At 45.0% G+C, this 130,103-nt stretch overlaps 1 protein-coding gene across 3 annotated transcripts; it reads left to right on the forward strand.

Annotated features, from left to right (window-relative positions):
• The first annotated feature begins 357 nt into the window (after nucleotides 1–357).
• On the forward strand, nucleotides 358–87,781 carry PBXIP1 (PBX homeobox interacting protein 1). 3 transcript variants are annotated; one of them, XM_078670172.1, is made up of 11 exons: nucleotides 22,421–22,621; nucleotides 40,449–40,546; nucleotides 49,546–49,612; nucleotides 51,340–51,431; nucleotides 53,946–54,111; nucleotides 65,904–66,101; nucleotides 68,695–68,718; nucleotides 70,778–70,866; nucleotides 75,957–76,082; nucleotides 78,236–79,758; nucleotides 82,330–87,781. In XM_078670172.1, exons 2-11 carry the CDS (start codon nucleotides 40,487–40,489, stop codon nucleotides 83,813–83,815), a joined length of 3,831 nt encoding a protein of 1,276 aa, XP_078526298.1. In that variant the 5' UTR covers nucleotides 22,421–22,621; nucleotides 40,449–40,486; the 3' UTR covers nucleotides 83,816–87,781. The 3 variants fall into 3 exon arrangements, with proteins under 3 accessions (XP_078526299.1, XP_078526300.1, XP_078526298.1); XM_078670173.1 differs by lacking the exons at nucleotides 22,421–22,621; nucleotides 68,695–68,718 and adding an exon at nucleotides 358–442 and having other exon boundaries at nucleotides 65,904–66,122; nucleotides 70,778–70,851; XM_078670174.1 differs by lacking the exons at nucleotides 22,421–22,621; nucleotides 68,695–68,718 and adding an exon at nucleotides 379–508 and having other exon boundaries at nucleotides 65,904–66,122; nucleotides 70,778–70,851.
• Nucleotides 87,782–130,103: the final 42,322 nt, after the last annotated feature.

The following is a 130,103-nucleotide window of genomic DNA, read 5'->3' on the forward strand; positions in this document are numbered from 1 at the left end:
CATTTTCAGGGCTCGGCTCGAGAGCGGACTCTAAGAGCCGAGCCAGGCCCTTGATTCGGCTCTCCCTCTTAATTTGTAAGCTCGTCCCCCTCTGCTATATTAAATGTTGCAGTAAAAGAACCTCCTTGCCCTGTGCTATTGGTACAAGTTCCCAAGACAGCCGCTTTCAGGTCTCCTCTGCCCCCAGGCCCATCAGTGGCACCTGTCCTAGGCCTTCACTCCTCGGCCCCGCCCTCCGACGCTAACTCCGCCCTGGTTGGATGGTAGTGTCTCCCGTCGGCCCTGTGATTGGTCAGAAGGGCAGTGACGCGGCCTCTCTTCCATCCGCCCGCCTCCTGCCACCCTTCAGTCAGAAGAGTTGAGGAAAGTTCTGCATCCAAAGAAGGAGCGGCGGAGACCGAGGACAGACCGACGCGGAGCAGAGCAGAGGACCCGAGGAGAGGTGGGCACGGGGGGCACGGGGCAGCCTGGGCACGGAGCACAGAGCTGGCTTCATCCGGGGTCACAGGTACAGACAGGGGGCAGTGCGACCATAGGCGCAGCAGGGGTCCTGGGGAGGGGCAGATATAGTGGCAAGAGGGTCGAGAATAGAAAAGAAGCAGCAGTACAGAGCTTAGGTAATTGGAGAGCACCGGCACTTCTCAGAAACAAACAGATACTCTGAAAAGAGTACCCTGCACTTTCTATTTTTTCAGTTTGAAAAGAGTACCCTGCACTTTGAAAGAGTACCTGCACTTTCTATTTTTTTCAGTTTGAAAAGAGTACCCTGCACTTTGAAAGAGTACCTGCACGTTCTATTTTTTTCAGTTTGAAAAGAGTACCCTGCACTTTGAAAGAGTACCTGCACGTTCTATTTTTTTCAGTTTGAAAAGTGTACCCTGCACTTTCTATTTTTGTCAGTTTGAAAAGAGTACCCTGCACTTTCTATTTTTTCAGTTTGAAAAGAGTACCTGCACTTTCTATTTTTTTCAGTTTGAAAAGAGTACCCTGCACTTTCTATTTTTTCAGTTTGAAAAGAGAACCTGCACTTTCTATTTTTTCAGTTTGAAAAGAGTACCTGCACTTTCTAAGAGTACCTGCGCTTTCTATTTTTTCAGTTTGAAAAGAGTACCTGCACTTCTATTTTTTCAGTTTCAAAAGAGTACCTGCACTTCTATTTTTCAGTTTGAAAAAAATACCTGCACTTTCTATTTTTCCATTTCAAGCACTGAGTGGTGTGTTATGTTTTTGACGACAGTGTACAACGCATAGAATTCTCCGAGAGATGGCACAGTGCAGAGTGCCTGGTACAGACAGTGCAGGGACATAATCACTCAAATAACCCTTGCGCGTGTAACGCTGCAGTTTCTTCCTGGGGTAAATAATAGTGCAGGATCCCCCTGGTGATAGTGACTGTGGATAGATACCCCCCGCGGTGCCGTGTAATAACGCAGATAATCCCTGGCATGACTCTTAATACGGATACTCTGAGGTCAGGTTAAAAGTGCCAAGGGTAGGAAAGTAATCCTCGAGGCACTAGTGTTGTTCAGCAGTGCCCTTGATATACAGGACGACACAAGTAATGTATTTATTTGAGGGTTGTATATAGCGCTGACTAGACCCGGGGGCATCAGAGCGCCTTACGAGACATAGCATTAAAAGAAGGAATCATCGTTAACATTGTATTGTATTGTAATTGCATTTGTATAGCGCTTACTACCCCTGACGAGGCGTTGAAGCGCTTTTTCGGCGAGTAGCCCGCTACTCCGGGACCCATAGAGGATTAGTATTGAATTAGTATAGTGAAACATGCAAGTACATTTTAAGTGGTGGATAGGTTAGTCAGTGTCACAAGAGGAATACAAAAGATCAGTGCAACATGATATACGTATGTCCAAGAGTCACAAATAAGCCAGCGCTCAATTGGGCCAGATGACTGTATCGGATGGTCATGTTGGTGTAGCAAACTCAAGGGGGCAGGTTGAGGTATTTGTTCAGTAGTAGAGTTTTGAGGTTCTGTTTGAATCAGGTATAGGAGGGGTTTGCAGAGAAGCTCTTCAGGAAGTGAGTTCCAAATCGATGTAGCGTTACCTGAGAGAGAGCGTTTCTAGGATGATTGATCAAAGCAGATAATAATGCCTAAGGCATGAAATAGTGTCCGGGTTTAGCCAATCACTGGGGTTTGTACCAGAGCTGGTAACCCTAGGGCTGGCATTAAAAGATTAATGCATAATGTTAGCCTCCGTGTCTTTAATGAAATCCAGATTCTCTGGTCATGTTAATAGGAGAATCGCAATTGGTATCAATGTAGATAATCCCAGGGGTTTGTGTCATTTCACACAATCTCAGGGCCTGGTAGAAATGCAGATAATCTCTGGGGCTCTTATCAATACCTACTGTCCCAGTACCAGGCATTGTTCAGGTTCTCCCAGGGCCTGAATGCAGATACATCCAGGGGCTTGTACAAGGGCTGATAACCCCATGAGCTGGTGCCAAGCCATATCCCAGGGCTGGTATTGGTGCGCATAATACCAAAGGCCTGGTATCAATGCAGATACATCCAGAGGGTGATATCAAGACAAATAATCCCTGAGGTTAGTAGTGGGGCCACATGTTGTTGTTCTGGATTGTAGAGGGAAAGACAAATCTTATTGAAACAAATGTTCTTAAAAAACTAAATCGGACATTGTAAGGACGCGTTTAAGCACTGTTTGTATAAACTACAGATTCATGCAAAACTGCCAAAATGTTCAGAGAAGTTTCTATGAAATTTGTTTAGAATTAAGTTTGGCTTCCCATGTATAAAAATTACACCGTTGCTTTGCACACTATGGCAAAAGACTTTGATGTTTGCACTTGAGATTTGATGTAGCAGATTAACAAGGCCACAATATTATAATGTCCTCAATTTTACTAAATGCATACTATTTCAATGGTATAGGGACTGCTATTAAAGAGTATTTTATGTAGGGTTTTAATTAAACAAACATAATCATTTACGTACTTATTGGGGACAGATAATCCCAGGAACTGGTTATCAATGCAGATAATCCCTGGGGCTTTGGTCAGGACAGATAAACCCAGGGAGAGGTGTCTGTGCTGCTAGTCCCTGGGGCTGGGGTCAATGCTGAGAATCCCCTTGACTGGTATCAGGGCACAAGTGGGTGCAAGAGGGAAAGGGAGGGGAGAAATAGTCAGACAACAGAGTGCAGGGGGGGACGTACATGAAGGAGATAGCTTAAAAACACACACACTGTAATGGAGAGTTTCACACAAAATAAAAAAGTAGTGCTTGAAAAGGAAGCAGCAATGCCAGCCAGTCAAAGACCTTGAAAAGAGGCAATGCTCCATGGGAGGGACAAACACAAGATTGACAAGCTCGAACATGAATAAGCGGCAGGCTAATGAGAGTGACAAGGAAAGCCAACCAATTGTAAGCAACATCCTGGCTCCAAGCCCCTCGATGTTCTTGGTAAGACACAATACACCTCACAACAGACAAGTCATGCACTATCTATTATTCATTCTCTACCTAAACAATTGTTACCCAGGTTAATGTGTTTCTTCTGTAGAGAGGTTTGATGTTCAGTTTTGCTGTTTTCCGATGATCGTTTTGCAGCCCTACCTCAATCTACATTTCACAATCATATTTACTAGCATATAATGCTAGTTTGTGCATCAGTCGATGATTGGTTTGTGCTTCTGTTCCCACATCTGCATAATTGGGGGGTTTCTAGAAACTATCAAAACATAGATTGTCTGATATTTCTTTTTTGCTGAGGTTCATTTCTAAAGCTATCTCATGATTTGCACTGGAAATGTAATGCCATTTTAGAATAATTAGGAGGTTCTGTAAGACCCATGTTAAACGTACGTTGCTTACCTGGCCCTGTTTTTTTTAAATAGTATCTCTTTGCATTATGGGAATTTTAGGGTTTTTATTTTTGCTTTTAGGTCTAGCATTAGGTAGCCCCCTTCAGGGACTGGTGGCTCAATATGTATTTTTGTTTCACGAATATCTATTTAATTACTTTTTTTATTTGCGTCGCCCTAGCATGTCCTAGTATCTTTTTCTGGCGCTGCTAGCAGGTCCATCTTAAAATGGCCTTTCTAAACCATTCCAAGATAGCCAAACACACGAATTCCAGATGCACAGGTCACGTTTATTAGAAAAAACATTCCGAGGTGGCCATTGCGCGTCAACTTGCATCCATTTGCACGGGTGTGACCATCTTGGAATGATGAAGTATTCGAAAGGAAACAAGCATTGGCAAAACCAGTAGGTCTGCAGCCAATGCCAGACCTATTGGCTTTGCCAATGCCTGTTTCAATTGTGAATTCAGGACTACACTCCCAGAATGTAAATAAATCAACTCAGCCTGGATTATCCAAGTTACCCTGCTCCATGCTTTTTTACATCATCCAGTTAAGATTATTTTAATTGCTTTGGTAGCTGTAGTACAGAATTGGTGTAAGATTAAGAGAACTACAAGTACCGAAGTGCCAACACAAAACGTTGCCCTGTCTGAGCTACTTATGCATGGAAACTTGAATGTTGTGTGATATCCTGAAAGCATGCCATTACTCTGGTCCCCTTGCATCAACCCTGGACACCCCTGGATAGTCTTGCATATTGTGATTATAGGAGGGTACTTAAGACGCTATATACACTTTCTTGAGAAATACATTACTAAAGTAAGATGTGTTTTAATTGTGAACATTACTCGAGAGACAGGGGTTAGTTATCGATTATATTAGTTTGTCCTAAGCTGCAGTATTGTGTATGGGGAGCGAGTTTCTGGTTTTTGCTTCCCGTAACAACACTTTCTGCAATGCATTTGTGGTTTAAGGAAAAGCAGAACTACAAGTCCCAAAATGCAAATTTAGAAACCGGTCTGGTTGAGCCGTTACCCTACAGCTTGAAACATTTGCATGCTTTTCCAGCCGTGCTGAATATTAGGAAAGGGATTAGGTGTTTTTTTGGGAAATTGAATTGGTTAAACACATCTTCATGCCATCAGGACAAAACTTTTCCAGTGTTGGCCTTTCTTTCCTCAAACCCTTGTTTTAATTCGTTAGCAACTGGCTCACTTGAACTGAACATAAACTACAGCTCCCAGAATGCCCTGATTTGATAAATGCAATTGCAGGACTGGAAATAACGAGACAAAGTTATTTGGTAACCTTGGGGTGTTATATTATGAAACTGGATCCTGGATTTTTCCCCTCCATGCAACGTGGACAGTCCATTTTCACTCTATATTTTATTCACTTGGGTCTGAAAGTGGACTGCAACGATGCAGGCCTCTCTCACGCCTTGGAGTATGGCCTAACATGTGGAATGTAGTGAACTTAGAACTTTCAAGTTCTCCAAGTCAATGTGTGAACAGCTCGCCCAGCCCAGGTGTCTTCTTTTTATCCTGGTACTTTTTTAGCTCGGTTTATCACATTTTAAATTCAAGACTACAAGTCCCATAATGCAAATTAAAGTCATGGGCTGCATGAACTAATAATAGCATATGGAAAATTGATACCCGAATGAATGTTCCTTTTCAAGAAGACTCACGCTATTAACTTTTTTCCAAAACTCTCAAACCACACTATTGTACAAAATAAGCCATACCTGCCAACTTGCCCCATGTCTGAGGGTGGCTTTCGGTCGGTCCTTGTTTTAGGAGTTGCTTATTATTGCTGTGGGCCTACAAGACCCATACTGCTTTTTGCGGCTTGCTGAAAGGTAGGATTAGGTGAGTCCTCCGCATGAAATGTGGGCATTTTGCAGCAGTTCCCTGGACCAGGGCTAAGGATCCCACCAAAGCCACTTTTATTGACCGTAGTGGTGCTCCCAGCACATAGTGGCGTAGGCCTGGTTGAAAATCTTCATGACCAACTGCATAGAGAAACATTTAGGTCTTTGTACACCATTGCCGTCAACTCTGCGGACGCTTGAGCCTTGCACTCCCAGTTCCCAAGTGTGGTACTCCAAAGTATCCAATGGTAAGTGAAGGTTGTCAGGGCTGTGGTTGCCTTTTAGAGAGGATTAAATACGTTTACTAATATGCAGTGTGGTATACTAATGTCACTCATTCAGAGTGACACTTATTTATTCAGGAATATTACTTCACTTATTTGGTCAATCGCACAGCAATGTCAATCGCCGTAAAGCGGGTGCCTGGTGCCTTTCAGTGGTCATTCCATTGGACCCACAATGTCACTCATTTTTGCCCTTGGTGTCACTCATCTAGCCCTGTAATGTCACTCATCTAGACATGAAATGTCACTCTTTTCACCCACGGTGTGTCATACCCGTGAATATTATAGACAGATAATCTGAGAACATGGATTTATGAAAGTCATGCACACCCTCCATTCTGTTTTCAATACACACACGTACATATGCCAGAAGGCGAATAAGCAGGATTATGGGTGGTGGAGGCCAGGAAACCATGAGGCTGTAACAAGCAACAGATACTCAATTGCTGCTATGGAAGGCAAACAGTGGCCAAAAGCTACTCCAGTTGGTTTGCAAACCCAGTTTATGCCAGGGTAATCTCATGTCATTTGAGGCATTTTGAGTTACGCCTGTTGTACAGAAATCATTAGATTACACCATTCCGAGTAATTGAGATTTATTTCGGGAAAACGTTCTATTAATGGAGGATGGTAACAACACAAACAGAGCATGGGCTACTGTTGCTCGGGTCGTGTGCAATTTTGCATTTTGTTTGATTGCCCAATGAGTCCTAGCAAGCAAAATTGGCTCAACAATGAGTTTCTCACTAAAGAAATAGTGCAACATGTCGGATCGGCGTTCTGTGTAACAACACATAATTTTGGGTAATTTTTTGTGACCATTTTGCCTATAACCTAAAGGCAATTTCACCAATTCTGCCCAGGCCTAGAATTCTCTAGTTTAACTCCTTCCGTGCTCATGACGATCTGAGCTCGTCAAGAGGCACGGTTGAGCTGTGCTCATGACGAGCTGAGCTCGTCATGATCGTTGGAACTTTCGCATGCGGGGATAATTTCCCAGCTGTGCTGAACGTTCGAAAACAGGTGTGGTCATGACGAGCTCCACTCGTGATGAGCACAACGCCGCGTGACGAGGTGAGCTCCTCCTCGTCCCCCCTCCTCCCCGCACAGCAGGTGAAAACGCCCCGCAGCGAAGGGGTTAAAATTAATGTTCTAAATGTGTATTCAAAACAGGGGCAAAGGAGAAACTGAACTTCTGAGGGTGACGGTAACAGCTTCAGCCTGTTAGTACCGATTCACTAGAAATTGCTAATAGTGTTAGCATCGCAGCATGCAAGCTCCTCTAAACCAAGATGAACCACTGGGGGTTGAAGTGAGATTTGGAAAAAATAAATGGCAAAAAGTGGTGATAATTTACATGCGCATTTTCTTGCCGCGGGTGGACCCTGACGCTACCTGGAATTCTAAAGCTCTGTGAAGGACAACTCCATGATCAGGGCAAGCTGGCACCACTGGGCATCCTAATGTGCTGGAGAAGCAGTCATGGAAGGTGGTCTCTGCAGTGACCCTAATCGATTGCAAAGGCACCAACATCTGGGGTCCTATAATGCTAAGAAGACACAGCTGGGGTTCTGTCATACCAAGAAGACGTAAGTGAGATTGAGATGACACTAAAGCGCTAAGAAGTCCTTCAAAATCAAGCTAAAGCTGGTGAGGTCTGAAGCACTAGGAAGTCCCCACAAGGAGATGATGGACGGAGCGCTGACACTTTTCAGACACTCACCCCTAATCACAGATCTGGATTGAATCCATCGTCGTTCTTTAGCTTACTTCGCCAACCCAGTTCAGACCCCGCTATTTGCAAATCAGTCTTGACCCTGAGCCTCATGGGAATAGTCCAGCCCGAACTGCCAAGCCAGGTCTTCCCTGGACCGGAAACAAGCATCTGTGGACTGGTTTTGGGGTAACACCCCTCATCAGCCAGGCTAGCTTGAATCCAGTTGCAAAATGAGCAAGGGGCCCAAGTCCGGGCATACCCTGCCAACTTGGGGCGAACAAAGCAAACACATGGAGATGATGGACAGAGCGCTGAAACTTTTCAGATACTCACCCACAGTCACAGATCTGGGTTGAATCCATCATCGTTCTTTAGCTCACTTCGCCATCCCAGTTCAGACCCCGCTATATGCAAATCAGTCTTGACCCTGTGCCTCATGGGAACAGTCCAGCCCGAACTGCCAAGCCCGGTCTTCCCTTGACTGGAAACAAGCATCCGTGGACTGGTTTCAGGGTAACACCCCTCATCAGCCAGGCTAGCTTGAATCCAGTTGCAAAGTGAGCAAGGTACCCACGACTGGGCATACCCTGCCAATTTAGGGTGAACAAAGCAAACACATGGAGATGATGGACGGAGCGCTGAAACTTTTCAGACACTCACCCCCAGTCACAGATATGGGTTGAATCCATCATCGTTCTTTAGCTCACTTCGCCACCCCAGTTCAGACCCCGCTATATGCAAATCAGTCTTGACCCTGTGCCTCATGGGAACACTAGGAAGCCCCTACAGAGGACATGCTCGCAAACCAATGTAAAGGCCCTCAGGACTAGAGTCCTAACACACTAGGAAGGCACTGCTGGGGGCAGCTGATGCCACCTATAATCCCACAGATGCCACAAGAACATCACAGTGCTGTGGTCCCGTAGCACTAAGCAGGCACTGCGTGCGGAAGGTGGCACGGCTGAGATCCCATCGGACCCAGAAGGCAATCCCGTAGTCCTGTATGCCGGAGAAAGCAATCCGGTGTTAAGTCATTCAATGCAGTCCTAGCACATTGAGAAGGTACTGACAATAGCAGCGGGGAGTTCTAACGTCCCAAGGCACTCTGCAGGCACGGCACAGGGATGATTTCACTACAGGGAATCCCATAGGACTCAGAAGCATAGCTGGGTGAAGGCCACGCTGCTGGGATCTCAGAGGATTCCGAACGCACCGTTGAGGGAAGGCCTTGCTGCTGGAAAACTATAGGAGACCGTAGGCACTTCTATAGGAAAGGCACACTGATGGTATAACGTAAGAATATAAAGGCAGTGTTGGCGGAAGCTCACCCTTCCGCGATCTCTTTGAATTTATAAGTCACTCCTCAGGTAAGTTCACACTGGCTGCGATTCCAGAGGACTTGGAAAGTACTGCTCTGTCCCACACCACCGCCTTAGCATTGTGGGCTGGGAGCCTAAAATGGCTGCCCATGCATGTTTACATGTCCTGCACTTCCACCATTGCATTGTGGGCTGGGATCCTAAAATGGCTGCGCATGCATATTTACATTGCATGCACTACCACCTTTGCATTGGGGGCTGGAAGCCTAAAATGGCTGCCCATGCATGTTTACATGGCATGCACTTCCACCTTTGCATTGGGGGCTGGAAGCCTAAAATGGCTGCCCATGCATGTTTACATGGCATGCACTTCCACCTTTGCAGTGTGTGCAGGAAGCATAAACTGGCTGCCCTTGCATGGCCTGCATTTCCACCTTTGCATGGTGGGCTGGGAGCCTAAAATGGCAGCCTGTGCATGTTTGCATGGCCTGCACTTCCACCTTTGCAGTTTGGGCTGGGAGCCTAAAACGGCTGCCCTTGCATGTTCTTTTCACTAACATTTCACGCTGAGTGTAGACAGTTTTTTTAAGAATACATGGTCAGAGAAGTTAGGGACAAGCGAGCTTTCTCAAGCATAAGAATTCAAGGTTCTTTTATTCTCCTCAGACTTTCCAAATACATTGATTTTCAGGTGTGTTAAAATAATGGTGGGGCGAATTCCTTAAAAAAAAAATATATACCAATTTCTGTCAAACTTGTATAGTACGTTTAAAAATTGTATTTTGGACCAAGTACAGAACACAGCTAACGCTGTAAGGGCACAAAAATATGCACCACTAACTATAACTGTGTGTATTTAACAACAATTTGTATTTTCAGGTGGCGCAAAATTTCAATAAAATATTTTGTTGAAAAAAATAATTTCATAATAGGTCTTTCCAGATGTCCAACAAATTCGGACAGCATAGGTCTATCTCAACATTAGGACGACTCGCTAACTGGCCTTAGGAATTTCTGGTCCTAATCCTGATCCTGAATTTCATTGAAAGAGGTCCAGTTAGTCCAGAACATATTGAAAATTGCCAGGACGGCCACAGATACGTCTGAAATTATCTCTAAATCCCATCTCTAGATCTCAAGAAGGTCTCCATGTCTCGGATATTAACCCAACCAGTGTTCTTGTTGAGTCAGAGACGCATTTTTCAATTTCAAAAAACATTTTCGTAAATAGTAATTGGCCCATCTTTCCAAGTGAATCTGTGATATACAATTACCAAATCAGATTTCTGCAGTAATTAGTTTACAGAAAGGTGGTAACCCTTCCTTGCATTCAGTTTGCCCCGTTGCTGAGGAAAAGTACGCTACAGCGATTCAGTTTATTTGAATTTTTTTTGGTTTTTATTTGTGTTTTTGCTTTGTGTCCTCTTATTGCAGTATCCGTGGAATAGAATGAAACGCAATCGTGTGCATGATGATGGGTATGCCGCCGAACAATAGCTAGCATGCCAGCATCGCGGAACCGTAGTCTGTCATTCCCAGATTCAGTTAGATCGACATAAGTGAAAACATCTGTGATGGGCTGCTAGGAACTCCAGATAACTCCAGCAAAGCCGGATTTGATAACTGAAATGGAGTAAGATTTGGCCTTTTGTGGAAACTCCCAATGTTTCCCTTGCTCAGTAAGCATGTCTTTAAACTCTATGCATTCCATTCAGCTACCAATCGCTCGCATACATAAGTACGTACTTGCAATGGTCCATCTACTTCCCTCCACAATGTGGCACTCTTGGTGACTGCTTGCAGTTGGATGGACCAAACATTATCACGTGCCAGGCAGATCATCGGCGTGTCCCTTTGGAAGGGGTGTGCGAGCGTTTGGTCTCCTGGCGATGTTTCTTATTTTCTTGATCAACGGTTGGACGTGGTTCGGAGAGATGGTTGTTGGCCACTGCTCTTGGTGGCTGTTGGCCAGGGCTGACATTGCGCTGTAAACTTTCTGGTGACACAGGGAGACTGTTGTTGTTTATTGTGGTCCAGTGCCGTGGGCTGAGTGGGTCAGTCTGTGTTTCTTTGTCTACTGATGGGGTGCCTCTAGGAATTGGATTTAGCATTGTACTAATAGACGACCACAGGTTCTTGATAGCGGGGGTGCTGTGGTGCTTCTGAGGAGCAGATGTTGGTGATGGTTGTGGTGAAGTTGGTGGTGTTTGAGGCTCCACATGCGACTCCGAACCGCCAGACTTCTGATAGGAACTGGAAGCTGTGGTAGAGGTCCTACCCCACCCTGCACGTGGAGCTGCTGCTGCTATGCTGTTTCTCGAAGGTGTCTGTGGTGCTATCACTTTTGCAGCGTGCTCTTCCGGGGCAACAAACCCTTCCATGGTCTGGGAGGCTATGCTTGTTTGGGAAACCGTCCTGACGGGAAAGCGGAAGGATACGCCGCCGTTCGATGCCATTGCTGCAGCCTCTTCTGGGTGGCCACTAAATTTAGGTCCTCTGGATCCAGATTTTTCTTTCTTTCTAAATTTTTGTTCAGCTCTGCTGTTTGGCGGACCTCGGTTATCTTCCTCAGTGGAGTCTGCGCTGTGCCTGCCCTTGAGCCGATGTTTGTTGTCGGCAGTAGACTCTTTTCTGTGGCGTGATTTGCTACGTTTAGGCCTTACCTCTACGGTTCCAACCAGAAACTCGCTGATCGTTTTGAATAGACCTGAATGGCCAGACCGGGACAACGACCTCTTGGCTCTGTTCCGTTTGTGTTTGGATCTTGGCGAGTGCTCACGTTCCCTCTTTCCAGAAGATTCTTGCACTTGCTGTCTGTGGGAATCCTTCTTCAAATGGCCTTCGAAGTGGTAGCTTTTGGGTGTTGCTTTTCGGAACGGCCGGGGTTCCAGTATTTGACTTTCTAATAGTCCCGAGTCCAAGGATACAGTACCTCTGCTATTTAGGGAGCTGCGTTCTTCTTCTGCATCCTCCCACCTGTGCGCATGGTGGCGTCTAGGTGAGACTGTGGAGGTCACAGGGTGGTGGACAGACATGACCAGCGCCTCCGGATAAAGGGTATTTCATGATGTTGCGCCAGGTAGCCCTCAAGCCTGAAGCTTTACAGCTCCTGGCTGAGAACCTCCAAACCCTCTGCCTCTGGCCAGGCCGCTTGGAAACCCCACTTCCTTTTGAGTGTGGGGATGACAAAGGGGGCATAACAATGACTTGACCAAGCAGCCATGTTGTGGTCCCATTGTGACGTCATCCCTGGAGGTCATGGTGAGCTGTGAGCTGCTTGTGGACTGAACCATTCCCCAGGTCTGTGCTTGTGGTTCTTAAGGACAGAAGGCCGAGGCCTGTACTATCCCCCCCCACCACCCCCCTGGCTTCAAGGCAGCTTTCGTCCATTCCATAACTACAGCATCATCAATCAAGCAAGTGCATCGCCATCATTCCTATTCTAGAACGTTCTGGGGATGTACCAAAGGGCTGGGGGTGATTTTATTCCAAACTCGGATATTTCTTCCGCGTACCCCGGCACTGCTGGTCTTTGAGGGGCGTTGGCTGGGTTACGAAATCCCCCAAATATTGCCATTGGTTAGCCTGCCTCTGTGAAAGTTTGGATTTGTGAGTGATGGTGTGACAAGCCGAACAAACCATTTTTTCTGCAGTTCATAAGCCTGGGAATGCCGTAATATCGAGAGGCCCCCCTTGTTTAGTGGGACCCAACCTTTCCAAATACCAAAGTAATTCACTACCGCCCTCTGCCGGCTTGATTTATGTGTGCAGGCTGGCCGGGGTTGTGTTTGTGTTCCCGAGTTTGGTATGCAGAGTTTACAGAGGCAACAATGTTGGTACTGATGTTGACGAATGGGTGGCAATAGAGCTCGGAGGCCCCCCCTGTTCCCCACGAACCAACCGGAAACAATTGGATATGGTGGTCTCTGCCGCGTGTACTTTCACTTTCACTTTGAAATGGCTGTTGTCGAGTCCGGCCTTCCCCACTGTTAATGTCAGGAGACTGCACCCTCTTGGGCTGTAGAACATTGCATTTGTGCCTTACTGAGCAGAATTGTAGGTTCTAGAGCGCCCTGAAGCAGATATATTTCTGACTTAAGTAAAGAACCTTGGTGTCGGGGACTAGTATAGGCTCATTAAACAGTGTACCAAAATGCTTGGGACCAATCACAAAGATCCATTCCCTTTACTGTACAGCGAAGGAGTAGCCAGAAAATTAAAATACCCCCCACTTGAACCAAAGCTCTGATGGCCCCAAGCAAGCAAAGCCCAACCCTTCCTAGAAGAGCTCCCTTGTCTCTTCCATCTAAAAATCTATCCATTCATGCTTTAATCATCCTATTCGCACACTGATATCCACCATTTCACCTTTACATTCTGTCATCCGTTTATTCTTTCATACATCATTCAGCCATTCACCATTCCATCCTACCATCCACATACCTATCCAGCAATAAATCCTTTCATCCATTAGTTGATCTTTTGCCCATCCATCCATTCAATCATCCATCCTCTCCGATTTCCATTTACTCTGCCATCTTTCATTCACCCATCCATCCATTCTTTCATATTTCCATTTACTCTGCTATCCTCTCATTCATCCATCCATCCATCCATTCTTTCACATTTCCATTTACTCTGCTATCCTCTCATTCATCCATCCATCCATCCATTCTTTCACATTTCCATTTACTCTGCTATCCTCTCATTCATCCATCCATCCATCCATCCTCTCAGATTTCCATTTACTCTGCCATTCTTTCATTCATCCAGCCATCCATTCTTTCATATTTCCATTTACTCTGCTATCCTCTCATTCATCCATCCATCCATCCATTCTTTCACATTTCCATTTACTCTGCTATCCTCTCATTCATCCATCCATCCATCCATTCTTTCACATTTCCATTTACTCTGCTATCCTCTCATTCATCCATCCATCCATCCATCCTCTCAGATTTCCATTTACTCTGCCATTCTTTCATTCATCCAGCCATCCATTCTTTCATATTTCCATTTACTCTGCTATCCTCTCATTCATCCATCCATCCATCCATTCTTTCACATTTCCATTTACTCTGCTATCCTCTCATTCATCCATCCATCCATCCATTCTTTCACATTTCCATTTACTCTGCTATCCTCTCATTCATCCATCCATCCATCCATCCTCTCAGATTTCCATTTACTCTGCCATTCTTTCATTCATCCAGCCATCCATTCTTTCACATTTCCATTTACTCTGCTATCCTTTCACCCACTGATCCATCCTGCCTCTCAGATTTTCATTTTCACTGCCGTACTTTCAGCCACTATCCATATATCTTCAGATTTCCATTTACTCTGCTATTCTTCAACACACACCTACCCACCAACCCACCCATCCATTATTTCTCTCAGATTTCCATTTACTTTACCATCCATCCATCCATATTTTTTTCAGATTTCCTTTTACTTTGCCATCCTTTCATTCACTCACCTGCCCTTTCTCTCACCCACTTACCCACCCGCCCTCTGACCCACTCACTCACCTATTTTCTTACCCATTCATTCATCAATCCTTTCAACCATCCATCCTTTCACTCAACCATACACCCTTTCACTAATCCATCGACCCATCCTCTGACTCACTCATTCAACTATACTTTTACACATTCATTCATCAATCTTTTCATCCATCATTCCATCCTTTCATCCATCCTTTCAACCTTACATACATCCATCCTTTTACCCACACATCCTTTTGCACACCCATCATTTCACCTTCATCCATCCATCCTTTCAACCATTCATCCTTTCAGCCACTCATTCATCCATCCACCCACTCATCCATCCGTCTAACCATTCCTTCACCCATTCGTCCTTTCATCCACACATGAAATTCACCCACTCGTCCACCCTTCTTGGCATATTCTATCATCAGCCCATCTTTCTGTACTGCCTTGTAGAGTTCATTATGAGCTATTATCTGCCAAGTTGCAAATAAGAGGCCCATTAAGAACCTCACCCCACTATAGCTGGTAAAGCGGGGGTTTACGACGCCCCTGCTAAAGCTTCCTCCATTTGATTGGTCTGTTGACCATGTATATCAAAGTGAGTAGTGAGCTTGAAGAGGCTAGAAATCTGATTGGTTAGAGTGCATGAAGTGGTTTTAAGGGGAGAATGCTGGAACAGAAGGATTTCCCCAAACTGAAATTTGTACAGAAAGGTGTTCCTGGAGAGTCAAAATAACAACAGAGGAGCGTCACATCCGAAAAGACTACAGGATAGAGGAAAAGTAAGCAAATAGTCTAGCACACCATCTAGGATGCTCACGAAAAAAACATTTTACGGTTGATTTGAAGGCCCTCACTCACCGACCTGGTCGGTGACATGCTTCATCATCGGGCCCCACCAGGAGTGGCCGAATGCCACCCCGGTGTGCTGCAATGCCAGGTTACTGCGGAGCTGGTTTTTTGTGAATGTGAAGTGAATATTAAAATGTGACAATTGAGTCAAAAATACATTTTATTCGTATTGCCAATTGGACAAGGACAAAAAATAGAGGTGTAGGATAAAGTACCTAAATTAATGGTCCAATTTTATCCTAATGTAAGGTCAACATGTTTCAGCCTATGTGAAATGTTACATCAGGCATTCGTCAGGACCAGTGAATTAAAAATAAGTGACTATGTGAATATGTGATGTCAAACCCCGGTGGTATGGGCACGCTAAGGCCCACCCTACCCAGTGGTTACAAGTGTGAAAAATACAAACACTTTACCAAGATTCCAACGTGTTGGAGTGGAACCGAGTCTATTAAATGGTGCTAAGATTCAAGGCACCATGGATCTCGGGAGGGGGGGTGGTAGCAATATGGCACACTGCCCTGTTAGCTAGGCACCCGCTTGGTACCTGCAATGCCCTCGTTTGCCAGACCCTGAAGAACCGGGGTCCGGCAAACGAGGGCGTTGCTCAATGCATTGCACTTGAGCGTTCAGGGGGCCAATTAAGCAGGGTTCTGTGGCATGTTGCAGTTCCGGATTACCAAATAGGCCGAGTAGGCACCAGCCTATGAGTCCCACTCCTTTTAGGGGCCCTGTGTCAACGGATCAAAATAATAATGATTTGATCTTGAAAACAAATTACAATTAAGCTTTCTTAAATTGTTTCCAGTAAATTTTTGTTTAATAACAATAATAATTGTTAATGTTTAGTGTTGTGTAATAAATTTGCTTTATTAAAATTGTGCTCTTGATGCCACTGGAGTCAGGCTATCCTGGCTGAAGAGGGCTGAAAGCCCGAAATCGGTCCTAGGATGCTTGTTTCCAGTCCAGGGAGGACTTGGCCAGACAGTGCGGGCTGGACTGTTCCCATTGGGCACAGGGTCAAGACTGATTTGCATATGGCTGGGTCCAAACTGGAATGGCATGGAGAGCATAAAAACGATGGATTTAGGCCCAGATCTCTGTACTGGGGTGAATGAACGACATTGTTCTGCATTCTGTCCATCAATTGTTCTTTTTGTATTTATTAAAATCGTTGGTTGGCAAAATTATAAACGTATTAGGAGATAATATGCAAGGGGGCCCCGGAATTTAGACTGCTTAGGGGCCTCCGCATGGTTTAATCCAGCACTGGTGTGTAGCCATATGAGGAAATAACCAGAGAAGACACGTTTTCCATTCACTCAGTTCAGAATTTTTTTTTGTGCCACTTTTTGGTACTTGCAGTCACGAATGTTTAAAGGATTGAAAAAGACTGCACTTAGTAAACTGCTCATCCTTGGAATTGTGAGCCTTGAGAGCTCTGAATGTTCCAAGGCTTGATTGAACACGTAGGCATGGTCCTTGGAGGCCAAACCCTTAGGATGGGCTTAGAAAAAGAGCCACATTAAGTAATCCTGTAGCGATTAATTCTGGGACTGACTTATCATGTAAAGTTAGGATCCCCTACACGATAGTATGTCAAAACTCCGTTAGCAGAATATTTTGTTCTAAACATTGTTTACAAAACTATCATCCCATCGGATGTAGATTTTCTGTTATCAATTCCACTGGGGCAACTTTTTCTGTAAATAACATTTAGAACACAATATTTCTTTAAGTTCATATTTTATTTAATAAAAACTGGCACTTTAGTCCATGAATACCTCACAGCTTCTGTGAAATCGAGTGCCCCTGAAACTATGACTTCTGAAATTAATGAAGTGTACAAATCCAGTTCGTTGTAGAGCTATTATTTTGGAGTCCCTTAATTAAAGAGTGGTGGGTCCCATTGAAGTGAGACATTCTTTGAAGAAAAGTGGGAAACTTTAAAATATTTTATTCTGGAATATATAAATGCAGGATGAAAAAAGGTGTCTGCAAACGGATGCATTCTGTAATTAATTACTTGTGTGTAGAATTGGGTTAAACTAAGAAGATGAGTTTGGGGATGGTTCATGAATTTTTTCTCTTTAAAATAATTTATTCAGACTTTCGCCACCTTTTTAGGGTTGCATCGTGACACATGCAGTAGTCTTTTCTACACACTAGAAATATTTTGAGGTCTCTTCAGCATACTTCAGCCGCCTACGCTTCCTTCCTATCAGGGTTCGACCACAAACTTCAAAAACAAAAAACACAGTTTCCTGGTAATGTCTGCATCGCTCTCAGAAATATGTGATTGTCTGAATGTTAGCCCAGTATGGCAATGCCTCCTTTATCATCCATTCACGTCTGCAGAAAAGTAGGCTGTACTGCTAAAATATTATGCAAAAAAAAATAATTTAAATATAAATTAAAAAAATTCGACTCTGCTGTATTGTTTGGGTTACACCAATCTGTGCACAGAATTGTTAACAGGAAATCATATAATCATACATCGATATTGAATCAAAAAGGAACAATGAATAAATAAATAACCCCCGGTTGAGAGACAACAAACACCTTTTCAGATCCTGCTATATGCAGTAGTTGTACTTGGTCGCTAAGACTATTATGTCATCTAGTGTCTTGTACTTTCCAGACGTATGAAATGATGAGTGTGGTGTGAAGGGAGTGTAAGCGGTGTGCATGAATGTGAGGTTGCTGATAGGGTGTTTGTTGTCGCTCTACCTGGGGTTATTTATTTATTCATTGTTCCTTTTTGATTCAATATTGATGTATGAATATATGATTTCTTGTTAACAAGTATGTGTACAGATTGATGAAAGTACTCTTTTATGTGTAAAGTATTTATAAAACAATGATAAAAACAATTTTGATAGAAGAAATAAAATAAAAAATATACTTAAATAGATGGAAATACTGATGTTCTTTGTGTTGTGCGCTGTTGAAAATTGATAGTTAGCCCACTTTTGAATATGTGCTGAATCAAACAAAAAGAAATATAGGTCTAGAGGAATCTCTTCTTTTGTTTTGTTGTATCACCCCTCTTCTCCCTGACCTTATACGTATCTTTCAGAGGGGGTCCCTTTTTTGTTGCGTAGTCAATGGTCTTGCGATCCAGTGATCCTCTGAAGTGTCCAGAGCGAGTCCTTTCTGAGTCGTACACCGCCCTCATCCTGGTCTCAGGCTACGATCAGGGTTTTCACTAACTATGCCAGGGTTAGTTCTACTCCTTGGACTTGAAACCACTGGGCGATCGATCTGGTGCCTCCGCTGTCAGCCAGTACCATCGCATTTGAAGGACATCTGGAATTGTCGTCCTCATTGTCTCTTTCTGATATGAACTTTGTATCCTACCAGGGTGTTCCGCTCTAAGGGTCATTGCTTGTGATTCATGCGGTCGCTGGGTTTCTCTCCTTTTCATTTTCACTTCTTAGGCATCAGATCTTTTTGTCGTCCTGATAGGGAGGGATCCTTCTAATATGTGACCTTTGAGAACAGCAGCCTGGCTGATATGTGTAGTAGAGTGAGGGTTGTTTATAGAGTCTCTCAGGAATTGAAATGCTGCCAGAGCGCTATTGTAGCGTTACTTGGCTGCTACGTAAAGCACTGCTTTGAGTGTCCTCATGAACCACTCCGCCTCTCTGTTGGTTTGATGGCAGGATGTTGATAACCAGCCAGTGTTATTTTCCACTGATTTTGCCAAATGTCATGCTCGTCAAATGGTGGTCCATTGTCGGTCTTAAATGTTTTGGGTAGCCAATGAGTAGCCAGTTTTATTTTGTTATAATTTAGCATTATGGCATCAGTGGGTGTTTCTTGGACCTCTGGTTGATCAAATATGACCACCAAAGGGTACCCCCTGTTAGGCGTGGTAAAAAAAATCAGGAGTTTGTATTTCACATGGGTTCATACTATAGGCATGTGTTAAGATGAGGTGGACCTGTCCGAGGGCCTATGGCTTTGTACACACCATACCGTACAGTTTCTTTGACCCTAATTTGTATTTTAAAGATTCCGTATTAGTCACAGTGAGCGAGCAAGACATCCTTTGCTTCATTGCTGCTGGTTTGATGACATCTCAGTACTTAATATTAGTCCTTACACAGAGAGTGATACTTCATGATGGATGTTCGGTAGTGGTTGAAGTTCTTGATGGATGGCGGGTATATGGTTTTATAAACCCTCTAGCCCAGTGGTACTTCACCTGTGTGTCCGGGGACACTTGTGGGTCCGCCAAGCCTTCTCAGGAGGTCTGCGACTGCTTAGAAAATTAAATAATATTAACAGATTAATAAAGTACAAAAAAAAAAAGCACCAGCAGTGATGGCTATATTGGCGCACTAGTGTGTTATTGATATTAGTATGCAATTCAAGTACGCCCTACTTTTTCATGACCCCACCACCTAAAGGCCACAAACAACATATAACAATTTCAGGAACTGAGAAGGAGCGTAAGATTAAACAAGCATGTCACTCCTTTAATCAACAGATTAGGACTGTTCCAAACACCACCTATATTTATACTTTAATAGAACATACTCATTAGGGTGTCTTGTGTGTCCATTTAAAATCCAGCTTTATTTAATGTTTTCATATACTGGAGTTGTCCATTCAGCCCAGCCAACGCGTTTAATACCAATCGGGCTTCATCAGGGTTGTTTATGTATTTTATATCAGTATCAAGATTCTGAATGGTATTTTTATCTTCTACTCAATCCGGTGTTCTTCATCAGCAAAACAGTCATGGGTGCCGTTGGTGTATTACACCCTTCATCCTTCGTGCTTCCACATCAAAATATCTCAAAAATATACCTATTAATATAGTCTATATAATTGAAGATGCAAAATTGAAAGTTGGAATTTTCAAAACGTTCTTTAAATGTGAAGGACTGTGAAATCAGAGGCTAAAAATTAGGTTGGTATTGTCAGATTGATTTGTGGGAGCAGTTCAAATGGTTTAAGCAGAATATAGTAAGGATTATGACTGGTGTAAATTGAATTTAGAAAAGCTCTTATTTTCCCATTAAAATTGTGTTTTTTTAAATATTTGTTTGTGAATTAAATAACATATTCCATTGTTTCTATATTTGTTTGATGAATGCTTGTTTCTGTATTTTTGTGAATTATTTTCGGTTTCAACTTATTGAAACTACCAATGCCAGCGTCCTTGGCTTCCAGTTTTATTATTTAAATTTGTTACGCGCACAGCTACTCCAGGGAGTGTCCCGGCGTGAAGTTTTGACTCAGGAAGGTCTTTGAATTGCAATAATAATTAGGTGTGGGTCCCTGGGTTCCAATAATGATTAAGTGGGGGTCCCAGAAGTCAAAAGGTTAGAAACCACTGCAAGTCAAGCACCATCTTCCACCTATTCGGGGGTGGATGCCTGAATTGTTTTCTGCAAGTTTGTATTTTTTGCCCCTGTGACCAGCCAAGGGACATTAGAGCTCTTTACACTGGGACCAGATTATATGCCCTTTTTCGGGCATGTGGAGCTGAGGCGTTTTGCACAGAATCGCAGGATGTTGAGCCAGAGCCAAGGCCAAGGCTGGGCCCCCAATTAACAAGGTTGGCTGGAGCCATATATCGCCCTGGAGACTGCCATCCCCAGGGTTGGATCCTGCTAGCACCTGAGGTGACCACCCTACGGAGATAGCTATTTGCTTTTGCTTGCGGGAGCTTGATCCCTCCAGGAGCAGGAGCTGTCAAAGTGCTCCCGCTTGCTGGAAGCAGAGTTTTCATCTGTTTCCCTGCCTGCAGACATGCTGGCAGGAAAAGAGATGAAAGTATTGCTCTGGCACACAGAATGCCTAATTTCTAGCAGCTCCCTGTGTGCATGAGCAGTGCCAGGTCCCGCAGGAGGCAGGGGACTGACTGGGGCGGCAGGAGCCATGAGATTTTCACCCCAGTCCCCAACATGCACACTGTGTGTGCCCTGGGTATAACCAGGGCACCCAGGGAGACTTAACCGGGCCCCAAAAGATGGGGTCCCAGGGGGCAAAATCGGCCTGGGGAGGGAGGCTGTGCGGCTCCCCTCCCCCATTGAATTGTGGCCCAGCCCTGGGGAATGGGGTGCCGGGGGCAAAGCAGCCAGAAAAGGGCCCCCCCATTTTTGTTTAGTTTGTAGTATTTCGGTGGTGATGTCACCCACCATGTCATGAGTGATGTAATATGTGAGGTCATAAGCAGGGCATTGCAGGGGCATAGGTTATAGTTAGCTCAGGTAACTAGAACTGCTGAATTTCACTGGTTTTATACGAGTAAAATCTGAGCCTAACTATACATATATTAGATTGACAAAGCCTGCTGCGCAGGCGAAACGCGTCTCTCTTTCTGTGCGGGGTCGCAGGAGACCTGAAGCTCAATAAATAAGCCTTATTTTTACCTGCCTCATGTACGTACCTCTTCTTGCTGGGAGTAGGATTGTCTTCATATATATATATATATCCAATTGCTCAATTTGTCGTGGGTTGCATCAAATGAATTTTCTTTCTTAAACCTTTTTACCAACGGAAATAGTTAATGTTCGTGCAATGTGAATTATGTTGATCAAATGAAATCCTTTTCGGTTTCTAAATTGAGAATCTTGATGAATTTAGCCCATTCAGGGCAGAATGCGTTAATATTAGACTATTCATATATTGATAGTCGGTTAGACATGTATTGCTTATTCAACATTACGAGCATTGCCTTTAAATTTTTTATTTTTTTTGTAATTATTTGAGTTATTTACCATTCAAAGATGGCGCTCATGATTTGTAATATTGTTCGTTTTCACTTCTAATTGGTATGCCTTATTTAACTTCCGCCTTGCCGTCGCCAGCTGACACTGACAGCTGACACTCCCAAGCGCCTTGAGACCCTCTGGGTGAGTAGTGCGCTATACAAATTACTGAACTTGAACTTGAACTTGACGAAGGCAAGCGCTGAAACGCGTCTGTTTCTTTGATATTTGTGTGCAATAAACCTGGAATAGGTTTAACCTACTGAGAGTGCTGATTCTTGCTGTTTTCGGACTGCGGAGCTTGACTATATTAAACGGCACGCCGCCCTTTGTATCGGCACCCACTCGGCTGAGTGCGGTCTCCATACGGCGAAATTGGAGCAGAGAAAACGAGGAGAAGGAGCGCGCACCGCCAAGAGGAGCCGGCATTACCTGGACCAGCCCCGAGGAACACGGACCACAACTGTAAGCCCGTGTGACAAAGACGGACTGAAGGAGGTAGGAGACACCCGACTTCCTCTTAATATATTGGCACGAGTGTAGTAGGACGCACAATCGAATTTAAGAAAGACATCAACGAAATTAAATGTTCAGCGATACAGCGCGCCGGGAGGCGGCAAGTGGCATTTTTAAAGGGCGACCGGGGCCACAGGCACGGGAGCGCCACACAGGCAGTTGACACAGCACAGTCTGCGCTCAAAAACAAATACCACCAGCTAGAACGACTATACGAGCGTGAAACGAGAAAGTGGTGGGAGGCCACCTCACTGCAACACTATGTAGAGGTGAAGCGGGTTCCACGCGGTCTCCGTATCTATACAATTCCAGCCTACGAAAATCCGGATCCCGAATTACTCAGCGAGTGGGCTGAATACACAGCACACTCCTCAGAAGGTATGCTGAGACTTCCTATTAAGTTTGCATGGAAAGACAGGGAGAAGGCATTGCAAGATATTGAAGCGCTGGAAAAGGAGATCGTGGAACTGACTGACCAGGGGCAAATAGACACAGAGAAGGAGTCTATGAAAAAAAGACTAACTGGCTATGAAAAGAAGATACAACTGAGGAAACAACAGAAGTTCAAATGCGACGCTCGTGATTACGAGCAAGGAAGGATACTGACATTTGCGCGCAAGTATGACGCACCACGCCGGGATCTGAGGGCAAGGCGACAGAGACCACAGGTATCGAGAGACACCTCAGAATCCGAAGTAACAAGCGCGGAGCAGTCTGAAGAAGAGATATAACGAGTGGAGGCCAACAATCTGGGCCAAGATGCCAGCCACCTTCTTTTCGCGAGGAATGCGATTTAATCCGTCAGAATTGGCTGAGGGATGGGAAAAAACGCCCTCCGGACCAATCCACAAATGCAAGCGGAGACGCATCACGAGGTGAGGAGGGAGAAGGCATGGGGAGAGGCACCAGAAAATTAAGGAACCGACAGGCCAGGACCAAGAGGAACTGACAGGAGTTGAATATAATCAACCTCTCACAAAAAATCCTTACAGCAGATGAAGAAAATGTGCTGAAATTGGGACTTACATTCTGCCCAACAGGCCGCTATGAGTATGCGCAAACCCGTATAGATTTGTTTTTATTTGTTCGGAAACTCAAGCTCTGGAAGTATTTCAAGCAAAAGGCGCTCAGAGAGAACACACAAAGTTCACCAATAGCGGGCAGTACAACACAATTAGATCCTTCTGACATGAACATCAGAGACTTGGAAAATATGGCCGTACTGGAGGATCTACTGGAAGAGAGTGGATCCCAGATTGTATCACCAGTAGATGTAGTAGGAAGAGGCACATCTATGGGCATTACCCAAATAGGTGAACTCAGCGCCTTTAAACCAACCTCCCGTTTTCTCCCCCAAACACCGACTGATGCAGTGGACGTTTTCTCAGAAGCAGTTAGTCATGATTTACAAAAGTTATCCAAACTAGAAGAATCCAACAAGGGGAACATCAAGTGGAATCTCTCGTTTCAGCAGAGAGATGCTATTTCAAATCTCGAACAAGACGACTCAATCGTGATAAAGCCTTCAGACAAAGGTAGAAACGTAGTCATCCAGAGTCGGGAGAACTATTGTAAAGAAGCCCTACGTCAGTTACAGGACCGCGACAACTACATGCCGACAACGGAACACGAATATCAAGAAAGTATTCGGAAATATCATTCCCTTATTGAACACTGGTATGGAAAAGGTATACTAGGAAGGGAGGAATATTCTTGCAGAATAAACAGCCGAGATTACCCAGTTTTCACCATCTCCCAAAAGTACACAAGGACGCCACACAGCCACCAGGGAGACCGATTCTGTCATCCATTGGAGGACTAACTGAGAAGATGTTGAAATTCATTGACTCATTTCTGGCCCCATGGGTAACTCAGTTGAGTTCATACACGAAGGACACTAAGGACTTCCTTAGACAAATACAGGATGTGGAATGGGAGGACGACCTGGTGATGGTAACAATGGACATCTCTAGCTTGTATACAAGCATCAGACATCTTGATGGGATTGAAGCGGTCAAGACCTTTTTTAATCTACGACCCGCCCGCTTTCTGGAGCATAGCAGAATGATTTTGGACTTTATGTCTTTCTGCCTGAACAATAACATCTTTATTTTTCAGAATCATCGATACAGACAGGTTAGGGGGACTGCCATGGGCACCTGCTTCGCCCCCAGCTACGCAAATTTATTCGTGGGCTGGTGGGAGAAGCGGGTGGCCTGGGCGGATGACAAAACCGATTGGGTCGATAGGATGATATGCTGGAGGAGGTACATCGACGACCTCTTCCTTATTTGGAGGGGGTCTGAATCCTCAGCAATGGAATACATAAGGGCCCTAAATCAAAATGATCTGAATCTGCACTTTACCTATAACATGAGTAGGAAGGAGGTCAGCTTTCTAGACCTAAGGGTTTTCGTTGATTCAGGCACTATCCAAACTGCACTCTTTAGAAAAGAGACTGCAGGGAATTCCGTCCTACATGGACGAAGCAGTCATCCAGCTTCCCTTGTTAAAAGTATCCCCTACGGGGAACTGTTGAGAATAAAACGCAACAGTTCCCTGGAAAAAGATTTTATAGAGGCTGCGGACAAAAGCGTGAAACGCTTTAAATCACGTGGTTACTCTAGAACTGTACTCCAACAAGCTGAAGGGAAGTCGAAAGCTGTTGATAGACAAACCCTATTGACTGAGAGAAAGACTGGAACTACAAAAGGTGGAAGTGGCATAATCAGACTGATAACAAACTATTCGGTGGCAGCGAATAGAGTCAGAGCCATTATGTTCAAAAATTGGGGGATCCTCAAATCTGATACCATAATTGGCAAAGATCTGCAGGAACACCCTATGATAACATTCAGGAAGACAAGATCATTGAAGGACAGGCTAGTCACAAGCCATCTGTCTAGAGAGAAGTCCAAAGGAGATCTGCACGCCATGCATGGGTCATACCCATGTGGGAAATGCAAGGCCTGCAGCAACAGTCAGAGGGTACTTACATATCAGGTGCCACACAAGGAATCTAAGATTAGGATCAACAAGTTTATTACTTGTTCGACCACATTTGTGGTATACTGTCTAAATTGTCCCTGCGGACTACGTTACGTGGGGAGCACCACAAAGGCAGTAAAGTTGAGAATCTTAGAGCACCAACAGGCCATCACGAATAAGGATGAGAACTACCCGATGGCCCGGCATTTCGCCACTCACCATAACAGTGATAGAACCCTACTCAGCTTCTTTAGTTTAGACTGTGTCCCACAAGATATAAGGGGTGGGGGCCTTAAACGGAAGCTCAGACGGTTGGAGTTAAGACATATTATAGATCTTCAAACGAAGTCCCCGGGAGGGCTCAATGCAGGGGAAGAATTACTATCATATCTGTAGTAGCAGAAATTTGAATTGCAGATGTTGAGCTGTGTCACCGCCTGAGAATTTATTTAATTTTTACAAATGCTTTAGGAAATTGAGTTGGTTATTGGTTTTTGGACCCTACATGACGAATTTGATGTTTAGAGGTTAATTTGACAATGTGGTGAAGGGATTATTGGTGATTATGATTTACAGCTTCACTCAGTGGGCCATTCAGGCCTCTACAATTGCTCAATTTGTCGAGGGTTGCATCAAATGAATTTTCTTTCTTAAACCTTTTTACCAGCGGAAATAGTTAATGTTCGTGCAATGTCAATTATGTTGATCAAATGAAATCCTTTTCGGTTTCTAAATTGAGAATCTTGATGAATTTAGCCCATTCAGGGCAGAATGCGTTAATATTAGACTATTCATATATTGATAGTCGGTTAGACATGTATTGCTTATTCAACATTACGAGCATTGCCTTTAAATTATTTTTATTTTATTTTTTGTAATTATTTGAGTTATTTACCATTCAAAGATGGCGCTCATGATTTGTAATATTGTCCGTTTTCACTTCTAATTGGTATGCCTTATTTAACTTCCGCCTTGCCGTCGCCAGCTGACACTGACGAAGGCAAGTGCTGAAACGCGTCTGTTTGTTTGATATTTGTGTGCAATAAACCTGGAATAGGTTTAACCTACTGAGAGTGCTGATTCTTGCTGTTTTCGGACTGCGGAGCTTGAATATATATATATATATATATATATATATATATATATATATATATATATATATATATATATATATATCCAAGTAATATGGTATGACATTGCCATGAGGGGCTACTGGTGATATCATAAGCCACAAGGTCAAAGGCAGAGAGGTTTTACATTTTACCAGCACCCTAAGTGGGCAATATAGGGCCATACTACACATTTTCTGTTATTGTTTTTTTAAATATTGCATATTTATTTTGGGATAGTTAGTACGGAAAAGATGTTTATTCAAAGTGCAGTTAACAGTGGTCATCAATTGCAGTTGAAATGTGTGGGTTTTGTATTCGGTTTTTGTATTTGGCTGTTGAAGCTTCTTCCTGCAAGGTCCAGGTAGCACTTGGCCCTGAGTGCAGTTAGACCGTTCGGGCTCTGTTTACCAGTCATGAAGTGACTCACGATTTACTTTTACGCCGATGACACTCAAGTCATCTACTCACTCTCCACCGATAAAAATGTTCCCTCTTCTTCTCTCCAAAATGGTCTTCGAAAAATATCTGCATGGATGCTTGATCACAAATTAAAACTAAATGGGGACAAAACAGAACTGCTTCTGTTTGGCCAAGACATCTCGCTATGGGGCCCACAACATTGGCCACCGGAGATGGGTCCTCTCCCTACCCCGACTACGACTGCTCGTAATCTTGGGGTCCTCCTTGACAATCAATTGTCCTTCAAGCAGCACGTCATGAAAGTCTCCGCCACCTGTACTACCATCATCAGGTGGCTGAGGAAAATCACGTGGATGCTGCCTGCTGACACCCTGAGGACGGTAGTCCAGGCTCTTGTCATCTCACGCCTGGACTACGGGAACATCTTACTCCTGGGTGCCTGTAAGGAGGTAACTAGGAAGTATCAGGTGGTACAAAATATGGCTGTTCGCCTTATTTGTAACCTTCCTGCTAGAACATCGACCTCGTCCCACATGCGTAAACTGCATTGGCTTCGTATTGAGAATAGGGTTAGATTCAAGGCTTTGTGTTTTATGCACAAAATCCTGACTGGAAAAGCCCCGCACTACCTATCTGTCTTAGTGCAGCACTACGTTCCCTCTCGCACACTTAGGTCCTCCACTCAAAATAAAGTCAAAGTACCGCGTGTCAAGAGAGCTAAAATGGGAGGTCGGTCATTCTCCCTGTTAGCACCCTCTCTTTGGAACTCCCTTCCCTTATCGCTACGCTCTGAAATGTGTTTTTTGACTTTCCGTAAGGGTATCAAGACTTGGTTATTTAATATGTAAGCTGTTGATCCAATGCTCCCCTCACCTCGTATACCTCTGTTTGCTTTAGCGCCGGGAAACCTTCGGGTAGCTGTGCGCTTAATTAAGTGTAATTATAATAATAATAATAATAATAATAAGCAGGGGTCAATGGTGATTCTCTGCAGAATGGTTTGAGCCTGAGGTTATCTCTATTAACTATCATGCTTGGAGACTAGCTTGAGGAACGGAAATGACACAGAGGCTAGGCCTCTCATTCGATGAAGTCCATAATGTATTGAAATTCACAGGAATTATGCCTGTAAATGAAGAAAAACAATGAATTGGTATGACGTCATGCACGTGTAAGATGGAATTTGAAAATAAATATGCATAAACAAAAAATAAATATTTTTGTGCAATAAAAGCAGCCAATGGTGCTAAATGTTTGAGTTATGCATACGTAGTCACAAATTGATACCTTGTTTCATCTAACAAATGCATTTACTTACACGCTGTGTAACTAAAGACCACTTCAGCAGCTATGTTTGAAAAGGAGATTTGAAACCAATTCTGTCCGTCTTAAGCTAAAGCCAGTTTTAACTCTGTTTTTTTTAATCAGTCTAATTTATAAGGTAACCTTTGAGTGAGTCAGACCTGGTTTAATGTTACACTGTGGAGTCTGAATTTTCACTTCTGTCTCTAAGCCACGCCCCTGACTTTCCCTGCAAACGTCACCCCCTCTTCCGTAGAACCAGTAGCATAGCTACCAAGGGTGCAGCGCGTGCAGTGACACCAGGACCCAGAGGTAGGAACTGACTGAGTCTGTCCTGAACTGGCAGTAGGTTTTTAAGAGGCTGCCTGTCTTCGGGGAGAGTGGAAGGGCGAAGGGTACAGTCGATGATAAGGGAGAAGTATAGAAGAGAGAGGAAAAGTTTGAAAAAAAGAGAATGTGAAGGAATGGAAAGGAAAGAGCAAAAAGTGTCAAAATGGGAAAAGGAAATAGGGATTTGCGAGCTAGAGAAAAAAAATCTAAAGATGCACAAAATGGCGAGTGACGGGGCAGATAAAGTGGTGAGGAATAAGGATGTTGGGAGAAAAGGAAGGAATGAGATTAGTGAGAGATAGAAAGAGGGAAGAGAGAGACAGAAGAAGGGGATGGGGAAGAGAGCGTGAAAGGATGAAGGAGAGAGAGACGCGAGCAGACAGGGAGGCGAGAAGGAAATACAGATTTCAAGAGGAACTTGGAGACCTACAAGCAGGGGTTTCTATCTCTAGTGCAGTAGGTGCAGTGACACTGAGGTCCAAGGGGGTGATGGGCTCATTGTTCCTAACTTATATCATTATTTTGCTACCATCTCAGAGGCCTAGTTTCCTTGCTTGCATTAGGGCCCATGACACCCAACTAATGCCACTACATTGTACAGTTATGCATACCTGTGGGACTGCAGGAAACAGATGCCGGTTGAGTACACTTTCGAGCTCCTCTTCGAAAGGCTGGTAGATCTTAGGTAGAGGCAACTATAAGCTGAGCAGCCTTTTAGTCTGTGACCTGCCAGCCATAAAGTTTAGTATTAGAATCAGTTAAATCTCAGTTTCACTTCTGAGAGGTAGGTGTGGACAGGACAGTGAGTCACTGTGAAGCTGATGACTCAGAGGCTGGTAAATGTGTCTCAGAACTGATCACTCGACAGACTGATGTCACTGAGAGGCCAAAATGGCAGCAGTCCCATCAGTCAAGTGTCATGCCGTCCAACTGTGAAATGTTGGAGTACCAGGGAAAGTCTGGGATTTATTTAGAGTTTAGTGGCCTGGATAGTTTGTCAAAATGTGATGGATAGGCCTCTGTCCAAGTGCCATAGGCTATAATCGGGCCACTGGAATTATGCAGCAGGGAAGGATCAAATTATGCAGCAGGGTGGAGTAAATTATGCGACAAGAAAAGGCAGATTATGCGGCATTATGTAGCACATTTCGTGATGGTACTACTTCATTATTTTGTCATTGTTAAGCTTGTTAACAGTTTCTGGGCTGTAGTTGTGTCTCATTAGTACCAGTTTAACACCCAAATACAGCAATAACCTACTTAAAGGTGACAAGTCAACCTTTGCAAAGGACCATGCACTGCAAAACGCATCGCTGTGTTTTTACTAACTTTTGAACCGTTTGAGCTAGAAGCAACATTTTTTATGTTAAAATCTGCAGATTAGACTGCAGATAGCGGATTATGTGGCAAATGCAGCAAATCTACACTTATGCGAAAATCGCCGTGGCCGCACAATCACGTAATTCCAGTGCCCTTGGATATAATGCACTTGTAATACACCGGATGAGACACCTGCCATGCTTGTAGCGCAATATAGCATCCGCCAAATAATAGATAATGCCCTCTGTTTCCTGCCGCCATGATGCTGGAATAGCGACAGCTACATCTGCATATAGATCTATCATAGGTGTGAATAGTGCTGTGTGTGAAGAAAGAAGAGTTTCTTGGCGTGTTGTTCTATAAATCCAGTCTTTTGAAGTTGGTGAGCAGTTCATGTGCTCAGCGACACTGTGCCCGGTGCATGGAAATAGCTGGGAATGTCACACCCAGGCCCTGCCAGCTTCAAAAATAGCCTGACATTTATATCAGTGGAAAAACCAGGGCCCTGAGCTCTTGCCCTGCAGGACAGCCTGCCGGAAGTTTATATTGTGTGGAAGAATTTTTAGACAATAAGCAAAGCCCGCGCTTTTTGCTCCCACACATCTCGCCGCAAACACTCAACGTTTTCGCTTATTGGTATAATACGATGAATTCCATTGGCTAATGCTAAATTGTCTGAGCACCTGGTTTTGAAAAGTTGTAAGGCTGCAAAGGTTGAAAAGGTGGGGTTCAGTCACCCATCATTCTAATTCATAGAAACATGAAAGACAAAGTACCTTAACCCCACGTGTCTATACATGATTGCATGAATTGAATTGCACCCCATGGCTTTGGTCGCAAATATGAATTTTGTTACAGGTTTATTATACAGAAGTTTGAATGGGGTGTTTTGTTAGGCTTCAACCCTCTTCAGGATCCCATAGGCCAGGATATATGACTCTAGTACAAGAAGGAACCACACCAGGCCATCCCCGCAGCCCACGCATGGTCACAGCCACTGGGATAATGCAATTCTACATCTGTGGTGTTTTCCACATAAATATGGCTTTGCTGCATTTGCCGCATTCTCCACAATCTGCTGCATAATCTGCAGATTTTAACAAAAAAAATGCTTCTACCTCAGACGGATCAAAAGTTACTAAAAATGCAGCAATGTGTTCCTGTGCAGTGATAGGCCCTTCGCCCAGGTTGACTGGCCATCTTTCAATTGCTTATTGCTGTATTTGAGTGTTGAACTGGTACTGATCAGGTGAAATTGTTGCCCAATCTTAACGTGTGCACAAATGACAAAATAAGGTAGTAATCCTGTCAAAATATGCCGCATTACGCTGCATAGTTTGCCTTTTCTTGTATAATTTAGTCAACTCTGCTGCATAATTTGGTCCTTCCTTGCCGCATAATTCCAGTATCCCTGCTTATGATTGTACTCAAATAACTGGCTAACCTATCCACCACTCAAACAATTTTCATATTTCACTATACTAATTCAACAATAATCCTTCTTGGGTTCCAGGGTAGCGTGCTACTCGCCGAAAAAACGCTTCGATGCCTCGTCAGAGGTAGTAAGCGCTATATAAATGCAATTACAATACAATACAATATCCCTAACACTCAGCTCACTGCCTAACTACCCAGGACAGCCAGCAGGGCCTACCATCCTCTGACATGCTTTTGTGATCTCAGAAGAGCCAGACGCAAGTAAGGGGGTCCTTTCTTTTGAATACCTCAGAATTGAATGGCCTACAGGGCTGGGACAGAGTCAGTCAGATTTCGGGTGAACCAATTTTAAATTGGAGGCTAAAAATGAAGTTGGTACCCTCAGATTGATTTCTGGGAGCAGTGAAAGTAAATCAAACAGAATATAGCATGGATGAAGGACAGCATCAATTGAATATCAGAAAAGCTGCACCCTATGCATTAAAATTAAAATGTTGATTTTAAAAAAAATATTTGTTTGTCACTCAAAATATTCCATAATTTCCGTATTTGACAAAGGGTTGCTTCGGTATTCATGGGTAAATTTTGAGGTTCAAATCGTGGAAATTGCTTAGGCCAGACCGCCCAGCTTCCTGTTTTGCCTCAGCGGGGGTTACCCGGATTCCAATAATGATTCAGAGGGGGTACCCGGATTCCAGCAATGGCTAAGTGGGGGTCCATAGAGGTAAAATGGTTTAGAACCAATGGAATAGTCTATCGCACAAAAGTCCAGGGCTGGAAACAGCGTCAGTAATGACCTGGAGGGAGGCGATCACCGCAGGGCACCATGACCGTCTCTTGTCAAACTCGTCTGAAAAGGCCAGTCGTGCTTGGCCGGAACCAGTCAGATTGCTTTCAGTTTCCACCACAATGGGTTTTCCGGGCTTTGAGCCAACTGGGTTATTTCTGTGACCGTCTGTTTGGAAACACCTTTTCCTTTTTGGGATACCTTTCTTCTCAGTTTCTTTTGGTTTTTCAGCCATAGTGGGCCGTGGGCCAGCCACGTGCTAGCGGATGTCTGAACCTGTTGGCAGGATGGAGCCGGGTGCCTGAAACAATACTGTGAATAAGTTCCACCGGTAACCAGGTCCAGCCCTGTTCTTTCTCCACTGCACTGGCTTGGTTATTTGTATATATCAGTGGTTCTTAACCTTTTGACTCATGTGAACCACCATATAATTATTATTGGAACTTGTGTACCCCCACTGAGTCATAACTGGGAGCCAAGATCCCTGTCTAAGCATTTTAATTAATGAAACCACAAAAAAATACACTAAAATAATGAAACAAGCATTAATCAAACAAATACACAAATGATGAAATTTTTATTCAACAAATGTAAAAAAATCTAAATTTTAGTTTTAAGCAGAAAGTTAGAGCTTATAAAAAATGTATTGAGACAATTTAACATCTATACTGTGTTCTGTTTGATGCACTTGCACTGTTCCCACAAATCAATCTGAGGATACTAGTTACATTTTTAGCCTCCAATTTCAAATTAATTCTCAATTACAGATCATTTCAGAATTTTCAATTGTACGTTTTGTTCTTTATGTATATACACTTTATTCATCTGTTAATATTAGTTCATTGGTTAAACAGTCGGGGACACCTCGAGATGGCCTCGTGGACTTCCAGGAGCCCCGGAGCACAGGTTAAGAGCCAATTTCCCACAAACCACCTGGGCAATTTGCACCGATTTTTCAGTGCCAGAAAGAAAGCCAAGGACTGAATGGGCACTGTCTGAGTATCACTCATACGCTGTAGAGCAGTGTGAGTAGCTAAAATGTGCAGACGGTATGAAGAGCTGGCATGGGTGACACCTGTAAATAGCTGACACTGATTGGAATTATGAGATGTTGGCCCTGAACCAGAAGTGATCACTGATTGCTGGAGAGAAACTGGCATTGGCATACAATGTGAGAAGCTGGCACTGGCGTGTAGTATGAGACCCATCGATGTTGGGTAGTGTTAGGCTGGTGCTGAAGAGCAATGTGAGGAGCTGGCACTGGTAGACAGAATGAGAAGCTTGCAATAAATGACGAAATAACTCATGAATGTAAAGGTCCACTGTCTAAAGCTCATTAAATTGCCTCAAAATGTCACTCTCTTGGCATTTAGTTTATTTCATTTATTATAAAATATAAGGTTTTTTTTCTGGTTACCTTGCCTTTCTCTTTTTTACCTTACGTCTATCCCCACCTCCCTCTCCTTACCACTTCTTCCCTTTCATACTTTGGTTCTCCATCTACTTCTCCACTATCAGTATACCATTCTCTTTACGCCTCTGTCCTATTTAGCTGAATGTGACGAAAGCACGTCTCCTCTGTGTGTATTCTGGCATTAGAAGCATAAGAGGTCACAAGAATGTCCCTTCTCTTTCCATGGACTGCTCCTATATATTTAAAGGGTGAGTCTGCGAACATTATTTTCGGCCTGGCCTTTTTAAGAATTTTCTGGTTCGAAAATAGCGGTTTATTTTTCAGAATAAACAATTATATCAAGAGGTGTGCTTTTAAGAAGTTTATAATTTAATATTCATCTTCTTAAACAGTATTTCCTTTTGCTGACCTAAAATTCTAGTGAAAGTGGTATTATGCCAATTGAAAACCTTGGGATGCAATATTTTCAAATCAGCATGTTTTGAAATGGAACATGTGTTCTATGAATTCGTTATTAATTTTGTGCATGCAGCTTTAAAACCAGACTGAAGACGTCTATTTGGTTGAAAGGAAGTTTACTCCAGCCAATTAAATTTTTTTGAGAGAGTGACAGTAGAGGGATTTTACTTCAAATCTTTTGCACAGGGTCATATGCAATAGAGTTCCTCTACTCGTATGCTCTCCTAGAAGTTTACTATGGTTGCATAATTTCAGCCCACGATTGTCAATTTCAATTTAGTATTTCATATTTTTTTATATACCTTTTAGTGATTTTGAGTTCTGTACTTTGTACTATACTTGCCTGAGAGGTTTGTTGTGTTATTTGTATACATGCCTTCTGGATTACCTCCATTTGAAAGATTTGTACTTTATAAATATTAAACTAATCGATGTAATCAATACTGTACAACACACAACAGAACAATACAACGGCATAAGCTAAAACACTATTCAAAGTGTCACAGAGCTCACTTCAGGTAATACAGAGATAGGGCGAGTAAGCTGGGGTACATGTTTGTTTTGGCTTACAAATGGGATTTAACTCCTCTGTGTAATGTCTATTTTTCTGTGACCAAATCATGTAGCTTTGTATCTTTGTGCAAGATTAAATAGCCCTGTTTGACCTAAAACATGAATATTTTAATATGCTTTAAATTATGTAATGATAAACGTTTTAATGACTAAATTCAAAGTTAAGGTCAAGAAATTGCCCAAAAATGGGTCTTGTGTTCCTGTGCACTCCTCAGCTGGTCCTTTATTATGGTCTGGCGTGACAGTGGAAGTGTTGCCATACAATTATGTGAGCATCATAATAGAGGGGCTTTGGCTCCACCCATATGTTGGGAGCCAGCCATACATGTTTTGATTGGGCAGAGGGTGTGTGCTTCCACAAAAAAAGTACTTGTCCTCTTTGTAGCTGTGATCATTTTGTTTATTTATCCAGCAACCTGAGGGTGAACTGTCAGGGGTACATACATGGTATTGGAATGCTGTTAAAGTGTCTTACGATATCTATAATTTATAGTGTTTGTCTTTCTCAGGCAGCATCACAGTTGGGAGGAGTGGTGTCATTAATCTTCATGTATGTTTAGGTCTGGCTTGACAGTGCAAATGTCGTCTCACCTTTTAACGTACACCAATATTATTCTGCAGTTCTGTGCTTCAACACAACTACATATCCATCCCCATGTTATTTACTTGAAATGCTTCCCATTACCATGCAATATTCCTTTAATGCTAGACCTATTGGCATTGCAATTTTTTGTTTAACTAAGTGGCCCCATTACAAGTGGGCCCTTATTCATGTGTCAGCCGAACACCCCAGATATCGGCCAAAATGGGATTACCAGTAGCCTGCTATTTTCTGACACAAATTCATAAGCTTTTGTGGAATATGTGCCATAAAAGGGCCTGGTAATTGGGATAAATATGAGGACAGATGTGCGGTATTGCCTGATCCTGCATGTTTATTTCCCTTTCTGGTCCCACAAGTTGTAATGTGGTGATTATACCTTCCAGTAATGTTAATACCATGGTACTACTACAACGTCATTGTTGACAGGTCACTTTTAATGGGGCCCACACGTACCATACAAATATTGTAAGTTACAGTGTCAAGATTAGGCCGCATCAGAAGAAGGATGGATCTCTACTGAGACTCAGGTCACAAGCTCCAACTGGACACTAGGAGACAAAACTATCAACACTCATCCCACCTATCCCCTAAGACAATGGACGCGTTTGAGATTCAGCACGTCTGTCATGCAACTTTCCTTCCTATTACTACCATCACCCCTTGTCGCTTTTGTGATGGACTAATTTATGAAGAGGAGGGTCCAGAAATTTATAGAGCAATGATCCTTAAGTGGTGGTTCTGTGGCATTCTTCCTTGTTTTCTGGAAATTGACAACTTTGCAAACCCTCAGACAGTTTATCCATAACGCATGCATAGCAGTGATGACGCGTTTGCTCCTTGCTGCAGAATAATAAAGAGTGAAGAAGATACTACACGCGATAAAGCAAGAATGATGCTCATTATAATAAGACCGGTCAAGCCACATAATTTGCATTAAGATCACTGAAGTTGTTAAAATGCCAGGTCTACCCAGTTGTTCAGACACTGGCAGTCTTTGAGGTCCTCCATCATGCCTTGTTGGCACTGATCTCACAGCTTGTGTCATTCCCTCAGGAAGATAAAAGATCAGAATGAAAGGAAAGAGGAGGGAGTAAAAAAAAACATGTATAACCAAAACAAAATATGCAAGACTCAAAGTAACTTCAAGACGTCACATTAAAATAGCGGTCTCTTAATGATGCGGAAGTACATGTCACTCAGTCATTCAGACCATCTCATTCCCTCATGAGCCCCTGATGCTCACCATAGTGTGCACTTTGTGCTGATGACACATTTGTTATGGATTCCAAAGGCAGAGGAAGAGAATGCCTTTTAGAAGCAGACTGAGAATGTAGTGTGAAATGCTAAATTAAATATGTAAGGATGCAAGGCAGCTCCAATAATAAATAATAACAAATTCAAATTAATGATAATTCAAATTAATGATGTAGAGGCTCATGACAGACAAGTGAGAGACTCTACCAAAAATGTGGACTGAGTATGTGGACTACCCCTTCTTCTTCGTATGTCATTGTCACTTTCCTCTTCATCACTGGAATGAGCGTTTGTATCGTATCCTAAAAACCCTCTGAAGTATTGTTGCCTCGAAGACACCTCTAGACCCTGCTCATTTGTAGATCATTGGGAAATCTTGTCTTCCATTTATTAAGGAACTCGTCAAGAAATGCCGCTGAGGATTGGTTGGTCCCAGGCTGGTCCACATGGGACATATTGATCCCACTCCAAGAAAAATAAACACGACTTAGACGAGGCTATACTTCTCGTCTTTAGAGGTGTTAACTGCGGCTCGCTAATATGAGCCATCATGGAGCAGAATGTTGAAGTCTTCTTTTAGCCGTATTTAGATACATCCCAGGCACTCACCAATGATTAGCGCATCTGTAATCCTGAATCTGAGCCAGTTTCACTGTCTGTTGCCTATTCACCCTAATTGCATTTTTAGTCTTTGGAGAGGAGACCCTTGGTCAACAACGGACACAACTTTCTGTGGTACCTTCAACCTACCCACAGTATTGGAAATGAAAAGTGATCTGTTCCTTTGCTAAACAACTGTTGTGGTGGTCCATGACCACCCTGGTCCCCTAAAGAAGTTGGAAACGAGCATTAAATTGACCTTTTCTAGGTAAAATATGAGACCCATGGTGGCCCGCGGGCATCTTTAACTTGTTCTGTTTACTGCTTAAAACGCCGCTAAATCTGACCAGCTAATGGGTCCTCAAAAGCATGGTCAGTTGTGCACAAACCATGAAAACATATCTTTGTACCAATGCCAAATATGCTTTTAGCCCTTTAACAAAGTGTGTCAGCAGAGCCCAGTGCTGGAGGCATTCTGGCTTCCTTTAAATGCCGCATAGACTCACCTTGTTTTCTCCATCAGCCTTTAAACTCTTTGAGAAATCAATCCACCGTGAGAGAGGATGCCTAAGTCGAGTCACCTAAACAATCTGGGCTTTATGGATGTGCATATATCATAATCCCCTCAGGGGAGGACAGAAGAAAACAACTGATTCTTAGCACAAGTTGAAAAGAATCGTACCACTCGCGTGACAAAATCTTATACCATTGTAGTAAAGGAAAGTAGTACATAACTCTCATTGCACACCTTATCCTCGCCCGCCCTCTGCCCTTATTCACTGCCTACATGTGGCACATTATACTGTGATTGGACAGATGTATGGCCTAAAGAAATGAAACATCAAAAGAGAGGGAGGCCCACCACTGGCTACTGGTAGCCAATAGGATTCTATTCTAAATCGCCTGCCTGAACGTTAAATAGGCCTATTTCAATGAATGGAAAACCATTTTAGGCGACCAGTTGGGCAACTTCCCTTGTGAGGAACCAGATTACCGCTTCCATGCAGCAAATGTGACCCTATTATTTGAACAGTGGGCAGAAAAGAGGACTAAGCCCTACGCTTCAGACGTCCTTGCATCTGCTTGGACTTTAAATGCCTAGATACTGACATACCCCAATAGGAACACCTGATCATACCAAGAGTCTTTTCTTTTAGGAGCATGTTACAATGCTTTTTTGATGCTACACAGCTCCAGGTGTAATCCAAGCATGACTGATGGTTTTCATACTAAGCTGAAAAAGGCAATAATTAATCAAATTGCTCCTCACACACAAGTTCAACACAAAACTGTAGACAAATGATGCCACATTCAATACAAGACAGAAACGTCGCATAGTTGGCTGTCACAAGGCCCTGCCAAAAACAGAGCATATTACAGCGTTGGTAACTTATAAAAATCCCTTAACCTCAAAAGAACAGATTGGATATATCTACTTTCTCTGCCATATTCAAGGCATGGCACCAACGCCTTATAGTTGGTAGAGTGGTGCCCGCACATCAGCACATCCCCAGCTCACACAATCTCCTTTGTCTGAGGCATCACATCTTCGTAAAATCACACAACCTCAGTCGTACAGCACAGGTCCATAGCCAAATAGTTGGCTAACGATTGCTACTCAACACGGCAACACGCTTCTCAAACAACTTAACCCCACACGTCCAGTAGAACACCCATAAGCCACCCACACGGCCAATCCAGCTCCAACTGCATAAAACTAGCGAATTAGTAGCATTGTCACTTGAGGTCACCCAGTGGCCAGCCGTCAAACCTATTTATACGACTAATAGATGCATGGGCAGCCCGGGAGACGGTTCAACACTACAAAACAAAACTACAGTCATTCCGATTTACGTCTGTCTCACCAAACCCAGTGACACAGACCACCATGGTTCTTGTTGATGAACAATCCAAGAAACATCAGGACACACAGATTCGGAAAGTAACACAAGACCATAGAAACAGTAGGATTGTCCTAAAACAAATGTCATCAAGATATCAGATTTGTTCCTCACACCTTCATATTGTGTGCTATATATCCTATATTCTATACTTCAGTAGGGACAGTGGTCACATTGGAGAGTACATCGCACTGTGGTGTGTTAAAAGTGCAGGTATGGAGCCAGAAGAAGTACTAGGACACCCCAGTTATTCACACATTGATGTTCTCATCATCGCCCCCCAAATAGTGGTCATTCAGCAGACATAGAAACACAAAGGACCCAGGCATCTGAATTGTAATGAATAATAAAAATGAAATTATTATAAATGATCAACCTTTTCATTGGGGCGTGAGTGTGTTGTTGTTGTCAGTTTTGAGGAAATGTGGAGGTTAATGTTGCTGCTACACCCCTCCCTTGAGCACTTTCTTCAATACTCCCAGCTTTACAAGCCAGATTACCTGTCTGCTCCTTTTCTCACTCATTTGCCAGTCAAATTCCGCAAGGCAAATAGTCCACCTTGCGCAGTCGTTCGACAAAGCCCTTTTCATCTGTGCTGGGCGGGGTAGGTATGTCACGCGTCAGAGCTTGTGGTTTGCAAGGTACGGCTCACAGGTACTGTTTGCATAAGGCGGTATTTTCTGAATGTCCGCACGTACCCTGTGAGGCTCCAAAAGGACTGCCTGCCATTGAGATGTATGTATGTATACGGTATTTCTATAGCTCAAACCCAGCAGAAGGCAGTGGAGCGCTGTACATGGTCAGAGAAGCATAAATTCAACAAGTAAGAGGAGACGAAGCTTGGTTGAGGATGGTTAATGCATTGTGAGGTTGTGTGTAGATCTTATAGTATAGCCGCACTAATGCTAGCTGGTTTTAATCAAATCTTTAGTCACCGGGGAGGCTTGGGTCCTCGTGGGTCGGCCCAAGCTTCTTTTGAGCTGGGCAAAGCTCGGTAGACTAGATCTGGCAGTCTGCGCTCAGATAGCTTCTTGTGCATGATCTTACAGGGCTACGGCTTCTCCTTTTTTTCAGTCTTTATACAGTGATATAGGCCATCCAGTAAATGGCGGCCCAGATCTTTAAAACACTAATTTTCCACATATTTCAAGTTGAATGAGAGTTCCTTTATCTATTTACCTTTGTCAAGATATTAAAAAATAAAGGATCTCAATTATTTGGAATTTGTATAAGTAATAAAACAGCATGTGAGATGTGAAATAGCCACACCCACTTTAAACACCTCTAATCCTATTTTCTTCACTGCAGGTTCTCCCCGGAAGTGACATCGCGGGTCACACCCCAAGATGGCGGAGCACCCTGACTCACGGGCTGCAGACAACAACTGGGTCATGGCGAGCACGGAGGTAACCGGAATCCTCTTTCCTAGAATATGAGCAGGCCAAACATTCACGATTGTTTAATGATACTGGGATAATTTATTTACTTATATTTAACCGTGACCTAAAAGGTATCCAAGCGCTACCATGAACCTGTGTTAATGTTCCTAAAAGCATTGATTTTTCTTTTTTATGACCTTCACATATAGAAAGGTTGTGTAGCAACTAAAGTGGCTGTGGATGAATTAAAACTCCCAGCTTTCTAACTCCTCATGGTTTCTTTTGTGTGTGTGTGGTTTTTACTAAGGGTGGGCGGAATTTGCGTAATCGCGTTACGCAATTCTCTGCGAAACGGTAAGAAATCTCCGCGAACACGCGGAATTGCTTGTTCGTGATGCTTTTTTACTGTTCGCAATCGCTGTTTGCGTGCTCAGGGGGAAATAACTTGCGAACACGCATTTTGAGAACGCGAACAAGCAAAAATTGTGCAAAGTCGCGGAACGCAGAATTTTGGGCAATTTCGCGTTCTCCGCGGAACGCGAAATTACCCAAATTCCGCGAACGGAATTTACCGCCTAGGCCTGTTTTTTACAACTTGTTTATGTCTTTGCACTCATACATTGAAACATTGATTTAGACACTCTCTCTCTCTCTCTCTCTCTCTCTCTCTCTCTGTCAGTGAAAATAAATGTGACCCAGTAAAGCAACTATTCATTGCTACAGTGCAACGGTCACATTTAAGTTTATTGCCACATTACAGCCAAATTGACATGCAAACAGCACTTTTTACAGCCTCACCTACTTTACACAGGAAAGAACTCTCCTAAAAGTCACGCTGTCTCTTCATTGGGATTTTATGAGCTGCACAAATTAAACCCCTTGTATCCTGGTTTTAATTAATGAATTTTGGTAAAACAAGATTACATTAAAAAAATACCATGTCATAAACCATATATGCAGATGTACAGAGTTGAATATGCAATTCCCTGCCATGGATGGGGAGGGGAGAGGCATCATGACTCACCTAGCTCGAGGATTCACCTCTAGTGAGCCATGGCCATTTCTCTCTCTTTCTCTCTTTCTCTCTCTTCTCCTCTCCTCTCTCCCTCTCTCTCTCTCTCTCTCTCTCTCTCTCTCTCTCTCCTCTCCTCTCCTCTCCTCCATATCTCTCTCTCTCTCTCTCTCTCTCTCTCTCCTCTCCTCTCCTCTCCTCCATATCTCTCTCTCTCTCTCTCTCTCTCTCCTCCTCCCCCCCCCATCCCTCTCTCTCTCCCTCTCCTTGTAGCACTGGCAAGTTTCATTTAGATCTTTCAAACTGGAGCAAAAAAGAGATGCGGAGGCTCCAAAAGTGCAGTTCCCCTTTGATTTATAACTGATTATTTGCTCCCCCATACGGAATAAACAGCTGAACACAATTTACGCAAGGCCAACGCAAATTCGATTGCTAGTTTTAGTGTAATTCCGTTCAGTAGTTTTTGAGAAATTAGCATTTAAAAAGATGCTCAGGTTGGCATGGAGAGGTTAAATGATATCGATATCTGGGCTGTTAATTTATTGATCCTCTGAATTTGCAAGCCCACCAGGATTTGAAAATCATGTACAAAAAATAAAATAAGATCACACCATTGGATAAGGGAACTTTTCCTTCCATCATTCATCATGGATTCACAGATCCTGCAGGCAGCCTGTCACAAAAAAATCAGTTTCATCTGCTATTACCTTTATGGAGCAATTCGTTTTGGCAAAAATCAAAAGGAACGGGCATAAGAGTGAAGGATGAGTACACAGTGACACCCAAGTCCATGTCTGGGGGCCCCAAAAGGACCCCCCGACGGTATTTAAATAAAAATCAGAAAAAGATTTTTGGAGTGGAATTTGTGAATCCTTCGATGGATTCATGGATCCTGGATCCTGGACCCTCCCCGGGTCCTGCGAATCATCTAGGACTCCAGGATTTGGAAATCCAGCATAGCATTCACAAATCCTGAAAAATAAATTAGAAAGAAAATACTTAGAGCGCCACTTCTGTAATTGGCCAACAGCCACCCACGCAAATTAGCTGCATATGGCGTGGTGGTAGTAATTGGCCATAGTTCAGGTCCTGCGGCCAGTCCCCTCCTGCAGGTGGCCTTTGGCCGAGCTTGACAGGGTTTTGCAGCTCATTGACAATTAGCTGCAGGTACTGTCCAGAGGCCTGGGATGCTGGTTGTTCATGGAAAGCAGGGTGCAGGGGCCAGCCAGAGGCATGGCTCAGTGGAGGGTTGGGCATAGTAGCTGGCCAGGGCGAAGGCACTGCTACCAACTCTGCTGCATATGGTGAAAGCCATGAGCAGCAGGGCTTTGCCCGCCTGTGGTGGCTTGGACTCAGGGTCTGGCTGTAGGACAGGACCTGCGGCAAACCCCTGTTGTGCACGGTTGGAGGCAGTGCGCATTTGGGGTTTCCTGCCCATGGAGTGTCGGGTAGCGCACCTACCAGAGGTCAAGACCTGTCCTTGCAACTACCTCTGTGCACGTGCAAAAGCCATGGGTTGTGGGTGTTGGTCACCTGTGGGGGGTTGGGCATATGGACATGTGGTCAGGCCCTGTGGTCAACCCTGCTGCATACAGCCATGCGCAGTGGGATTGGAGGCCCATGGAGTTTTGGGCGCGGGTTGTGGTCGGAGGCAAGGCAATGCGATCCCCTCTCTGCTGCACATGCCTGAAGGCTGTGTGAGCTGGAGGTTGGCTCCACAAGGAGGGTTGGGATCAGGGCAAACACAAGGAGATGATGGACAGAGCGCTGCCACTTTTTAAACACCCCAGTCACAGATCTGGGTTGAATCCATCATGTTCTTTAGCTCACTTTGCCACCCCAGTTCAGACACACCTATATACAAATCAGTCTGACCCTGTGGCTCATGGGAACAGTCCAGACCGAACTGCCAAGCCAGGTCTTCCCTGGACCGGAAACAAGCATCCTGGGACCGGTTTCTGGGTAACACCCTTCATCAGCCAGGCTAGCTTGAATCCAGTGGCAAAGTGAGCAAGGGACCCATGTCTGGGCATCAGGGCTTGAGACCAAATGTATGGTGCAATGTCACGTCCAGTGCACAGAAGGAGTTTTTTGGTGGTGGAGTCTGGTTACAGGGTTTGACCAGAGGCCGTGTGATGCCAGTGATGGCAGAATGCGATTGGGTTGTTGCACGGGCCGGGCCCGGCTGCCTATCCTGCCACACATGGCCACATGCCCTGCACAGCTTTGATTGGTTTCCTGCAAAGATTGGGGGAGACAGCTGGAATCCAGGCCATGTGTCCAACTGTGTTGCACACAGTATTCAGACATGTACAGCGATGGTTGGGAACAGCAGCACTTGTTTACACAGCACTGGAGATGCATTCCTGCCGAAGCAAACGCTGTGTGAGGTACAAGTTACTATTATTGTTGAAACGTCCCTGGAAAGAGATTCCTGGGCGCATGCGCAGTCACTGCACCTGGCACCAGGGCTTCTCCTGCTCAGTAGCAGCTGTTGTCAAGGGCGAGTCCCTCAAACCCTGCCCATAGCCTGTCTACTCTTCTCGGCACTGATAGGCCATCTGTGCAAACGCCTGAATATACAAGGTAGCTCAGGGGGTCAGTGTGCCTGCTGCTTACATATTTTTAGGTCTGGAGTTAACAAAAGCCTTTTGATTTTAATAAAATTATTTGTATATAATTACCTAAAATGAATGTCAGAAATCCCTCCTTGTCGATTAGTCTGTTGTTGACATTCACATTTTTCTTCCTATTGTTATATCATACTAAGTGGGGCAGTTTGACAGCTGACTTTAACCACTTCACAGTGAGTGGCGGCATTTTGCACTTCCACATTAAGCACACCTTCAGGGATACTACAACAATGCCTGCTTTTTGGAATGTTTTTGTTTTTAGCCACTTTTTTTTTTTATTGGCGAGGACCCTGCAGCTGTCCCGATAATAAAGTTTAACAAAAACATTACAAAACGAAGCTAATATTGTTTAAGCCAAAAGGCTGGTATCCAACATTAGAGGTATTGCCTTTGCCAATGCTTGTTGGCAGTTAAACTTGCAAATCACAGGTTTGAATTCCGGCATGGCCAGTTCAGTATTTGTTCTTACTGTGGTTAATACATTGAGTACAAGTAAGATAGATAAACGTATATTTTGTATCTGGATTTGTGTACTATGTAGAAACATAATTTATTATTCCCATATAAATCGGGTATCGAAGGAAATGCATAGGTAAATTCATAATCTGGTCCACTCGCTGCAGTAGGGCGCAAAACAGGCCTCAAGTACAATAACAGTAACCCTGATGTGTTATGGGGCTGTTGAAGAAAGATGCTTTTGCCTTTTCTATGGTTTCTTGGCACTCTTGAGCGCCTCGGTATACAGGGCGTAGGTATCAGCACTGAAGAAGGCGGAGTGGCACCCAGGCCTTGGGGTCTGAAAGGCCCACTTGACCCCAATTAGTGTCTGTTTTTTTGTACAACCATGGGATGAGGGATCTGTCTTGTGTCAGTGTCTCTGTGTCACTGTGCTCATTCTCTGCATAGTAACCTTGCAGGTTGTGCTGGATTCAGAATCTCCTATGCCCTTGCTTCTGGCTCCTTATCCCATTGGTAGTGTGTTCTTGTCCTGTAGGTAGTGTACGGCTTATTGCATCATAAGTGTATTCCCTGCGGCAGTGTCGGTCTATTCACCGGGCCACTGTTGGGTCTGTTCCCAAATATCTATCCATGAACTATACATGGGTCAGCCTTTTGTGGCTCCTCTCCCTGATTAGGGTTGTGACTGTAACCTGGCACAGGAAGACATGTGCCTGGGGCAGCAGGGGAACGCGGGCATTAAAAACATTTCTCTCAACAAAATTATTTAATTCCAGCTTGATTGTTTTATCACCAAGGTGTCTGTTTCTCAAATAACATGTAAAAGTGATCAGCATGCTGAAGACTGCTACTGAGGCACCTATACGCATATGTTTTTTCCAATATGTAATGCTTTTGTATGACATTCCGAACCATTGCTTTAAAAAGAAGCTGTTTTGTTAGGTCTTGCCTACACAGTGCATGCGCTGTGCTGCAATGTGTATTGTGTACAATTCAGTGGGCTTACAACCCACCCAGAGCATACCATTGGTTGTTTTCGTTGTCACTCTCATTTGCAATCTTTTGATTGCTTAGCCCGTCTAGGCTTATCTTCCTTTCTTATGTTAGCTCCCCCCATGGAGCATGGACCAAGTACATGTGTACATCCTCGTCTTTTTGCAACTCGCTAGTTTTTTTTATTTTTGAAGCGTTTCAGTATTATTTCGGGATATGCACAGTGCTTTCCTACTTTCTACACAAGCATACAGCTCTTTTAAAATAATAATGCTTCCACTCTATTTATCGTCTCTATTGATGCTTTAGTTTCTTACACTCACAACTGTATTACTCTATGCCACTCTACACTACTCTACTCTATGCCACACTACACCACTCCGCTCTATGTCACTCTATGCCATTCTATTCTGTGCCGCTATACTCTACGCTACTCCATTGTATGGCGCTCTAGTCTACTCTGCGCCACTCTACTGTACACCACTCCACTTTACTCTACACCATAGTCATAGTCATAGTCATAGGTTCTTATATAGCGCACAAATCACCAAAAAAGGTCTCAAGGCGTTTAGCAGAAAGAGACAATGACCCTAAGTTAGAAAGATGACACTGGTTAATTAGGGAAGAGCCATGTTTTCAGACCCTTCCGAAAGGCCAAGTGGTTAGAAATGGATGAAAGATGAAGGGGCAGTTTGTTCCAGAGAAGGGGGGCTATATAGGAGAAGGCCCGACAGCCATTTCTCGTAGTTCTGGCCCTTGATTGGACAAGGAGGCATTTAGAGCTAGATCTTAAAACTCTGGAAGGTTTATACAAAACCAGTTTCTTTGCTAGATAAGAAAGGCCAGTTCCCATAAGAAGCTTGTGAACAATACTAAGAATCTTAAATTGGCTTCTTTGGCGCACAGGGAGCCAGTGTAATTCCCTGAGGCTAGGCAGGGCAGATGACCTAGGGGGCAGGCCGAGCACCAGGCGGGCTGCGGCGTTCTGAACCGTTTGTAGCTTGGTCAACAGACACTCATTTATGGAAGCAAACAGGGCATTGCCATAATCTAAACGACTTATAATGAGTCCCTGAATCAAGGGTTTCCTGGATTCAAGGGGAAGCCATTTAAATATTTTACGCAGCAGGCGCAGGATGCCATAGCAGGTACGAGACACCAGATTAACATGGGACTTCATAGAGAGGGTGGGTTCGATCATAATTCCCAAATCGCGAACCACTTCTTTGGGCTCGGGGCAAAGTCCCATTTCTTGCGGCCACCAATCCTGTGTCCATATCAGCTTGGCCTTGCCAAACAACATTATTTCCGTCTTACCGCAATTAAGTTGGAGTTTGTTGGCACTCATCCAGTCCTTGATGGTAATCATACATTTCTGGAATCTGGATCGAGTGTCAAGAAAATCCAAACTGCAGGTAATCAACACCTGAGTGTCATCTGCGTAAGACACTGTAGAAAAGCCGTAGGACTTTATTACTTTAGCCAGGGGAGTGAGATAAAGATTAAAAAGCAGGGGACTTTAAATTGACCCCTGGGGAACTCCAACGGGAAGGGGGATCTTACTGAATTCCAGGGTGTCCACCTTTACATAGGTGTACCGGCCGGCCAGATAATTCTCAAACCAAGCAAGGGCTTTGCCTCTGACACCGATCTCCCACAGTCGTTGATGAAGAATACTGTGGGAGACGGTGTCAAAGGCTGCCGATAAATCCAGTAAGACAAGGACAGCAGACTCACCCCTGTCAAGAGAGAGGCGGATATTGTCCACTACCTCCATTACTGCAGTCTCGGTCCCGTGGGCAGCCCGGAACCCCGACTGTGAGGAATCAAGGAGACCCTGTTCCTCTATAAATGTTGAAACTCGCTTGTTTACAAGATGCTCTGGTACCTTACCAAAGTAAGGCAAAAGCGAGATCGGCCTATAATTAGACAGGATGGTGGGATCACTGTTGTTTTTTTTTTAGAATAGGCTTGATCTGAGCCACCTTCCAACAACTAGGGAACGAGGTGAGGTCAAATGAAGCATTAAAAATGTTAGTAAGAGAGCTAATCAAAGAAGGAAAGATCTTATTACACTTATGCAGGATTACGGAATCTGTAGGGGAACCAGATTTCACCTTCAAAAGAGTTTCCAACACCTCCACTGTAGTGGTGGGCTCAAATTCCAGAATGGAAGGGGGCTCGGTGTGGGCAGGGGTGGAAGAATGGCAGGGGGGTGTCTCTCCAATTTGTTGTATATCTGATTTAGGGGTGACAAATGTGGAGTAGATCGTCTTGATTTTATTATCAAAATAAACTGCAAGTGAGTGGACCCACTGAGCAGAGGGCAAAAATGCTGACTGCTCCACCAGCGGAGAGGTGAATTCATTGACTATTTTATATAGTTCTTTGCTCGAGTGGGCGGCTTTATTAATCCTAGACGTAAGGTAAGTGGATTTGGCAGCTTTAATGTTTTTCAGGTAGTTAGCATGAACCCGTCTATAGTTCAGACGATTTTCTGATGTTCCGGTCTTTCTCCACAGTCGTTCCGCCGATCTTCTGGCGGATTTATCCGTCTTGAGTTCATCCGTAAACCAAGGCGATGCTATAGATTTCACCTAGACTGTGGTTTCAGGTATAATATTGTCCAAAGTACCCCTAATTGATGCTTCTAGCTGGACAGCGGTTAAGTTGATGTTTGTTGAATGAGGATTTGGGGGAGTGAAGGCGGAGGAAAAAGCTTCTAAGGTCAACTTACGCCAGGGCCGAATTAACTTGGTGTTTGGACGCCCAACCACGCCATACCATTCCACACAATGCCACTCCATGCCACTCTACTCCCTGCCACTCTACTCCACTCTACTCTACGCCATTCTACTCAGTGCCACTTTATGCCAGTCTATTCTATGCCACTTCTCTCTACACCAGTCTAATTTATGCCACAACCGCAGCAGTCTATGCCAGCCTGCGCCACTCCACTCCACACAATGCCATTCTACGGAACTCCATGCTCCTCCACTCCATGCCACTCTGCATCACTCTACTCTACACCAGTCTGTGCCACTGCACTCTACGCTACTCCACAATGTGCCACTCTACGCCACTCCATTCAACTAAACATCACTCTATTCCATGTAATTCTACTCTATGATACTCTACTCTACGCCACTCCACTCTATGCCACTCCACATTTGCACAATTCCGAGCCAACCAAAGCAGTAAGAACGGCCTGAGAGCACTCTAATTATTTTTAAGTATGTATTTAATTGTCAAATGGATGCACTTCCCCACTAAATCGACAGGCAGTGCTACCATGTGGTGAACTGTCACAAGTGTTGGTATTAAAAATTAAACATCAGTATTGAGTACCGGCAAACACCGGCACAAATTAAGCACTTTATTCACACATCATTGCCTTACCTTCAGAGCTCAGGTTTCCCAGAAGGCACAAGCCTAGTGCTCAGAGAGAAATCCATTCTTGGGATACCTAGTGACAGAACCTGTCACTCTATGATACCAGGGCTGGAAGGACTAGGCTAACGGTGCTCTAGGCTATACCCTAGACAGCAATGGCGGCATCGGTGGGGGGGTTTTCAGCTTCAACAAGGGCTTTGGGAGTACGATAGAGAGCAACAACGGGCACAATACTGTCCCCTTATCACTCAAACTCCCTAACTTCTCCCAAACCATAATTCCCAATCCTTCCATTCCAAACCTCACACCTAAGGACTTTGCTCCAAACACCACTCCACTCAGAATTCCTCCTCTTTACACCTTATATCTATTCCAATCATATTCCGTGAGTCCCACAAAGTAAACTTGAAGCCCTAAGCCCACCCCCCAAGCTTGAAGTCTAGGCACCGCTCCCCATCCTTCCAATCTAAGCCCCTGCTGAAGCCATCTTGACCAAGGCGCCAAAGATAATGACCGTACTCAACTTTGTATTTCAGGGCTTTGTAGTCGAGACTGTTGGCCCCGAGCAAGACCCCAGGACGCCAGTCGGCAGAGAACCAACAGGTACGACAAGATCTCCCAGATGCTAGTTACATTTTGGAGCACAATGGACAATGAAGCTAACAAACCTTGCCTTGTGTGCTTATCCCATTTGACACCCATTACTACTAGATTTGTGTGTTTTTTTTAATTATTTTAATATATTTTTATATTTCTTTTCTACTTTTCTATTTCTTTTGTGAATAAAAAAGCTGAGACCTGGGTTATTACTGCTTATAAGAAGTTGTGGTAACACTAAACATAAAATAATCCCTCTCTAAAACAAAATCCATCTCTCAAACCTAAACTTTACCTCCTTGGGGGCTGGTCCGAAGGGGCTGTGTATGCAAAACAAAAAAAAAAGCCGAGAAAAAAAACACTTCAAGGAACCACTTTCCTTGCTTATCAGAAAAGAAACCCTTGATGCTTCAGACATGGCCTAACTCTTGGTGGTATAACAGGACTTAATCGTGTTCTGAAACCTAGAGTAGAAATAGTACCGGATAGCTTCTTCAACACAACCCAGTATCACATGTCTCTATAAGAAGCTTCCAGTCTTGAATAGTAATCCAGACAGTATATAACCCTGTGTGAAACTTTGTCCCAACTCAGTCTCTGTGAAGACCTGAATCTTCCCTATGGAATGTACTTTAAGTTCTTTTTTTTTTGTCCTCATATCACCATAGCGTCTGCAAGATTCAGTCCATTTTTTTGAAGTTGCTGTCCGACTCTCGATCTGTTGCATTCGCATTAGGCCCAACCGCACCAACCAAGCCTACAGGCCCGTCACCCAGAGCGGCACCCTGGTGTAATCATAGGACCTCTCGTTCTATCGATTCAACACCCAAGATTCCACTCCACCCAGTAAAATCAGCCCATACCGTGTAAGAGTGCACATCCTCAGTCTGTGCCCCTCTTGCAGAGCTATTTGGCCTTGTTAATATTTTTAGAGATGATGCACAGCAGTGTGGGCTGCTGTGCAACATGCCTTAAAAGTTCTGTGCCCGTGTCAATGCTTTGCTAATGCTTGTTATTATGGCATCCATCTTCACATCCAGAGTTATTGGTTGGATGTTGGCTTTGGGAATCCTGGAAATCAAAGCATTGTTTTTTATGTCAGCTCACCAGATCACAACATCAAGAATGCTAATAACGAGTTTACAATTAGATGTAAAAAAAATATCCATTAGAATCTGGGTAAGAGCAGCTGGGTTATATAATCAATTCCACATCACTTCCAGCTTAAGATCTTTGGTTCTATAGAGCAATGTGGCTGACCTGCTAGCGCCGGATTGCCAAACCCTCCGGCCACTCCCAACAGAAGCCATGGATCCATGAAATCCTTCCTCCTTCGCTGAGGTTTAGTCGGTATTCGCAAATACTTCTCACATTGTTGTAAGATATGAATGCTATCCGGTTAAATCAAATTTATTTTAATTAATGCAATCAGGAGCTGGGTAGCCAATCAGGATTTAAATGCGTGGGCGTGTTGGAATGCACCACAAATTTGATCCCTTCATATTTTTGACAATGGGATTCGCTTTCAAGCCTACAGCTTTTATTTTGGAAAATATGGCTTCTTTCTCTCTGCCCTCTAGCTGTTTGTCTTCTTTCCATCTCTTTGTTATTATGTTTTCCTCTTTCTCTTTGTGTCTCTTGCTTGCTCTCACTCTGTTGCCCTGCTTTTCTCACCAAACAGCCTTACTCTACCGGTTCTTTTCTTTACCATGAATTGCTTTTTCCTTTCCCAGCGGGGCCGTTGCGCACTCATGACCCGGCGCAGTCTCATGGAGCGGCGGAAGATTCCGAGAGCAGTGTCTCCTCCGGCACCCTGGGATTCCAGGTGGGTTCTGCTCCTGAGAACTAAGGTGCTTGATGCCCCTAAAACAGTGAACGAGGACTTTTTACTAGAGATCCAGAATACCAATGGAAGCCACTGGTCAAAATGGCGTCAGAATCAGAACTTGGAAAACTGAAATAACCCCAATATGGCGCATTGGGATAAAAATCAGGAACTTGGACAAACAAAATGCTGAAAACAGAATTGTAGCTGTAGATGGTATTTAGATTAGAAGAGTTGCCGTAACCTAATGTGCGTGTTGTGTGCTGCATGTGCCTCGCAGACACAGCCAAAAAGTGACAGATGGTGATTTCTCTAAATCCATTCTATTCCACTGATTTTAGGTCATCTGATACCCTATTAATAAATAACGTATCTTGGCTGTACCAGCAAGTCATGTTTCCCAACACTGAAGACATCTGGCACAGAAATTAAGACATGGATGTCAAACATTGTTCGTGGGAGGCTGGAGCCATGGCAGATTTTTAGCCAATCATAGAAGATGTCTTTATCTTACTTGTATCTAAATGGAAAACCTATAAATAGTGTTTATCTTCAAAATTATCTATAAAATGTTCCAACGCACGAGCACTCAACAGGGTAATCTTAATAATTTACTTAAATGAATGTCATGAAATACATGTAAATTTCTTCAAAATTACACCAAATTACATGAAACGCATTTAGCCAGTATCTTGTATTGAACATGTCACGCAGGGACAAACCTCACAATATTCATGCAAGATAGCAGCAGGAGACTGAGCTGGGGAGATGATGTCACTTGGGTGAAGTGATCTTGAGAGAATTTTTCTGCTGAAATGAGTCTCCCTCAATGCTTGAAATTTCGTTTTATACACATTTCGTATAGCACGAAATTCGGTATTTACTTAAGATGTCACGTGCATAATTGATATGAAACATTGGCCGATCAACTTTGGTCAGCATCTCAGTCTTGCACCCTGACATTAAATGTTCCGTAATTAACCTGTCATAAAATGGCCCCTGAGACTTTACATTTTACTCTGGCTAATATCCTGAATTCCTAATGCATCAGCATTTTCAATACATCTCAAAAGCCTGCTGTACCCTTATCTCTTCATGTTTCACCAGGATTTTCACTGTTCCCATTTTCTATCAAATTTTCTCCTAACCGATGAGATCTTCTATGTGTCTGTGTTATCCACCATTTAAGATTTAATAAATTGTGTCTGAGATGTTACAGTCCAATCCCTGTTAGGGAATCTTTATATAATAGAACATTAATAGAATGATAATGATAGGAAGGGATTTTTATTTTATGTATTTAGTGTTTTATAGAGCGCGAACGTGACCTTATCAGAGCGTTTTACAGGGGTACACATTGTATACATGTATGAAATAGTCAAAGAAAAAAACCAGAAGTTGGAGTAGAAGGAAGTTAAACATTTGGGGAATAACAGAGTGTATACAATTATCAGATCATAATGCCGAGAAATCCAGCAAATACATTTGTGGGAGTACAAGGTCAATACAAGATGGATAGCAGCCAGTCAATCCAAACTCTAGTGGCAACAAAAATAAGCAAAGCCACTGAGTGGTGTGTGCAATGCATGATTTATGGGAGAAACGTGCCCATTAGGAAGATTTGGGCTTCCTTTTTAACAGAGAGGGAATTTTTCTGATTTAAGACGGCAGTGAGTTCCAGATTCTTGGGGGATATCGATAAAGCATAATTTACAAGTAATGCCTGTTTACAGACCGCAGCTCGTGTTGTCAGTTTTCTCAATATCTACAAATATCATTTGTACCATCTTTGAAGCTCATCTCCACAATATCTGTTTGCAACCTTTGTACCTGTTCCATTGCTGTTCTTCCCTCCTGGAACCTCACGAAAATGTATTTAGCTTCTTCTTGTTTTCCACATAAAACATTCCACCTTGTTTCCTGTCACCTTGGGGTGCCCGCCAGGGTCCTCTGAAGCCTTGGCTTATTTTAAGATCCATACCTTGCTTGCGGTGAGCTCTGTGATGACAAAACTGAATGTGTGTCACTGGTCCTACTGTGAGAATTGACATGCCCCTCCCTCCGAACAGCCCCACCCCCATCAAAGTTGAAATTGTGAAATATAGCAATAATCAGGGTTCAGTGGGTCCCGCAGGCCTGGGGACCCCGGTTCCACTGCATCTGCTGCGCCATTGGAAGCTACGCCCCTGTACTGATATAGTAGAAGCATTTTTTTATTCCTGCTTATTGCCAGCATGCAGCTGTGTTTATTATCAGTCGACTCGACACCTCTTTTTCATTTTCAGATGCAAACCCCCATATGCAGGTGTTTGCTTCTGAAAAAGATAACCAAATGACACTGACCTCAAAAATGTTTTCTCTCTGCATGTGGGAGCCATTGTTTTTTTTTCGCCTCACTGGAACTACCATGTCTTAAATAGTTATATGTATTCTCTCTCTCTCTCTGTCTTTCTCTCTGTCTTTCTCTTTCTCTCCCTCTCTTGCTCACTCACTCTCTCTTTGTCTCATTCTAAGGATGCCAAGGAGCCAGAAGGCCCTGGACTTCCCTCTCCCAAGTCCCCAGAAGATGAGGTGGCCGCATGCCCCATGAAGACGAGCGCACTCCTGGAAATGCCTCCTGAGGAGTGTCTTGGCTCCAGAGAACCGGACATCAAGGCTCCCTCTCTCGCCCGGAAAGCAGGTGAGCATCTCCCTGGATCTCCCAATCACCTCCCCTGCACTCTGCACCCCCTTTTTGCTGCAATTGCTACTGTTATATGCTAATATGTTTGAGGGTGGATGTATGGATGGCCAGGGCCAGACTGGGAACCTAAAGCAGGCCTGGCAATTTTGAAGGCTTGGGGAGGTGCAAGTGTGAAGCACTGCTGCTTTTGTTACTGGGGGCCAATGTTGCAACACCGCTGCAAAACCGACCTCCAGTAGCAACAAAATGGCCTCCACTGCTACAAAACCGGCCCCGCCCTTCCAGCCTCCCGGGGAAACGTCTGATGCCCGCTACGGCCAGTCTGGCCCTATGGATGGCACGGTACAAGATATGGTTGCAGGGGCCTTGTGCTCCACTCGCATTTGGTCGAATATGATCTCTGCAACGCCATAAAGATGGTCGCTCCGTTCTGCCCTACTGTTGCGACCTATACGGGGGACGGGAGGTTGTGCCACGATTATCGACTTTATCTTTGTTAGAAGGCAGTTATTGATCCGAACATGGACATGCTTATTCAGTCCTGCATCTTTAGTGATCATAATCCCCCGTCCATCACCTTACGGAGGCCTGTCGAAACAAAAAAGAAACTAGAGTTGGGAGTCTGGAATATCTCAACCAGGCACAATGGGAGATGGCTTGGCATAGGCCAAATATGGCTGACTTATTACGTAAACTCGTCTCTAACCATCTGGCTTTGATATACTGCTGTCTTAGTCTTGAGCAGGGATCCTCCAACGGCGTAGAAGCCTGTATCCAATTGGGTCTTATAATCAGGGTTGTGCTTTTGAATCCCAAAGGCCCAGGGGTGATATTCAGCTATCCTGGATTTATAGCACTTGCAGGCTAGCAAATCAAAGCCTACGTATGAGCCCGAAAGATAGGGCGCTAATTGCATGATGTAGGAGGGAAGTACAAACAGGTTGTAAGAAATTGAAAATTGGATGTGATGCTTGACATCTAAAACATCTGTTTTTTCTTGTGTAAACAGAGAAATATCAGTCTGTTTTGGCATATAGTAAGCTGTTTACTAGCTGTAACATATGTATGTGCTAACATAGGTCCAGATCAATGGGCGGAGCATTTTTGCAAGATTTATAACCCGACAAATTGCTTGACTGAGGATATTAACCATTCCCCATTGATTATGTTTTTTTTCGTGGATGAGGTTGTAGAGGCTGCTATAATAGCCCCAGTAACAAAGCACCCAGGCTGAACTGGGTTCCCACGGATCTTTACAAAGCTAACTTAGATTTGTGGGCACTGCTATTTACTAATTATATAAACCTTGCTTGTACGTCTGGCTTCTATCGTTCTTGGCACTCTGCGAGATCCAGTTGTTACCGCCCAATTTCCCTTTTAGATTCTGCTGTGAAACTTTTGGCCACAATGGTTCTTGATAGGCTAACACCAAGGGTGAATAACAACCATGTCATTTCAAGGGTGTAGTGTTTTTTCAGGACTGGCTTAGGTACGATGGAACAGTGTCTTAATTTGCAGCTGCTGATTGGCAAGTGTATGATCGCCAAACGCAGTTCCATCTGCCTGGCCTTCATGGATCTTTCCAGTGCTTTTGACAGTGTTAGATCAAAGCTGTGGGGAATTTTAGAATCTTTGCGGGTTGAGAATGGTATTGTTACCTTCTTACGTGGTGCCTTGCCTTGTGACCTCTTAGCCTCAGTTAGATACGGGGCTAGTGGTGAATGTAAAGAGTCTTTTGACAGTACCGGGGGGTTCGGCAAGTTTGCGTGCTTGCCCTCAGGGCCCGACTGGCCGTAGTGGGCACTGGGCATTTTCCCGGTGGGCCGGAAGGGTGGGAGCCAGTTTTGGTCCGGTGGGGGCCAGTTTAGCAGCAGTGCTGAAATATCGGCACCCTGTAACAAAAGCAGCAGCAGTGTTTCCCATCAGACAACAACCCGCCCCCCCCTTCACCAGTCTGACTAAATTGCCAGGGCTGGTTTGCATTCATAGTCCGGCCCTGCTTACCCTTGTGCTATTTTTATTCTATATTAAGAAAGGCAGGGATATCCCTAAATTTACGAACAAGGCTGTGCCTGCAACTTTATATGTGGGTGATGCTGTGCTGTTAGCAAGAACCTTGAATGGGCTTAAACTTTTGCTGGACACCTTTGTTGATTTCATGGGCCAGCTAAATCTAGAAATCAATCTTACTAAAACTTTTGTTCTGGCCCGCGGCCCGAGAAACCCTAAGTCCTGTTGCCTGGCCATCCAGGGCAAAGCAATTTCAAGAACCTGTGAGTTCCCTTATTTGGGAGCAACTTTCGACTCGCACGGCTCACGAGCGCCGTGTTCGTCCAACAGAACACAAAAATGTTCTAATGCTGTTGGGTTCCTATTGGAAGGAGACCTATCACACCGCTCTTAGAAGCATAGAAGAGAAAGTGCTTACCAGTACTAACTAGTGGGACAGGAGGCTGGTGTTATAAGAAAGTGTGGGCTCCACAGGCTGAGGGAAATAGAGTTTGCAGGCAATTTCTAGGGCTCGCCGTCAGCTCTCCTGCCTATGCTATTCATGAGGAAATGGGACCCGCCTTTGTTGAGGATATTAATATGGCCCCTGTGTTGTTATGGTGCTCGATCTGGTGTTATCCGCCCGCTACATTCAACAGGGAGGTTATTGACGACTCCCTCGTTGGCGACCTGGGCCTTCGTATCCCATGGCTCTCCAAAATTAAATAGGTCTGCACCAAGGTAGGTAGACCTTCAATCTTTTTAAATCCCAGGGATTTAGGCATAAAAGAGAAAGTTTGTCTGAATGAATTAAATCAATTTATGTGGCACATTCTATGATCTGACCCACTATGGGTCCGCAGCCGTATTTTTTATTTTTTATAAACTTTATTTAAGGTTTTACAATATAAAATAACACTGGTGTGCATTCTGAAGTCCATAGATAGAGTTAAGCAGACATACGTTATGTCCGTAGCCGTATTTAGATATGGTGTTTAATACTTGGGACCGGATTTTACTGACTAGATTTAGGTTATGCGCTATCAAAAGCCACTTGTGTTTCCCTCTGGGCCACTTCGATTCTTCGGCCAATCATGAAATGTCCCAGTGAGGAGCATTCCTTGCAAAATGCATTCCTTTTTACTCTTTTTAAAAAAAAAATGTTGTTGTACATCTACCAAGTGATTTTTAATTCCTGTTTTGAGGAGTGCCAGGTTAAGTGAAAGCCTGCCTTGTTGTTTATTCCACACCTCAGCTCCCCTCTAGTTTGTTTTAGTGTTTGTTCCTTTCTGAAACATTCTCCGCGGCATAGGAATCTGCTTATGTTTTAGATTCTGGTAGAAGTACGGATTTTGCTCTTAAAAATATGAAATTCTGGAATTATATCAGTTGATGGATTATCATATGTTTTTATCATATACACGTATTTATTGCATTTGTACTATCTTGTATGTGATTTGATGATTATTTTTTTCATGATTGAATAAAGTTATAGTTCGATCTACTACCGTTCAGCTCACTGATAACAATCTAAGCATTTAGCGTGTGACTGACCCTGCCCCAGCCCTAGAAGTCTTTCAGAGGCAAACATTATCTAGCATGTGACTGAGTCAGTTGTGGCCGGTGCAGGTAAGCGCAGTGTAGTTGGGTGGCGGAGGCGGGGAGTGACAGACGACGGAATAGGCAAAATAAAATAAATCTATATCTATATCTATACTACTATTATAAAGAGAGAACAGAAACCTTTTGGCAAGGTAAACTCAGGAACCACAGCGCCAATCCACACACCCAATACATAGTTGTAATCCTCAGGGTGTGTAGATGGACATAGGCTGCATAAAATTAAAAAAAACGTAAATTAAAAAATTAAACTTTAAAAACAAAGTAGTCCCCTAAAAGTAGCGCCGGCCGCAACGTAGCGCTGGCCGCGACCTAGTGATGTCCGCAACGTGTGTGATGACGACAGGCGGGGAGGAGCGGTGACGAGCAGCGAGGAGTGGCAGTGAAGTCCGGAGCGCGGGGAAGAGCGGCGGCTCAGGTAAGGCAGAGGCGGAGGCGGGAGGGAGGCGGTCTGGGCAATGTCGGGGCAGGCGGGGGCCGGGACGGGAGTGCACCCAAGCCTGAAATGTTGCCCCCAGCCCCCTTCTGCCCCGGGCAACGCTGCCGCAATCCGGAAATGCTGCCCCCAGCCCACTTCTGCCCCAGGCAACGCTGGGGCGGGCTGCTAGTAAATAGATAAAACCACTTACCTTGCGCTCGCCGCATCGCAGACCCGGCTATGCAACAAGCGCATGGTAAGTGGTTTTATTTATTTTGCCTATTTCGTCGTCTGTCTCCATCCCCCGCCCCCCCCCACCCCGCTTACCTGCACTGGCCACGAGTGGACTGACTGTTCTCCAGTGATGCTCGCCAACTTATGTTCTATGGTACAATATACATGACCTATATAGCTAGTCCCATAACAAAGGCCGAATTTGCGGGGTCATCAGGCCTCCTTTTGTTGGAGTCTCCTGGCTGGGAGCAGTCGAGAGCCTCACACCTGATGCAAATGAAGCGAATGGGAAACAAAGTCTCACACCTTGTTAGCACATCACACATACTTAAGACAGGCAGCTTTTGACTTTGTTCAGTCCCTCTTTAGGAGATATGCTTGCACTGTAAGAACATCAGATGTGTTGGTCTTTCCCAGTTTTACACAACGCAAATTGCATTTGTATAGAGCTTACTTCCCCTGAGGAGGTGTTGAAATAATTTAAGTACCACTATTTTTCATTGTATAGCCCAGGGCACAAGTCCTAAAAAAAGAGGTGGGGGGGGACGCTGTCACCGGAAGTGACGTCACAACAGGAAGTGATGACACAAAAGGTGCCAAGCTCCTCGTCCCAGAGAGGTCAAAGAGTGAAGTCCAGCTGTTTGGGAGGGGGGACATCATCCCCCCGGTAAAATAAGTGGGGGACGCCGTCCACCCACGTGGTACCCCGACTCGAGCCTTGGTATAGCCCTACTCATTCCAATGCAGGGTGTCAGAGCGCTTTACATCAACACGTGCATATTACATGTACAATAAATTATATAAATGTGTAAATTAATGTGTTACAAGAATGTGTTACATAAAACTGGGGGATTGCAAGGTGTAGAAGTCACATACCATCTTCCATAGCTCACTGTGCTATTATCCTCGCCCTGCGCTCAAACGTACACATGATAGACCTGCTAAACATATGTGAGGGCTTTAGATCTGATGTCACTTCTTGTGATGCCACTTCTTGTAAAGTCGTGGGTTGTTATGCCACTTTCTATGATGTCAATTCCTGTGATGCTTTGAGTGATGTGCGCCGTGATGTCACCTGCATACTGCCAAACTAGGTCAGTCCACTTCTTTATTTAGGACTTGTGCCCTGGTGTTACCATGAGATAAAATGTCAAAACATTGAAATAATACTGCCACGGGATGTTGCAGCGTTGTGCCACATAGTTTGCCTTTTTTTCCGGCATAATTTATTCAAACCTAACACATAATTGGAACTTCCATTGCTGCAGATTTCTAATAGCCATATCGTCCACATCCTGAGCTGATGCGCGCACTGGCCTGAAATTGCTACAATTTTCCCAGAGGTACTTGGATGCATGTGGCTAAAATAGCTCCAGAAAAAAAACAGAATTTTGCAAATCGAGTCCTAAGGCGCAATCTAGCCTGAATTTAAATCAAAGTCTGCCCCCTAGCGGCCGAAACGTGATTTTCACTCTGAGAGCTGCATTTATTCTGCCAAGTCGATAAAAGACGGGTGTCAGTGTTGGGGTAAACTAAGGATGGGGCGAGGAGGGGGAGGGGAAGAACTGGGACATGGGGTTCCAGAATTGACTCCTAGCTCTGCAAGACCCTTCTCTAACCCCCCCCCTTCTGTCTCCCTTCCGAGAGACCGGGCCTCTTTCTTTCAGCGAGAGATTTGTACCCGTTGCTGTAAAATCCTTCCCACGACGTGACTGGCATGGCGAGCTCTCCCCGTCCCGGGCACTGGTTGCCAGTTTGGCAGTTTGTGACATTAATTAAAAAAAAAAAGCATCGAGCATGAACACAATCTTCCCAATTTTTGCCTTTCTCGTCACAACACCCACCACCCCTCACTAAAGCCCCCAGCGTTTAATGCCCGGCGCCCTCATGCCCTTCACCCTCGATCACTAGGCCTCGGCTGGCATTCTGTTAACCCTGGCAACAAGACTCTGACTGCCTGGGCACCTACACCCCCTTTCCAGTTGGCACCTTTTTACAAATGTTTCTTTCTTTTTGTCGTTTTGTTTTTTTGTTTAAAGAGACGTGCTTGCGGCATCTGGCGCAGAGGGTGCCAGGGGGGCTCTCCTTGGGCAGCACGAGGAGCTGGGGACAGACGCTGGCTGGCAGATCAGGTGCCCGCATGCCCCCTCTTCACTGCCTGCTTGCATGAGTGTGAATGGATGTTCTAGTCTGTGGTTGATTTGTGCACGACCCCCACATACGGTAGCTTCAAAGGTCAGGTTAAAAAAAGCAACATAAACAGACAGAATTACTCACAATAGGAATGGTAAATAATTTTCACTAGGAAGTCACCGATGAGAGACAGTTTGCAGTGGAGAAGGGGCAAATCCCAGTGCCAAGTCAGTGCCTGGCAGCTTGTGGTCTGCCAACAACAGACGAATTACGTTGTGGAACATATGAGTTATGTTTTTCAAACTTTGACCTGCAAAGTCCTCCTTTGTACCCCTCTCATATCAGCTGGGATGGACTCTCTCTGACACACCCTTAAAGGAAAACACAATCTCTAGGAGGGACGTGAATTGTAGCAAAGAACTGCTGGTGGAACGCCGTTCCTGTGCGTCCTGCCTATTTCCAGCCCAGCACACAGGTCTTCAAAAGCTTGTGGACGGTGTGGGATGCGTGCTAGGTTTAGTGTTTTCCGGGGTGGAGTGCCAGATGCCTGCATCCAGGGCAGATAGTCTTTGGCATCCGTAATTAGCGACCAAAAGTTTGAATGTGTGATGAGACGCAGTGACGGTGAGCTTAATGTGTGCTTCTTCGGTTAGTAAGACCAGGGCTTCAAGTGGGCCCGGTCCTGCCGTTGCCCACCACCAGTTGTTCTAAAAAGCAGGTGCTGAGAGGGGTCTCTATCGGGCTCTCCCTTTTTGCCCACACAATCAGGGTGAAAAAAAAATCTTAACTCTGCAGCAGGACACCCTTCACCGGCGTTTGATGTAACTCAAAGAGACTTGTTATAGTTCTTTCACAGTCTCATCATTTCAGAACTGAAGCATTTTCAATATTATATACAACAAAGTCATTTTGTTACTTATTTATCTTATGCAACTAACCACCATTGACAAAGCCAATGGTTCTGGCTTGTTTTAGGTGTCAAGTCAATTGTTGTATTATATATCTGGATGCAATAACAGAAAGAAGAAGCAAAATATCAGTCGGGCGGCACACATGTCTAAGCGAACCCCCACCTCCAAACCCTATTCTACTGCATGGCTATACACTTATAAGGTCCCGTCGGCAAGACCTATTGGCTATGCCAATGCTTGTCTTTTTTGCTTACGGGTTTAAGCCACGCATTTAATTAAATTGACTGCGTCTCTCTGAGAGACTCCCACCCAGTTTTATTCATCCCACTTAAAGCCCTGGGTCAGGCGGATGTATGTCATGACAACGCGGGCTTTTACACCGCGCTGCCATTACGACGCATCCATTACAACGCAAGTCGTTACAACGACTTGCGCTGGAGGCGCTGGATTTTGGAATAGTATGATTTACTATTCCTACTCCAGCCTGCGCAACAGTAGGGAAGGTGTTGGAATAGTAAATCTACTATTCCTTAGTCTCTAGCGCAATCCAGCGCAAGTCGTTGTAACGACTTGCGTTGTAATGGCAGCTTCGTAATGGCAGCGTCGTAATGGCAGCACGGTGTAAAGCCCGCATTGTCATGGCTGTCTCCCGGGTCAGGCAGCCATTTATTTCTTAGTAAGATCTCTCAATCAATATGATCTTTCGATCATATTGGATTTCCTGAATTGGCAACGCTTTCTCATGAGAGGTGTTCAGGGATAGAGTTGACTTATGTGTACTTGAGTTGGCCTGTTGGTTTTGTTTTTGTGTCTTGGTTTCTGTGTGTATGTACTGGTGTGCCCTAGTGCACATACCCATGTATCCCTTGTTGTCATTTATCTGCACTTGTTTCAGTTTTGTGTGCTTGTTTGCATGCTATGTTGGAATTGCTTGTGGTTGTGCGCACATGTTCGTAATTGTGTGTATGTGTGCACTTGTGTTTGCTTATACCTGATGTCGCCCCTTGCATATATGTGTGTGTGTTTATGTCCACTTGTGTATGGTTTAAAAGTACACTTGTGCCTGAACGTATGGTCTTCTATCTCTGCTTGAATCCTTGGGTGTGTTACTTCCACTTGGGTATGGTGGCGTATTTGTGTCCCTTCGTGCATGTTTGTGCGCCTTCGTGTGCTTGCTGCATGGACTTGTGTGTAAGTTTGTTTATTTCTGCTTCTGAGTGCCTCTGTATGCTTGGGTGTATTTCTCTGCATGCTCGGTGTGCATTCGCGCACTTGTGCATGCTTGCTTCAGAGAGCCACTGCATGCTTAGGTATACTTTTGCACGCTTGGTGTGCATACGTATACTTGTGCATGTGTGCTTGCTTCAGAGAGCCACCACATGCTTGGGTATATATCTGCATGCTCGCTGTGCAACTGCACACTTGTGCGTGCGTGCTTCGGAGAGCACTGCATGCTATGTTATAATTTTGCATGATAGATGTGCACATGCATATTTGTGCGTGCTTGCGTATGCCAGTAGGAACCATCTTTATTGTTGCTGTGCATATCTGTAACTTCTTTAGAACCATCTGGTGCATTTATTCTGTACCTTGAGCTCGCATTCACTGCATCTGTCGAATGAAGCGCAAAGCTACCCCTAAAAGGGGTGTCCCAGCGCTAAGAGTTGAAACAGCCTATCTGAGAAGCCAAGTCTTTAGACTTTTCCAAAACCAAGATTCTGATGGAGATTGCCTCAGCTGCAGCGGGAGAGAGTCCCAGAGCTTAGACACAAGAAAGCTAACAGCTAGAATGCCCTGCAATTTGGATTCAGGGTGGTACAGTCTCCAAATTGTTCCCCTGCCCTGCACCAGTGCCCGTGGTGAATGCTCGGCGTCCTTCATATCAGCTAGGGTTCCTCTGACATCACATCAGAGATTTCTGATCCAGTCTGGTTCTGGGGAACCTTCCAAATGACTGATAGCTCACGACAGCAGGTGGGGTGGGGAGGAGTCTGTCACACGTCGGGCCTGCAGCCCATGCATCCTATCCCGTCTACATCCTGTACAACTGCTTGTCCCATCATCGATGGTATCCTATTTGTATATATTCCTAAGTTTCTCCCTGGAGCAGAGAACAGATAAAGTACACTGATTTGCCCAGGATCACGCAGTCTGGTCTAGTGGGGTATGCTGGGTAAGAATTTGGATCTCCAGTTTCATCAATGAGCGACTTCTCCACTACTCCACATTTCATCCTCCAGTGTAGTGCCTCATTGTGTTTACTCACATAGTACCACTGACACACTACCCTCCGCCTTTTTCGCCTCGGTGGTTTTCAGAGCTGCATGCTACACTTACTCCTGTATTTCCCAGCATGCATTTCTCCTTCCTGTGCTTTTGGGTTCAATTCCTGCTGTGCTATACATTGCCTTCCTCCACTTCAAACACCCACCTTTCTCTTAACGGTACCAGAGGCCTTTATTGCCCCAATACTGTTCTCCCACTTCCCTGGGTAGCCATGACTAGGCGTGGTGTACCCTGCTTCTGTAGTCAGTAGGGGAGCTTTGTACCCTCCAGTTTAGCACCTTCAATGTTTAACTTCCGGAGTATCAGATATTGACTTCCTGTAGCTCGGTATTGGTGCATGGCCTGCAGTGATGTACAAGTTCCTTGGTCTATTGTGCAAATATTTGTGTTATTTCTAAAGATCTCCATATGGAAGCTCTCTAAAGTTAAGTGTGCATTTATATTTCATTTGCTGTCAGCACCGTGATGGATCAGTATGGGGTGGGGGAGGGGTTGCGGATCCCACAGGCAGACATTTGTGACAGAGACTAGAATGTTCTTAAGAACACGAGGGCAGCGGTGACAGGGGAATTTTTAGAAGTTGGAAGGATAACGCAGCAGACACCAAGATAATTAGTGTGGGTCCTGCAAGTAATCACATGAAGGCCTAGCAGTGACTTCCAAAGCACTATAAGTTCGATAAATCGTTTTTAAAATGTAATTAGTTAGGTTATTTAGACTTTTGGCCAAATCTGGCATATTTACAATCTTGCGTACATACAACTCACTGGTGGTTTAGTCGAGCAGGTTTAGGGCACGTGGGATGACTGGAATTTCCTTGACCGAAAGGCACGTGCCGTCTGTCTAGCGGGGTGGGCGACGGTAATCCGATAACCAGAGGCGGTATTTTTAACATTGGGTCTGTTCTGATTGGTTACAGTGTTTGAGTGTTAACGATATTTGGAATATAGAACGTTATATGGATGGCAAAAGTGAGTAATCAGGTGACGCAGATGTCCACTCAATGTTGGAGGTGGTCAGGACATTGGAACACAGCCACAAAAAATGGAAAGTTCCACAAATGTTGTGGTGTGACTGTGTGTGAGTCTGCTCAGACCTGACCATGGTCAGCAGACTTCTCTTAAGATGCTGTCAGCAATGACTATTCAGTCAGGGTAAGGAGTGGCCCTGGGGTCTGTGTTGACCCAGTCAGGGCACTGCATGGTTTCCGCCATTTTGTGTTGCATGGCGATCACATCAAAGTATCAAACGAGGAATCAAATACTCAATACCTGCTTTAGTCAAAGCTTGTGCTCTAGATTCATTTATTGTTACAGTTTTCCATGCCTTGTAGTATTCCCTGAAAGGAGTCCCCCCTGTTTACAACTGGTAGTACTTGCATGGCATATAGCATGGGGTACATTTTGCAGTGCGGCCATCAAGTTCCAAGGAGTATTGAAGGGACATCCAGATCTTACTCCGAAGTTATAAAAGCCTTCAATTGATTCCTGATCCCACTGTAGATACAAGGCATTATTTGTGCCAGGGGGTGCAGATGGCGGGGACAAGCAGTCATTTGTTTGTGGAACAGAATTTATATTTCATCATCAGATTTTGGCCCAAAGTGAGAGGGAGTAAAAAGAAGAAAAAGAGAGAAAGAAAGAGGAAGAGAAGTATATTGCAAAACACGTGACAGAGGGAGAAGGCCTACAGCATTGAAGTAAAGGGACGGGAAGTGTAGGGTGGTGGAAGAGACTAAGACATTTCTAATACTCTAAGCTAGAGTCCTGATCTGGGTCCCTTCTTTCAACTTATCTGGGTCATTTCTGTCTGCATAATACCAAGATGCTCCCTTGGGAGTGGTAGTGCGCTTTATAAGTATCACTTTCATTTCATTCATTCATTCACGTGACGTGGAATAAAAATTGGGCAGCTTTGGTATTTTGCCACCCAGGTATTCTCACTAGCGGGCAATAAAAACAAACTATCACTGCCAGGAGGCCCATATCTTGGAATCAGTTTTTTTCCAGTTTTTTCTGGTTTATATTAGGTGTTCAATCAGGTAGTTTTAGGTGGGTGCATATGGTTAGTTGAGTAGCACCCCAATGCCTGAGGACTCTCTCTGGTACATGCCTCGATGCCAGCTGCACGTCGCCTCCTCCATTGGAGTAGGTCTTTATTTTCTGACCTTGCTTTCTTTTTGGTTCTGGTTCTTATAGATGAGGACGTGAGCTGCTCGAGCAGCGAGGATGACGTGGAGGGGCTACGGAAGAGGCAAGTGCGAGATGTGGGGCCCGCAGCCAGAATCATGGACCCTGGCGAGGGGGCACAAGCCGAGGGAGACTCCTGGCTGACCCTAAACAAGTGCATTGTGGCAGCGTTGGCGCTTGTTGGACTTGGACTTCTGGTGGTTTCAGGTTAGTGGCTGATACAGATCTGCTTCATGAAGGCATATAGCAATATATGATATTATAAAACAATATTACTGGCCTATAGAATGAGCACTTGGTGAACCCTGAGGATTAAATCCTTCAGATCAGGAACAGGCTCTCACATAACAGGGCTGACCTATCCCTCAGGTTATATAGCTGGTAGAGGCCCAGACGTTGGCGCTAGCTCTCCGATTACAGCCTTTAGACGGAAAACATTGTTTACATCGCATGCGATACATCACATGCCAATCCAACTCGGTCTTTACAACGACGCGTTGTTACATCGCAAACGATTACAACGCAAGTCGTTACAACGACTTGCTGAATTTGTTGGCAGAAGGTGTTGGATTTAAAATCCAACACCTTTCCTACTGTTGCACAGACTGGAGTTGGAATAGTAAATTATACTATTCCGACATCCAGCGCCCCCTACAGTAAGTCGTTGTAACGACTTGCGTTATAATGGTATGCGATGTAACAACGCGGTCGTTGTAACAACCGCGTTGTAATGGCATGCGATGTATCGCATGCGTTGTAACCTGGCCTATTCCCTTTAGACAGCAGAAATATTCCACGGGTTATGCAGATTTTACCGGCTATGGCTTTTGCTAACAGAGCTATCCCTGGGTTACAGGTTGCATACTTTCAAGCTGTAAACATCAGAGCTATCTCTTGTGTTACACCAATATTACAGGATCAAGCATCATACAGCAGAGCTATCCTAAGATTACACGATCTTACAGGCTCAGGCCTCATACAACAGAGCTATCCTAAGATTACACCAATCTTACTGGCTCAGGCCTCATACAACAGCTATCCTAAGATTACACGATCTTACAGGCTCAGGCCTCATACAACAGCTATCCTAAGATTACACGATCTTACAGGCTCAGGCCTCCTACAACAGAGCTATCCTAAGATTACACTAATCTTACAGGCCCAGGCCTCATACAACAGCTATCCTAAGATTACACGATCTTACAGGCTCAGGCCTCCTACAACAGAGCTATCCTAAGATTACACCAATCTTACAGGCCCAGGCCTCATACAACAGCTATCCTAAGATTAAACGATCTTACAGGCTCAGGCCTCATACAACAGAGCTATCCTAAGATTACACCAATCTTACAGGCCCAGGCCTCATACAACAGCTATCCTAAGATTACACGATCTTACAGGCTCAGGCCTCATACAACAGAGCTATCCTAAGATTACACTAATCTTACAGGCCCAGGCCTCATACAACAGCTATCCTAAGATTACACGATCTTACAGGCTCAGGCCTCCTACAACAGAGCTATCCTAAGATTACACCAATCTTACAGGCCCAGGCCTCATACAACAGCTATCCTAAGATTACACGATCTTACAGGCTCAGGCCTCATACAACAGAGCTATCCTAAGATTACACTAATCTTACAGGCCCAGGCCTCATACAACAGCTATCCTAAGATTACACGATCTTACAGGCTCAGGCCTCCTACAACAGAGCTATCCTAAGATTACACCAATCTTACAGGCCCAGGCCTCATACAACAGCTATCCTAAGATTACACGATCTTACAGGCTCAGGCCTCATACAACAGAGCTATCCTAAGATTACACCGATCTTACAGGCTCAGGCCTCATACAGCAGAGCTATCCTAAGATTACACCGATCTTACAGACTCAGGCCTCATACAACAGATCTATCTAAGATTACACAATCTTACAGGCTCAGGCCTCATACAACAGAGCTATCCCCAAGGTTACACCAATCTTACAGGCTCAGGCCTCATACAACAGAGCTATCCCAAGAGAACACCGATCTTACAGGCTCAGGCCTCATACAGCAGAGGTATCCTAAGGTTACACCAATCTTACAGGCTCTGGCCTCATACAACAGAGCTATCCTCAAGGTTACACAAATTTTACAGGCTCAGGCCTCATACAACAGATCTATCCTAAGATTACACAATCTTACAGGTTCACGCTCATACAACAGACCTATCCCCAAGGTTACACCAATTGTACAGGTACGGCCTCATACAGCAGAGCTATCCTAAGGTTACACCGATCTTACAGGCTCAGACCTCATACAGCAGAGCTATCCCTAAGGTTCTACAAGGCTTACACTCTCTGGCCTCAGTCAGCTGAGCTACCCCGTGAGTTACACAAATGGTTCAGTCTTAGACCTTATATTACAGAGCTGTCCTAAGTTTACACCCGTGTAACAGGCTCAGGCAGCGGAGTCATTCCTGGGGTTACACCGATCTTACAGGCACAGACCGTGTACAGCAGAGGTGTCCCTCAGGTTGCACAGAGCGTACACTTTCCAGCCTGGGCAGCATAGTTATCCTTAAAACTACAGAAGTCTTACAGGTTCAAGCAAGAAAAAACAGAACTGTTGCTCATTGACACAAACTTTACAGGCACCCACCATAGAAAGGAGACCATATTCATAGGCTACACAGATATCCAGGAGACACATGTCAGAATCAGCTTGAACATTCTACACAAAGCCACAGACACATCCATTATATGAATGTCTTCAATTCAAAAGGGTGGAATATTCATTTCTGAACTTTCTTCTTTCCAGGCACTGGCTTTGATGCAGAGGATGGTGAGTACATTAGACAATTTATCTGTTTGAATTTCTTGTATCACTCACTAACTTTCAGCCAGGGTCACTGGAATTAATCAGCAAAGGAGAACCAAATAATGCTGCATAGCTGACTAAATTATGCACCGCTAAAATGCAAATTATGAGGTGCAGCGCAGCATATTTTTATGCATCACATTTTTTGCAGCATTATTTAACTTTTTTATTTTAAAACATTAATACTGCATGGACAGACGTTTCACATAGTTAGTATTGGTTTTTTATATTTTGAAACATTGTTTCAGAAATCAAAATAGGGTGCATCAGTTTAAAATATCTTAAAACAAAAATAAAACACACCTACAAACAGCAATAAATGACATTAAATATCCATAAAATCAATGAACGGGGTGAAAAATCACAAGGGGGCATTCGCAACCTGGCGTTGTGTGCCTTTTAGCACTTTACTTCAAATTATCCAAGCTGTATACAAGAATTTAAAGGCGGCCACCACCTTGATCGAGGTCATGTCACTTTTGCATAACCTATATGCCTCTCCTCTCGACAACAAACAGAGGGATCTACCCATGGGGATCTACACATATTCACATTGTTAGTACCATTTTAACACTTAAATGCTGCAACTAGCTTCTAAAAGGTGACCCGTTAACCTCTGCAGAAGGTTTGCCGCTGTGCGGTTCCATGTGTGGTGATTTTTCTTCACGAACTTTTGATCTGTTTGTGTTGAACATATTTTTGGGGCAAAAAAAATTGAATTATGCTGCAAATGGTGGATCATGTGGCAACGAGTGCAAGTGCATAAGTATGCAAAAATTGCCCGGACATAAAATCATATAATCCAGTTGCCCCGCTTATAGCGCCACCTGGCAAGTGCAGCAGTATCCCACGTAATATCTATGCCAAGTCCCACTAACATCTGGGGAGATTCTTTCTTTACAAGTGTGCCTATTGAAGTGCATGAAAGCCACTTGGAGCACACTTGTGTTAGTGCAGTAATGCATTTGTTCCCCCGCTATGCTGTATGCAAACAAACATTATCTCAGAGATATTTTAAGTTAATGCATGTGCTCAAGGCAACAAAAAGTAGCGCCCAGACACCTTCTGTGCTGGTGCAGAGCAGAAAACGCGACAGCATTTTATCGCATTATGTAGACATGACGCGATCTTCCCATATGGGCGTTCCCTTCCTGTTTAGCAACATTAATGGCCTATAACCACACGCAGCAGTTCACCCCAGAATTTGTGCCTTAAAGAAGGACACTGAATGAATACATATTTATAAAAAAAGACTCTTGCGTCATTGGAGCGCTTGTAATGAAAGATCTCGTACCTCTCACTCATCATTATGTATCGCTGTTCACCACTGAGGCGGCCATTTTGGCTTTTTTCCCTGTCCAGGAGGCAGCTTCTGGAATATTTTGCCTAGCTCCGGAGGGCTCACCCAGGGCCGGCTCTAGGCTCACGGAGGCCCTGAGCAGGGAGTGTAGGTAGGGGGCCCGAGGCCGCCAAATCCCTGCCAGGGGCCGCCACGCAAATATGTATCTAAGGATATATATTGGCGTGGCGGCCCCTGGGGTTTGGCGGCCCTGTGCAGGTGCACAGCTTGCACATGCCTTAGGCCGGCCCTGGCTCACCTGGTGCATTATGTGGCCAGTCCTGCACCGTTGTCTCTAGCTCTAAAGACCACATCTGGAGCAGTGTGTCCAATTTTTAGAGGCTGCATCTGGAATATTTTGTCAAATTCTGGCTGCCACATCTGGAGCACTGTGTGCAGTCTGGAGGGAGGTTGTGTGATGGGAGGAGGTCTGAGGAGTACAGGTCGCTGGCGATGGAAGAGATCTGGAGAGAGCTGGAGGATGTGAGATGAGTGACAGGTTTCTTGAAGCAACAAGGAAGGAGTGCCCAGGTAGATGGTCACTCTTTGCGCAGCATTAACTGATGACCCACTTGATGCGTGGAATGAAGTTGTGCTCAAAGCCGCCACTAAGCAGCTGTGCATCTGAGGTGACCAAGTCCCTCCTCAAACACATGGGGCAGTAATTTCCTTCTTTGTTCACAGGTGTGCTGGAGGGCCTGGAGCGCCGTGACGTCAATGGAGAACAACCGCCATCGCAGAGCGTAGCTGATATCAAAGTAAGCAGTGGGCAGGTAAACTTGGTAACTTTGTAGGACAACCCTATTTTGAAACCCAAAAAACAGGACAGTTCACAGACATAGAAGAAGGAATACAATTTTACATCAAACGATTGGCACAGAATGACAGCGTTCATCAACACACAAACGAGGGACTAAGGAAATAAATGCACTGTAATTTTTAACCCAGTATCATACCTGTTAATTAAATTGCTTTCTGATAATAGATGCTTACTAAGTCCATGGAAACAAATGTCCCTCCCACTGGTTTCTGTCGACCCTCTTGAAAACCAGGACATGATCCAAAATGTTTGAAACCTGCTGGGACAGTGGGTGAAAAATCTGGATTATCCTGGCAAATCCGGATGCCTGGTCCTGCTACAATTTGGTAACACCAAACTACTTCTCTCATGTGAGAAAAAAACTATAGTTGGTTAATAATATGGTTATCAATAAAGGACACCCCACAATTTCTCTGAAGAATACATATTGAACTCGAAAGGTTGGTTTCAGTTACAAGCCATCCAGAAGGTAGCCAGGATTGGACTGAGTTAAGCTACATTAACCTCCCACCCTTAATTAGGGTGACCAGAATTTTTAAAGCCAAAAACCGGGATATTTCCCCAAAATAGAAGAAAGACTACAATTGACTTCAACCCAGCCCACAGAATGACAGCGCTCCATAGCAGAGAATTACAGAAGAGGCAGTAAGAACATACATACAATGCCATTTTTAAAGCCCGTGGCATGCCTGTTTTATTAAATTGCTAACTATCCCTGCTTTGCAGAACATAAAAAGATACCTCAGACTGTTTTCAGCCGACCCTCTCTAGAAACCGGAACATGAGCTTAATTTCCATCCTGAAATCTGCCGGGTCAGCTGGTGAAAAACCGGGACTGTCCGGGCAAATCCGGGTTGCCTGGTCATCCTACCCTTAATTAGCGTTCAGGTACAATGCTACTTCCAACACCTGTTTCACCAAGTTATGTCTTGCAAGAAGATGCCTTATTCTCGGCTGATTTACTTCTGCACTAGACAAGATATCACTAGGTCAGCTCTTCAGTTGAACGCAATTTTTAGCTGTCTGTAGGTATATTGGAGTATTGTCCGTGAATCCTGAAACACGGCCACAGGGGCTCCTTGGGTCCTATGCGTGTATCCTTGTAGTCCCCCTTATGCTTCTTGATGGGGGTCTTTACTGCCCTATATTCGCTCTGTATTTGTGACCTGCAAACCTACAACTCCTTGTACAACAAACAAAGTTGAATATGTACTAATTAAAAAAAAGATGTGGAATATATATATATATATATATACATAATACATGCCTAATGCAGGTAACAGTGGTAGGGCGAGGTTCCTTTTATTGCCTTTTGTGTTCCCCTCCCTAAGGACAGAGGTAACATTGTTGAGAAAAGGAAGCAAACCCATGTCCAAGTGCTTTTATGTTGCCATCTTGTTGCCAAGGAACTAGAAAGAAGGACTGTGGAACTGGCATTGAAGAAGCACCAAAATGGCCGCTCACTTCAGTGTCAAACTGTGTTGATTACATAAATAACAAGCAAGAACCTAGGAGGTCTATGGGCCAGGCAACTAGCTGGCTAAACTGTCAAATCTATCTTTATGACAGATGGTGCTGCAGTCACCATATAGTAATATAAAAAAGAGAAGGAGAAACAAATGTGTAAGTAACCAAAGAATGAGAATGACAAAGACTTAATCAAGAACTGGTCAGACTAGATCCAGTACACATATTGTTTGTGAGTAACCATCAAAAAACCAAGTGATCAGTCCTATCATTTGGTCGTTCACACTGTGACCAGGCGGGTCCTTGGATCATCTAGACCTCGTGCCACACAGTCAGGGTGAGTACTGGATATGGTCCACAGTCAAAATTGGAACTACCAATTGTTGGTCTGATAGTGATGGCTCAAAAAGGTGATAAAGTACAGTGCAACAAAACAGAAAAAGTGATGCATCTAAAATAGGGTGATATGTCTAAACAACAACTTTAATAGAAACTAGGCACATCCCCTAACTAAAATAGGAACAGCGCAAACGACAGTATGGAACAATGACTATCGCAAAACGGGCCAACATGTTTCTGCCTACCGGGCATAGAGTCCCTTGGCATTCATCAGGGCCACTGCTCTCAAAAAGTTGCTACTGTTGGAATGTGTGTGAAAACAATAGTGAAAGCACAACAAAGTTTCAAGGTAGGAACGATACAACCTGTACCTACAGTTCAATTACTCATCCTCCTAGTCAGTGGACGTTCAAAGTGATCCAGCATGACAGGGGACTGGACCTCACCTCACCTGGACCGTGCTCAGGTATACGAGGCCCCGCACTCCCCCCCCCCCCACTCTCCGTCGGTGCCACCAAACTCGCCTGACACTTGGGGGAGGCCACATTCCAACAGTAGCAACTTTTTGAGAGCAGAGGCCCTGATGAATGCCAAGGGACTCTATGCCCGGTTCCTATTTTAGTTAGGGGATGTGCCTAGTTTCTATTAAAGTTGTTGTTTAGACATATCACCCTATTTTAGATTCATCACTTTTTCTGTTTTGTTGCACTGTACTTTATCACCTTTATGAGCCATCACTATCAGACCAACAATTGGTAGTTCCAATTTTGACTGTGGACCATATCCAGTACTCACCTTGACTGTGTGGCACGAGGTCTAGATGATCCAAGGACCCGCCTGGTCACAGTGTGAACGACCAAATGATAGGACTGATCACTTGGTTTTTTGATGGTTACTCACAAACAATATGTGTACTGGATCTAGTCTGACCAGTTCTTGATTAAGTCTTTGTCATTCTCATTCTTTGGTTACTTACACATTTGTTTCTCCTTCTCTTTTTTATATTACTATATGGTGACTGCAGCACCATCTGTCATAAAGATAGATTTGACAGTTTAGCCAGCTAGTTGCCTGGCCCATAGACCTCCTAGGTTCTTGCTTGTTATTTATGTGTTGTTACTGGGGAAGTGAATCAGTAGTAGGTCTCTAAAAATCCTTTCCCTTTGACCCTATCCTCCCGGTTTGTTTTTTGAGAAACTGTGTTGATTGGCAGATTTGTTTCTCCAGTCTCATGAGTCTGTGCTTGTTGGTTGGTGATTCCAGAGTGGTATGCAAGGCACGTTGGAGGCTCCTGGGCCCCGGCTCTGTTTACTCTGCATATGTGGTCTCCAAGTGACAATAACCTTTCTTGAGGTGTGTGAGGGAGTGGTTGGTTGAATACAGAAGAATGCATCCATTCATGGGAGTGTGTTTGCCCATGGGTGCTGGTGCTGCCGAAGGAATGGTACCAGGGTCTTTGAATGATTTAATCAGTTGTACCTAGGAGTGTTAACTGGGTGGAGACCCCTCAAGTGAAATGACGATGCGGATCTGTTGTCCAAAAGACAGACCGGATGTCGGCAAACTTACAGTACTTGGGTGGAAAGATTGGGGGTTTGAAAAGCAACAGACCATTTGGAAGAGTCAGTCTGTTTGAGGTACATTTTTTGGTCAATAGAATTCTGGCAAACCTTTGAATGATGTAGAGCCACTAATACAGTGGCAACCAATTTTCTAATGCTAGAGTCCGAGGAAATTTGCTTGCCACCAGAAAGAGGGGCCACAGAGTTTTAATAGATGCCCCTGGATTCTTTTCAAAAACCTTTACACAAAAATGTGCAGCCCTATTTGCAGTGGTCAGAATACTGACTGACGTCAGCCAAAGTCATGTTGTCCTCAGAATTTAAAGATCATTTATTCCCAGGCCCAGCTCCTTAAAGGGGTCGTTCAGCGAATAAGGTTTAATCCAATCAGACCTCGCCAAAGGGGCATACTGAAATCCTGGTTGGTGGATCAGGGCTGGGGACCACTGGATATATTTTCTTTTAACTTGTTGGCCCATTTAAAAGAGAGAATCAAAACAAGAGAGCAGCAGAATGCAACCTGTCTAGTGTCCGGTGTGAGTTGCTGACCGGGCCACGGTGTTGTTTTTTGTCTGTCATATAGTTGTCTACTTATAATAGTGAAGCAACACAAAAATTCCCAGAATGTAAGCGAAACACCAGGGTTGGCTGATAACCGCGCTTTAAATGGGTCGGTACTGGTCGGCTCCCATTACCGAACGTCTCATGTTCCTCCTCTTCAGTACCAGACGCTCTCCTTGCGAAATGGAGAGTACTGGCACAGGAGAAGGTGCAGACAGACTTCGGACAGCAGGCGTCTGCCCTGCTTCCTGCCCAGCCATCTCGCAGCTGTTGTGTTAAAAAAAAGTGTCCATCACTCAAGAAGAGCACGTGCCCCCGACAACCTCTGAAGGTGAATTGTCTGGACCTTCCCCAACTACTCCCACCTCCTTGGAGAGGAGTCCAGCTCAGCCTGAAAAGCAAAAGGATCCATCTGTATTTTTACCGCGTGACCTCGTATTTCAAATCTATCTCTTTCTTCTTGTCCTTATAAGTTGAATTTGCTTCTTCCTCTCACAATTTTTCTGTTCCCTAAGGCCCAGCCTTAATTGGCTCTGTTGCTCTCTTACTACCCCCCCCCTTCCTCCCCAACTCCCTGTTGCTTTTCCCAGTTGCCCCATCCTTTTTAGGTGCTTTAAATTTTGTAAAATAATTTTGGTGGATCAGCAGCTGCTGTTTGCTGCTGGGCCACTGCACCATACAAAATAAACTTTTGCGCAAGTGAAATAAAATGTTTTTATTTACCAATCCAAGTAGAGTCCGCCATCTTGGATTGGGAAATGGAAAAAAAATGGTGACTGTCATTTTGTAGGCACGCGCATGCTTGGTGACACATGCACACTAATAGATCATCGTGTATGCACGCACCTACAAAATGACTCAGTGGCCATGACATTGAGCCATTTTTTTTTAAATAGTTAGCTATATATGAGATCTGATTATAACTGACATAGGCTACAGATTTGAATCCAAGTGGATCCTGCTCAGACTTCCATGCTCATAGCATTAATACAATGATAACCTTTTTGGTTAAGTAATAATGGAAATTTTTTCTTGGGCACCAACAGGCTTTTTTGTGATGTTAGGTATATTAATGCTTAAGTGAGGGAATTATATTTATTATTTCCTTGCACAGGACTGGATGAAAGAGCACATGGAAAGCGTGACGGGGGACCCTAAACCTTTGCAGGCGATGAGCGAAGTCTTAGATCGATTGGCCAAGGAGAACCAGGATATCCGACGGATGCAGGCCGAACTGCAGGTACCACAACACCCATGGCATGAAGTCCACATTTTGCATGCAGGCCAAAGTGCTGGCCCCACCCTCCATCCATAAGGTTTAAAGTCCTTCGTGGTTTATGTAGACCGAGCTACATCCCTCAAGGTTAAAGACTATCATGGTGCTTGGAGGCAGAGTGGCCGGTAGGCCCTTCCCTCGTAAGGCTTAACCTTCCTCTCGGTGCATACAGGCCAAACAGCAGGTACCCGCTCCACCATTCCCAGAGTTAAGGACCCCTATATGGTGAATACACGACCCTACACCCAGTGGCTAGCGACTGAACTTGATTTATTGAGATCTGCTCTGGTACCTTAAGACAATTCTTTTCTTTGATAACTAAAGACACAGCAAACTGTGAAAGGCTTTTTATATAAATACACAGTACTGTACTAGATCTATCGAGATCTGCTCTGGTACTTTAAGACAACTCTTTTTTTGACAACTAAAGACACAGCTAACTGTGAAAGGCTTTTTATACAATGCACAGTACTGTACAAGTTTGCATGATTTGTTTTTTTCCTTTCTTTTTTTTTACTTTTCTATCGCTTTTACCTGCTTTGTAAAACTCTTTGATTATGTATCACCTTCTTTTTTTCTTTGTTTTCTTAAAAGAGTAATTGCAAAGATTTTTATTAATCGCGCAATAAAGATTATTATTATTTTTATTATTACTATATGGTGAATGCAGACTGAACCACCTCCCTGGTATATATACCAGACTCTCATAGTGTTTGCAAACCAAGCATCAGGGATCCCCACAACCCTACTCCAGAGCTTATAGAGCCCGGTTGTGCATAAAGGCCAAGAAGTGCGTACACCTCCTTTACTCTGAAGTTGTAAGACCTTTATTGTGTATGCAGATCAAGCTAATGCCCCCTCCTCTTAAAGACCCTACTGGTGCTTGGAGGCATGTGGCAGGTAGATCCCTACCCCCATAAAGGCTCAAACGCACTTGTGTATTTAGGTCCTCCCCTACAACGGCCTCAGGGTTATGGATCCTTATGGTCTATCCAAAATGAACTGCTTCCTCAGCTAATATACCAGACACTCATAGTGCTTGCAGGCCAAGCATCTAGTACTCCCCATAGCTCTACCCGTAGATTATAGTCTGGTTGTGCATGAAGGCCAACTTGCACATACTCCCGCCATACTCCAGGGCTTAAACACCTCTATTGTGTATGCCGGCCGAACTACAGCCCTCCAGGTTTAAAGACCCTCACGGTGAGTGCCAATTGAGCAGCACGTACCTTCTTGCACACCAGGGCTTACAAACGTTTCTTTTGCATGCTGTTCAAGCAGCAGGGGATTTCCCCCCTGTGTGTGTATTGCAGGTACCTTTTACATGGGCACTCATGCCTGCTGGTCCCCCCTCCCCCATAAATTCAAATCCCAGTCCTCCCCATCATCTCCGAGTCTGGGCACTCCACATCACTAAAGCATATAGGTTGATCTGTAGGTAACTCCTAATTCAACAGCTGAGCCTCGTCACTGCCCCATGTCACCTTCGACCTGCCCTCTGATGTGAGTGGTTGATCTTGCTTTCCGGAGAAACACCTTTTCCCCTTGTAGAAAATACAGGTAACGATGCCATCTTATAGGTACCAGATGACTCCATATCATTGTGAAAACAATGGCCCAGCCCTGTGCTTTCATTTAATAAAACAATGCATTCTGGGAGCTGCATCCTTGGCTCACTTCAGTTGAACTAATTGCTCTGAATATACAGAGTTCAGTGGCATGCAGAAAGAAAGACTTAGCAGGCATAGTGTGTGTCTTACACAGAGACATCTGCTGCCCTTACACACTTCACACCCCTCTTCCCTTCATCTCAGGGTCACTTACTAAGAGATGCTAAATGAGTCTCAAATCTGTCCTGTCCACTAGTCTGAACCTTCCCAGCAGAATTGAATTCACGTTATTAAAAATATTATCACAAATAATATTAATTAAACTAAAAATAGAGCTGTTTGCCTTTTTGTCTTGTAAATGCTCTTAAGTGTCAGCCAGGTAGTGTGGTAACCACACAAAATATTAATTATAACATAAAAGTTAACATCAAATTTGAGAATTCTGTATCTACAAGCAAATGCCAGATTGATAAATGACATATTAAGCAAGTTCCTTGTACTTTTTAGGCTCAAAAAGAAGAGTTGCAGGCCCTACTAAATAAGAGCGAAGGGGAGAAGATGTCAGTAGGTTCCCAACAGCAGAACCTTCAGGATGAGAACTTGAGGCTGAAAGAGTCCCTGTTGCAAGAAGAGACGGCTCACCTCTCAGTGCGGGAGGAGCTCGAGGCCTTGAAGGAGAAGGTGCAGGTCTGGGAAAAGCAAGGCCTGGACCCGGAAAGCATCGCTGCAGAGAATGCAAAACTGAAGGCGGAACGCGATGCAGAGGGCCTGCAGATTGAAGGCTTCTTGGCACAGAAGGAGATGCTCGTGGCAGAGGCTCAAATGCTCCGGCAGGAGCTGGATAAGCAACGAACACTGCTGGCCTCCATAAGGCAAGATCTGGAGAACCTGACCAGCGAAGATCCTGCTTTGGAGCTTGATCCGGCGGTCCAGCAGCTCCGGGAGAGCTTGGTAGGCATAGGAAGCAAGCTGAAGTCAGAGCTGCAGAGGTCAGAGACCTGGGAGAAGAACTATGTTAAAGACCAAGAACGACGAAAGGAAAGATCTAGCTTTGTAAAGAAAGGTAGAAGCCAACTAAACGAGCCCGATGGTTTACCCAACACCTCAGCATCACCCGAGGGGAAACTAGAAACCTCCACAAAGTCCTTTGAATCCACCTCCTCTCCTCTGAAGGAATCGGCGCAGGCCTTCATCCGGGGTGAACGAAAGGACAAATGGAAGGAGGCAGCAAAGGACTGGAAAGAAGGCAAGCATAAGAAACATGTCCATTCAGAGTCCGAGGATGAGTCGATGCACAAGAGACACCATCATCGGCAGGATGATAACGATCCGAAAGAGCACAAGTCTTCCGAGTTTGTTGGGAGGAAGAACGAATGGAAGGGCATTGTGAAGGACGGAAAGTGGAGAGACCGTGTCGGCACCTGGAGGGAGGGAGCTGCTGACCACCACCACAATGGTATGGAAAAGAGGCAGGAGGACCAGCGTCACCCAGAGAGGTCGGGGAATGGTCATCACCCTCATAAGGAACACCATACGTCCCATGATGGCATGCAGGAGAAGGAAGGAGACTCCCAGGAGAACAGGCCCCAGAGGCAGAAGTCTGCAGAGGATGGAAAGAAAGAACACAGGCACCATGATCACAATAAATTTTGGAAGAAGTTCTCAGATCACCAGTATCGAGTCCCAGAGGGGTGCTCTGGCGTGACTGACTGCGCTCGTAAAGATGGCATGGACCTCTTCAATGTTGAGCTCGCGCCAGTGGATAAGCAAGAGTTCACACAGCTGCTGCGGGAATATCTGGAACTGCAAGAGTTAGCAAAGTACCTGCCAGAGCTCGACAAGTTCTTGAGCAAGTTCTTTGAGAGCGACATCTTTATGCACGACAAGATGCGCTTCCGGGATTTTGTCAACGATGTTGAGGACTACCTAGAGGACATTGCGACCAAGGAGAAGGGTGACGACGATGCTGTGGATGACTTTGACAAGCACGTCTTCAAACATTACTTTGGTGATGCGGCCATCAAAAAGAGGTGGGTAGAAACTTTATATAGTTTGTGTTTTGTTGTTGCACACCTGAGTATCAAATTTTTTTCATAGTGGTTCCAATTGTAATAAAATGAGAACCATGAAGTCCAATGCAACAAATCTTCAAAACTATTTTTGCCCCGCAAAAAAATTCATTGCCCTAGTACAAAGGCTTATAAAAGTAATATTGTTGCCCAAGACCATATGTTACGAATGAGGATACCTTTTACTAAATAGGAATGAGCTAACCAGTTCATGTAATAAAGTTGTAGGTTTATCGCAGAAGTCCTACTACAAGCTACTCAGTGCAACTCCCCACCAGAAGTGGCATCTTTCGTTCAGCCCACTCTGTAAATGACAACCTACACACAGCGACTCCACGATCGATACTCTATGATCGGACCACCATGGTTGACCAGAGCAGTGAATTTACGAAAAATGCGGTCTGTACTATAAAATGAAGAACACACCTGAGGTTGGTGTGATAAGTTATCAAATTAAATGTTTCTCTATTGAGGCCAACTGAGAAATGTGCATTCATCCTTCCAGGTTGTGAGTTTATAAACTCTGGTAAAGTGAGATTACTGGATTGAATTGTTTCTTCATGCATGTGTGCCTGATTAGAGGATGGCATTCTGACACAGATATTTCCTTTTATTAATGTTGGTAATGATACTCTAGGTAAGATTGTAGGATCACAACACTACAGTTTTCATTCCACTTTGCACACTTGAACACATTTAATAAGTCTAGGAATTTACTTTCACTTCTCTGAGACATGGTCCTTCTTTCGCCAAAGCTGAGTGTGCCTAGAATAGTGTAAGCATTGGCATTAAGCACTGTATACAAAATATTGTCATTTACCTTATTTTTAAATAGTGTGCGTCTTCTGGAAAATAAGCGTCAGCTTGTGGTGTTCACAAATTTCCCAAGGCAAGAAATGAGGAAGCGATCTACACAATATCTTAACGGCAGCTAAAGTAAGACGATGAGAGGGCATCCTTGGTGTACAGATCCCAGAATGTCACTTTAGTTGATGACATCATATTGGGTTTGGGACCAATTGTTCTATTTAACACTAGAAATACTTTGGGCCAGATGTAGGAGCCCTAATACCGGTCGGAAACGGCCGATTTCGGCCGTTTCCGACCGGTATTAGGGTTTTCAGATGTGGGGGCATGTAATTTAAAGAATTGGTAATTAAACCGATTCGGTAAATATACCGATTCAGTAAAATACCGAATCGGTATATTTACCGAATCGGTAAATCCATATGTAGCTGACACTCCTAAGAGTGCCACAGCCCCTTAAGAGTCGGTATGTTACCACACAATCCTGTTGTGTGGTAAAATACCGAATTCAGGTGTGCATGCACATCTGTGCATGCACACCTGTGCCATGTGACAAACAGACATGCCCTTAGGGCATGTATGTGTGCCACATGTCACACAAGCCTGTACTTGGGGTGCTAGTGGGTGTCAAAGTGACACCCCCTGCACCCTTGCAGGATTCGGTATTTACCGATTCTGTAAATACCGAATCGGTATTGCCCATTGATTCCTATGGCCATCAAGGCCCATAGGAATCAATGGGCAATACCGATTCGGTATTTACCGATTCGGTAAATACCGAATCTTACAGATTCGGTATTCCTGAATTCAGAATTACCTAAATCCGCCCCCTTCCCATTTACAGACTCTTAAATACCGAATCAGTAAAATTCGGTATTTAAGAGTCTGTAAATGGGAATTACCTACATCTAGGCCTTTGACAGGTAAAATCTTCCCAGTCTGCGTAGCAGGTTCATTCGGTGCACTGGCTTTCATTAGTCCAGCTCTCACACACAATACACCAAAACTCAACTTTCTGCTCGGCTTGAGGTGGTTGCCGCTACTCTTCCCATAAAGACTCCTTACAACATGTCAAATTAAATTCAACATATCCAGTCAGTAGTCCGCCTGCATTCTGTACTGTGTGCATCACAAGGATGCGATGAGTATAAAGAAGAACATGCACTCGCATTTCACTACAACGTGAAACGCAAGCACTTTCAATTCACCTTTATGATCCAAACACCCCGCAGACCTCCTGCATAGAATTTTTTCACAGCAGAGACAAACAATGTAGTGCTGGACATTTTCAATTTTGCCTTGCAAGCTAAAAATTGGCAATACTCCACTAATCATTTGTATTCCTGCAGCTGTTGCTTCCTTTGTGCTGAGAAATCAGCTTCAAAGCACAACATTTGGAAGGTTATGAGGTAAGAAGGCTTTGTGTGTTTATTTAAGAAGTACATATGCAGTGGAATGTGAACAAACCTAGGCTGGAGAGTCTTCAAACTAAAAGGCGTGGGTGTATGTCCTCGTCACCATTGAAAACTGGATTAATCTCATTCTGTACGAAGTTACATTTGGGGTCACTTTCATAGCATATTTACTTGCTCACCCCTCCTCTCTGTCCCTATGAATACGTAATAGTAATGAACTGAAAGCCTTTTGAGAGTACAGTGTGTATCTGCATTATCTGTTGGCGGTTCCTCTAATAACATATTGTAGGTCTCAATGATTCCTTTGTAGGTCCTCGAAGAAAAGCATCCACAAGACAAAGATTCATAAGAACTACGATGAAGACATGGGGCCAGTGCCCCAAAATGGACGCCCCAAATATGTCAAGTCTGAGCAGCGCATGAAGGAAGAGGGTCCGAGTGTCCACCACAAACTCTCCAATCCATTGAATCGTGATAAAGAAATGAAGGATCCAAACTCAGAACAGCATCACAACTCTGGGCGGTCAAACCGTGAGAATAAAGCACAATCCGATTACTATCTGAACAACTCAAAAGCCTTCAAGCACCCCAAGGAATGGCAATCTTATAACAACCAAGATGACTTAGAACATGATAAGTTCTTTAAAAAAAAGCAGTCTTATCGCAAATACGATGACACTCAATATATTGAGCACTCGAGTGAAAGTCAGTCTTCTCACGACCATGATAGCTTTAAACATGAAACATCTCCCAAAGAAAGTATGTTTTCTTACCCACATGACAACACCCAATCATTCAGAAATGGGAAGAAAGTCAAGCAAAGGCAATCAAATCACCGGCATGATGACACTAAATCATTCAAGAATGAGGAATATCCCAAGGATAGTCCACAAGGCCACCAGCATGCTGACGTCAAATCAGTTAAGAATGGGAAGAATAACAAGCGAAGGCAACATGACCAGCAGTATGATGATGTCAAGCTGCCACAAAATGAGAAGAATCACAAGCTAAAGCAATCAGACCATCAGGATGATTACACAAAGCCATTTAAGAATGAAAAGAACCACAAGGAAAGGTCATCACGCCACCAAAATGAAGAATCCCACTCGTTCCAAACTGAAAACAAATTCAAGGAAAGATCGCCTGACCACCACAACCACGGCAACACACAGAAGGAGAACTTCAAGCAAAAAGAAAGGAAATCTGACTATCACCATCATGAGTCCACGCATAAGGAGAACTTGAAACAAAAGCAGTCTTTTCATCCCCATGATGATGCCAAAACCTTCAGCCCTGATGAGGACTCCAGCGAAAGCCAATCCCATCAACACCATCATAGACCCAAACATGAGAAGTATCAACAGGAAAGTCACCATCATCACCGCCACGACTCCCAGCCTTTCAACCACAGACACCCTATGAAGGAGCATGAACCCTATGATGACGACCACAGCGTCAACACATTTATCCACAAAGACAACCTAAATAAGGAACGATACAAGGCTCAGGATGGAAAACATAGCCGTTCCAACCATGGAAAACACAAAAGGGAAGATCAGTCAAACCACCAATACCATGACGATGCCAACAACTTCCATAATAAGAAGCACCACAAAGAAGGAAAGTCTTCCCACGACAACCACCATCATGGTGGATCAAAGGCTTTCAAAGAGGAGCGGCCATCATATGGACACAATCATGAAGAGTACAACCATCACCAGAAAGAAGGGCATAATAGGGGCAGACAATCAGACCATCCGAAAGTTGAAGGACACAAGGAACACAACCACAAGTAACCTTCTAGACCGTAGTCCATCAGGCCACGGATAAGCCCTCGGACTGGTGCGGAGTGGTCATGCAAATGTGATACCATTGGTACCAGAGGTGCCTCCAGCTCCATTCAGCAAAATGAGCATGATGTGTTTCTGCAATTTTGTAATAATCTAGTCATTTGTTTGTACATCTTATGGGTTCTTGTACACGAAGGCTACTATTGTTTGAAACGCAGTACCACTGTTTTTGCTAGATCGTTAGCACTTTAATCAGAACTGGCTTTAGATACCTAGTTTTAGCAGTCTATTGTCCTGCTAAATTACTCGACTCTCCTAAGATGAATGGGTTTTTGAAGACGGTTACGAGTGCACGTGTCACATTTATTCCTGTACCCAGCTGGGCCTTCTCCGTTAAAACTCCTATCAGGGACTGTTCGGCACCCAGCCTAATTTTCCATGTCCACCATGTTTGGAATGGGAGCCATAGTCCTTACAGAGGTCTACTTCCAGATCTCTAGACACTGTTGAGGTAGTAGATTCTCTTTAAGGTATTTATTTCGATCTTCAGACATCCCACTGGACCTAGTTACATTCCCCAAAACCTTTGCCGGGACCGTCCTTTGAATAAATTGTCTTTGGTGCTGGTGTAAACGCAACATCTGGGTCATCTCTTTAATTCCCTATAATTGTTTTTATCCTTCACCTTCGTCATGACGCGTCTTTTTTCATTTTTTTATTGGTTTATTTACTTCGAAAATCATCTTTTCCACCAGTTTAGGACTCTTGACAAGTGGCTGTGGTCATTTAATAGGTTTATCTTTTGGTACCGCAATTCTCTTCCGATGTGCCTTAGGTAATGCAGAACACTGGCTTCTGCTATTGCTGTAAATTATAGGTACATGATTTTCATTATTGCTCCTTTTAATGATGTCATTCCTGCTGTGGTCATTGGTTAAAATGTATAAAGTGAGCTCCCTGAGAGATGCTTTCTGGGAGTGGGGTGCACTAAGTATTCTCCATAGGTAAATCCTTGGGTGTTTTTCATTTCCTCACATCCTTCTGACATCTTAAACCTCTGAAATGTATTTAAGACTTTGCCTTATTAAAATCAAATCTACTTCCCATAATGTTAGCTCCTAGCTCCTACGGCATTAGAACAAAAAAAATCCTTCACTTGAAATTGACTTTATTTTTTATTTTTGGGAGAAAGTGGCTACCATTTTGTTTTTATCTGTAGGCATTTAGTGCTTGAGACCATTAGTTTACCTCAGCACTCCCTATCAACTTACTACTCCTGAGGCGTAGGTAGAGACCTCTAATTTTTTACCTGACATGTAACTAATGTTCAAAGAGACATGTCTGTTAGATGTCTGAATCACCTTTTCACCGCCCTCGGCACTCGTAACTTACAGGTAGGGAGTAGGCATAAGGACTACAAAATTCTGAGTCCTCTGTTCTTGGGAGGAGGGAGGAAAAAAGGACTAAATGTTCTCACACAAATACTAGTTTCAAATTTGCTCAGTAATACAGTGATAATGTTGCACACAGGGAAGAAAATTGCACCTCAGCAAATGGACCGGCAGAATGTAAAGATTCCAGGAAACAAGCTACAGAAAGTAATGGATCGTTTTGCTACTTTCTAAGTTGATTAACTAAAACCTGTAGTTAGTACTGTTTGAAGGATACCAAGGAGCTAAAGCAAGGTCTTGCTTTTTATTCCTTTCCTCGTTTTTCTTAATCACAATCAACTTTCTCGTTAATTCTTTTCTTGAACCTAAACTTAGACTGCTTTGTCTAACTTTCTGAATCTCCTTTCGCTCCCTTCTCTTACACGTATTTTCACTTTCTCTCTTTTATGATTTTCTCTTTCTTTGTTTCTTTCTCTTTCTTTCCCATTTCTTAAATTAAACACCCCTTTTGTTATTGGTCCACATTTTCTCTATTCTTTTGATCTTTTTTTGCTCTGTTTTTCGTCTTCCTACTTCTGTCTCCCTTGTTGTCTTGTTTCTTTCTTAATTTTCTCATATTCTTTATTCCTCTAGTTCCATTTGTTTGCAATATTTGTAGCTTTTAATCTACTTTTTCTCTTTACATTTTTTCTTTCGTTTTATGTCCTATTTCTGGCTGTCTCTCTCTTTTCTTTGGTACATTTAACTTTACAATGGTCTCTTGTTCTGTCTCCTGTTTATCTATGTTCATTTCTTTCCATTTTTTAAGGTTCTCTTTTGTTCTTTGTGTTCTGTTTTCCCATTTTTATGACTTTCCATTTTTTCAACCTCTATCAAAGTTGATTTATCCATGTTTATAATCTTGTCACATTTTTGTTTACTTATTTCTCTCAATTTTGTCATTCTTCTCTTTCTCTTTTTCATAATTTTTCTCTTCTCACCATTTAAGTGTTTTCTTTCTCTCCTTCCTCTTTTAGTGTTCTGCTTTCTCTCACTCTTTTGTTTTCCTTCAGCTTTCACTTTGTTCTCCTTGTCATTCTGTTTCCTCTTTGTCTGGCTTATTTTTTGTTTTCCATTTGCATTTCCTATCCCCTGTTTGTGCTTTTAATTGTCTCTTGTTTTCTCATCAATAGTTCAGCTCCAATGTTCCAGCTTTTTCACCATCCTCTTCTTTTATTTCCATAGTTATCATTTCTTGCCTCCACTTTTCACGTTCCACCTCTTTCCTTTTCACTGATTTTCCTATATACTTTATTTCTCCTTATATTTCCTCTTCCTCTGATCTTTTCCTCTTTCCTTTCCTTTGACATTTCTTGTACTATCTTTTTGTATAGTTTTTTCTTTGTGTTGCTCTCCTTTTATTCCTCTTCCCACATTTTCCTTTTGATCAATTCTTTTTCAACCATACACCCATGTCTTTCTGTCCTCATTTTCATATTCAGTATCCTCTTTGTAACTTTCGAAAATGTCCATTTTATTTGCTTTACATTTTTCTTGTACGGATACTCTGCCTTTCTCTTTATTTTTCTTTGCCTTGTCTCTTGTTTTTTCTTTCTCCTCTCTTTCCTCACTTTCTTTTCTCTCTGATCATGTCAAATTTCTTTATTTTTCTCTTCCTTGTCACTTTCTCTTCTTTGACCCTGTTTATTTTATTTCTTGCTGCGATGCTTTTGATTTCTACATTTCTTTTTTCTTTTTTGGTCTCCTCCATTTTCTCATTATTTTTTAATTTTGCTTCATATTTTCTCTGTGCTTTCTCTTTCGCTCTGCTCTTTTTCTCATTCCATGTTCTCTCTCATTGTTTGCTTTTCCTATACTCCTCCTTACTTTTTCAAATCTTTTTCTATTTCATTGGGTTTTTTTAACTTTTGGCTCCTCTTTTTCTCTTACCTCCCTATGCCAAATCTCCACTCTTACTCACTTCTCTTGCTTTTTTCCCCATTGCCTTTCACTGCACTTCTTAATTTTATGTTTTCTCTTCCTTTTTCTTAACTGCTCAGCTTTTATTCTCCAGGCCAGTCTGTAATCTTTCACTCTGGCCTTTTGTTTTCTCTTTGTGTATGTGTTCTCCATTTTTCTTTCGTTTCTTCCATTTCTTTTGCTCTTGCATTTTTTTCTCTCCTACCCCCCCCTTTTTGTAGCTCCCCTTTCCAGCGTCTATTTCATGTCCTACCCCCACCATTGAAGGAGCATGCGTTAATGAAGACTGTTGTCAGAATAATAGAAGTTTCCAAGGACTTTTTGAAGATGTCAGATTTCTTAATATTTATACTCATATGATAACTACCCTTACTCTAACACCACCCCATGTCTCCAGGTTGTTTTCTACAGACTGATAATGCACTGATATAACTAATTTATGAGATGTGACACTTTGAGATGTAATGCAAGTATTTAAATTGTGTTTGTAGGAGGGCGTCTATGTGCCCTATTTCCCTTTTGCTGCTGCCACCGAGTCTTTCCTGAATTTCTGTTTAGTTTGGGGGTTTTGCACATTAGATAGAGGGGAACAATGTAGAATAAAATAAGTTTGTGATCTGAACTGATGTTTGTGGATTTTTTTCATCCTGAGAGTGGCTTTACTATGAGAAGTAACCTGCAGAATGTAGTTTAATATACGTGTTTTTGTGCAGCAAGCCTTCACCTCAAGAAGGCTTCTTGGTATAGTTGACAGGTAACTAATATGTATTGTGTCCCGTTCAATAGTACGCCTTCCATTCGACCTCAGAAGGATGAAAGGTTGAGTGGACACCAAACACCTTTTTTTTATATCTTTCAAATTTATTCTGATGATGAATATTTGAAAATGTTCTTTTGAGAGCCCACTGCACAGATGAACTGGGGCCTAATATACAGAATCTGTTTTTGTCCTTCTGAAAATGTGTTTCCGTTTCATTTAAAATTGGAGCCAGATTTTTTATTTCAGAACATATAGGGTGTTATGTTTTTAATTGAAATGTTGTTTAATTGTGTCCGGTACAGTGAGGATTGAGGTTTGAAGTATGTTCTGGGAAAGGACGAATCTGCCCTGGAGTTCTGGGATCTTATCTCACTTCTGAATAATATGTCATTAGGTCTTGCATAGTGGCCGTTCAGTGTAAGTAGTTGAAAGTATTACATTGTAGGACTTAAGGGAATCACGTGGCTGAATCACTTCACGCATTACTTTTTCTGACTCCGCAAACCTATTGCTGTGCATCATGCCCCAATGCGTGTTTGCGTAAGCCTAGCGTGCTGATCCTGTTTTATGAAGAATAACATTGTCCAATTAAAGAATAGAATTGAATGCTTAAAGAGTATAAAGAAAAAAAATGGTTGGGCTTTTTTAAACAAATACATTTTTTTAATGAAAATAATTGACAAACCCTAACTCAACATTAAGGACCGCTTCCGCTCTTCCGGATTTATTGCCAGTATTTTGGGGGTTGCTAAAGTCTCTATTTAGGAATTCTGAATTACCCTATTTGCCGCTTATCTCGAAAGGGAGCCTCATTCATCCAGAAAAACTTGGAAAAGGTGTGATATTTTATGAAACATCCATGGTGAATGCAAACACGTATTTTCTGTTCTGCAGAGTTCGAAAAAGTGCTTTTCAGAGCTTGACATTGAAGGTTCCAACATGTGTCTAAAATAGTGGTGGCTCATGCGGAACAGAAGTGGTAGGGCAGCACGGGGGAGAGAAAAAAAGTAAAGATTACTTCCTGCCAGCCACCGCCTCAGACTTCTTCTGTTCCTGTTGACTCCAGGCAGTTCATAGGCTCCCAGACCCCTAAGCCAATCACGACGCAGTGGTCATGCTGGTAATACTATTACCAGCATGAGAGAAGAACTGGGATTGATCTGAGCGGCCTGGTTTGGTGCTCAGATAGGGCCCGGGAGCCTGTGTCTATTCTCCACATGGCTGTGGAATACAGATGAGTTGGAGAAACCTAAGTGCGCTTGTTAGTTTGGCCGTCCTAAGACGGCCGGCAAAAACCGACATGCGCACTTATAGTGCCCAGCACTACTCCTCCCTGCTCCGTCAGGATAGTCTAGCCCAGCCCCGCCCCGCCCTAGACTGCCTCAGTGCTGAAAAATAAAATGATAATAACATTGTTTTATTATAATTTTATTTTTCCTCTTTGCCCTGCTGAGAGAGCAATGGGGTGATGCTCTTCCGCCTTAACGGAGGAGCCGCTGCTGGTCTCAAAGATACTTTCTTTTTGAGCTAATATCTACATTGTCCAGGATGCTCCACTTGCCTAGAAGCTTTTTCTGATGGCCCACTTCTCTGGTTGGCTGCCAGCCCTGTCACTCATTGAGAAGTGTCCATCCATTGTGTTTTGCTTTTCTTTCACCAAAAGCCTCTCCCGTCTCACTCCTTCATGTTGAGAGAGGTCTCTCTATGAAAGGATGCTGACCCTTGAGATTACTGAAAGCCGTTGTATCCTGGGCGCCAACCATGACAGTGGGAACAGTGTCAGGACCACAAAGAGCCAGTTTTACTTACTTTTGACACAATGCAGTGCAACTACAAAGTTTGCTGCAGTCAGTTGTTTCAAAGTAAAGGCTAAAAAAGCACCATACCTACTAAGATATAGCGCTGTTTCTCTCTTCAACTGCACTTGTGGATTTAGGCAACCAAGCCCCCCCACATACACCCTGCGATCATAGTGCAAGTGTGTGTGTGTGGGATGTCTGATGTAAGTTTCGTACTGGAAAGGTACAATACTATGATTAGATATTTTACACTTTTTCAAGTTTGCATAAATGCTAGTACATAACAGCACAAATGTAAAGTTGCAAGAATTTGGAGAATAGAAACCTTCTCTCCAAGTTTACACCTGCCTTGAAGAGGTGTGAGTTGTGCTGCAAATTCCTCACTATCCTTTTTAGGTCGAGCGACCTATCTCAATGCGCATGCACATTGAGCGGGAGCGAGATATAAAGGGGCTTAAACAGAGGTTTAACTAGCTGGCGATTTGGTGCTGTGCCCGTGCGCTTTTAGGTCAATGCGCAAGCGCATTGACCTAAAATGCGCGTGCACAGCATCAAATCGTCAGCCATCTGTTGCCCAGCTTGGTGCCGCTCCACCCCCTGCGGCATCAAAGGCTTTCACGGCCGGCCGGCTGTGCTTTCAGTTTCAGGAGGCCGGCCGTGACTCGCATTTCTCCTTCCTTCCAGCGCTGCCTTGTTTTTATCATGTCCCTTTACTTGTAAGGCAATCCTTGATGGCAGACTATCATTGCAGCGTTTCTCTGTCCACGTTATTTCATCCGTGAGTCTCGCATTAAACATTTAAACCTGTTTTCATTAGAGAAAACAGTATTTTATCGAGATACCGTCACTTTTCAACTATATCTTCAGTATGTAATGCTGCGTTATCATATATAAATTCTCAAGATACTGTATGAATGTTACATCCTCTGCCCGCAAGGCCATTCCATTATTTTTACTGCGACTTGCACCACTAGATGAAGGCTTCAATGAGAACTTCTGGTCTTCTTTACATAGATGTTTGATCCAAGCATTAAGTTCTTGTTTCACTAATGGATCCACAGGACGTCCTGATCTTTCCTGCAGGCAGTCTCTGCACTCTCCCAAAGTCTGCATCATCTCTTACAATCTGGGGAACTGGGTTCGAGTCTTGGCAACAACGCTGAACATCCTGTGATTCTGGGCAAATCACTTAATTTCCCAGTGCCTAACAATAAATAAATGTGTCCTCGTGTAATGCAACTGGTGCTATGTAAAGCGCTCTGATACCCGATTCGGGTCAAGTTCACGCTAATTAAAACTCCGTAAAATAAATATACGTGTTAGCAGGGAGCTTGTGTATGCATTCTCTGCCAATGGCACACAGCAAACCACCAAATACATCAGTGCCTTCTAAGCTTAACCATAACTGCCACTCATTTTCACTTCCTCACATACTGACACGCTGAGGCGCAGGCACTTAGCACAGCACGAGAACAACTCTTCTCATGGAGCATTGAGCAATGTACTGAAACGCACTCCCCATGGGATTTCCTATCAAACAACGCAATTCCACAAAGTGACATGCAACAGGTCGCTTTGGCGCCTTTTCTGGGTATAAAGCACTATATGAATGTAAACCCATAACAATACCCGCGATGGTTGCCATTAAGGGCCAATGAACATTGAATTAAAAGATATCAGAGTTTGCACGTGTGGGAGGGTAGCATGTTACTGTGTAGCACAATGCATTCGTTTTTTCTCTATAAATCACAACACAGCACAATTAGCTGTGTGGCGAGCTGTAATTGGATATTTCATTACATTTGCAAAATACTTTTGTATTTTTTGGCCGATACGATGTGATACTTCGCTTTATAACGAATATGCATCACACACGATGCATTGGAACACCGGAAGCTAATACCGCCTGGAGACCTCCGGTAGCCCTGCTGTGTGGTATTACCTCCTTTACGATCTCCGTGGGTCAGAATCGGAATAACTTGGTAATTGCTCATATTCAACCCAGTATCACGCTGCAAAACGTAGAATACGGTGTGTTTTTCCCTTACATTTTAAATCTGGAAAAACTGTGGTAAATGTGTGTGGAGAAAAACAAGGCTATTTTATGTGGTTGGGTAAGCTACCAGCCAGCCAACTGAAAGCTTCATGGCACCTTCTTCCAAACAAGCATTGAAAATGCAATAGGTCTCGCCTTTGATTAAGTTAAAGCCATTTGCTTTGCTAATGGTATTGTATAGCAAAGTAATTGGCTTTAACTTAATCAAAGGCGAGACCTATTGCATTTTCAATGCTTGTTAGTACCTAGAGGTATGAATTAACAAGCATTGGCATAGCCATTAGGTCTCGTCTTTGGGACCTTATAAGTGTTTAGTCATGCAACAGTTGATGTTGCACCAAGGATATTGTGCTGCATAACTAAACACTTATAAGATCCCAAAGGTGAGACCTATTGGCTATGCCAATGTTTGTTTGAATCTGCAGGCGTATTAACTTAATACAACATTTTAACTAACATATTCTTGTGCATGGAGCCAGTATTTTTATTGGGGTCATTTAAACATCTATAACAGAGTGTTAAACAACATAAGATGAAAGCAATTTACGTTGCGGTTCATTCTGGGGTTTTTTAATCCCGTAAATGAGCTGAAGGCTAATTAACATGACCAAGAGTCACACAACCTAAGAACCGTATTGCTTTCCGAGGTTCCCTAAACTCGCACGAAGTTGCCAACTAACAAAACATGCGGCGGCGCTTTTAGATAAAGAATGTGCCGTTCACGTAGGCACAAATTGCTAAGTGTTAAACGATGGAAGTAACTTAATACTGCAGTTCATTTTGAAATAAAGCAGCCTTGTACGGAGCTCCAGACTACTAAATTTGGATGAAGATTTCTAAAAAAAAGAACAGTAATTTACCACTGATGTTCTTTTGAGGGTTCCATAGCGTCATCTGGAGCGATGAACGCATTTTGAGTTATTTTCACAGGTACTATAAATACAATTTTAAAACAGAGTATCATCATGGTGCTTTCCAAAGCTCTCTAAACTTGTACGAATTTGCAGACTAACAAAACATGCGGCGGTGCTTTTAGGTGAAAAAGTTGCGTGCACGGGGCCGCAAATTGCACAGAGAATACTTAAGCATCCACGACTAAGTGTCAAACTATGGAAGCTGTTTTATCACTGCTGTACTTTTTGGGATGCTGCAACCTCGTACGGAGCTGCAAACTAATTAATAGGGATGGTGATACTAAAAAGAACAATCATTTACCATTGCTGTCCTTTTGAGGGTTTCGCATCTTTGCATGGAGATGCTGACTGCTTTTGAGTTTTATTGATTTTTGTTAACACGTAATGCAAATTATTAAGAATTATTGTTTGTAAATAATCCACCAGCTGCTATACCACTTAGATAAAACAAATTGACAAATGCAATAGCTCTCTCGGAATTGCCGAGACCTATTGGCTTTGCCAATGTTTGTTTTCTTTATAGAATTGCAAAAGAATGAGTGGGTTACAGCTACCTTGGGAACAAATAACGACTTTGATACTAAGCAATATATTACATTGAGGCAATTTGCTGTTCTACTATACATCTCTGCTCGATTTCTTGTGCAGTTGTGTCATTTCTCTCATGTGTGCTGCTGCAATAATGGTTTGGCCCTTGTGTGTCCAACAATACTGTACCAATGAAATCCCCAGCAAAGCCTACATGGTGTCTGTGCAATATACCTTTTAGCATCCTTTAATATGTAGTCATTTGCAACTCATTTAAAATTCATTTTACACCGTTTCCATACTGTGTAGAACTAGCACTGTTGCATGGTAACCAAGCAAAAGCATAATGGATTGTTATCAGTGCAGCATAACAACACACTGCTTTATCCAGGAACTGAGAGTGTGTGTATAAGCCAATATGAGTTACTGCAAATTTACTGTACTAAGAAACCTATGAGAAGATGGATCAAAGTGCTTATGTTCTGGGTAAGGAAAACTAAAAACCAATGTTTGAGTAAAACACTTGAAGGACCCTGTAAAGATACGCAGAAGAGCAAAATAACATTGTATGCATTGTTTTAGGGTGTATTTGATGGGTAGAGGAGACCATCAGATTTGGAAGGTCTTCAAATTATATGTGATGCTGGATAAATTACGGACATACTAAGCACCAATGGCTCACAACCTCTAGGTGAAGACGCTACTTGTGTTGGCAAGATAAGTGACGCGGCCGCGCGGCTGTGAAAGTGAAAGTGATCGCGGGCTGTAAGGGTGCCCGCGAGCAATTCACATAATGAGCCATGACGAGAGAGGAAAGCAAGATGGCACCTCTGCTCGTAACTGTGTGCGTAACCGCACGCTCTAGGCCACACAAAAAGTTGTGGTCGGCTTTTTGAAGCCCACTTACTAAAAGTCTCGCCAGTACAGCGCATACGCTGGCTCAGGCGAGACCTAAAAATATGGGTAGTTGCTTGGAAGAGCCCATATACCTCCCCTGATACACCCACTTGACGCGAAGTAGAGGTCAGTGATCCATTGCATTACTTTAGAGCTATTTTCAATTAAGACAAGTTTTCTACTGGAAAGTAAATCCTAATTCCATACTTAGTGCTGGTTTGCAATGTAAACCCGGTACCAAGTGTTAGTAAATTTGAGCCGAAGACAATAGGTCAGAAGAGAGAGAGCCAGTGATGTGCAAATATAAAAAGCCAAATTAAAAGGTGGATTGACTGACTAAGACTGAGTGGGCATGCAACACAGCCAATTATGGTTGAATTAATCTGGCATCAGTCTTTTAGGTTCACCACATACTGATGTCTCTTTTCTGATAATAGAAGTTTGGGAGTGTGGGCTAATTCTTATCCAGAATAAAAACTGAAAATACCATGAAAAATTCCAAGAGGTTGCTGTATAAAACACACAAAAAAGAAAAATTCAAAGCTGCAATTAACCATCAGTGGATCGATATGATATTTTTTTTTATTATTGCAGGGATGGTTAACAACAAGAAACTATCTTGTCACAGTTCAAACGCTTTTAATGGTGTATTCAGTGGTGGCCGCTATTTAATGGGGGTGGTGGGGTGGTAAATGAAGAAGAAAAAAAACACTTACCTGCATGCTGTCCAGCTGCTGCTTCTCGCTCCTCTTCGGCTTCTCGACAGCAGGAAACAGGAAGAACCCAGGCTCCTGACTCCACTAACCAATCACAACTCTGCATTGGAGCGTTGTGATTGGTCTGAGCACCATGCTTTGGTGCTCAGACGGGGCATGGCAGCCTGGGCATGTTCTCCACCCAGGCTGTAATGCAGCCTGGTTGGAGAACATGCAAAGTGCGCATGAATGTTTGGCCTGCCCAAGATGGCCAGCCAAACATTCATGCACACTTGGAGTGGGCAAACCCCTCCTCCCCTTGGCCCCTGCTCTGTCAGTCCCACCACACACCAGGAAACGGAAAACTAAAATGATAATAACGTTGGTTATTATCATTTTAGTTTTCCTATAACTGCTGCTCGCAGGGCAGTGGGGTGACGCTCCTCTGCCTTAACGGAGGAGACGGCACTGGGTGTATTTTAGTGTCTCAAGACAGCATTGTATACCATACCCAGGGCCACTGGGATCATGCGATTGTGCGGCTGTGACGATTTTCGCATAATTACACATTATCCTCATAATCGGCCTCGTAATCTGCACATTTTAACCCAAAAAATTGTTTCTAGCTCAAATTGTTCAAAAGTTACAAAAAATGCAGTGACACATGTTGCTGCATGGCAGAATGCCCTTTACAAAGCTGGAATGGTCAACTTTCTTTTGCTTATTGCTAAATTTGGGTGTTAAATTGGGACTATTGGGGTGCAGCCAAGGCCCAGACAATTACCAAGTTTAAAATGACAACCCTGCCACATAATTTGGACCTCTCCTGCTAATTCCAGTGGCTCTGACCGATTTCCTCCCTTCCTGTGTTTGACCCAGCCACAGAGCTTTTTGGTTTCCTTGTTGGTAGATTCGTCATTCTTCTTGCTCCGAATACAGCGTTATAAACAGAGCCACACAGCACCCGTTTTCCACCTTACAGTGCTTTCTCCAGACCACTGGAAAAACTGCAGCAGATATATAGCTACAACATCAATCTTTTATTTATTTGTTTGCTGTATTGCAAAGTGTTGCGCTGCGGTGCACTCCAAGCTCTCTTGCGCACCTTTACATACAAGCGAGACAGACAGTAGTGGCTGCTACTGACCAGGGGTGGTAGGGCGGGGTGGGCTGGGCGACGGAGAGATAGAGGGGGGGAGGGAATAATTTAAAAAAAGGTCTTACCTTTTTACCGCTGACCGTCGCCTCTTCTTTCTCCCTCCTCCTCTCTGCACGACAGGAAACACACAGCCTCCCAGAATCCCCTGGCCAATCACATCGCTGCCTTAGCAGCGTTGTGATTGGTCTGAGCGCCATGGTTCGGCGCTCAGACCGGGGCTGGCAGGCTGTGCATGTTCTCCACCAAGGCTGTAATACAGCCAGCGTGGAGAACATGCAAAGTGCGCATGACGCTTTGGGCAGCCCAAGATGGACGGCCAAAGCGTCATGTGCACTTTAGGTGCTGCCACCACTCCTCCTCCCTGTGAGGCACGGCACGGCCGGCTCCAATGCGGTGCGATCGGTGCTGACTTGGGGTGGGGACGTCATTTTTGCAATTATATTTTCATTTTAGAAGCACCTGTTGCCGCATTCCTGTCCTCCAGCAATTTCCAGGCATCAATTAAAATGTCAAGATAACTCTGGTCTCTTCCTAGGAAGAGGATTAATCACCAGAGGTTTGTCTAGTGAAAGTTTTGACTCATCCAAAGGTAGTGCAGTGTTAAAATGCCTGCTGCTAAGAACGTGTACTCCGCAGATAACAAAGTGTATATAATGTAAATAGGTCAGTGGGTTACTGCTTCTGTAAGAGAGCTCCTTTTGTAACTTGTTTATAAGTCAAACTCCTACTAGAGAACAGTGAGCTATTAACTGTCATAAAAGAGCTGCATGCAAACTGCTAAATATATGGTAGAGCTATATGTTTTTTGCCCAGTCTTTCATCATCATAATCTTGTGAAAAGAGTTTATTTGGGTGGAAAAAAATTCTTGTTGTTAAAGAGAACGCCTAACAATGATATTACGTTTTACATTCTGAATTTGTGCTTTTCTAGAATAAGGACTCCTAAAGTATATTGCCAACCAGAAGCGATGACGTGTCACTCCTTCGCTACACACACCTTGTAGTCCTGTCTGATGTAACATTTCCTATACACTGATTTACACAAGCATGATTGATTGTGTCTTTGTAATGTGTGTGATATAAAGTGCTCTGACACCTCACACTAGTATGAATAGCGCTATAAAAGTAAATTAATCTGAGAGACAGTGGTTATGGAGACTTGAGGGGCACTGTTAAAGGGTGCTAGTGAGGGAATCCGAGGCGGAGGTGGTCATTGGGGGGGGCACCAGCAGACATTGTCGCACAGGGCGCCACCAGGGTTAAAGCCGGCCCTGGGCGCAGGGAGCCAAGCCCCGACCGGCTTCAGCTGCAAGCTGAATGCAAAAAACAAAATGAACGTTATTATCACTTTGTTTTTTGCATTCAGCTTGCAGCTGAAGCGGTGGGACGACGCTCCTCTGCCTTAGTGGAAGAGCCAGATAAATCAGATAAGTGTCCATCTAGCACTCCCTTTTCTTCTCAATTCAAATGCTTGTATTAAGTTTTTTCTAGTTGTGCAACTCCCTCTAAAGTGTTTTGTCAAAGAACACTGTAACGAACTGAAGTATGGAGAAAGAGGAAATTCCGCTTGCAAGTGGAGGTGTGCACATTTATACATAGACCTGTGTGGTTTTTAGGTCTCGCCTGTCGATGCGCATGCGCATCGAGCTTGCGAGACTATTGGGGCTTAACCACTCTTTAACTAACTTGCAAGGAATCGTGGCGATTCCTTGCAGTGCCCGTGACTTTTAAGCTCAATGCGCATGCGCATTGAGCTTAAAAGCGCGTGCACATCAGTTCCCTCAGCCGCACTCCAGGCCCCTGCTGCTTTCACACCCTCTCCCCGCTCCGCCCCCTCCCCTGCCCGCCGTGTCGCATTTCTCCTCCCCCCTCCCCTTATTTTTTTTACCCGCTCCGCCCCCTCCCCTGCCCGCCGTGTCGCATTTCTTTTCTCCTCTTTGCTCCTCCAGCAGTTCTCTGTCACCTTTCCTTCTCTCCTCCCTTGTCCACCTTTTCATTGTTTTTGCCCACCTCTCCTCCAGTTGAACTCTGTCACTAGCTCCTTTCAGCCCCTTCTCATTCCAGTGTTTTCGGGTCCCATCTCATGCTTGTTATAAAGGGGCTGCCAAAAGCGTACTTACTCCCCTCACGACGCTCCTCCCGCTCCGCCCCCTCCCCACTCTCTCTCCCGGCACACCTCCCCCTCCAGCATACAACACGAAATTCAGGCTCCGCCAGCTCGTCGATTTATTTTAGTACCAACCAATTGAAAAGTCGCCAAACATATGCTTTACTTGAAGTTTGAATTATTTTACTTAGCTTGGGGCTGACGATTATTTGACAGTGAGCGCGACACGCATGAAAGGGTCTCCTTGAAGGAAATTCAGTTTCTTCAACAGGCACTCCGCTCCGCCCGCCCTCCCCTGCCTGCCATGTCGCATTTCTTCAGGGCACCTCCCCTCATCACTTCCCCAGCAGCATCTGTTCCCCAGCCTGCCTAGAGCAGCTCTTCCTGCTCCGCCCTCTCCCCACTCTCTCTCCCCTCACGACGCTCCTCCCGCTCCGCCCCCTCCCCACTCTCTCTCCCAGCACACCTCCCCCTCCAGCATACAACACGGAATTCAGGCTCCGCCAGCTCGTCGATTTATTTTAGTACCAACCAATTGACATGTTCCTGTAACTTATTTAAAACTACCATATTTTATAAAACACAATTACGCCCAAATTATTTACTCATCACTTTCGCGGTGGCAAGTTTGCAATTCATGAAAGGGGGAATGGGAAGTCACCAAACATATGCTTTACTTGAAGTTTGACTTATTTTACTTAGCTTGGGGCTGTCGATTATTTGACAGTGAGCGCGACACGCATGAAAGGGTCTCCTTGAAGGAAATTCAGTTTCTTCAACAGGCACTCTGCTCAGCACCCCACCCTTCCCACACACGTGACTGCTGCCTTCTTTTAAGCTACAAATGAAGCGTACTTACTCCCCTCACGACGCTCCTCCCGCTCCGCCCCCTCCCCACTCTCTCTCCCAGCACACCTCCCCCTCCAGCATACAACACGAAATTCAGGCTCCGCCAGCTCGTCGATTTATTTTAGTACCAACCAATTGACATGTTCCTGTAACTTATTTAAAACTACCATATTTTATAAAACACAATTACGCCCAAATTATTTACTCATCACTTTCGCGGTGGCAAGTCTGCAATTCATGAAAGGGGGAATGGGAAGTCACCAAACATATGCTTTACTTGAAGTTTGACTTATTTTACTTAGCTTGGGGCTGTCGATTATTTGACAGTGAGCGCGACACGCATGAGAGGGTGTCCTTGAAGGAAATTCAGTTTCTTCAACAGGCACTCTGCTCAGCACCCCACCCTTCCCACACACGTGACTGCTGCCTTCTTTTAAGCTACAAATGAAGCGTACTTACTAACACTCAAACCTTCCTGCCTGAACAATTACCTTAACCGGCATATTACACCAGGCTCCAGCACGTGTGACGTGTGGAGTTCAATCTCTTACCTAAATGTCATTTCAAAGTCACATCTGAAAAGAGCTTGCTTATAATGTATAATGGCGCTGACGCATGGCTGATATAGTTCACGTGATAAATAATGATAAACTTGTAACTTTCATTGTTTTACGCACAATTTCCGCAGGAGCATGATAAAAATTAAAACGTAGGCACTCACCCACGCAACGCCACTCACCCACGCAACAACACTCACACATGCAACGCCACTCACCCATGCAACGCCACTCACTCAAAGCAACGCCACTCACCCACGCAATGCCACTCACCCACGCAACGCCACTCACACACGCAACCCCACTCATCCACGCAACGCCACTCACACATGCAACGCCACTCACACATGCAACGCCACTCACACATGCAACGCCACTCACCCACGCAACGCCACTCACCCACGCAACGCCACTCACCCACACAACGCCACTCACCCACGCAATAACACTCACCCATGCAACGCCACTCACCCATGCAACGCCACTCACCACGCAACGCCACTCACCCACGCAACAACACTCACACATGCAACGCCACTCACCCACGCAACGCCACTCACCCACGCAACGCCACTCACTCAAAGCCACTCACACCCACGCAGTGCCACTTTCACCCACACTGTACAGTGCACAATAGGTCTCGCAGTAGGAAAGTTGGAGCTATTGGTTTTGTAAATGACAAAGCCCTTTATGTTTTTAACATGAAAACAAAAATAAAAGGCATTGTTATTTGCAATTGTAATAGCTCCAACTTTCCTACTGCGAGACCTATTGGCAACGCCAGTGCTTGTTAACCCATTTTCATCCTTTCGATAATTAATTCATGCCAAAATTTGTTTTGATTTCAAATGAAAATGTATTCTTTCTTATCGATCATCACGATTATCAATTCATAATCAATTGGCGCTTTATCAACTTTTACATTCAATTGAACATGTTGAGGGAGGGGGTGGGAGGACTAGGCAGCGGGAGAGAGGGAGAAAGGAGCGCGAGGGAGGCGTTTTTAGATACATGAAGCCAAAATTACAAGTGAGCATGTTACAAAAGCAAACGTTACGTTACATGAGACAATAGTGACAGTTGTGCAAGTATCAAGAGCAACAAAATACAAGAGGTAGCAAACGATATGCAATAGCATATCTGAGGGAACACGGCCTGGGGGAAGCTGGCTGGGGAGGGGGAGGAGAAATGAAAGGAAGGCTGTGTTTGCGGGGAGAGAGAGGGGAGGTGCTGGTGTGGGAGGGGGAGGTGCTGGTGTGGGAGGAGTGCTGCTACGGCAAGGCTGTGTTTGCGGGGAGAGAGAGGGGAGGTGCTGGTGTGGGAGGGGGGAGTTGCTGGTGTGGGAGGAGTGCTGCTAGGGGAGGAGAAGCCCTGGCCGTGAATGCTCGTGCATGTTCACGTGAACTGCAAGAAAACGCCGGGCTGAAACCCCTTAGTTTGAAGAGGATTTTGCCGACATGAATTCAATCCTATCCATTCCTGCGGAATGGGACAGGCTCGACCTAAAAAGGCTATTGACTAAAGAGAACAAAACCATCTAGACCAGCGTTTCCCAAACTGTGGTCCGCGGACCCCCAGGGGTCCGTGAAACATTCCCAGGGGGTCCGCAGGACTTGAGTGCCCACCTTCTTAGTAAAATACAAAACGCCCATGCGCCTTCACAGCAGATAAGAGGTGTGAATGTTGGCGCCGGGCGGCAGGCAAGACTACAATACAATCTGGCCCAGACAGTTGTGTTTCGAGATTGCAGAGCATGGAGCACCTCGACCGGGCAGCAGGGCTCTTCTCCATGTGGAACTGCATGTTTAATTAGTGTTTACACATTTACAGTAAAAGCGCGCGCATGCTTTAAAACGTGTTTCCTTTCATCAGCGCCTCGTGTATCATAGCTGCCATAGCTGCCAAGGTTCCAGACTGCTGTGTGACATTTTCATAAATTAAAGTAATTATGAGTGACACAGTGGCTGGGAATGAAAGTAGCCATTGGGCATCCCTGGCACTGACTCTTTACCTCAGTCAGTGAATGTAATGAGCCTCGGGCCATACCTTCGGCAGTAGTGCACACACTCAAGTGGACTCTGCCGCTGAGAGCTCAAATGCCTTATGTGAGTCAGTGCCTTTACAACGTGTCCCTGTGTGCCTTTTGAGCACCAGGCTGCAGCTCAACCCCCTCTCCCCCAGCAGCACAACACAGAGCAATTTAAGTCTGAGGTAGATGCACCTGAGAAAGAGGCATTTTTTGTCTTTGTGTTTAGAGTCTGAAGAACCACAGCAAGACTTCAAAGTAAATGTGACATTTCCTTTCTTTACATTTCAGTTGAGCAGGACACTTTTAAAGGAATGCACTGTAAAAACAGAGGCCTTTCCTTCTTTTCATGTATGCGTGCAAACCTGCTTGTCCTTTCTGCTCAATTGAAAGGATTCAAACACGTTGCTGCGCTTGCTGTGGATTTGCTACAAGCAAGCGTGAAACTCTCGTTCCTTCCTTCCCGTTTGGTTACTTTTCAACAAGAGTGGCAGCTGGGCATTGAGTCTGATTCCCGAGGTGGGTGCATGTGACGTCATCGGATTATCACAGCCTCGGGTTAGAATAGAGCCAGTAGCTGTCATTTACAGGCTGCTTTTTATTAGTCGCCAGGCCATTAGATTAAGCCCACAGTCACTGCGCTGCTATTTTCACTGGCTTTCACTCAGTATCGTCCATCGAGCCTCCCGGCTGGCTCCATCAGGCAGCAAGCTGGTCATGTGGAAGGGGTGCTAATGTATGTCTATGCATTTTAGTGTGGTGATTACTGTTTTAAATTTTTGAAATTTAAATTGGACAAATTGCTTGGGGGTCCCCGGCTTCCAGTAGTGATTCAGTGGGGGTCCTCAGGAGTCAAAAGTTTGGGAACCACTGATCTAGACTGTAAAACATGCGGAGAAAATTCCATGTCATTCCGCAATCATATTCAATGATGTGTCTTCCTCACTCGGGAAGGAGTCCCCACCTGAAATGGATCTCCAAAAACATCAAAGTTCAGCTCTTGGTCACCCATTATATATTACCCTATTCACCCAGCTGAGTAGTTTCATGCTGCAGTGATATTTTTGTAAGGAGAGTTAAAAGTTCAAGGTTCAAATTTTACCTTCCGGATGCACTTATTGTGAAGCTTTTATTTTCCTGCATGTGCAATCTGCAGACAGAAAAAAACAGTGTTACATCCTGGGGAGAAGCAGAGGTTTAGTTTTGGACTCTTGAAATACCAATTTCCTATTATAATTCCGCTCGTAGGATACGTGGGTAGCGTGAAAGTTTCTTCATAACTGTGTAAGAGGCTTATTTACTAGTGTAACTCCTGTCTTGCAATATTTGGAGGAAAGTGAAAGGATCCCCAGATATTTAAAAAAAAAGACAGGCTATACGTGACATTTGCTAATGACGGATAGTGCTGCCCTAAGGCGCTGCTGCAGGGAATGTCCAGACTAGAGGTACCTTAAATCCTTCGTGCGACATGTGCCTATTCGACGTGGTTTATTATAATCCTTTCAGCCACCCTGCTATCGCCAACAGTTGGGAACTGCTGCCCCCGTGTGCCAGAAATGTGAACTGCTAGACAAACTTGTTGAAATCAGGGTGGTGCACCTTGGTGGTAATAGGACCATGAGCTGATTTTGAGGTGAGACGGGGGAGTGTTGGTAAAAAGAACAAACATATTCACTGGAAATACTGATGTCCATATAAAGGTAAGATTGTCGTATTCCTCATGGCCTCTGTCTGTCCTGCCCCCTTCCTTTGCCTGTCTCTCGATCCAATTCTGAACTTGTGTGCGTTGTAACTGAGAAGATTCACATCCTCAATCAAAATGTTTATAAACAAATGTTTGTTCATATTGCATGATACTTTATTTTCTAATATAAAATGCATCTGACGTGAAATTATTTGAAACCTGCTTTGTATTAGCCTGCATTGTTGAAGCACATCTGTATTCTAGAGTGAATGTAATCATAGGTAACTATGTAAAGACATTTTAAAAGAAAGATCTTTAAGACTCCATCTAACGAAAGGTATCCTCTGGGCATCTATGATCTATCTCAGGCCTAAAATGTCTTAACCAAGCCAGTACTAAAAGGTGTTTACCCAGTTTCATTAAAACACACGACATATATGTCACGAGGCACATTAAAGGCTGCAGCAGGGGAGTTACCCTCCTCACCCTTCAGGCACAAGTCCAATCTCCCTGCAGAGCACTGCCCAGTCTCCTGTATGACTCCACTGCCCCCCTTACTTCAGATGGGCCTCTCTTTCACAAACACCTCTTTTCGGTATGGAATTGACAGTCAGCTGGCACAAGGGTCTTCCCTAACCACAGCTGTTGATCTCCAACAAGATCATCAAAAAGGGGCCACAAGGCACGGTATCTGGAACTGAATCACACCCAGCAGGCTGATGCCTTCGAAAGACTCTGCTGAAGAGATTTTCTGGACCCCTGGATGCGGGTACTTGCATTTACTGATGAGCCCTGGCTGCTTGACCACACCTGCTCTGCTGAAGAGATTTTCTGGACCCCTGGATGCGGGTACTGGTATTTACTGACGAGCCCTGGCTGCCTGACCACACCTGCTCTGAAGAGATTTTCTGGACCCCTGGATGCGGGTACTTGTATTTACTGATGAGCCCTGGCTGCTTGACCACACCTGCTCTGCTGAAGAGATTTTCTGGACTCCTGGATGCGGGTACTTGTATTTACTGATGAGCCCTGGCTGCTTGACCACACCTGCTCTGCTGAAGAGATTCTCTGGAGGGCCTGGACCCCTGGATACGTGTACTAGTATTCATTGACAAGCCCTTGCTGCTTGACCACACCTGCTCTGCTGAAGAGATTTTCTGGACTCCTGGATGCGGGTACTTGTATTTACTGATGAGCCCTGGCTGCTTGACCACACCTGCTCTGCTGAAGAGATTCTCTGGAGGGCCTGGACCCCTGGATACGCGTACTAGTATTCATTGACAAGCCCTTGCTGCTTGACCACACCTGCTCTGCTGAAGAGATTTTCTGGACCCCTGGATGCGGCTACTGGTATTTACTGATGAGTCCTGGCTGCCTGACCACACCTGCTCTGCTGAAGAGATTCTCTGGAGGGCCTGGACCCCTGGATACGCGTACTAGTATTCATTGACAAGCCCTTGCTGCTTGACCACACCTGCTCTGCTGAAGAGATTTTCTGGACCCCTGGATGCGGGTACTGGTATTTACCGATGAGCCCTGGCTGCCTGACCACACCTGCTCTGCTGAAGAGATTTTCTGGACCCCTGGATGCGGGTACTGGTATTTACCGATGAGCCCTGGCTGCCTGACCACACCTGCTCTGCTGAAGAGATTTTCTGGACCCCTGGATGCGGGTACTTGTATTTACTGATGAGCCCTTGCTGCCTGACCACACCTGCTCTGCTGAAGAGATTTTCTGGACCCCTGGATACGGGTACTTGTATTTACTGATGAGCCCTTGCTGCCTGACCACACCTGCTCTGCTGAAGAGATTTTCTGGACCCCTGGATCGGGGACTTGTATTTACTGATGAGCCCTTGCTGCCTGACCACACCTGCTCTGCTGAAGAGATTTTGCAGAGGGTGTGTACCCCTGATCCAGGAGCTTGTGTTTACTGACTTTCCCTTGCTGTCAGATCACAGACTGCCATTCCATCGCAAGCATTTGTAAATCCAAGGGGGTCTGGATTTGAAATGTGGAAGTTTGCAAATGACATTTGTGATTGCCTGTGTCAGCATATTAAAGCCACAACTTTATGATTTCCGAATGATACTTTAACAGTGTACATATAGCACTCCAGTAGACAAAATGCCAGTCCTGACTAAAACATTAAAAAATACTTAGCAGTGAAAAAAGGCAAAATAAAGAAATGATTTCATTATACAAAGAGTAAATAAAGAATGTAATGTCTGGTGATTCTGTTTACTTTTAAAATGTAAAATAGTCCCTCGTGCATTGCAATGCAAGCTTTCCACAGGAGGTAGAATGATACCGCAAACGTCCAATAGCATGAGGTGAGAGAGCGCTCCTGGGTCATGCAGACAGCTGCACTGTCAAGACACATTCAAACACTACGACACGCAGTTTCAAGAGATTGCTGGGTGGGTTATAATATTCTATTAGTTTGATGGTGTTCCCAATAGCATCAAAGGCTTTTATATCAGCTCTGGGATCAAAAAAGGTAGTTTTAATGATCTTGTTTAATCTAATGAGGCACCCAGGGCTTTAAGAGGGCCGGGTCTCACCGGGTCTGAGCACTGGCAGTTTTTTAAAGAGGGCCTCGAAACGGGTCTCTATCGGACTCTGTTTTGTGCCCTGGCGCAGGCGGTCCGTTTTTTTCCGGACTGCAGTGACAGCAGGCGCATCGATGTGCGCTGCTCACACTGCTCACTTCTCACTAATGGAGAAGTTACGGCATGACGTCATGCCAGGTGAGCAGTATAGGGTAGGGAAATACTTTAAAGAGAGACATTTTCTCTCTGGGTTTCCCTTCTCTTTCTGAAACTCATTAGCAGCAAAATTGTCGTAGTAGCACCAGGGCTGTAAGTGGAAGCTTTTTCAATATTATACACAGCCATTGTTGCTGCTTATTTATCTGATGCAACTAACAACCATTGACAAAGCCAATAGTCCTGGCTTGTAGTAGGTATGATGTGACTTGTTGTATCATATATCTGAATGCAATGACAGAAGCAGCAAAATACAAGTCGGGCGGCACACTATGCTAAGCACGGATTTTTAGCTTTCCTGATTTTAAGCCACGCCCGTAATTACATTGGCCACCCCCAGTTTTTTCATCCCCCTTAACGCCCAGGTTAAACCTATCTCTTTACAGAGGTGCCTCAAGACTATCTAGAAACAATGTTAGACAGAAGAAAATCTAATTCGGTTGCATCTAGGGTTTCAAGTCCTGAATAGGAGCGGGTTCCTTTAACAAGTTCTAGGGCAAGTTCTGAAGCAGTGGTGACTAATACCTGGAGTAGAACCTACTACAAAGAAGAGAAAAATTGTAAAAATGACAGCGTTGGATGCCCGAATTGGTCTGTTGTCTAGTACTACTGAGCGGAATAGGGGTGCCAATATATTAGGAGGCCTAAATACATTTTACACATTCAGTGGGCTTGGAACTATTTCAAAAGAGATTGGTCATGCAGATTGCCTGCCCTCTTTGTGGAATCCTCCACGTTGGCTCTGTACTTCTGGTCTGGCAGCACTGTGCTTGACAAACCAGCACGAGCGCTTTCAGCAGAAACGTATGTCAGACAACCCACTGAAAACATGGCATTTTTTAGAAACAAGCTCCCAAAGTAGCGATTTCTTTTTTAAAAAATGAATCACCATGACTCACGGGGAGATTGTCCCCAGTACTTGGCTGCCACGGCTATTTTTTCCCTGCCCAGGTCTGCTATTCTGAGTTTCATGGACCGGGGCATGGTAAAATCTTCAGCGGAGGGGGAGGCACCTTATATAGGGAGTGGAAGAAAAAGCCTTTCCAGGGGCTCAATGATGCAGAGGTTCACCCTTATCTGTCCACTGGTCCTTAAACCAACAAAGAAGAGATTGGCACGGAAGCTGGAATATCAAAACAACAGGTTTATTAATCACTCATGAGTGGGACTACATCAATACAACACCCTCGGGCACTGTATGAGGTAGTACAAGGAATACAGAAACCAAGGGCCTTTTATATCATATTTGTTGCATAGTCAGCATGGAGACTCAAAGGGGAGGTACTGGCACACACAGGAATAACTATTGATTAACATGGGAAGACAGAAACTACTTGCTCAGCAACGTGGGGGCGGGGGGGAATAAATCTGCATAGTCAGTTGAAACAGCCTGACAGTTACATTCTAAGACAGGTGCATTCTAGCAGCTATCAGCCTTTCTGTGCATGCACAGTGCTCTGGCGTAATACTGAAGGAGTTAACTATAGTTGATGACTCAAGCGGAGTAGAAGGGCAAGCAACACCGAGGACGGAAGAATCACATGGCTAACGAAAATGGATGCCACAAACAAAATGGCTTCAGCTTATGCTAACGATAATTTCGGCGGTTTCCCCAAGGGTGGCCTTCCAGGTGTGCTTGAGGTGGCATCCTTGCAGCAGGTGGGCGGTTGGCAATGCTTGCGCTCCAGCAGACCCTTTGCTGGGACACAATCGGCGGTGGTCCCACCGGAAAGTGCTGCAGGGCATTACAGGGTTGGTGGGAAGGGAGCACCAGGAGTTTGGGGTGGTACTCCTGCACCCCCAAATGAGTTCTAGTATTGAAAGTCCACCTTTAGGGTCAGAAGTCAAGTGCTCAACATTACCCATAATGACATCAATCTATGGAATGGGTACTTCAGCAAGTGTTTGGTGTCTGTTCCACTAGCACATGCAAGTGATATGTATGGTTTAAATCCTAAAGATAAGTGTTCTTTGTCTGAACTACTGCATGGTCAGAGGGGTCATATTAGCTGACCTACTCTCAGAAAAAAAGTCGTATTTTCACCACTATTTGTATCGGAAGGTAGATCATGGCCATTTAAATACAAACAATCTGGATAAAATGTCCCATAGGGTCCCGATTAATATTGATAATGCTACAATTGTTCAAGTAGAATTTGTGTTGTCTACGAGACCCCCAAGAAGAGTGTTCACAATCCACTTTCAAGCTGCACTCGGATATTGAAAACATTTAAGCTCGGGTGCCACAATCTTTGAAAATTGACATCAAAATTAATTGTCCTGGACCTCAGACCTATCCTTTCATTTTGAGATTTTTTTAAGGGTGCATCTCACAATAGTTTGGCTCAGGATAAGGATGACTTGGGACCATATGTAAATGATCTCAAGTTGAATCCACTTTTTACAAAGATGGATCCTTATCCAGAACAGGCCAGTTCCTGAGGATTCTCTGGGTCATGATTGGTGATCAAACTTTTGCAGAGAGGTCTACAAGATAGTATAGGCCTAAGGACCATGTGAACACCTCTCAAGGGGTGATCTCAATCCTGGGATTGGCTGAGGGGGTTCTTTGTCAGAGGGTGCTCGCTTACCGCAGAACGACACAGTAAAGCCCTCCACCATGAGAAGTTGGACATTCATAGGCTCTGTAGGCAAAACCCCTTCTCCTTGGCCTCATGGGACATTCCTGGTTGGACTCCTAGAAGGAAGGAAGAGGCGCTATTAGATTACATAAGGGTGAATGATCTGTGTGTGTCTGTATGCAGGAAATCTGGCTGATAAATTTGTGTGACCTGTAGAAGAGTGTGTTATCCTTCAAAGGGTCGAGGTTATCAAACAAACTGCAAGGTGCAAAATACAATAGTAAAAACAACCCTCGTGTGAACAAGAACAATCTGGCTAATACAAAATTTATAATCCAAACACCTACGGCGACAAGGATAATATATAGCGGAGGGCACACTTCAGGATTGTGGCCACACCTGAGCAGACTTCCAAAGAAGAAAGCTTTTATAAAAAATAAGAGGGCCATGGCACACTTTTGAATCGGGGCACCATTAAGGAGTGGAATAATAAAACTCTTGGTAAAGCAGCGATAAAATCGGCAAAAAAAATACAAAATGCGCCAGAGTTTGCAACGAGTGTTCATCACAGACACACGTGCTGCATAGACTCGCCATTCCAAGCTCGCACTCCCAATGAGCACAATACTCTGAACAAATTAGCGATTTGTACATTCCTGGAAAGGACATGTTGGCAGCGTACTTAGAATGTCTGCACCACTTGGTGAAAGACTGCGTATTGTTTGAGGCTGCGCTACACATAGGCAGCTGAACACATTCACATATCCCAGGATGCTAGTTTCCGGTCCGGGCAGGTCCTTGCTTGGCAGTTCGGGCTGGACTGTTCCCATAAGGCACAGGGTCAAGACTGATTAGCATAAGGGTGGGTCTCAACTGGGGTGTCAAAGTGAGCAAAAGAATAGTGAATTTAACCCAGATCTAATATTGACTGGGGGGGAGTGTCTGAAAAGTTTCAGCGCTCCGTCCATCATCTTATTATGTTTGACACATATTCTGAAACAGCATGTCCTATGGAGGAAGAGAACATACATACGTGCTATTTGGCAATATCGGCAGCCATTTTGAAGATTGTGAGTTTCCTCGTGTTCCATTGGGTCCTTGTTGGAGAATCGAGACAATGTCTCGCTCCAGCCAGGACCTTGTGAAAACTTTGGAAACTGTTTCTTTTAATTTTGGAAGTGTGTTCAAAGTCGAAACCAAATGCAGAGAAGTACTCCCAGGAATGTAAATGTACTTTGGAAATAAACTTAAATAGTTTAAAGTACCATTTCAGTGATAACTCTTGAAGGAGCATAAACTATATTTTTGTTGTACATTCTATACAAAGCCACGTGATGAACAGTAAGGATCTTTGTCACTGTAATAGACTGGATATTTTACTGCTGTATATATTCTATTTCAGGTAGTGGTATATGCTTAGGGGACTAATTCAGTGGCATCAGTAATGGAGAATTTAATCCTGTTGAACATTGGTTATATTGTAGGTTAAGAGGCAACCTTTATTGTATGACAGAAACCGAGAGCATGTACTCGTGTAGACAAAAGGTATTTGCCTTTATGTGTGAGAAGGAAGCAAGATTATGAAAAAACTTAAGTACTATCAATTACCTAGATATTATTTGTGTTTCAGTTCCAAGAATGAAAAGGGATCTGTTAATATTCCAGAGAGTATGGGCAGTAGAGGTATTCTGCCAGGAATATCATTTGTATCAGTTGTTTTATTAGCCAGGGTCGGCTCCTCCATTTGAGCAGAGCCGCGTCGACCCACAAGCCACAGAGCTAGAGGAAAAATAAAACATTAATAACGTTTATTTATTATCATTTTATTTTTCAGCACCCGCCCCGAACGGAGTCTCCTTGATGGGGCGGGGCCAGTGCTGCCGAGTGGCAGCAGCAGGGACCTGTGCCCTCTAAAATGCGCATGTCTGTTTGATCCGCCGGCTTGGGACGGCTGGCCAAAGATTAGCAGTTCTAAGTTCTTTAACCTAGCTGTCTTAGACCACTGGGTTGGAAAAAGCGCAGGCCTTCAGTGATCTTAGGAGCGCTGAAGGAGGCCGCTCCCTCCAATTTCCTGTTGTGAAAGCAGTGCCAGTATTGGGTAGTGCAGTTTCCTGCATCGGGAGCTGCCTGGAAAACACCCGAGCGATGAGGACGTCACGCTGCTGCAAGGTAAGTGAATTTATCTATTTAATATTTATTTTTGTGCCTCACCACCCTCGGTACAAGCCAGCCGCCACTGATATTAGCAAGTGTTAGATGACTCTGTACAGGGTGTGGTAACGGTCTAGTTGTCCGCCACAGAGGCGGAACCGGAAGACTGCAAGCCGGAACCGGAAGGCGGCCATTTTGTGTACGCCGGACGGCCGAAGGAGAGCCACACAACCCCGGCGCTCCGGGGGAATAAAGAACGTGTTCAAACACATGCACGTCTCCTAGTCTTTCTTGCACGTAGAGAGCATTCCCACAATGGCGACGAGGCGGGATAAGAACTAGAGCTACAAAGTAAAAAAAAAACGAACAGTGAAAAAAAAAAACGGGAATAAGGCAGACCGACAGGGAAACAGAAGGAGCGAACCCCGGAGCGCGGCAGAGGGTGAGGGGCGACACAACAGCCGAGCCACATGGCAGTACCTGCAAGGTGTCACAGCCATCCGACCAGCAGGTGAAGGAGGCGAACAGCGAGCACCGCAGACGCATTGCGCTGAGTAAAGTCCACGTGGCGAACCCAGCAATACACGCAAGGGGGTGAAGGAAACATCACCCGGCACCGGGCCACCCCACACCGCAGCACGCTGGCGGACTAGCAGGCAAGGGGCGAAGGGCCAAGCAGAGCAAGAAGGAACAGACCTCAAGTGAACCCAGCCACGGAGGGTGCAACGGGTGGAGCAGACAGCAGGGGGACCGGTGAAAGGGACAGAGAAGAAAGGCAAGCACCAGGCACCCCGCCCAACAACGCAGTTCCCGCTCAGGACATCCCGAGGAACGACGGAAGAATGGCGACGCCATCCACGTCCCTCACCCACATGGTGCCCTTCTTCCCAAAAAGGGGGGAACCCACGATGCCGTGGGAGGATTGGAAGCAATACTTCCTCAATTACTTGGAGGCTCTGGAGGAGGAGAGTGAGGCCGCCTTCACGAGCCAGAGGAGGAAGAAGATACTATTGCACAATCTGGGCCCGGAGGGACTGAGAGTGTACGACACACTAGTCAAAGGCCCAAGGGACGCGACCGACAATGATGTATTCAGTCACGCCTTGGAGGACATGGATGCGCACTATAGACCGGTGGTGTGCGTAGCGATAGACAGATACAACAGGGTAGTGGAGAGACGGTTGATGAATATGTGGCGGCACTGCAAAAGTTAGCACTGACATGTAAATTCGGTACCCTCCACGATGAGCTGGTAAGGGACCAAATCATTATGCACACATCGAGCACACACGTTCAGGAAAAACTGTGGGTTAACGGCGACGCTCCCCTGAAGGAGGTATGGGCATTGGGGAAAAAAGCAGAGATGTCCAAACGGTGTGCTCAAGCAGCCAGAAAAGACACAGGAGGCACACAAACAGTCTGTAAAGTCATGTTGCACAACAAGGGAGACAAATTCCAGCAACGGGAACCACCAAGAGGCCAAGACACCAGAAGAAGCCGACAATCAGGGGGAGCGACCCGGAAGGCGGAAAGGGGTGGAAGGCCAAGCTGCTACAGATGTGGGAGCGCATCGCACCTGGGCAACGACAAGGTATACCCAGCTTTTAGGGCAAAGTGTGCGTTCTGCAGAGTATTTGGGCACTATGAGAAAGTGTGCCGTCGAAAGCCAAAGAGAACCACTGTCAAATACATAGAGCAAGGCGGCCCAGACGAAGAAGAAACGCAAGAGGAAGAAGAAGACCTGGAAGAAGTTCTCTACATCGATGCCCAAGTCCTGGATGTGGGTTGTAAGGAGTCAGACAAACCAAGGCTCAACATGCACATCGGAGGAGTGCCGATTGAAATAATAGCAGACTCGGGAGCCCCCATCACGATCGTGCAAAGACAAGTGTGGGAGGAAAAGTTCAGGAAAGTTAAGGACACACTGCGTCCCGTGGATGTGAGACCGGTCACCTACACAGGACAGAGGATACCAATGCTGGGCTATTGCCCTTTACTATTCGAATTTAAGGGACGCCAAACCAACTGCAAACTATACGTAGCGGAGAGAGGACCATCGGTGCTTAGCTGGAAGGACCAAGGTGCGCTGGGGATCCAGCTAAATCCAGGAGGTATAGAAAAAGTACTGCTAATGAACATGGAGGATGGAAAAGAGGACGAAGCGTGGCACAGAGAATACCCGAAAGTGTTCAGCGGACAGATAGGAGAATGGATTAAGTTCAAGCACATGATACGGTTGAGAGAAGGAGCCAAACCGGTCATCCACAAGGTACGAAACATTCCCTTCCGTTGCAGAGAGGCGGTACAAGAAGAACTTGACAGATTTGGAGAGAAGTGGAGTGATACAGGCCATAGGGAGCGCGGAGTGGCTGTCACCCTTGGTGGTAGCCCAAAAGCCAAATGGGAAGGTGAGGCTGTGTGTAGACCTCAGGGAACTTAACAAAAACATACTAATTGACAAGTTTCCACTCCCACGCATAAATGAGATGCTTGCCAAGACAAAAGAGGATGCCGTTTGGGCTGGCGTCGGCGGCAGCTGTGTTTCAAAAGCTAATGCACAGACTCTTTCAAAGGGTGGAAGGAGTTCAGTTTTTCCAGGATGACATCCTTGTAATGGGGAAATCCAAACAGGACCACAACGAGAAGCTACACACGGTGCTACGCACATTACAAGAAAACGGACTCACCGCCGAATGGACAAAGTGCAAATTCGGGGTGCAGTCAGTTACCTATCTGGGTCATGAAGTGAGTGAGAAGGGAATAGAGCCGAAGAGGGCCAACATGGAGGCAATTAAGAGCGCACCGGCCCCAGGGAAGAAAGAAGACGTCAGGTCATTCCTTGAGATGGCCGAATTCTATAGCAAATTCATTCCTAACTTTGCCACCAAGACACACTGACTACGCCAATTGCTGAAGGAGAGGAACGGATTCAAGTGGAATGAGGAGGAGCAGGAGGAATTAGAGTCCTTGAAGCGAGAAATGGGCGAGGCCATACCCCTCAGAGGATTTGACCCGGACGCAGAATCCATCCTTACCACCGATGCCAGTGACCGAGGCCTAGGGGCAGTATTAATGCAAAGAACAGTAAATGGTGAACTAACAACTGTCAGCTTCGCATCCAGATCCCTGGCACCCAATGAGGAGAAGTTCAGTGTCATAGAGAAGGAGATGTTAGCGGTGGTATGGGCGATGGAGCGCTTCAGGCAATACTTGTGGGGAGCCAAGTTCCTGGTCCGCACGGACCATAAGCCTCTGATCAAGGTATTGACATCAAATGGTCATGCACATGCTACCCCGAGAATAGCAAAGATGACACTAAGACTGCTAGACTTCGTGTACTAGGTGGAGTACATACCAGGGCCTCAAAACAAAATAACAGACTTCCTGAGCAGAGCAGCGGCTAAAGAAGGAGCAGAAGAACAGGAGACACCGGGATGGGAAGGCTACATGGTGGCGACCGTGCAAGACATGGAGCAAGTGATCAGTGCGCAAGAATGGGAAGAGGCTTACAAGCGAGATGAAGACTTGGAGGCAGTAAAGGGGTATGTCATCCATGGGTGGCTGGAGAAGAGGCACCTAAAAGAGACCCTGAGGAGATACTGGGAAGTGAGAGACGAGCTGTCACTAGGGGAAAAAACCCTGTTCCTGCTCAGGGGAGACAAGGTCATCCCCCCCAAGGGCTCATAGACCACTTGTTGGTGTTGTTACATGAAGGACACCAGGGAATCACAAAGACGAAAGCCCTAGTCAGACAGGCGTACTGGTGGCCGGCAATCGACGCCCAAGTGGAAAGGCATGTGAGACTGTGTGACTCCTGCTCCAAAGCGGACAAATCCCAATCTATGCTGAGGCCACAGTTGGGGAAGTTCCCCGTGCCGGGAGGACCCTGGGAGATGGTGTCCATTGACATCATTGGACCCATCCTGAACATTGAAGGAGAACAGAAGTACGCTATAGTGTTAATTGACAGGTACTCCAAATGGCCGGAGGTAGAAGTGAAGGACACTGTGGATATTGAAGCGGTGATAACGTTCTTGAACGCCGTATTCATAAAGGAAGGAATCCCCAAGGCCATAACGTGCGACAACGGGCCACAGTTTGTATCGGCCAAATAGGAGGCCTTCATGTCCAGGAATGGGATAGAGGTCAAACACACTCCCATATATCACCCAGCTGGGAATGGACTGGTGGAACGTTTCAATCGTGTCATAATGGGGACAGTTCAAGCAGCCATAAATGACGGACAAGATTGGGAGAAGGAGTTGCCCAAGATGTTATGGGTCTACCGCATCACATCCGGCAGCATGGGTTACAGGCCCTTTATGGTATTGAGGGGAAGAGAGCCATTCACAAAGGACAACATGGCATGGAGACAGATGGTGGTGCAAAGCAAGTGTTCTCCTGCCATTGTGAGGAGAAATCTGGAGAAAGCACAAGAGACTTACACAGAACATTTTAACAAGAGACGCAATGTGCAAGGAGTGGCACTGGAGAAGGGTGACTGGGTGAGAGTGAAGGTAGCGACCATGAGAAAGAAGGGAGAGAGCAAGTTCACGCCGCCCCTGCAGGTATTAGAGCCATATGCCAGATCGGCATTACTCAGCGACGGCAAGGTGTGGTCGCAGGACAGAATGGCGAAGTGCAGCAAAATACTGAAGTGGGGAGCGGAAACGGACGAGGAAATGGAAAGGGAGGAAGAGATGGAGAATGAGGAATGTCGAGGAAGAAGGCAAGAGCAGGTAGAAGAGGGGACACAGCAAGTAGAAGAGAGAGAGAACACACTAGATGGGAACAGCAGAGAGAGAGAGAAAGGAGGTGGTACAAGCAGGAAAGGAAGGAACGATGAAAGGCACGAAAATAAAGGGGAAGGAGCAGAGACGCGAAGGGTGAGCAAAGCACCAGAAACACTAAGGAATGAGAAGGAAGAAGGAGTGGTGAGGACGAGAGCTGGAAGAATCGTGAGAACTCCCGAGAGGTTCAAGGACTTTAATATGGACATCAAGTAAGGGGGTCTATTCTTGTCACAGTTATCAGTTGCATAAAGGGGGGAGATATGTGGTAACGGTCTAGTTGTCCGCCACAGAGGCGGAACCGGAAGACTGCCATTTTGTGTACGCCGGACGGCCGAAGGAGAGCCACACAACCCCGGCGCTCTGGGGGAATAAAGAACGTGTTCAAACACATGCACGTCTCCTAGTGTTTCTTGCACGTAGAGAGCATTCCCACACAGGGATGAGTTATTAAGGATATCAATCTTGCCTTTAAATATCCACTATGACCCAACAGTCATCCGACTACAGAGTGATAAGTCAGAGTGGGAGTGGCGTCTCTGTTTTCTCTCTTATCCAATACCCCTTTCCAGAGTCTGCTACTAACCGCCGATATATTCCTATTGTGTATGGTCGGCTGTGGGTAAGGAGAAAGGCAAAAATCTAACTTCCGCCGGGTCTGGAATTCAGGTTAGTGCATTCTGACACCTTATCATAAAGGGCAAGTGCCGGGGGCATCTTCTATAGGGTGACCAGATGTTGAAAACAAAATACCGGGACATTTAGCAAAAATAGACGATGGACTACAAATTAACATCATAGGAGGGGCACAGAATGACAGCGCTTATTGAGATAGGAATACAGAACACGAGGTACCAAGGTAATGCAAACAGTTTTAAAGCCCAGAATCTTACCTGTTAATTAAATTGTTTTTTGATACGAGTTGCTAACTAGTCCTGCTTTAGAACGCATAAAAATGTTCCCGCCATGTTTTCAATAACCCTGTCTAAAATTCGGGGCATGAGGCAAATTTGCTAAAATCTGCTTGGACAGCTGGTGAAAAACCAGGACGGATGTACGTCGTTACAACGCGATGTTTTACATCGCAGTACTTTACGACGCATGTTTTACAACGCAAGTCGTTACCACGACTTGCGTTGTTGGGGGCTGGATAGTGAATAGTTTAATTTAATGTTCCAACTCCAGTCCCCATGGATAGTAGGGAAGGAGTTGGATAGTAAATTAAACTATTTACTATCCTGGAGCGCCCCCCAGCGCAATTCGTTGTTACAACTTGCGTTGTAAAAGTTGCGTCGTAAGGGAACTGCGGTGTAACATCCGCATTGTAAAGGATGTTCCCCACCAGGACGCCTGCTCACCCAAATTTTCTGGCTCCTCTTTGTTGATGCTTCTACTCCAAAGGATCAATCTTCCATGTTACCCGTCTTGTCACAGCTGACCCGCTCACCTCATTTTCTCTTCCATTTTGGGCACACACTTCCGCTTGCTGCGTCCACTGATGCCATGGTTTTCCACTTTAGTGCTATGGGTCCCAAGCCATGTTTGACTTGTACCACCTAGAGCCCGCGCCTATCCTGTCTGAGTGTGATCAATCAATCAATCATCTGTAAAGCGCACTACATACCTGCGAGGGTCTCAAGGCGCTGGGAGGGGGGGGCGCTACTGATCGAACAGCCAGGCCTTGAGTATCCTCCTGAAGGTCAGCAGGGCTTGGGTCTGTCGTAGGCTCAGTGGGAGGGTGTTCCACGTGTGAAAGTAAAATGGCCACCCCTGGGGCTGTCTACAAGGCTTAAGCCCCAGAGAAGCAGGCCCACTATAACCCTGGGCGTAGTTTGCGTAGTAGCGCTACGCGTAGCTCCGCAAAGTGCACTTCGCACTATGCGAGCTACGCGAAGTGCGTAGTGCACTGTGCAAAATGCTGTTTGCACTGATTGCACAGTGCAGTTAAGCATCCGGCACTGCAATCAGTGCAAACCGCATCTTGCACGGTGCAAGCGATCATTTTCTGCCGCTCAAGTAGATTTCTACTCGAGCTGCAGCTTTCTCAATGCGGACTGGTAGTTTCTCATCGCGAGCGGTCGCGAGCATATGCGACCACTCGCAATGAGAAACCTGACCTCCCCATGTTGAGAATCTCGCTGGGAGGTTTATTTTCCACGCTCGCGATTGGCAACTTGATGTTGCTGATCGCGAACGAGGAAAAAGTCTCACCGGAATGTCATTTTCCTCACTCGCGGTCGCCAACTTGACGTTAAGGACCGCGAGCAAGCAAAAAATGACCGCTGCACTATGCTACGCTACACGTGTTTGCACTGTGCTACGCGCAATTCGCGTAGTGCGAAGTAGCGCAAACTTCGCACACTACCCGAGCGTAGCGTAGTTCTTTGCCCAGGGTTACTGCCCAGCCTTGCCCACCACTGCCCAATAGTTGTTGGGGCGAAATGAGAAGAAATTACAGAGGACCCGTGGATTCATTCATGCTCTCTTGTAAAGTAACGACTAGAAAATCGCAAAAATAATATCTAAAATTAAAGTTTAACTTTGTTAAGTTATAGACCAGTGCCTTCACCAGAAGTGGCTTATGCGGCTCCAGTATAAACCTATGTGCAATCTGAAGGGCATAGGTTTGAATCCATGACTCAGCCTTTCATCTGTCCGAGGTCGATACAATGTGCACAACTGGGTAGTATAAGGATCTAATATTTCATTTAATAGGCTGTGAGGTAATTCCATTTATGATCGATAATAAAAGGACAATTATCAAGCTAAAGGTGCCCGCAGATGGCACAGGTAAACTGTCGCCCAAAAAAATAGGCCCGTCCCTCGAGTGATGACCCCCCCCCCCCCCCCCCCACACACACACACACACACTCATCGATCTTGGCGGGGGCGGTGACGTCAGAGGTCCTACGTGAGTTTGGTATCTGCTGTCCAGGCCTACGGCCATGTTTGCTCAGCATTTTATCAGCCTCCGGCCATGTTTGGTTTGTGAAGCAAAGGAAAGGGCAGCTAATGGCTGATAACGGGTTAGGAAGCTGCCGGACTTTTACTGGTATGACAGCAAAACTGGTCAATGTGCCGGGTGTAACCATCTTTTATTAAATGCTTGTACGTAAGATTCCCGTCTTAATTAAATCGTTCAGAAGGTTAACGAGCCCGCCGGAGAGGTCCGTGTAAAACAGTATAATTCCGAATTAGGCAGTTTCCCAGATGTATCTGTCTTCTGAAATGACCGACCTGTGACCAGCAGGCTGAAGAGTTGAATCCCAACTGCGACTGCCGACCCACGATTTACATTTCTGTAATCAATAGCATGGGTATCGTTAAGTGTAGCGCTGCGTAACACTTGCCCAATAAAGACATTTCAGAAAAAATTCCGACCCCCAAAAAAACCAAAAAACTAATAAATAGTAGGAGACGTGGTCTAGTGGTAAATTGGTTGTGTATAAAACCTGGAAAATAGGATTCCAGTCCCCACTCCCCTAAATTGTGTGATCCTGGGTAAATATTACTTCCACGAATCTCAGTACTTTTATTTGTTGGGAGCTGCATGAAAGAGGCGACCCCCACAATCGCTTAGTTAAAACATCTGCGGATAGGTGATGCTTTCATTGCAGATGTATGTGGCAATAACTTGGCTTCAAATCAGTAATGTTGCAAAGTTCAGTCATCAGTGGCCTGGGCTGCACCCCCATAGCAGCATCATTCCCTATGATCTGATTTCACTAGCCATTGTCAGCTGGGCAGTGTGCATCTATCATGTTTGTTTGTTTTTTTACCAATTTGTATTGATTTTCGTCACCATCACATAAGCAAGTTCCAAACATACTGATCTCTGTAACATACCCATGTTTAGTATTCCCAACATGGTCTCTGTGCATGCATGACAACATATCTAGTCCGACAGGAATATTTTTTTGTCCAAAATATGAACAAGTAAACAAAAACAACTTTAGGCCATTACAGGTGCATTTTCAGGCCTAGATGCTTAAAAGCAATACATTTGTCTTCCATTTGAGTGAACCTCCCACCGGTATTCACACTCCTACACAGGAATAGTGTTATGTGTCTGCTTGATGACATCACCCCACGCTGTATTCCCAGTGTGCACCTATCATTTAATAACCTTTTTCCTATCAATACTGTTCTTTCTGGTGTCTCTTACCGCAAATATTTTTTCTCTTCTCAGCCATTCACTCCCCAACTTCCAGAACTCTCAATCATCTCACCTGCCCCTCTGCTCATCACTCTTCCCTCTTCCCGCTTTCCACTTGACTTATTTTTAGGAGTCCTCCTTCCCTCTGCAGCTAAGCTATCTCCAAACTTGTTGTTTTTCTATGCATTAATAACCTGTATTAGATCTTGGTCTAGATTAGGTCTCTCAGGTAGCCGGTGATGTGGCTGCAGCAGGGGATGTTGAGGACGAGTCTGGCAGAGGCATTCTGAATGTTCTGCAGTTTCTTTAGGAGTTTCTGGGTGATGCCGCTGTAGAGTTTGTTGCCGTAGTTGATTCTGCTGCTGATGAGTTTGTGGATGACCGTCTTTCTGGACTCAATGGAGTCCACTTGAAGATCTTTCGGAGCAGGCATAGCGTGTTGAAGCAGGATGACGAGACGGCATTGATCTGGCGGGTCATGATGAGTGAGGAGTCCAGAATGATGCAGATGTTCCGTGCATGGTCTGTAGGAGGATTCCAAGTGCTGTGGGCCATCAGGAGTTGTCCCAGAGGGGTGGAGCCCATGATGAGGACTTCGGTCTACTCTGAGTTGAACTTGAGGCAGCTGTTCTTCATCCAGGTGGCGACACCCTTCATCCTGTTGTGAAAGTTGTTCTTGGCAGTTGTGGGGGTGCTGGTGAAGGGGAGAATCTGCTGGGTGTCGTCGGCGTAGGAGACAATGTTGAGTTCTTGGTTCTTGAAGATGGCTGCAAGCGGGGCCATGTAGATGTTGAAGAGAGTGGGGCTCAGGGAGGAGCCCTAAGGCACTCTGCAGCTGATCTCTGTGGGTTCAGAGTGGAACTGTGGTAGTCTGGCTATCTGTGTTCGGCCGGTGAAGTAGGAGTGGATCCATTCCAGGGCTTTGCAGCGGATGCCAGCGTGATGGAGTCTTGTGCATAGGGTGCGGTGAGAAACGGTATCGAAGGCGGCTGAGGGGTCGAGAAGGATGAGGGCTGCAGTTTTGCCTTGGTCGAAGAGGGTGTGGACGTCGTCTGTAGCAGTGAGGAGGGCGGGCTCAGAGCTGTGGTTGCTTCAGAAGCTGATTTGGGAGAGGGCCAGGATGTGGTTCACTTCGAAGAACTTGAAAAGTTGAGCGTTAATGGTCTTCTCGATGACCTTGGCTGGAAAGGGTAGAAGAGAGAGGGGATTGAAGTTCTTGAGGTCCGTTGGTTTGGCAGACGGTCTCTTCAGCAGGGAGTTGATCTCTGCGTGTTTCCAGTATTCTGGGAAGGTGGCAGAGTTGATGGAGCAGTTGATGGTATGACAATAGTTCGGGGGTGATGGTGGTGCCGGCTCTGTTGAAGATGTGGGGCAGGCAGGAGTCCGAGGGTGCTCCAGAATGGAAGCTCTTCATGATTTTGAGGGTGTTGTCAACGGTGATGGTCTCCAGCTGAGTAGAGTGTATTGGGATCCAGTGTCATTGGGTGTGGTGGTTGCAGTTGGAATGGGAGGGTCTTGGGTGTCAAGGCTATTGAAGCTGTCATATATCACCATAATCTTGTAGTGAAAGAAGGTGCAAAGGTTGTTGCAGAGGTCTTGGGAGCATGGGATGTCTGCTGTTGCTGTGCTGGTTTGGCGAATTCTTTGACCACAGCAAAAAGTTATTTGCTATTGAGTGCATTGATCCTTTCTTGTAGAGCCGCTTTCTTTGTTGTTCTATTGAGGTGGTGGTGTGCGGTGATGGCAGTGTTGAAGGCTGAGTGGTGCTCCGGTGTCTTGCTGCTCCTCTATCTCTTCTCAAGTCGGCTACAGATGCGCCTGGACTCATAAAAGGTGGGAAAGAACTAGCTGCCTTTCTTGGAGTGTCGCTTGCTTCGGGCTCTCTTCATGGGAGCTAGAGTGTTGGCGCAGTTGGAGATCCATCGGTGGCGGTTGTGTGCTGAGGTATTAGCATCTGTGGATGTCAGTGGGGGGGGGTTTTGCTGAAGGAGGTGGTGATCTGTTCGTCTGTGACCTTGTTCCAACTTCTGCAAGGATAGCGGTGAGTGTGGTGGTGCACTGTGGATTTGTTGATGGAGAAGTGGACGCAGCGATGGGTAGCTCACAGAAGCTCAGTGGTGTGGCTTAAGGTGATGTTGTCGCTGGCGGAGAGGATGGGGTTAGGCGTGTGTCCTGCTGAGTGGGTTGGGGATGTGACCCAATGTTTGAGTCCAGTGGCGAGGTTCTCCAGCAGGGACGAGGTGTTTTTGTCATCGGAGTTGTCGAGCTGAAAGTTGAGGTCGCAGAGGAGAGTGTAATCTGGGGAGGCGAGACTGTGTGGTGCGATGAAGTCAAAGATAAAATCACTGACAGGTGGGTGGGATCCTGGGGTTCTGTAGATGAGGGTGCTGCAGATGGTGGTGTTCAGGTTGGTCTGGACCTGGAAGTGGAGGTTCTCCATGTTGGTTGAGTAGTCGTTCGCGTGGGTGGTGAGGCCGAGGGTGCTTTTGTGTGTTGATGGCGATGCCTCCCCCCCATTTGTTGATCCGGTCCCTGTGAATGATCCTGTAGCGGTCCGGGATAGTGGTGGCGATGTCCGTTGCATAGGTGGAGTTCATCCAGGTTTCCGTGAGGAAGGTGATGTTAGGGTCAACAGAGTAGAGCAGGTCCCAGATCTCTATGGAGTGTTTGTGGAGGGAACGTGTGTTCAATAGGATGCAATTGAGGTGGTCGGGTCTGGTAATTGTTGATCGTGCGGTGTGTGGGGTTGGTGTGCAGTGTCAGGCAAAGGTGCAGCTGCAGCTCCGGCAGGAAAAATGGCCCTAGTTGTTATTCGGTGATGCCTGGCAGTATGGTGTGCGGTGTTGGGTGTGGAGGGTGCTGGCGTTGTAGTGGTGGATGGTTCGAGGGTGGGCTGGACAGCTGGGAGGTGGGAAACTGCACTGGAGGAGATGAGCAGCAGCAGAGACATGAAGAGAAAAGGTGCAAAAAGAGGAAAGATGCAAGAGAGGAGAAAAGTGAAAAAAGCAAAGATAAAGCCAAGAAAAATGAAAGGAGAGAAAAGAGATCTGAAGGCAGAGAGACAGAGGGCAGAGCAGCCACAGAGCAGCCGCAGAGCAGGGAAGCTCCTCACTGGACCACCAGTGATGAGGCTCAGGCGGGAGCCTGTGAGTGGAGGAGGGCCTCGAACTCAGACCGGCAAGTGTCAGGGGCAGCAGCTACCTAGGTAGAGCTGTGCTGGAAGGGAAGCAGTTCACTGAAATTAGGTACAACATACCAGTGGCTTGTGAAATTAGGTTATTTTTTATTCCCACATTATCCCTTTGTTACTGATTTACACCTTTCTCTTCCTCTTTGTTTTCCTTTTTCAGCTTTCTCTCTCTGTCTCTCTTTTACTTTGGGTCAAAGTCAGATGATGAAAAGTAAGTGCAAGTCGCCAACATTGTGTGCTGGTGCTCACCACCTACAATCACTGGCGCAAATTAAACACTAGCCTCACTCTGAATCTGTGAGTAAATAGTACCATCGAAGTTACTGCCCAGCAGGTGTTGGCGATTAAGGTATGTCATCCTCACCCATCTTCAAGGAGTATGACTGTCGCAGTCTGAAAAGACTGGCATTGACAACAACTCGGTCGACTGGTTTGGACCAAATGTGCCATGGTGATAGCAGAACATCTTTGCGTTCACTGTATGTTTACAGGTCCTTTACGATTCACCCACATTCTACTTTGTCCCTTAGAGTGTCCGCAGTGGGTTGGTTATAGCAGCCTATTTGGGGATACTCCTAGGTTTAAATTGTAATGCTCAGGAAGCTTCTGCTGCCTGGAATGTTTACTGACATGCAGCCATCTTGATTTTTTCCGCCTTTTGTGCAACTACAAAAACACAGTGTGGCAGATTTACTAACATGTCACGCGACACAGAGCAGCAGCTACAGTTGCCATGCCATATCGTAATACTTATCTGTACCACTGGAACACAATCAAGCTGCCTTACGCCGCACGCACACACCTTTGCACCATAGTTCGAAGGTATATGCATAACTCTAGCATAGGTGCTATACTGGAAGGATAGGTTTCCTGTAAAAAATACTATGCTTAGACAAACTTTAGAAGTTTTCCCTCTTTGGATGTGCGCTGTACAGTGCACCTCTCATGCAAAGTCAGAAAAGTTTGGCGAAATAAAATATTTCACCTTTTCAACAGCAGCCTCAAAGAGGCAATCATTTTTGGCACAGCATCTGTCTACAAATGTTCACAGATAGAGCTTTATGTAGAAAAAAACATGGGTGCCTTCATGAGAACACCCATAGTACACCTCCTTGACGCAAAGCAGCAGTAGAACTACTCTATGTTACTTAGGGCTACTTTCCAGCACATAATGTTTTGTGCTGGAGAGTAAATCCCAAATAAACATTTTATGTCAGTTTGCATCATATTTGTGATGCAAACCCAGCTCACAGCGTTTTTAAATGTGCCTGTGTGTGTTACGAATATATGCTCTGTAAGTTTCATTAGTATAGTACTCCACATACTGATAAAGCCCTACAGCTCTTTGGAGGATGGGTGACATGCTATTCCACAAGCTGTGCTTGGATGGACAGGTGTGGGTTTGTAGTGTGGCAATGTGGGAAGTGTTTCTGTATCAAGCGTCATGACCAAAGTAGAGCTCCTAATGTGTCATAAACTACTTCACTTACGCAGGAGGAGTGAGACATGGAACTCTTAATATGATAATGCATAGTTGTGCGAAGTTGGAAGGATATGAGCTGTAAGTGTGGTCTGTGTGAGAGTGTTTTGGTGTCATGCATAATAAGCTGTGGTTGCTCTTTTCAAGTTGGTGCAGTCATGTAGCTGCACTTAAGCATGAGATGGATCAAAGGACATTTTTGGGGGGGCGTGTGCTTGTGTGTAGGAAAGTTGGGGGGTGGGGCATGTACTTGTGTGTGTGTGTTTTTTTTTATAACAACAGATTTTATTGATTTTCCATAGTACCAGATGGGCAAAGCCCAGCATGCAAAGTGCATTTGAAATACATGCTGCAAGGTCTCTAGGTACTGTACATTACCCACCCCTAAGGTCTGCGGAACATCTGACCAAAGAAAACGCCCCACCCACCGCCCCAAGTGCACACCACACACACTTTAGAAACATTATATGCACATATCGTAGAGATTCCTGTCTACGTCTTTGTAGCACCAACACTTTAAACTGGTAAATCGCTCACCACCAGCCGTTCTATAGGGTCCCGGGTGGCTGTCTACGCCATTAATGACAAATCAATACTCCTGTACTTGACACACCTAGCCCAGATCTTCCCATGCTTCTGCGAGCAACCCCTCGCCTGGAACGCAGCAACCTCCGCTGGCATGCACCTATCCATGGCCATTTTCCAGATAGCTATACTGGGCAGGGACGTATCTTTCCAGTGTTGTGCTATGTCCCTCTTAACTAATGTGAAATCGAGAAACAGTAAGAGTCTTTTATACTTGTTCCCCTCGATGTCTTCCGTGCTGTGTAAAAGCGTCAGCCTGGGGTCCGTCGGGATGTCCCATGCCAGAACGCGCCCCATGCAAGACAGCACGCCAGACCAGAAGCGCTGCAAAGCCCCGCAACTCCACACCGAGTGAAGGAACGACCCCTCGTCCATGCCACAACGGAGATAGATGGGGGACTGAATGGCCCCCGTCTTCCAGAGGCGCAGACGCGTTTAATATATCCTGTAAGGTATTTAAATTGGATTAATCTGTATCTGGTAGAGTCTGCAGCGCCCCTGAGGCTAACCAGCACCTCGGCCCAGTCATCGTCTGTCAGGGCGGGCAGGTCCGCCTCGCACGCCGCCCGGGTGCGGTGAATAGTTGTCTTGGAGTGTGTAGTGAAAGTTTGATAAATTTGCCGGATTTTGTGGGCCCACAAATCCCCCCATCAACAGACGACCTTCCAGCGGGTGGAACTCGGGTAATGACTCAAGATGCCGTATCAGTGGGGTCAATGTGTGACGGAGCTGCAGAAATTGATGAAACTGTGATTTGCGAAGGTCAAAGTCCGCCTGGTGTGTGTTTTTTTATTTATTTCACTTTTGCTACCTTGGTGAGGATGATCCTAAGTCCTATGTCATTGATCCCACCTTGGGATTTGGAGATGTTCTGGCTCTTGGTCAGTACAATATTTGTATCTCCTGTTGGGGAAGACCATGGTTCGATCCCACCTTCCTGAATTCAAGGAGATCTTGGTTGTTTCTCGTCTCTGCTGGGAGGGAGGTTCATTCTTTTGGTGAAGGAAATTCCACTGAAGCGCTTCTTCTTGGAGAGTGTGATGGTCAGCAGTGGTGTCATTCTAGAGCGAAGGAGGTGTTTCGTTTGTGCTGATGGTTGCAGGTGGGGGACACGAGCACTCATTTTTGGGGCTGAGGACTTCTGTTTTGTCATCAGACTTTGACTCAGGCGAAAAGGGAGAAATAGGAGGAAGATGGCGATAGGAACACAGTGACAAAAGGAGAAAGCAGGAACCTACAAGAGAGAAAAAAAGAGGCAGGAAGTGTAGTGGGTGCAGGAAGAAAGAGGCATAAGGCGGAAGCAAGATTTGGCAGGCTTGGTCTTTGCTAACCTCAGCAGTGGGCACCTAAGAAAACTCTTGCGTCCCAGAATTAATTTTTATTGCAGGCACTGAGTGAAGGGTTCTATTGTGGGAGTAGTTTTTAAGTTCTACTTGTATGAAGGTTGGACCTATACTGTGCATGTCCCTGTGGACAATGCAGAGAGCCCTGAGGGTGGGGCATCTGACCATGTGTAGCAAGTGAACTTCTTGGAGGACAGGCGTGGTGTTTTACTGCTTCCTTTTTGGTTTTTTTAGATTTTAAAAGTCTTTGTCCGGGACTCTCTCTCTGTGGATCATTTTTGGTCACCACATCATGCTGGTTACCTCACAAACTCTATGGCAGGGACATTGTACAGCACTGATCTCAGCACGAGGTTTATTAACACCTTCAGGTACCTTATGGTGATTGTAATCTGTTACCTGCAAAGTACACACAGGCCCTGGTACATCAGCCCACTAAAACATCTCACCATGAAAGCAAAAAAGACACCTCTCCCTCCAGGAGGTGCAATAACTCCTTCGGGTACATTTTTGATCTTCAAACCACTGAAACATCTCACCAAGAAAAGCAAACAAGGCCCCAGGAGGCTGCTACCAACCCGATCTCAGCAGCAGATGTGATAACAAAACTCTTTCAAGTACATTATTGTACTTCTAAGCACCGAAGCATGAAAGTAGGCAAGGCCCCAGGAGCTGCAGGGACTCCAATCTCAGCAGCAGGCGCATTAACACCTTGACGTATATCATTGTACTTCAACCCGCTGTAACACCTCACCACTTTATAAATAAAAATAAATGAAAGCAAAGAGGCACCCCCTGGAGCTGATAAGAGCTACCCAGGCACCCCACTGCCCCCCTGCTCCCCCCACACACTCTCACTTCCCCCACAACCACCAGTGCAGGGGACGCCTCACTTGACATTTGTCGTCATCTTTAACCACCCTTTGTGGTTTTCAGATGCTAATACGTTCGGCAAATAAACCATAAATTTTGCCTCAGCAGAGGCCTTATCTGGGGGTCCTCCTTGCCGCCTCGTGCGTGCAGAGTAAGCAGTGTGCGCGCACGTGGGCCTGGACGGGCGGGGACGGTGCTCGGGACGCGTGCGGGGGCGACAGACAATAGATTCAGGGGCTTATAAAGGCGTCCAGGGGGTACACCAGGCCAGGGGAGCCAGCCGGCGGGTCAGGGTAGGTGAAAGAAGATCTGTAGGACGAGCAGAGCAGTTTTTCTTTTTTAATTATAAATATTAAGAAGCAGAGTTTTTAGAGCATTAAAATGGCCGCCTCTGGGTCAGTCCTTCTTCACAAATGGCTGCTGTTGCTGTCCGCCTGCGGGGTGTGGCTGAGCCCCAGCTGCAGCGGAGACTGCTTCTTCGACGCCAAAGGTAAGGGGAAACAACCTTTACAATGCAGTCATTACATCATCACACTACACTTACAACGCAGTCATTACATCTCAACATCCATTACAACGCATCTCACTACAACGCAGGCATTACATCGCATGTCATTACAAAGCAGACCATTACAACCAATCAATCAATCAGGTCATTTGTAGAGCGCACTACTCACCCGTAGGGTCTCAAGGCGCTGGGAGGGGGGGGGGTGCCGCTACTGCTCGAACAGCCAGGTCTTGAGCTTCCTCCTGAAGGAGAGGTGGTCTTGGGTCAGGCGCAGATTGGTCGGAAGTGAGTTCCAGGTCTTGGCGGCCAGGTAGGAAAAGGATCTTCCTCCTGTCGTCGCTCTTCGGATGCGGGGGACGGCGGCGAGGGCGTGGTTGGTTGATCTGAGGAGGCGCTTGGGAGTGTAGAAGTTGATCCGGTTGTTGAGGTAGCTCGGGCCTTGGTCGTGTAGGGCTTTGTGCGCGTGGGTGAGGAGCCGGAAGGTGATTCTCTTGTTGACCGGGAGCCAGTGCAGATCTCTCAGGTGTCCGGAGATGTGGCTGCGTCGGGGGATGTCGAGGATGAGTCTCGCCGAGGCGTTCTGGATCCGCTGGAGTCTCTTCTGGAGTTTGGCCGTGGTTCCGGCGTAGAGGGCGTTGCCGTAGTCCAGTCGGCTGGTGACGAGGGCTTGGGTGACCGTCTTCCTCGTCTCGGTGGGGATCCACCGGAAGATCTTACGTAGCATGCGCAGGATGTTGAAGCATGACGAGGAGACGGCGTTGACTTGTCTGGTCATGGAGAGGGAGGAGTCCAGGATGAAGCCCAGGTTGCGTGCGTGGTCCGTCGGTTTGGGTGCGGTGCCCAGGGCGGGGGGCCACCAGGAGTCGTCCCAGGCGGAGGGCGTGGAGCCCAGGATGAGGACCTCCGTCTTGTCTGAGTTCAGTTTCAGGCGGCTGGTCGTCATCCATTCGGCTACGTCTCTCATCCCTTCGTGCAGGTTGGCTCTGGCGGTGGCGGGGTCGTTGGTCAGGGAGAGGATCAGCTGGGTGTCGTCGGCGTAGGAGATGATGTTCAGGTTGTGTTGGCGTGCGATGGCCGCGAGGGGGCTCATGTAGACGTTGAAGAGGGTTGGGCTCAGCGAGGATCCTTGGGGTACGCCGCAGATGACTTTGGTGGCCTCTGACTTGTACGGTGGTAGGCGGACTCTTTGTGTTCTTCCGTCGAGGAAGGAGGTGATCCATTCCAGTGCCTTCTCCTGGATTCCGATGTTGCTGAGGCGCTGTACTAGGGTGCGGTGGCAGACAGTGTCGAAAGCCGCGGAGAGGTCCAGGAGGATGAGGGCCGCTGTTTCTCCGTTGTCCATCAGAGTTCGAAGGTCGTCGGTGGCGGCGATGAGGGCGGTCTCGGTGCTGTGGTTCGCTCGGAAGCCGGACTGTGAGGGGTCGAGGGATCCATTCGTCTCGAGGAAGGCGGCCAGCTGTTTGTTGACGGTCTTCTCGATGACTTTGGCCGGGAACGGGAGGAGCGAGATGGGACGGTAGTTCTTGAGGTCGGTGGGGTCTGCTGTGGGTTTCTTGAGGAGAGCGCTGAGTTCGGCGTGCTTCCAGCTCTCAGGGAAGGTGGCGGAGTCGAAGGAGGTGTTGATGATGTCCCGCAGGTGGGGTGCGAGGACAGCGTCGGCCTTGTTGAAGACGTGGTGAGGGCAGGGGTCAGTCGGAGATCCTGAATGGATGGAGTTCATGGTGCGGATGGTGTCTTCGGTGCTGATCGGAGTCCAGGTGCGGAGGGTGGTGGTGGGTGGCGTCGTTGCGGTTGTGGCTTGCGTTGGTTGGTTGTTGAAGCTGTTGTGTATGTCCGTGATCTTGTTGTGGAAGTAGGACGCGAGGGAGTTGCAGAGGTCTTGCGACGGTGTGATGTCGTTGTTTCCGGCGTTGGGGTTGGAGAGCTCTTTCACGATGTTGAAGAGTTCCTTGCAGTTGTGTGCGTTGTTGTCCAGCCGGTCCTTGTATTCATTTTTCTTGGTGGCGCGGATCAGTTGGTGGTGTTTCCGGGTGGCGAGCTTGAGGGTGGTCATGTTGTCCGTACAACACATAGTACCCCTACACTATCCAACACTTACCCTACTGTTGCAACCCCTGGAGTTAGAATAGTAATTTTTACCCCAACACTATCCAACACTTACCCTACTGTTGCACCCCCTGGAGTTAGAATAGTAATGTTTACCCCTATACTATCCAATACCTACCTTAAATGCAATGTAATGGTATGCGTTGTAAAGGTAGTTTATTAAATGCAATGTACTGTCATGCAATGTAATGGAATGCGTTGTGAGGGATGTTGGGATGTAAAAACTGCGTTACAAGTGCATGCGTTGTAAATGTATGCGTTGTAAAGTCATACATTCAAAGGTAAGACATACCTAGTTACCTACCCATCATAACAATCATCAGAACAATATTACTACTGTTGATAACACTACTATCACTTCTACTACCGGTACTACTACTG

The sequence above is a fragment of the Lissotriton helveticus genome, chromosome 12 (genome assembly GCF_964261635.1).
Source record: "Lissotriton helveticus chromosome 12, aLisHel1.1, whole genome shotgun sequence".
NCBI lineage: Eukaryota > Metazoa > Chordata > Amphibia > Caudata > Salamandridae > Lissotriton > Lissotriton helveticus.

Bases quoted from the DNA above. Each gene is read 5' to 3' on its own strand.
- PBXIP1 (XM_078670172.1), top strand. From the start codon at position 40,487: ATGGCGGAGCACCCTGACTCACGGGCTGCAGACAACAACTGGGTCATG. The intron at 49,613-51,339 runs GTACGACAAGAT...TTCCTTTCCCAG, and splicing joins AGTCGGCAGAGAACCAACAG to CGGGGCCGTTGCGCACTCAT. The intron at 51,432-53,945 runs GTGGGTTCTGCT...TCTCATTCTAAG, and splicing joins CCGGCACCCTGGGATTCCAG to GATGCCAAGGAGCCAGAAGG.